This window comes from Dipteris shenzhenensis, chromosome 33 (genome assembly GCF_047967505.1).
Source record: "Dipteris shenzhenensis isolate YYH24624 ecotype China chromosome 33, Dip_SZ_1.0, whole genome shotgun sequence".
Lineage (NCBI taxonomy): Eukaryota > Viridiplantae > Streptophyta > Polypodiopsida > Gleicheniales > Dipteridaceae > Dipteris > Dipteris shenzhenensis.
This window is the reverse complement of record NC_141628.1, coordinates 11,997,848-12,142,026: the sequence shown is the minus strand read 5'-3', so window position 1 is coordinate 12,142,026 and position 144,179 is coordinate 11,997,848. Positions and strand designations below refer to the sequence as shown.

At 43.9% G+C, this 144,179-nt stretch overlaps 2 protein-coding genes across 2 annotated transcripts in view; both read left to right on the top strand.

The window, feature by feature from the left end:
- The window catches only part of LOC147879699 (uncharacterized), a 22,785-nt gene extending 17,288 nt beyond the window's left edge, over window positions 1–5,497 (top strand). Inside the window, exon 3 of the mRNA XM_087371930.1 lies at window positions 4,791–5,497. Coding sequence (XP_087228056.1) covers window positions 4,791–4,987 — 197 coding nt within the window. The 3' untranslated portion in view covers window positions 4,988–5,497. The remainder of the gene's footprint in view (window positions 1–4,790) is intronic.
- A 26,569-nt stretch (window positions 5,498–32,066) lies between these two features.
- Window positions 32,067–141,978, top strand: LOC147879698 (uncharacterized). Its single transcript, XM_087371868.1, has 8 exons — window positions 32,067–32,320; window positions 44,482–44,559; window positions 86,707–86,916; window positions 133,426–133,557; window positions 133,747–133,804; window positions 141,019–141,092; window positions 141,214–141,305; window positions 141,463–141,978. Exons 1-8 carry the CDS (start codon window positions 32,249–32,251, stop codon window positions 141,518–141,520), a joined length of 774 nt encoding a protein of 257 aa, XP_087227994.1. The 5' UTR covers window positions 32,067–32,248; the 3' UTR covers window positions 141,521–141,978.
- Window positions 141,979–144,179: the final 2,201 nt, after the last annotated feature.

Sequence of the window (144,179 nt, the reverse complement as noted above, 5' to 3'; positions counted from 1 at the left end):
TAAGTCTTCCGCTGTGTGTACCCTCTGTTGGGTTATTTCTAACAAATCATTCCTAGTGTGGTCCCGCTCCTTGCATATGAAGCAACGTCCTTCTTTCTTTAGCTTCAAGGTATGAAGGAAATGGGCACGACCATTCTTCGCCTGAGTCGAATGTTTCTTGGAGGCGTTGTCTAAAGACTTCGACTCCCCGGTACCAGTGGTAGACTAGAAGAACTTCCTCTTGTTCTTCCCACCCGTGTCGGCAACTGTGGTTCCCTTTGCGTTGGCCATGGTATCATCATAAATGCGCGCGTAATTCATGGCCTCTTGCAAAGAGGTACACTTGTTGTTCTTGATCTGTAACTTGTACGATCAGGCAAACCATCCACAAAGAAACCTAACAAGGTCACTGGATCCATCTTTGTAGCTCTGGTTTGCAAATCCCGAAACCTCTGAAGATAAACCTCAAAAGTCAGATTCAGCTTGGACATGTCAAGGGATTTGAGCTTGCCTACGATATCGTAATCTTCCTCCTCCTTCAGAAACTCTTTCCTGAAGACGCCTTTGAATTCTATCCATGTTGCAGGCTTGGGTCGGAGTTCCTTCCACCACAATAAAGCCTTTTCTGACATAAACCCTGTTGCAAGCTGTATTTTCTTGTCATCTGGGTAAGGGTGAAACTGGAAGTGTACTTGCCACTTGTGCAACCAAGTGTCAACAACCTCCTTGGTACGAGACTTGTGATCTCTGGGAAAAGGATATGGAGTGATGTTCAGACCTAACACTAAAGCCATGGCATCCACACGCGTGAGCGCCTGAACAATCCTAGTCAAAAGTGTGAGTGTAGTTTGAATCCCTTGGAGTTGCTGTGTCAACCCCGTTTGATTCGTGTTAACCTGCTCAAACTTTTCATGAAGAGCAGTGGTGAATTCATTGAAGGCTGCCTTTGTAATCAAATCATCGTAGAGACCCTGGTCATACTCCGCATGGTAGTTCATATCCTAGTCTCCCATCGCAAGCTCGGGGTCTACGGAATCAGCCATGACTGAAATCTGATCTGAAGATAGGCTAGAGAAGGGAAGCAAGCAGGTGGCCTCGGAGCTAGGAGATACAAACGAAGTGAAAGCTGGCCAGGAAGGAGGCGATGGAAGAAGGGAAAGCTGGTCGATGGAGAAGGTAAGCTGGCAGTGTGGAGCTGACGAGTCAGCTCGGATTCTTGGACTTGGGATTCCGCTCTTGGCTGTCCGTACGAAGTGCTGCAGCAGGCTGTATAGGTGTTCTGGCTCCCGAGCGTGAAGATGTAGAGGGGCTGGAATGCTGCGCGATCTACAGGCTATGGGAGAAGGCAAATTGGCCGAACTAATAGCAGGAGAGCAGGCTTTTAGTAAAGCCCTACTTTTCCAAAAGCTCACCCTCCAAAAACGGAGGGATAGTGCTTTTTTAAAGCCTCCAGGGCCCCCCCCCCGAAAAGCAACTGGCCTATCTTGTGATCTAGCCCTATCCTGCTGCGCACCTTCCTACGCTCCCCTTCTATCTGCCATCACAACCCTTGAGCAGCCAGCCGTCGCGCGAGATCCCCTTTGGTTCGCTGCAGCTGGGTGCTCTCTCCTGGCTCCCTTTTGACGCCTCTACCCGGACCTCACTACTTCCTCCTAACTACACCTCTCTCCCTCTCTCTTAACCTATCACATCTTGCAATGAAATCACCCTGCACTCTCTCTCTCTCACCTAACGCCTTAGTTCAACTTCGAATTCACTCATCTCTGCCTTCTCCTACCTTCTTTCCCTAATCTTAACCTTTTCCCTTAACCGATGAACCAAACAAGCATTGGTAGAGTAATGAACATGAATTTTGAAATTAGGGCATAATGGAGAAAAAATTGTCCAAAATTATCACAACAGAAGTTCCTACCTCTCAGGAGTTGGCTCTGATACCAATTGACACGACCCCAGCAGTCCTGAAACCTCTGATCTGCAAGCAAACACAAGAACACACCAAACGTGAGGAAACTGAGCAGGTTGCTCACCACCCAACCATGACATCTATGGGATGCAATCCCGAATCAAGAGATGTCCCCTCCGAGCCACGAGCTAAGCTACTGGCACGAACTCCCAACCAGATCCTAACCAGCCTGGTGTCCCATACCACCAGGTGGCACTGTGAAGCCTGGGATCTGCTGCTAGGCCTTGGGCTACCCTATGATGCAAGCGCGTGTCTGCGACTCAATCCAGGATCAGACCTAGCACTTGGGAAGGAGAACTGAACCTCTGGGCCCCTTATATAGACTCGGGCTCCAAGTGCCAAAAATAGCGAAGACCTCTGGCTGAGAATCAAGCCTGCCTAGCTCTAAGCCTCCCCAGGCTACCTGAGCTAGTCTTGTGTACCCAGTACACGTCGGATACCAATCCGTGCACACGACACCTAACTAGGCGCCTTTCTCCTCTTTTATAGAGCCATCGCTTCCCATATAATTTTGCCCACAAAATTTTATGCTATGACTGTCATTCAGGGGTGCCAAAACAGCAAAGTACTGTTAATTAGCTTGGGCAAAAGATGGAGGTGCTCCTGTACAATGCTTTTTGGCTGCCATGATTATTATATCGTCCGATAATCCCTTCCCCTTGACAAGTATTACTCATGGTATACCTTGTTACAAAGAAACACACAATGGGCATGGGAATGTAGAGGATATGACCTTCCTCATCAACTCTGAGAGGACGTGCACGTTCAAGCCCATGTATGGTTCAGCAATGATATATGGAAATCATGGATGTGGAGGAGGGTGGTAGCTCCAATTTGATAAGCTACTTACCCAAGTCTGCTCCTCTGCTAGGCCCCCCAAGAGATGATGCGAACACGTGAGGGGAAAGGGGCTGACTGTAACACAGATTCCATCATTACCCGCAAACACCATAATTGAGCCCATCCAACTGCTGGTCAATCGGGTATGTGGGCAACACTGGAATTCTAGTCTTGTTCTCTACCATCTTGGACAAAGTCGCCATGTCGGAGTGAAGAGGACGATGACCTGAAAGAGAAGGTGGATGGGATGGAAGGGATCTGAGGGTTGAAGAAAGGAGAAGGAGAAAGAAGAGGATGTAGGGGCTGACAGCCCAATGTACCTTCACACATCGCGTTCCGTCCCTTGGAAACACCTCCTCTCTGACTGTAACACAGATTCCATCATTAACCACAAACACCATAATTGAGCCCATCCAACTGCTGGTCAATCGGGTATGTGGGCAACACTGGAATTCTAGTCTTGTTCTCTACCATCTTGGACAAAGTCACCATGTCGGAGTGAAGAGGACGATGACCTGAAAGAGAAGGTGGATGGGATGGAAGGGATCTGAGGGTTGAAGAAAGGAGACATACAACCGACCAGCAGGCGGGCTCATGGCCGACCCCTTGCCCTAGGCCACCAACCAGCAATGGGGGGTGGGCCGACCCACATCTGCCCCTCCATAAAGGATTGGCCTCTCCTCCTAGCAACCCGAGTGGCAGGGCACTAGGCTGACTGCCTCAGGCCCTACAAAAGGGGCTGCACAAGCCCTATGAAGAGGGTTGTGCCCTCTACCCTCAGCCGACCAGCAGGGGGGGCCTCTGGCCGACCCCTCCTGCCCTATAAACAGGGCTGGCAGTCAGCCCTACAGCAGATCTGGGGGCTGACTCAAGCATGTGCCACATAGGAGGCTGTGAGAAACGCAGCGATGCGGAGCAACGATGGAAAGAAAACAGCAAGCACTCACAAGAGAGAACCAGAAAACAAGAGAGACTGCACAGGATCTCGGGGAAAACGTCCTCAACTGCTGGTGACTGCACAAGTATCCCTGTATTTTGCAGATTTGCAGACCCGAGGTGTGCTGGAGGATGGATAGCAGGGACTCGGGGCCCTATGTGGCCTAGGGCGGTGTGCTGGAGCTGTCGGGTGCCTTGGAACAGGCGAGGGGGTCACTGGAAGGCAGTGTGCCTGTGGCGCACTGTTTGGGGCCCCAAGGCAGGGCCTACGAGCTTGAGGACTGCTCCTAGCAGCCATGCTTGGCTAGGCCAAGCTGATGGCTGTGCAATGCAGCTGTGTGGCCTGGCGCACAGGTCCAGCAGGCCCGTGATCCAAGGGGCCACACTCGCGGACCAAGAAGTCACACCTGCGCCTCAAAGAGGCGCGCAAATGCAGCTAGGGTGGCAAGGAGCCAGGCGCAGCCGACCACGTGGCATGGAGAGGCTGAAGGAGAGGTACGGGGAGGAGGGGGCGCACAGAGAGAGAGAGAGAGAGAGAGAGAGAGAGAGAGAGAGAGAGTTAAATAATATTTTGGATGCCAGGATGTAGTGTCTTACAATATCTGCAGCTAAGCTGCAATACATGAATTTTGTAATTGAATCCTCTGAAAGTTATACCAAATATTGTATTTTACATGTACATTCTAGTTTTTGTTTGCAATCTCTCAAGCATCTGCGTAAGTGCAGAATTGTACGAAAGTCTTTGAAGTTTTAGTGTCTGAAGAAATCGTCAATGTCTCTCTCAAATTTTATTGATGGGTAGAATTTCAGAATGAGTAGCCGTTCGTAATGGCCCCATGAGTGTGTAAATATTTTTTTCTCCTGTACAAGGACTTGGCCAGGTGCTTACCTAGCGTTTGTACAGATGGTGATTATGATAATCTTGTTAATGCCCATTGAGGCCAAGTATGACCTGTTCCTTGGCTGGTTTTTTTTTTAAGGCCCGGGGGGAGGGGGGGGGGGGAGAAAGAGAGAGAGAGAGAGAGAGAGAGAGAGAGAGGGCTCACTTCTCAACAATTTCTCCCTCTTGCAGGAGGCCATCTAAAGAAAGATCTCAGCTTTCTTTGCTTTCAGTGTGACCATGATCTTGATCTGCCTGATATTATTGTGGACATAAGGGGTTTGGATATTGGGGACAAAGTTTTGATCAAAGATCTGAATTTAGATCTGGAGCTATCACCAAATTTAAAGCCATCTACTGTCATCTGTGGAGTTTCGGAGAGGGAATGAATCTAATGATTCGAGCTCCTTGTATTTATTAGCGTCTTTGGAGGGGGTTTTGCGTAACCATGAGCACATGAAGAGAATCTCTATACACAAAATATGCATATGGTTACTGATCTTGAATCTTGACATAGTCTTATTATCTCTTGATGTTACAAAAAAATCTAATTGTGTGGCTGCATAATCATTAACATTGAGTTGAGGGTAGAGATTTCATGGCACCAGAACACTAGGAAATGAGCTATTGTTGCTTAGCCTTTGTACAGAAGTTTTACCACGGGATGTGTAGTAGCTACCCTATGTAGAGGCTCTATGGATGGCCGTGATGATAGCATCTAGTGGAGAGAGAGCATCTAGTGGAGAGAATCTTGAGATATTAACAAACTGGGGTATGAGCAAATTGCATTTTCATGGTCTTTTGTTCGTGGTATCAATTGAGGGTTGGGTTTAAGTTATAAGCCATGTAAAATGGTTGTTTCAAATAGAGCAGCACTATTCTATGTACCAAGACATAATTGTATTATGGGATGGTTGTTTCAAATAGAGAAGCACTATTCTATGTACCAAGATATAATTGTATTATGGGGATTAATGGTGTACATTTGGTAATACCCCTATTGTAAATTACACTTGGTTCTATTTTAACGCAAATCGGCTTAGTGTGTTGCATGGATTAATGGGAATGTGAAGCAATAGGAGTGACTACATGTTCTATCAAATTTTGGCAAGATGCCATATTGTCAGAGTCATGTGCCTTGAGTGGCTATTTTCTTTATAGGCATGCAATCCTTCAATGGTGGCATGAAATTAGTTAGGAGGTTGGGAGGTAAGTAGGAAAAGAATAGGGCCCATGTTGTGTAGGGGCAAAGATTCTCTAGGTCAATGTAGTTAAAAGGTGGACTATAGAAATCAAGGTGGCAAAGCCTATATACACTTTCATTAGGGGGAGGAATGAAGGGAGAATGACTACGTGTTTTTAAATAGCTCATGTAGAGCCAAGAACATGGATACATTTAATAAAGACATGTACAGTACACATTGCAGAAGTATGTTATTGTACCATTTTTTAAAATGCAAGTAATTTTTTGGACCCTCTATAAATCCATAATTGGTATAATATACAAAAACTTTGTTTAGGCTTATGGACGTTTGAATATTTCTCATGTTTTCTTGTTTGTAAGACCTCATCAAAAAATCCCTGAAGGAAGCATTTTGCCATATACAAAATCTAGAGAGAGAATTGTCTTGCTTGCATAGGTCATAAATTGTATAAGTTAAAAAATCTCTCTTCAAAATGTGAGTGTCAACGATGGATAGATTAAGGCAATTGAAGCTCAAGAAAAGTATTGTTGCAATTGTGCTAGACACAAACAACAATATGATGGGCCTAGCAAAGGAGTGACTAGCCCCTTGTGAATCTAGACATTAGAGGGCACATCCAAACACCCAAATGTAACCCACTCTTGTGATTACGTGGCAAATAGAGGATTGCATCAATTTGTTTCCTAGCAAAGACAATTGACTTAAAGGCTGTTGATACATAAATGCGGTTGCATTAATTTCTTTTTCAATCTTAAGCGTGAGTTTGGTCTTGGCTCTTGACTTTAGGTAAGCATTTTGAAAGTGCATCTATAACCTAGAAAGCCAAAAAGTATTTGTTGATGATCCTCAAGCTATAATTTGATTGATTGAAATATGTTAAATGGAGAAGTTTGTGTAATGGAACCCATGATCCACTTTGGAGAGCAAACACGGGGGCATGAGCTTGCGAGAGAGGATTCGCCACAAGAGCCATGAATGAAGGGCGACCTGTCGGAAGTAACCGAGATCTACGAGATAGTCAAGATATTATCACTACAAGATAGAATACACTTCTCTCTCTCATTGCTCAAAGGATACAAAAGGAAATAGATGTAACATTAGACTTAAAAAAACAATAATGGAAACATAATGTGCAGAAGTAGATGATAGTCAAAATTGTATTCATCATCAAATAAGCTCCTACAGAACATCACATTGCGTATTCCGCTCTCAGTTTGTCTCTTACATTCTTGCTATAGGTGACTCCACAGTTGGTATTTTAGTTACAACTTCTGACTGTTAAGACTCTTGACCACTTATAGATTCCACACACAATTGTTCACTTCTTCCCTAAGTAAACCCAGAATTTTCAATAGCAAAATGGTGCCAATTGTTCACCAAAAGACTAGGACTCTGTATCTATTTGACAATTTTACTATAAACTGTGCACATGCTAGAAAACTAACAAAATGAAATTCTAACAGTGAATTTAGAAATTTCTCAAATACTAGTACTTGTTCTGGCAGACTGTGCTGCCTTTAGATCATCATTCTGGGTAATTCCATTTCCTATAAATAAGGAGAGCACACGAGAGGAAGGGAAAGAGGAAGAAGACAATACCAAAAAAAGAAGAGGTGAGTCTTCTTTCTTTCACAAAATCTTGTTTTTTTTCCTTCAACTCTGAAAATGAAGCATGAAAATTAGCACACTCACAAAATGAAATCTCACAAAAAATGAATTCACATTGTTTAAAGAGACACCTTCTTGAAAAACGTCCTTTCACATGAGCAGAGAGAGAGATTCCATTATAATTTTTAATGCAATATATTAATGCAAATAGTTAAGTGGTAATTGAAATTTTGATATATCTTTTTGTGAATGCCTTATGTTGATGGAGTGTCTGTTAACCTTGCAGATCATGTAGATGATGTTCTTGATAAGAAAGGTGAAGAAATTTTTCAAAGCCAAAAGGGGATGCTATTGGGTTTGATGTGGTGGATTAACACTTTCCACCTCCTTTAACATACAAATGCATTGCGCATGACATTGTGGCATGAGGAGGTACTAGGAGGCTCAAGTTACTTGGGGCAGTGCTTTTAATGCGATGAATCAACTCTTTGGTTATCATGTGCATGACTTGATTCAAGTCCTTAGAAGGCAACTGAGACCCATAGAATGCTTTTCCTTAATGCATTGTGAAGGGCTTGCAACTTGGTCTCTGTTACCCAAATGGTAGCCTTCATTCCTTGAGCTTGTTGTGTGCTTGTAAGTGGTCTTGATGCCCAAGGCACGGCAACACCTACTAGTTTCTCTTGCAATACAAAGAGTTTGGGGCCAAGCTTAGAGAGGATTCACAAATGTCCACACGTTCTATGCAGGTTGTAGAATTTGGGCATTATTTTCATCACATAGCATGGACATTGTTTGATGAGTTATTAATTGAGGGGGAGGCTGCCCATTAATTCTTTGGTGGACAACAAAAACTTTTTGAATGACCTATTTAAGACTGCCATCTGAAAGTATGCCCCTTTACCATAGCCATGGGTGGATGTTTTTTGCCTCTTATTCTACTTTTTCATGAAATACATGATAAAAGAGCGGTGGCACATACACCCAACTTTGTTGGTAGCCCAGCCTAGCGTAGGCAGTCATATACATCATCGTGCGATTAGATGGTTGCTCATGTGACAGTAGCACTTGAAGATCAAAGAGTTGGTGTGAATACCTTGAGAACATGTATGAAGGGCTTGCACATCCTATGATTTTGTGATCGTGCTACTGGAAGCATGATGCACTTACTTGATGTTGATGGGATAGTCCCTTTTGGATTCATGAACATGATGACATGTAAATATGCACTTGTTTTGCGGATAAAGCTCACAGAAGGAGTTGTCAATGTGCATTTCTTTTAAATTGTTGGAGACACTTATTTGTGAGTACTGATTTTCCATAGCTCATGCTTCACGAGAAGTTCAATTTTCATATGTTGATTTTTTGGAAGTAGGAACTATGTCGTTACTAGCTTCGGCCTCGATATTAGTGCTAATGAGTTGTCGTAGGCTGTAGAATGTATGTAGCCATTAATGTGTTTGTGTTGTTAGTTTGCAAAGTGCGATGCATTCACAGTTCATTTGTTAAAATGGTTGTTTTTCACCTCTTATGTTGTGCACGATGTAGAGAGTACGTCAGTCATGGTTGCAATTGCAAAGTTGTGTGTGTGAATTGTTTTTACTTGTAGGCATACATTTCAAAAGCATGCAATAGGGTAGGAGAGGAGTCGCTTAGGAATTAATTTGTATGTCACAATAGTATTGAGATTTTGTAGAATGTGCGCATGAAGCAAGAGAGTAGGTCGCTAGCATTGTGTAATGAAGGAAGAGAGTTGGTTGCAGAAGTTATGAGATGGCTTTTGTGGGTGCACCACGAATGTGTGCAATATGTTTCAGATTTTGTATGAAAATACTAAAGTGAAATGATCAATTGCATGCCCCAATCTATAGCCTTTCCTTCTTCTGCATGCAGAAGGGTATGTGATAGGTTATCCAAACTTTTCTTTAGCTTAATGTATTCAAACAAAATGGAGTAATAGGGCTTAAGGGATTCCTTTTGTACCTTACGCAAGGGCTATTATTAAGAAGCTATGAAGTACTTCGATAAAATATACCATCACAATTGCTACTTGCAGGCAATCCTTCTTCCTTATGGGCCTTGAAAGCTCGAAGACCCATTTGACAAACACCTTGGTGATGGACACTGGTCATGCCAACATGTGATTGTGTTGTCATCAAAGTTCTAGGTTTCCAAGAGTTTTTTGCATCTTCTTCCTTGTACAAATTCTAGTGTGGATTGTCAAACATTGCTAAACCTATTTGTTATAGAGTCTCCTTGGCCCACTAATGGGATAGGAAGGTTGAACACAACACACTAGTTGTGGGTGCTTCCTTTGTCTTCTTCATCTGGGTTTATTGCTCTATATGGGAGTAGTACTTAGAAGCTATTCTCTATAAGTAATAGAAAGGTAAATAATTAGTAGGAGCTATGATCTATAAGTAATAGAAAGGTAAATAATTAGTAGTGTAGGGAATATGAGCAATGGTAGGAATAGAGTGGATGTTCATTGTAGTAAATGGGTGGCAACCACTGTAAAGGGTGGCTTGTGCATGGTAGGAGATGTTGTTACACATGGGGAAAAATCTAAACATATCCCCACAAGTGTTAAATTTGGTGGGATAGCCTAGGGGGGAGGTTGTGAAGCTTGTAAATGGATGGCAACCACTATAAATGGTGGCATGTTCATGGAACGAGATTTTGTTACATGTGGGGAAGGATCTAAACAGATCACCACAAGTGTTACTTGGATTTGGCGAGATAGTCTCGGGAGAATCTTGTGGACTTTGATAGGAGATTGTAGTCTCGAATGAGCCAATAATATGCTAAGAATGATGTAAGTTTCACCTTCTATCCTTTATGGATAAGGTAGGGTTCAATGGACAAATCCTAGTCCTAAGTCTAATTCATTCGGTAAACATGCATATATTTCAATGTCTTTGTAATACGTGTACATATTTTAGTTTCTTTGTAATACATGTTTATATTTTAATTCTTTGTAATACAATGTAGTGCTAGGTTAGTCATCTTGTGTCTGCAATCCTCTCTCTCTCTCTCTCTCTCTCTCTCACCCCCATCATCTTCAACACGGTATCAAAGCCCATGAGTTTAAAGAAAGTTCATTTGCAATCTTAGAGCATTCATTGAGAAGATTTTTGAGAAAATAGAGAAAGATTTTTTAGAAAATAGAAAATAGAAAAAGGTTCTTTGGGTGTGATTTTTTTGGGCCTCTGTCACAAAAGTGTATTTTCAAATATTTCTCTTACTAGGGATGATTATGGAGACTAGATATAGTGCAAGGGTACCGACTAAGGTGTTGCATGGAGAGATAGTACAAGGGTACCGAACTGAGGTTTCACACAAACAAATCAAGGTATCCATATTTCTCTAGGGTAGATCGGTGCTATTGTGGGTGATTCCATGTTAATACTAATATTCTTGGGTGAAAGCAAGGTAAGGTGTCGAAAATAGTTGTGTCCCAGACATGAGTTATGAAAGCACAAAAAGCACAAAAGCAAAGGATATTTTTTAAAGAAATTATGTTACGTGCAACTAGAACGTGGCCATCTACTGTAACTGCAAACCGTGTCGATGGGACCCACTCAGTCTTTTCTTTGTATCCCGTTGTGTTTTTGTTTGTCTCACAATTTGAATCTGCTGCAATCTTACGTCCTGTCTCTCTTGTTGTCTCTCTAAATCTCGATGTCAATCTTCTACTCTCTTCTTGTTTGCACATCCTCCTCTCTGCCCAAGCACAATATGGAACCACCGGTCAATCTTCCCTACAACCATGGCCCTGTTGACAAGGTATGCATAGTTTCTAATATGTAATGTGGAACATTTTACGGTATCTTCCCCTCTCTCCCAGCCTTCTACATCTATTCTTGCTTGTGCATTTGTAACTCACATTGTTTTTGGAACCTGACAATGTTCTAACGTATATTGTTCATTGCAATCAGAGCCTTGTCGAAGATATCTTGCCAGAATTACAGATTATACAAAATTATGAAGCTAATAGGAGATGGGAGAGAAGGAAAAGAAAATTAGCAACACGCCACCCAACTGAGAACTCTTCTCCATAAGGCAACCATAGGCTCCAAGGAAAAAAATAGGGGCAAATATTAGCCCAAGGGCGAATTTAGAGCCTTCTAGAAGTTGCCTGGGCTAATATTTACAAAATTAAATTTGATATACTTGCCCAAATTTTAACATAACTTTCTCATAAAAGCTCCAAATTTAGCCCTCCAAGTACTCAAATTGATCGGCACAAGTCACATGGACACATCTACAATGTTAAATTTTTGAAATTCTATCTTATTAAAAAATTTGCATATGAAGATTAAGTTTACTTAAATGCATTAAAGCCTCGAAATGGTAGTATGGGATATTATTTAGAACTCACTTAGCTCCCCTTACATATATAAGACAAAAATACGAAAGCATATAACCTGACCGAGATGGCATAAGTAGAAGACACTCAATCCAATCCCTTTGGAAAGTTGCTTCTCCAAACTCCTCCTTTCACTAATTAGTTATCTGAAAAATGGTATGTTTCCTCTCTTTTGTAGGGCCAATACACAAAACACCTCCTCTTCCGAGTGGGATTTTTCCAGGTAAGAAAGTGCTTCCTCTCTTTTTTGTTTATCTCACTTTACAATACCAAGTGAGAATGCCCAAAAGAAGTGTAGTACTCTTTTTAACATGTTGATAAGAGGTTAAAGCGAGACATTTGAAGAGTAAATTAAATGTAACTCTGCACTACTGTAGTTGGTGAGATACCCTATAAGTGTCGCATTTACGTTGTTACCTGATTACTGTCTACCAACCCATCAACGCCATTGTGCGAACCACTGTCTGCCAACAAATAATGCCAAAATTTCTTGACAAAATAGATCATGTCGAGTCCTTCTCCCTCCGTGATAGAATAATTCTTTTTGGCTGTAGAGAGCCGTCGGCTTGGGTAGTAGATTGGGTGATACCATTTATTCGCATCTTCCTGCATCAGGAAACTCCCAATAGCTCTATTCGAGGCATCCATGGACACATGAAAATTCTTCTCCCAATTTGGAGACAACAGCATCAATGCTTTGGAAAGATGAATCTTTAGCTACTAGTATGCTTGGTCGCACTCTGCGGTCCACACCAATGACCTTTCAATGGACATTGAAGCAAAGAACAAAGAGACTGCAGGCAAAATAGTCAATAGTATTTTCCAGTTGTCACTTGCTTTTGGTAGGAGAGACACATCATAAATCATTCAATCAGTGGATGAATGACAGACACATTCTAAAATGTCTTGGTGAACAACACGTCGATAATTTCATAGTTCTATCAACATTAAAGAGGTCATTACAAGAATTGAAGAATCCCAAATGAGACAGAGAACTCTTTGTGAAGCGAAGCATACAAACCATGGTAGTGGCATCATTAAATGAGGATGAAATTTCTATTCCAAGAGCTTTGAGAGTGCTAAACATACACCCTAGGAATTTATACTCACCACTTAACAGGTTTTCAAATGACGAGGATGGAAGAAAGTTTTTTTTCGATCTTTGCAAACGAAAATCCCGTAATGATGTGTTGAGCTTTGAAGTAAGGGAACTCATCGTCAAATTTTGGACAGAACAAATAAAAATAGCATAAACTATGTGCTATGTAGCATACATAGTGTGCCCCATCTACATATACTCAACTTATGATAGGGATGAGAGCCATCAAGGTTAGGTCCTTGGAGGGGTGAGGCTAGTTTAGGTTAAAGGTTACGTTTATGCTAATCAAGTGTTGATATTACTAAGAATTGCACTTTGATAATGTGAGTTAATATCAATGTTCAAGTTGAAGCTCATTTGGTTTCTTTCCATGTAGAACATAAAAAATCTTTGTACTTGAATTGTGTTGAAAGCACTAGTATTATGAAAGTTGTGAAGTTTAGAAGAGAGAAGAGCCAGTATATAATATGGTAAAGTTGAAGCTATACGCATCTAATATTTGCAACTATGTTAGGATCATATCAAGGATGCAATTTTGCTATACATTGTCTTAGGTATCTCTCTAAATGTTTGATTGTCAATGATGATTAAGTGTTTGTATCTCCATTCAGAGGAATCCCAAGTCAAGAGCCACTCAACCCTTGCATTTACTTGCAAAAATGAACCTTAGGAAACTTAACCTTAGCCAAAATGCCACATTGCAAATATTGGCTATTTGGAGTTTGCAAATGAAGGTACACAGTCTTGGTGCACAATTTCCTTTGGCTTATAGGAGCAATTGTAAAGAATTATTCACATAGGCTTGCTAGCAATTGGAAAGTAAAGTCCTATAATACAATCACCTTCAACCTTGCAAGAATAATTCTTAAGGAGATTCTTTGTGCAAGCTTTTTGGCTAATGGGCTGAAGTTGCAACTATAAATCTTGGTTTTTTGGACTTGGCGATTGTAAGTACAAAGTATTACTCAATGGTTGCCCACATACCTAGTTGTTTTGTGGCTCATGTACATCCTATACTTCCTGTCTTAAAATTTTCATAGGGTATTAGTTGGTATCACCCAAAAATTATTTATTTGTTGGTGGGTATCACCCTCTTAAGTAGTGAAATACTTGAGGCAACTAAGGGTATCCCCCTCTTAAAAGTAGTGAAATACTTGAGGCAATTGAGGGCTGGCAGCTACTCAATTTTAGGCTTAGTGACATGTTCAAGTACATGGTTGACCATGGTTGGATGTTTATTGTGATCTAGTGCGATTGCTTTTTTTAGTATCAATAAGCTTAACTATTGTTGGAAAAGTTAGGATGTTCACGAGGTGTAGTCATATCCAACATTGTGGCATGAGGAGGTACTAGGAGGCTTAAGTTTCTTGGGGTAGCACCTTCAATGCGATGAATCAACTCTTTGGTTATCATGTGCATGAGTTGATTCAAGTCTTTAGAAGGAAACTAGGGCACCCACGGAATGCTTTTCTTAATGCATTGTGAAGGGCTTGCACATTGGTATCTACTATCCAAATGGTAGCCTTCATTCCTTGAGCTCTTTGTATGCTCACAAGTGGTATGGACATGAAATCCATGATAAAATATGGTGCCCATTATTTTAATTTTACATGAAATCCATGATAAAATATGGTGCCCCAATTTGTAGCTTTTCCTTCTTTTGCATGCAGAAGGGTATGTGATATGTTATCCACACTTTTCTTTAGCTTGATGTATTCAAAGAAAAGGAGTAATAGGGCTTAAGTTCCATTACTGGGGATGATTATGGAAACTGGATATAGTGTGAGGGTATTGACTATGGTGTTGCATGGAGAGATAGTACAAGGGTATTAAATGAGGTTTCACAAATCAAGGTATCCATATTTTTCTAGGGTAGATCGGTGCTATTACGGGTGATTCCATGTTAATATTAATATTCCTAATGTGACTTGTATGACTAGTGGGATTGCGATTGGAAGTATTATATCAAGCATGATTGTGTTGGGACTAGTTGGTTTGATGATTCACCAATTGATTGTTAGTAACACAATTCACGGCTTGAATGTAGATGATGGGTTGGATAACAAGGAATGGAGATGTAGGAGATAATTTTGATAGATAAAAATATCACAATAGTTGATTAAGGAAATGGTCGAATGTTGTCAAATAATATACAATCAGGACATGGACTAAATTATTTCATTAATTTTGAATGAGGGCATATTAAGCCTTGAGGCATTCTGAGCTTATGGAGCTATGTTGATCAGTCCCTCCATTTCCAGATAAGGGATGCTTTTGGGTGTACTATTAATGAATTTTTGTGCTTTTCAATGAAGGATTATAAATACTGTAGATAGGCTATAAGAGTTGTCGTGTAGAGAAGGTAGATTGGACCCAATGATGAGTCACATCATCTCTCTTTATTATATTGTTTGTATATAATTTTGTATTGATAAAATTTGTGGACATGTCTAATTTGTGGTCTTCATGAAAATGGGTATCAATGTGGGGATATGCTCTACTAGGAGAGATCAAGAGTTGGTAGATTGTGGGAATTCTTCGATCCTTCAATTGAGACTTCAGTTTTGTAATGCATAGAACTTTGCTGAGCATATGCAGAAGGATAATGTAGGCAGTTAGCCATGAAGGCTTGGAGGTATAGCTTAATAGGTGGGAAATTATATCATCAAAGTGCAGAAGGTATCCTACAAAGATTTGTTTTGCCACATGAACGAGTTGCGATACTAGATGAAGTTCATAAAAGGGCATGCTAGAGGTCATTTATTGGAGACCTCACTCCTCTGAAAGCATTATAGGCTGTATTGTGGTAGAACACTCTATTTAAATATGCATGTGCCTACTATGATCAATGTGATGCTTATGGGTAGGATTTTTACCCCACATCAAAGAAACTCGACTCAAATTATGCCACAAAATGGGTTAAAGCTAAACCTATCAAAGAAACTCGACTCAAAATATTGCTAGATCCTTTTTTGAAAATGCTATATGTAGGTATGGATGCCTAATTGAGTTTGTCAGTGATCAAGGAGCTTATTTTATGAATGACAAATGATAAACCAAGTAAGATTTATTATAGTTTGCACATGATAAATGATGAATAAAGTCACAAGAGACTATGCCAGGGGTCCGTTGACCTGTGCTTGCAATTAGAGGGCCCAAAACCCTCAAGAATATAACAAGGCGTAACTCCAACCCCTTCGAAACTATCATGGACCTACCTACATTGCTCTAAGTGCTAAAAGGGGTATTGTTCCATAATGGAAGTGGCAAAAAGAAGGTAGGATTGACGCACTAGATCTTATAGACCATCACAACTGTGAGAAAATGCACAAACATGTGAGGAGATTAACTAAGCAACATTGAATTTGGAAAATGAAAATTTATGTCAAAATTTCAAACTAATAAGGAAAATAGCAGGGAATTGTAGAACAATTTAACACAATGCCTACAAAGGGGTGTGTGGAAGATACATGGGGGAAGCAAGCCTTGGAAGTTGCTATAGCCACATCTATAGCAAGGATACCACCCAAGAGTATCTCTAATGTCATCACCCACCTCAACAAAATCTATCTAGCATTGATTGAGAAGGTTGACATCCTAGAAGCCATAAATTTTGGCAATTTATTAATGAGAAAGACACATACAAAACACTGGTTGAGGTAAAGAGATAAGGGGAGCGGATGTGGGAGGAATGGTGAAATGAAAAAGTTGAGAGGGATGAATGGGAGAAAGGGAGGGAAAAATGGGACTTAGAAAAGATAAGCCTTAAGGATAAAATGCAAGCAATGGGGACTACATTGCAACAACTAAGAGACTTGAAGGGGAATCAAAACTGGCATGCAAAGCAATGGATGGACTAAAATTAGAAAATGAAAAGCTCAAAAAAAGGGATCATAGCCATGTAGGCCACCATGCAAGGGAAACATGTTGAATTCATGTAGTAGATTACCAAAGGGAAATTAGAAATGCTAGAGTAGAAAGAGGTGGTTAAAAAAGTATATTAGCTCCCACAAAGGAGTTCATATTTGATGCCTTGGAAGAGGATAAGAGATGGAATGGAAAGGCCTTGAATGTCCTGGTTAGAGGACTAGTAGTAGGCAACACCCCTATGGTAGACGTCGAAGCATTGTTCACCAAGATGGGTGATAACCTCACTTGGAGAGTGGACAAGGCCGATGCACCAACCATGCCATTGGTAGTGAGGTTCTAGAAAGCAATGCACAGGTCTACCCTTAGAGTATGAGGGAAACATTGAAGGGTACTGGGACATTTTTGGATCATGATCTCATGCCATTGTAGCAAGAGCATTGGAGAGCGGGGATGGTACGTGTGATGGTAGCAAGATAAGAGGGGAAGTGGGCTATAGACATGGCAAAGTGATAATTCAAGAGAGAAAAGAAAGGGCAAGAAGGAAAGAGAGGGATATGCATAGCACATGATGGTGTGAGGCCTAAGGGATAAAGGTAAAGAATAGATTAAATATGGCATTGTGAAACGACAATGGCACCCTTTGGTCTTATCCAAGGGGTTTCTCAAAGACCTACAGTGACACAAATGTGGTCTTCTATACCAAGACACATGAGAGAGAAAACTACGAATGTGATGGGCCTCTACATCACTAGAATCAGACTGTGCTGATGTAGCTCGGACTGCCTCGTGCTAAGGGCTTACCGTCAAATATGCCTCATGCTGAGGGCGTATCGATGAGAAATGTGCATGATCAAAATGTGTGGGCTGATCCATGCTAGCATGTGGAACAAATGTGTCCAATCTCTCGATACTAATGAGGCTCGAGCCCCCGCATCATAAACTAGAACATATCCTGTGGCAATGGATGGTCGAAGTAGGTTCTCTTTCCACTCACGGATCTCATCTAGAGTCATGAATGGTGTATCATCAACTATGTGATCTGAATAGCTCCATGCTGAAGGTAGTCTAGTGCTATGTGCAAGAGGCTTACCCATGTACCAACGAGAGTGTCTACCCATGAGAACACTATATACCGCCATGCCAGAGGTAGTCTGATGCTATATTCTAGAGGCTTAACTATGCATAGCTCCATGCTAGAGGTAGTCTAGTCTCAACCTAGTGCTCTGTGCTAGAGGCTTACCCGTGTACGAACGAGAGTGTCTACCCATGAGAACACTGAATGAGAGTTGCCATTGGGGTCTTATGCTCGAGTTGCCACTAGGGGGCTATGCTAGACCTTTGAATGTGTGAACCAAGTCATGGAAGAACAATTGTGTGCCAAAGATCAAGCCTATAGTAAAGTGATGACAACAGTGTGTTGGGAGTAGCCAAGAGGCTATACAAGGTTGATGGATATGTGTAGGAGCTAATGTCAAAAAATAGTCAACAATGTGTGACTTTACATGGGTGGCATATGTGTGTGCAACATGAATAACAATCCCAAATACAAGAGGAAGATCACTCTGCCAAGTGACACACTAAAGTTCTAAATTGCCAAATGCCAAGAGATTGAGCTAGTGTCAAATGTGTGAATGTTTATATCGATAATAGATCCAAGGGGATTGACACGAACGGAAACTAAGTGGTTGATATGGCAATGGCTTACTTTGCTTGGTGGAGTTTAATCTCCTATAAGGATGTGCTAGTCTAAATCTAGACTTCATGTCGATGGTAGAAATGCAGCAAAATGAATTCTAATTCATTCATTTTATGTGTTGGTTGGCTATAATGGATTAGGAGGTGGCTTCAATGAAGATAATTTTCACTTTTTATAGCTCCCCCAAATTCCACCTAGATCAAAAGTTATGGCTCCCAAAAGAATGGCCAAACTTTGATCACAAGAGGGCAAAAAATGATGATATGGATAGAGGGTGCATATGCTGGAGCACAGTGTGCCTGTGAAGCACTGATGTTGAGGTGGCATTATGAGTTCACATGCAGATGCTAAGTGTGCCTATGGAGAGGCAAGTATGCCTAGCTGGCACTCTACCACATGGCAGTGCTGAGGTGGGAAATGACTTGGTAGCTAATTGGGTCTATGCTGATGTGGTAGTGCTGACTCATGTAATGATGTGGTTGCTTATTGGACAAATGATGTGGCACTGATGTGGTAGGGGATGTGGCTAAATGAGGTTAGCAATGATGTGGTAGGGGCGCGTGATGATGTGTGAATGCCTAAGTGGCATCATGGCCAGCTATGATAATGTGGTAGTGAGTGGGGTGCCACGTGTCAAGAAGATAAGGTGATGTGGCACCATGGGCTAAATGATGATGTTGTAGTAAGGCCAGCCTTGCTGACATGGCAACTAGGGATAGGGTGCCATGTGGCATCTTCTTGACCAAGCCAAACCTTAGCCTATCTGATCTTGACCAAAGGTGCCCAATTTGCCATGCGTTAGGATTGAGCTTGACTCACTGGAATGGGAATATCCAATGAAATATTCAAAAGATATTGTTCATCGATAAAAATCCATCGGATTATGCTTGTAGTCTGTCGATGTAGAGGAGCTTGTGGGAGCCTCTACATATGGCGGAGCTTGGCGACGCTGCTAGTTGTAGTTGAGCTTCTTGATGGTTGTAGAAGTTTGGACGTTCGAGTCTCTATAGGCTTCTAGAGGTCGAGTAGGGTGTGTCACCCATTGGGAGCTGAGTCACTACTAGGCGTTGAGGATGGAGTCATTGGAAGGTGCTATGCTTGTAGGACTCGTTTTTCAATTACTTGTGAAAGACTTATGTCCAATCATGTAGCCCGTGGATGGCGTGGAACTAGCTTGGAGATGGTGGCTATGCTGTGTGTTGATGGAAAGTTTTTTGGCTTGCTCACTCTATGGAGTTGTTGTGTGGCTTGGTCGATGGAGGTGGACACTTAGTCATTGTTGTTAAGGCTATTGTGAGTCGCCTTGGCTGGAGGCTTGAGATTTGCCACTTGCTTTCGAGTCGATCTTGGAGTGCTTTGTAGTTTGAAGCTCATTGAAGGGTGCTAGTTGAGGTGCCGTTGGTTGTGCACTTTGTTGAGTCATTGGGCAGTCGTTTGGCATTACTGAGTCGAGTCACTTGAGTCAAGCTTGCTAGCTAGTGTAGGCACTAGCTAAGGTTGCTTCTCCCTTGCTGTCTGTAGGGTTACACACCTTTGTAGCTTGTTGCGTTTGAAGCTTGTCTGAACTAATGCTTATTCTTCTGGTAGTTGTAGCTTTTTTGTTAACTTTGTTGCTTTGCAGAGCTTCATTGTAGGCTGACTCTCCAACCTTTTAAACACTAAAAAATAGAACCTGAATCTGAACCTGAGAAATTGAGAAATAAAGCTTACAAAATGAACTTGAATACAAAAATGACCATATCCCACTCTCCATTGCTCAAAATGACGAGTTTTCTAAAGCAAAAGGAGAAGATAAGAAGATCTACAAGAAGCACTAGAATAGAGATGAAGATGCCTCAAAGGGAGGGCTTCTTGCATTGACAAATCCAAGGGCTTTCACTCTCTTGTGAAAAACTCTCTCAATGGAGGATCCCTCACACAAGGAGGGCTTGAAGCCTTGACACAAGCAAGGGGTTGTGAGAACCTGGTGCTCTAATAGCATGATAAAGTGGAGAGAGAGAGAGAGAGAGAGAGAGAGAGAGAGAGAGAGAGAGAGAACGTTGAGTGATAGAAAAAATTCCATTTATGTCCAATTGAGAAAGAGAGAGAGATTTCATTCTTGTAAGCGAGAGATTGTATCAAAATTCTTCTTGTGGAAGAATCTCGTTCCTTCCATTCCTTAACTGAGAGAGATATAGGGAGAGATTTGTACTTTTTGAGAGAAACGAGTGAAAGAGAGAGAGAGAGAGTTCTCTCTGTCCTCTGAGAAAGATAGATTTTTCGTTTGTTTGAAGCTAACAGCTGAGCAAGAAGATTTTTTCTCCCTCAGCTACAGGCTTCTCTATAGTAGCCCACGCTCTGTCGACCTACAATGACCAACAAGCAACCATATGTGAAGTTCCCACCAAATAAGTCCCAGTAGCTTTGTAGGTCCTCCATAAGCCGCCTCTACAAGCTACTAAAGTATTGAGTCTGATGACCAGCATATCTACACGACCAACCTATCTACTAAAGTTGATCATCATAGCTCCAATGACGCTTCTCCAAGGCCCAAGGCCTTCCAAACTCTCAATAGCTACTGCAATTTGCTGCACCGGCCAATTGGACGTGCTGCTCCTACGACAGCAGCCCCTCCTTGAAAAGCCAAGGCTTCATAGCCTGGCTCATAGAAGATCACGTCCCAACAACACCTACTCCTGCATCACGACCTCTGGAGCGAAGGCCATGGCTCCTCCAAGTTCCAGGCCATAGTAGAAACGGCCATGCTTAGAGCTAGTAGCCGCCAACATGAAAGCCTCATCATCCATGGCATGTGTAGCTCTCCAAACGCAGCTGTCTCCATCGACATCTACTTCAACCTTCTTCCAGCAATCCAAACGATGGAATAGCCAGTCGCATGGCTCATGGGTTTCTCCGCCATCGTCATATAGAGCATGGGTCTTCTCACGAGTCTTCTTCGCCATCGATAGAGCGACCTCCAGCAAAGCCTCTCCTAAAAGCCTAAGCTCTAGAGCACTTTAGGCTCCTAGCTCCCTAGCGCACCTCCAAGCCTCCAAAGCCTTCACAACGATGCCTCCATCGACGGACGGGTCTCCATTGATGACTGCAACGTCTTCTTCATCCGACTGTCGCACAGACACCGGCATCTCCAAGGCTCAGGGGAATGGACGAAATCTAAGTGAAGCCATCTTCTGCCTCCATGAAATCGATGGAATTCGATTGGAATCTTAGAAGATTCTAGTGGCTAGGTAGGTGACACGTGGCCTCCACCAGCTTCTGACACATGGCCCGTTTGCCATATCATCTTATCTACCACGTGGCAGATAAGACTCCCTCACATTTTTTGACATGTGGCACCTTATCTCGTGCTGCCACATCACCCCAAGTGCCACATTAGTAGGTCCACGTCAGCTGCCATGTCAGCAACCACATCAGTAGGTCCACGTTAGCATCCCCAGGCCACGCATCCCTAGCTCATCCTTAGCTCAGCTGCCATATCATCTACCAAGGTGGCATGTCTGCTGACATCATCAGACCCTACATTAGTCAACTAGACCCTAGCATTAGTAAACCAGACCATGGTTGGGTCAGCCTAACCTTGGGTTAGGTCAATCACTGCCACCTCATATACCAAGTGGCATTGACCCTCTTCAAGCACACACAGTGCTTCACAGGCACTTCATGTGACCACTCCTGCCACCTCAGCACAGGGCTCCACAGGCATAGTCCCTGCTAGGCACAGTCACTACATGTGATCCCCTGGCTGCCACATCATCATTGAGCACATTTGCACTCCTTTTGCCCCTCCACCTAGATCAAGTCATATCTCTTGATCCAGAAAGAATTTGAGGGCACTTCAAAAAGAAAAATCGATCAATTTTTTGTGCCATATGCGTTCGTCACATCACGCGCACATTTTGATGCAATTATCACTCACTTTTGAGCTTCGTCGACAAATCCACTTCTTACACGCACATCATCCTCTACATTGATGCATCTGACCCATCACATAAAAAGAACCAAAGAAAAGAAATTATTTGATGTTCTTTCATCGATCGACGGTTGATACAGATCTAGATCAAAGTAGACTAGATCACCATAGAGGGGACGCTTTGAATCTCCCCAAGTTGCCAATCTAAGCCATGCCCAAAATTCCCGACTAGCAACTACTCAAAGTTAGTCCATATGCTCACATACGGTTTCACATCATCACATTACCTAAAACCTAATGTTCATCAATTCAGTGAGCAGACTTCAGAGTGTTTAGAAGCATTGCCGATTGTTCAGTGGTGGGCAGATAGTACATGATTTGATTTCGCACACACATGTCATCATTGTAAAGCCTATTCGACTATTTCACAGCATTGTGCACATCATTTTAGCCTTGTAAAGCCTCTTGGCTGTTCTCGGCATCATTTGCCATAAGCCTTGTAATTCATATCAGGTTATATATATTGTAGTTCTACCTTCACCGCGATAGTTCAGATTTCACTTGCTACATTCATTGTTTTGCAGTTGATTCATACAATGATCTTCACGACACTTTGAGTACATTTCTTGCACCATGTCTACGACTAGCAACCTCAATTTGGAGGCATCTGCTAACTTAGACAACTCCAACTACAGCACATGGAAATACTGAATGGAGACCATTCTTGTACTTTAAGACAAATGGGAGTATGTCAATGGATCTACACCTAGACCATTGGATGATCCAGCCAACAATAGCTCTACTCCACCTGTTGTCACACAGCACCAGTAGGCGGGATCTCCAGCAGGATCTCCAGCTACACAAACAGTATCTATACCTATAGTAGATCCTGCCATTGCCCAAGCACAGGCAAAATGGGATAACAAAGATAAATACGCATATCATCTCGTCAACCAAAATTTGCAAGATGTCATGCTAGGACAACTCAACACAGTCAAGACTTCAAAAGAAGCATGGGATATGTTCGTAACTCTCTACGAGTCCAAGAACGCTTCCAGGTTTCTCACATTGAGAAACCAAATCAACTAGAGTTTTCATAACAGCAGCGAAACTGGTCGTGCTTACTTACTCAGGATAAAGGACTACAACAATCAACTCGCAACAGCAGCAAGAGAGACTATGAATCCAACATAAATGGTTCAAGTCATCCTGAATGGACTAGGAGAAGGATATGAGAATCTAGTCTAGAGTATTGCCATTCAATGGCAAGTTCTGACACTGGAAGAACTTCAGTCAGTCCTACTTGGTAAAGAACTCAGGATGAGAAAAGTCTCTACGGCTTAAAGCAAGCACCCAAAAGTTTGTACAGCAGAATAAACAAATATTTTGCTGATCTAGGATACATGAAGTCCAATGCAGATCATACTCTCTACTACAAATTTCAAGGGGAAGACATTACTATTGCTTTTTTATATGTAGATGATCTGATTGTGACCAGAAGCAAGGATAGATTCATCAGAAAGCCAAAACAAGACTTATCTGCAGAGTTCGACATGAAAGATTTTGGACTTATGCACTATTGTCTTGGAATTGAGTTCTGGAGAGATTCAGACAACACCTTCATGAGTCAGCTCAAGTAAGTTGACAGTCTCCTGAAGAACTTTCATATGGCAGATTACAAGATTGTTGCAACCACTCCCATGGAACAGATTTTGAAACTTACTAAAGATTCAGAAAATCCTACAGTCAATGACAGGTACTACAGGAAGCTCATCAGATCTCTTATAAATTTGACTATCACACGGCCAGATATTTGTTATTCAGTAAGTCCACTTGCACAGTTTATGGCAAATCCAAAACAGTCTCATTGGAATGCAATCAAAAGAGTCTTGAGATACATCAGAGGTACAAGACAGTTTGGGATAGAATACAGAGGAAGTCATCCATGGTTACATGGATACTATGACAATGACTAGGTCGGAGATCATGAGACCAAGAGATCGACATAGGGATATGCATTTTTCCTTGGTGCTATATAATGGTTGTCAAACAAACAACCAATTGTTTCTTTGTCTTTGAATGAAGAAGAATATAGAGCACTCACTACAGGTGCATGTGAGGCTATATCTCTCAAAAGACTATTATCAGAAATAGATTACTTTGATGAGTCAAAGCCAACAACAATATACTATGATAATCAATCGGCTCAAGCATTGGCCAAGAATCCAGTATATCACTCTAGGACAAAAAGCACATTGATGTCAGAGAGCAATTCATAAGAGAAAGAGTGTTACTTGGTGACATCACACTGCAGCATTGTGATAGCAAAGAGAATGTTGCAGACATCTTTACCAAACCACTCGGTAAAGAGATTTTCGAGAAACAGCGACTAGCTCTTGGTTTGACATAGAGGAAGGACATTCCCATTAAAGGGGTGTGATGGAATATAATGTTTAGTCCTTCTTTGATTCCCCAGAATCATCATCTTGAGGGAAGGCCTACTTCATGATGTTGATCTTGAGGGAAGGTGTTCACACTCAACATCATGTGATCATGTGTGCATAGCACCATCATGTGATCATATATGCATAGCACTAACCCAATAGAGTGCTACAAAGGAAAGGGTTAGATGCCTAACCCTAACCCTAAATGGGTTTGTATATATTCCACATTTTCAACTAAATCTAGTGTACAATTTGTCATTTGTGGTGTGCTCTCTAGTTGTGCCCTCTCTCCTCATCTCCACTCTTCTCCTCTCCCCTCTTTGTATTTTGTCAAGGCTAACTTCATGATGTCCATCTTGAGGAATGTATTGAGGATCCAATACCAACATCGTGTTGATAATGTGCAATATTGTTAATGCAATAACAATGGTCGTATTACTGGAAAGTCACTAATAGGACATCCAAGTCTTAACCATAATATAGTTTTTTGTATACATTCGCTTTTATGACCAATGCACCGAGTTTATTCCTCTTTAGAGGGCCTTTAATCCTTGGGGGAACTCTCAAACTCTTGATATTTCTAGTACTTTTATTGCAGTTTCTCAATGATGGTATAGCCTTACTGATTTCATATAAACTGGAACATTGTGTGCTAAAGTGGCAATCTTGATAAAAGCATCTACTCTTCAAATTTTGTTGTTGTTTATTTCTCGCAATTCGCTTCCTTTGAACATATTGCATGTGGACACCATTTTGCGTATGCTTTTGCCTTTTATGCTTTATATTTCATCTCAAAATATTGATAGCATTCTATCTTACGAGTCCCTTTTTAGCACAAGCATTGGTTACTTTGGCATGTTCATGTAGTCTTCACATCATCTTTGCTCTGCTACAAAAGACCAAGACATGCCCATCTTTAAAGTGTAGATTGGAGTAAAGCAACAAATTTATGCTTCAATATGGGTGGGTGTTCTGTTAGAAATCAACCAATAGAGGGTACGCATAGCGGAAGACTGATAGAATTTCCCAGGAGCTCACACACAGTGTGGTGTGGGGTGTGGAATCACAAACTTCTTAACTTAATGTGCATAAAATAGATGTGCAGACTCATTAATAGACAATCAACCAGCCAGATAGAGAAACCACAAAAATAATATATTTTCGTCCAAAGCTATGGACACAATACAAAAGACATAGATCCAGAGTCCCACCAATGGTGTGGTCCTCTAATCTTACTACAAGGTCCTTCTCCTATCTGTCGGCTCTCTCTAGACTCGAGCCCCTATGCTCCACCTCGAGCATAAGTAGAATTCCCGTCCAAAGATCTTCTCCACCTTGTTGTTTGGAAATCGCTCAAGCTCAGTCTGCAGCTCCTTTAGGTTCACCTTCACCTTTTGTGGATAGGCCCAATGCTAGCTTGCTTGCTGCTCCTGTCTGTTGTTAGAGGGCTACTCTAGATGATTTTGTTATGGAGCCCCAAAGGGACCCTTTATATAGTGCACAAGGCCCCCTTGAACCAACCAACCAGCTAGCCCTAAATGGGCCGACTGGCTGGTCTGCTAGGTTGGCTGGCCAATCAACCTGGTTGGCTCAGCCCAACCAACCCTACAAGGGCCCTTCTTGCTGGTCCATTTGTACCTGCCTAGTCACGTGGCACTATGGCACTGGCCCAAGCCATATGCACCCTATTGCGGGCCTTCCTGTAGGCTCTAGCCTACCCTATTTGCAGTGCTACCATGGTTGCGCCTCTTTGCTGTAGCATCCATGCCTCCTGCTAGGCCTATACCAGCCCCGTACAACCACGTATGGATCCTATACCTTTTTTGTACTAAAGCGCCATTTGTCCTTGTTGGAAATCCCTGCTTAATCAGGCTGCTGCAAGTCCCTGATATCCACGTGTCTGCTCCATACTGCTTTCACCCCCATCAATAGCTCCACGACTTGCTAGGTACTCTTCTTCTTAGCCCATTGGCTCTTTCTAGATAGTTGCCCACATGGCAGCTTAGGTGCTACCCATGTGGCAGCCTCTACCTTTTGTTGTGTGTTGCCCACATGGCAGCTCATGTGCTGCCCATGTGGCAGCCCCTGGTCTACCTCCCCGATGCTCTCCTCATATGGGGGCTTACAGATGGGGAGGTGACCCTTCCAACACCCCCTCTCACCCCGACACAACTTAGCCCAAAGCCAACACATCGATGACGATGCTCCAGTAACTCCCTAGTCATAGTCCTCTAGAACTCTTCGAAGTCGAAATCTTTTCCTGGCTTTTCATCGAGTGGCTCCTAATCCACCAGGTTTGGTTCCGCTTTTGCACACCATCTTGGTACATAGGTCCATCTTTGGTAGCACCTCCTGGTAGCACCACCTTCAGTCATGTTTTCAACTCCGAACTCGAGCAATCCACCAATCGTCACGATCTTTCAGTTGTCCCCCTCATAATGAGTGAACAACCTGGAGTCTTCTAGGCACCATGCTCTGAGGGTCTGTCTCAATCCTTCCTTCCTTTGGCAAGGTCCGCAATAAATGAATGTCTCCAGATAACCTAGACCATGAACTCTTAGAGAGTTCTCAAGCAGGTACTCTTCTAGCTTCAGTACACCTTGTCCAACACCTTCCAACAATATGTGTCCGAGATTTGAAGAAGCACCCACACTTTCCCTTTGCCTTCAAAGAAGGCCAATTCCTTCCAATCTCGCATTACCTGAGACAAATGAAGAGCAGAGTCTCTCCACAGCATGCTATAAAGGCTCAAATGAAGAACATCAAGTACATACCAGATCGCCATACTGCCTGTGTGCTTACTTTGAAAGCAAACCACGCACCTCATCAAGGCACATATCAATAGCCTGTGTAATCCTCTATTGTCCCCTTTTGAAGTACAACATGCATTTGAACATGAGACCCCAGCGCACTCCATGGAATCCACCCTCGTGTTAGTGTCAACAGCCATGCACCTAGAAGATACCAAACACTTCATGCTATCCTTCACCTCCACAAAGGCATCTAACTCTTTGCCAACCCACATCTCAATGTCAAACATCCTCACTGTGGTTTCTAGGTCAACATATCTGATGTCAGTAACACACGGAGATGTCACCAGGAACAACTCTTCGATTACCACATTTGCTTTGGCCTTTGTATCACCCTCTGAATCTGAGTTGGTGGACTCCTTCCTTTTGTTTTTCTGATCCGCCTTCTTCTTTCTGTATTTCTTCGCAAAATGTCCTGGCGTGTCACAATAGAAGCACTTCTTCTTTTGCTTCCTCTTGGAGGTGTCCTCATCATCAAAGTCATCTTTCTTAGACTTGCCACTCTTAGGCTTGCCCTTTTTTTTGCCAGCGTAGTCGTTCGCCAGCAATGCCTTGTCATCTTTGTCATTGTTGTAGAGCTTTTCCCTAGCTTCTTCCTGTAGCGGTAATGGACCCAACTCCTCAAACGTCAAAGGTTTGGTCCTCTGTCCTGCTGTCATAGTCGTTACAAAGCTTTTGAAACTCCGAGGTAGCCTCCTCAGTACCATCAAGGCCAAATGGCACGAGTCCACCTTCTAACCAATTGATGCCCCTCACCACCTTGACCTTCGTCAAGTGGTTATGTACCGAATTTCCCTCATCCATATCAAGATTGTAGAGTTGATGCTGAAGAAGCAAGATCCGAGATGTGTTTTCTGTCTCGTACAAATCCTTCAGAGTGACCCGTGCCTCTACTGACGTCTTGGCCATCTGGATGTGAGGAAGCAAAGAGTTCGTCGTAGTCCCTATGATCAATGCCAGGGCATGGGCATCTTTGTCTTCCCAAGCTTTGAGCTCCTCTCCGTCTACTACCATGAGTATATTCCCCTATCTGACCACCATGTCCTCCGGCTTCGCCTCCACTCCCGTTGTCAATTTCCACAACTTTCGAGCCACTAAATGACTCCGGATCTTCACCTTCCAGATCGGGTAGTTTGACCCATCCAGTTTCCTAGGCTCTCCAAAGTTTGGGATAGTGAATGAAAGAAATCTAGGGGAGGGGGAAGGGAGAGCAGGGGTTGAAGTGGCTGACGAGGTCGACATCTTTGCTGCTAAACCACATAGCAAAGTCGAACAAACTCAACCTTCAGTAGACCAGGACTCTAAACGCACCTGACTGAACCTGAGTCACCCTCCTTCTCGCAAGGGCACTATCCTCCAATCATGGAAGTCGATTCCCAAGAGCTTCTAAATCAGGGTCGTCCTTCAGCAAGGTTCCTGCCTTCAGGCTCCCACACCTATGAGCCTCCTACTTGGGCTCTGATACCATGTTAGAAATCGACAAATAGAGGGTACACATAGTAGATGACTGATAGAATTTCCCAAGAGCTCACACACAGTGTGGTACCAGGTGTGGAATCACAAACCTCTTAACTTAATGTGCATAGAATAGATGTGCAGACTCATCAATAGACAATGAGCCAACTTGATAGAGAAACCACCAAAATAATATATTTTTGTCCAAAGCTATGGACACAATACAAAAGAGATAGATCTAGAGTCCCACCAATGGTGTGGTTCTCTAATCTTACCACAAGGTCCTCCTCCTATCTATCGGCTATCTCTAGACTCGAGCCCGCATCCTCCTCTCAAGCGTAAGTAGACTTCCCATCCAAAGATCTTCTCCACCTTGTTGTGCCACTCAAGATCAGTCTGCAGCTCCTTCAGGGTCACCTTCACCTCTTGTGGATAGGCCGAAGGCTAGCCTGCTTGCTACTCCTGTCTACTGTGAGAGGGTTGCTCCAGATAATTTTGTTATGGAGCCCCAAAAGGCCCCTTTATATAGGGCACAAGGCCCCCTTGAACCAACCAACCAACCAGCCCTAAATGGGCTGATTGGCTGGTCTGCTAGGTTGTCTGGCCAACTGACCTGGTTGGCTCAGCCCAACCAACCCTACAAGGGCCCTCCTTGCTAGCCCATCTGTACCCGTTTGGCCACATGGCACTGCACCATTGGACCAGCCCATGTGAGCCTTCCTGCAGGCTCCAGCTTGCCCTGTTTGCAGCGCCATGGTTGTGCCTCTCTGCTACAGCATCCTTGCCTCCTGCCAGGACTATACCATCCCCACACATCCACGTATGCATCCTATACCTTTTTTGTAATGAAGCACCATCTGTCCTTGCTGGAAATCCCTGCGCAATTAGGCTGCTGCTGTAGGTCCTTGATGTCCACGTGTCTGCTCCGTACTACTTTCACCATCAGGAGATCCATGACTTGCTAGGTACTCTTTTTGTTAGCCCATTGGCTATGTCTGGACAGCTGCCCACATGGCAGCCTGTGTGCTGCCCATGTGGTAGCCTTTACCTGTTGTGTGCTGCCCACATGGCAACTCATGTAGCATCCCCAATATCCCTTGGTTTACCTCCCCCATGTGTTCCTCATATGGGGGCTTATAGATGGGGAGGTGACCTTTCCAACATGTTCACCCTTTGGTTTAAACAACAATTTCACCATTTTGATGTTCCACATTCATATGGGATCCCATCGATGCCATGCATTAGCTAATTGAAATCCTTCACCAATCTCTAATATGCTTCTACTTAAGTGCAAGGAATGTAATGCATAGAGTCCATGATCATCCCATCTCCAGTTGATACTATTCCAAAGGATGGTATCGGTCCTCACAAATTTCAAAAAAAAAAAGAAGAACATTCTCCTATGTCGAAGGGCTACATTAGAATAGAACTTAATGTGCACAAAATCTATACATAAAGTTAATATTAGCATGAATTCCAAGAGGATTTTTTTAATAGTGATTGTGGATTATGAATCAACATCAAGTCCTTTGTACCTTGGAGAATCTTTGAGAAGATTTCACACATGACATAGTATCATGAATGGTGCGGTGCTATGGTACATTTGTATATGAAGTTTGCATTCAATGCAAAGATGTAATTCCGGGTCCATAAGTTTAATTTGTCATATAATTCATAAAAGGGAAAAATGAGATCCCCTTGATATGATTTAGGTAACTTGAGCCTATACGCTTGAGCAAGCGCACTCATGCTTGCTTGCTGACATAGAGGACATCTCTCTCTCTCTCTCTCTCTCTCTCTCTCTCTCCTTTTCAGCCTCTTGGCAATGCTGCTGATTGATTGAGGAGCATCATCACCTGTCAGATCAAGAAAATTCTACAGCAAAATTTGTAGATCAATGCTCAACCCATCACCTTCACTCTTTCGCTAGAGATTCTCGACTTGCTTAGTGACTCATCTTGCTCTAGGTCATTTTCAACCTCCTCCTAGCTGACATTTAATTTAGCCCTTTCTCATTGCTTCCAATTAGGATGCTTCATTGGGTTGAATGGGCACACCCCCTTTTACACACAGTAAAATTTGTGATTCCAAAAGCTAAGTCAGTTATCACCTCCTGCCTATCATAAGAGATTTCTTGGGCAGGCAACCTTGGTGCTGCCCAAGCTTGGGCACCCATTGCCCAACTAATCAAATCCAAGTATAGGATCACTCCCCATTAAATGCTACCTTTTCTTAAAGATTCTTGCTTGGGTAGTGTCTAAGAGGGCTTCCCCACGTGTGGGGAGCCTGGTGAATTTAGTGATGGGGATCATGGCAAAATTGTGTCCTCACGTGTAGCTCCAATGCTGCTTGGTAAGTTCTAACGTTGGAACAGATTGAAAGCCATTGGCTCTCCCCATTTTTTGCTTAGGATTCTTGTTAGGAAACCTGCTCTCTCCTTGTATGAGTTGAATACTTGGCTGGTTGAGCCAGTTTTGAGGAATATGGGTTGGCATTGCAAATGCTCTCCTAGCTTTACAAAGCCTCATGGGGCGTTACATTGTCAATACTACTAGCGTCGCTTCAATGCTAGTAGACAGCGTGGTAAGATTGCCTTTGGCGGTGTATACCCGCCTAATGTTATTTCTACGCCATTTCAGTTTGTTGTATCCACACGAAGTGGGCCCCAACTAGCTGGAGCTAAATTTTCGAGCACCGAAGGTGCAGGTGCTCAATGTTTCCACATATGTGCACGCACTCACAATGCAGTGGTAGAGGTCTAGTCTCACGAACGTGAGGTGCAAGGTTTTGGTGTGCATTCTTTTGCACATTTGTGCAAACGAGTTTCCGGTAACATTTTCTCTAGGGGCACGCGAGGCGCATACGTCAAAATGAGGAACTCTGTACCGGCCCTTAGATTATTATTTTTTTAGCCCTTAGATTATTAATAATTACTTTATAGAGTTCATTTAAAACCCCCCACTCACACAAATTATTCCAATTGATTTGTCTCAGCTGCCAATATATTCTCGTGAAAGGCTTAGCCGGCTCCGAGTGATGATTGCAAATTTGCTCAATTGCAATCCAGCCGATCGAGTGCTTGCAAATTTGCTCGGTGTACGAAGATCGTCGAGATCGGCTGTGTGATCCAGTCCACAAACGTGCTACGGGCAGGTTATTGTGATCGCAGAATTTTGTCATCCTGATGACGCTGCTCGCTTTTACGATGCCATGGGCGAGGGCGCTCCTTCTGTGTATGTGGCTCTTACCATTATTGGTGAGTAGTCTCCCAGGGATTCTACAATCATTGAAACCCACAAAAAGCAGCTTTTTCCATAGCAAAGTTTTGCACAATTTTCTCACAGAATCAAATTATCCCAAAGGTAAATATCTTTTCACCAATGCATTTACAAGACTAAAATAATTTCTGTAAGCAAACTGACTGCAGCGCCTACATGCGTGTCTGACAAATCATCCGATTTTCCTGACTAATGTTCTGCGATGTTAAACAATAGTGCAAGCAATTCTTATCTACAATGATCCATGATAATTACTTACGTGAGTGGGGTGAATCCAACGCAATCAGGTGGCATCTTTTCCATTGTTTGATGCTTCTTCGTAAGCCTTCCGCTATAGATTGGCAGTGGCGACATTTTTTGCGGCTCTGGTTTGTGCAAGAACTCTTTCTAAAAGTGCTGCAAATACTGAAACGCCTCTTTCTCTACTCTATTACAAGTTCAACAAGTTCAGGAAGGTAAGCCAGTGCGGTCGAATAAGCTAGGTCAGTAGTGTTAACAAGTTTTGGTATAGGTGCAACCAAAAGCATTTATGTACCATGCTCAGCTTGGGACGCAACATTGTCACATTTTCACCGAGGGCATGCTTCTTCTCGTGGCACACCTTGAGGCAGTGTCGTGTTCTTTGACATGCCAATGTCACTCCTCTCGACTTACCTAGCATTTCAACAATGATAATCACAAAGGCGAAAATTTAGATTGCGATCTTTGTTCCTTCGAGCTACAAACCAATGATTGAAAACGGTGTACATCTTGTATACCTTTAATTTTATCTCTCTCTAGATTGACCCTTGAACATAGTTGAAGATCAACTTCTCCTTGAAAATGTGACCTTGTTGCATCCTAAAGTTGTGCATGGTATATAAATGCTTTTGGTTGCACCCGTACTAAATTTGGTTGACATGACTAGCCTAACTTATTAGACTGAACTGGCATACCTTCTTGAACTTAATGAATCCCTTTGTGCTCACATGCATCATCAAAATACTTCAACAATAACACCCAGAACACTCCAAAGGTGGCATCACTTGGTTTGACAACAGCAACAACCAAAGGTCAGTTCAGCCTAATAAGTGAGGTGAGCTTGGTTAGCTAGTTTCAACCAAAGGCATTTATGACCATGTACATGTCCTTTGATTAAAGGTTAATTTGAAGAGCAAGATGACATATAAGGTATACAAGTTGCACAACCTTATGATCATACACATCAACTGGTTCATGTAAGAGTAGAGGGCCGAGATGTGGATGCAGTTGTAGATTGTCAGAGCAAAGGATATTTGTGCCCACCATAGTTTTAGGGAATGCCAATGGACATGCGTATGGGGATAATGCCCTCATGGGTTGGAACCATTTTTAAGTCACTATTGCATTAGGTTACTATGTTCAATATGATTGAGACTTGTGTAGGTTTTATAGCTGATTGTGTAGAAACCCTACGTTTACTAATTTGTGCAATTTATTCTTGGAATTCTCCAGCTATCATGTTGTCTTTTTTCTCAAACCTTCAAGAGATACCCAGTCCATTGAACATTCAGAGGCGACCCTGAGAAATGGGACCTTAAATAGTTAAGAGATTATAGAGGCGCATCCCAAGCTTAATACACCACATGGTGTGGCTTAGCCTGTGTGGCAGGCATGCCGCCTAAGTCATTGCATTTGCAGCCTACATAGCCCATCAATTTCTGTATAATTGTACATACTACACAATCTTGTAACTGTATTCTACACAAGCATGCATAGGCTTTGCCAAAACATTGTGAGGACATTGATATAGACTCCCCAAGGTGGGTAGGAATCTCCTCCACATCAAATCCTAGATTGTAGCGGATTTCAAAAGATCCCCACACCATCTGCAAAATCTCTCGGGTGAGGATGTAGAACACAATACAAGCTTTATTTAATCTGAAGACAGCAACCACATCTGATGGTGCGATTGAGTTTGGTGGACTCCAGTCTGGGTGCGTACAATCAAGGAGGTAGCTCCTAGAAAGGGAAGTCTCCAATGTCTTTACATGAGCTCAATTGGTGGCATGCTCTTACTTGCCTCTTCACCACGTTGTGGAACACCCACCATAACATTGGTGTGACCGGGATCATCATCATGGCCAAGGCCTCCATTACAAGTGGGATAGTAGAAGCATCTGCAGCTAGCTAACTAGACTACTTAGCTTGCGAAGCATTATTATGGTTAGACCCATGACCCAAATATTGGTCTAACCATGCATGGACCTAGCTAAGTACTCAATACTAGGGCCTTATAACATAAGACATGACAAATCATCCACATTGGTTGGACAATCTCGGCTCCAAGCCATAGCAACCTAAGGGGTAAAAATGACTCAAAATTGACAAAGGAAATGGTAATGTGGCCTTATTACAATCATGGACCATATGAACCCTTGTGAAATCATGAATCCAATGATGGACCCACATCATTACCTCCCTAAGTTTGAGACTGCCCACAGTCTCAAGCAAGTTTGGAAATTTGGAGGTAAGAGTCTCTAAATCCATCCAAATAGGCTTGGAAGGAATCTGTCCTTTTTTGCCTATGTCACGAGGACGTGAATTTATGGGAATTTTGATTTGCGACTCCTGTAATTTACGTGTGACTGCCTTGGACCTCTAGGGCAGGAAGTCTGGCCACGTGTGCGGGACTTGGGAACTTAAAATTCCTAGCGGGCCCTTGGAAATTGTGAATGTGCAGGCCAATTACTAGGCAATTAATTCAGGACCAGTGTGTGCAACAGAGGGGCAAAAGAGTGGTGCAATTAAAATTTGCTATTTTTGGCATAGGACTCCAAAAATAGCACAGAACACCTGTTTGGCATGCAGGAGGCTAAAATCAGGCCAGGAAGAGAGAGAAAATCCATTGCAAATTTTCGTGGTGTGTGCCTGGAGCTGGGTGACGTGTTTTTTGGCTGAGTTCTGGACTTCTACTGCTGCTGGTGACCTCGAGGAAGCTGGGCAATCTGTTTGGATGCTGTTTTTGCTATCGGCAGCAGAGTAGGAAGAGTTGCGATTTCTTTACAGGCTGGTTTTTCCTGTTTTTGGGCCCGAGAAGTGTGGCTAATTCTTCTATGGGCTGTTTTCACCGATTTCTAGGTCTAGAAGGAGAGGTGATCCAACTTGCTGCTTCCCGGGCTACAGATAGGCTGTAGAAAGTGGGGCGAAATACTTCCTGGCTGATTTCTGTTGGTTGCTGTCGATTTTGGGGCGTTTTGGGGCTGCCTTTGGACTGCACCAGGGCTGAATCATTTATTCTTCGCTGGATTCAGGGTTTTCCAATTTAAACGACCTGATTCCTATGGATTCTTTTTTTTCCCAAGAAAATTACTTCATTAAGCATGAATGAAAACCGCGAGAGCAAGCCCAAATGCGGGAGTACATCATGCAATGCATGAGGAAAAAAACAGCTCAAAATGAGCTAATAAAAAACCAAGGCGGAGGCTGAAAATGCCACCTCAACCCTGAGGGAGACTCAGAGAAGAAAGGAGATCCTCTCCAAACTCTGAAAAAAGTAACTCTCTTGCTCTGGAGGATCCTTGCAAGCTCACCCATATGGCCGGTGTGTACTGTGTCAGTCCAAATACTCGCCATAACCTGGGTAGGGTGAACCTGAATACCCTCCATCGCCTCTGTACACCTGGCTCTCCAAATATGCCAAGCTGTAATGCCAGCCAGAATCTCCCACGACGTGTCTACTGATGCATGAGCAACTCTGAAAGGAGTGAAGGGAACATCCTGGAGGGAACAAGACTCGACCAAGTGTCGCCGTACAATGAGAGCTGGATTGGGATCATGTCCCTCGAAAAACACATGAGGGCTGGTAAGAGATAACCAAGCCATTGAACCCGAGGTCATATAGAAAGGTGCTGTATGAAAGATACTGAAAATCCTAGCAACACCTTTCTAGATGATCCTCGCCTGTCTACACTCCCAAAGGCAATGCTGTAATGACTCAACTGCAGTGTGACAACGAGGGCAAGTAGGGTCAGCCCCGACCTGATTCCTATGGATTCTGGGTAGAGGAAGGCTGGTCTTTGCCTGCTTTTGCCGTTTCTTGACTAGTTGTTGGTTGGTTATTGCATTTGGGATTATTTCCAAGTAGAGAAAGGCTGATTAATGCTGTTGGGCAGTGGCAAGAGTGACAACAAATAGGGGCGACCTGTTTTGGAAGGGTTTCCTGGCTGGTTGTGCCAAAGTCTTGACTGTCTTTGGCTTTTTTGTGGGTGTTTAGCCGTTTTGTTTTGTTTTGAGAGCCGGCTTTGCTATGTGAGGCACTTACACCCACTAGACATCTCATGGAGAACTCTTTCCTGCCACCTTATTTACTCTTTAGCCGTGTCTGGCTGGTTGGGCACTTGGTTGTGCAGGTGCAGTGGGTGGAGAGATAGCTTATGCCTTTGGAGAGTACGTCATTGCCTAGTGATTGGAGGCATATTCGTCGTATAAAGTTGAGCAGGATTTGCAGGGTGTGTTGGATATTGGAAGTCTATGGGCAGTGGTTTACCAGTGGTGCAGATTTCAAGAGACCTTGTAATCAGCCTCTTGGCTTTATGTGAATAATAAATAAATATCGCAAGGGGCGCCAGTGTTTGGCGTCAATAGGTGTCTTTGTTTCTGAGTAGGAGCACTCTAGCTTCCTATGATTTAATCTGTGGTGATTAATAATTTTATTATTTACTGTGTATGTGTTGGGATAAGTATGGTCAAAGGCTTACTCTATGGTGCATGTGTGCATCTAGGGGAGTCACGTGTGTGTGTGTGTGTGTTGTAGAGGCACATCTAGTGCTATGATGTGTCTAGTGTGTGACCTAAGTGATGATGTAAGCCAAAGGTCCCCACATGGGAGGTTCCTTTGATTTATGCCAGTCCCACTGATGTAGGGGCTGATTGCCATTGATATAGGGGAGATGCCTATACCATCCTCTCTTTCTATAAAATGGAGGTCATTCCTTCATTCTAATACATGGATTTTGCCTTACTTGTGCTCTCACTCCTCTTCCAAGATGCATCTCTTCTATCCCATGTGTTTCTACAGTATGCTGTGGTTAAAGTGGATTCTACCACCCTTTAATTAGTGAAGGCTGGTTTCATGGTTCCATTGCCGGGATCCACCTAACTTCTTCAAGAGGTGAGCCAATGGTTGGCTTGGTGCAAGTCCAGTAGACTAGGCAAAGGATACAACATACAGTCGAGTAAATACATCTCACAACAGGGAAAGATTTCTGACTCTCACGGAAGAGGAAGACGAAGACAAAGACGAAGAGAGGATGTCACAGACCCCTAATGATGATCAGGGTGTGAGAGAGGAATCCCAGCATGTTGCTAAGCAGCAGGTTGATAATACTGATGAGGAGGACATGGATTTCTTCAAGGCACAATTGCAGAGCTTTATGAGTGCTTTTTCTTAATTCTCGCAGGACCTTTGTCTTCAGAAGATTCTGAATTTTGAAACGCAACCAAAGAAAAGGAAGTCCGACGTTGCGGCAGCATGTGAATTTTCTGGATCAGCCCCCACAAAACGCCTACGGTTTGCAACAATCTAATGTTATTCCGGGGCTGAATCAAGGCGATAATTTTCAGTCTTAGTTTTCGGACAGCAAGGAGTTATTGTACCCCCTGTGCAACAAGGTTATTTTGGTGGAGGGTCAGTTTTTCAGGCTATGGTCAGCCCTCAAGCACAATTTGCTGGTATGCCTGCAAGTTAGATGGTGGGGTTTCAGCCTATTATGCAGCCCCTGGGACAGAATTTGATGTATGCAAATGTTGGGGCGGCCCTAGGGATGCAAATAGATATGCCTAATGCAGCGACAAGTAACATGGTTATGCCAAATATGCAAAATTCAGGAGCTGGTCTGAATAATACAGCTTTGCCTCATGGTGTTGGTGCTAGAGATAGTGTGAGTGCTGCTGTTCGTTTTGCTTAGATACTATATATGATAACTTGGCACTGAAAGGGAAAGTGAAAGACTATAAAGAAGCTGGAGTTGCGGTCAAATTCGAGACGTTTAGTGGTACTTTGGATAAGCTTAAGGATTTAACCTTTCTCTAGCAGTTTGATACAGTGTATAGTGGAGGAAATTTTTCTGAGTCATCTAAGATATGTCGGGCTGCAAGTTTTCTAAAGGGTACTGCTCTCCAGTGGTGGACCACTATGCCTATGTAGAACACCGCACCTACTACTTGGGTACGCTTTAACAAGTGTTTTCAGCTGTGTGGCTTACCACAACTTTTGAGGTTGACATCATGACTGCCTGGCATGAACCGAATTCAAACAACTGCCGAGATCTTGAGGAGCAATAGTAAATTTTTGGTGGCTTTGTTGCCTATAAGCTGTTATCGGCTTGTTTCTTTCTCTGAGCAGGTAGAGAAGTATTGCTGTGGCTTACCAAAGGAGCTTAGCGACTATTGTACGAAGACAAAGGTTTCTAACATGTCTCAATTGATTGAGAATGCTAGCAAAGCATATGTCTTGATGGAGGGAAAGACTTCTGGATTCAAGGGTGGTCAGAAGCACGAAGTCAAGAAAGACAGCACAGAGAAGAAGTTTGGGTCTCGTCCTTCCAAAATAGAGAAGAAGGCCAACCGCCAGAAAGCCGAGTTTGTTGCTGGGCAACCGCAAAATAATAAGAAGGCGGCTGCATATTTATCTCCAGAAGAGCTGAAGTTTTTGTATGAGGAAAAGAAGTGCTTTAAATGCAAGGAACCGGGACACATATCTAGGGATTTCCAAAGTGGAAAGAGGAGAAGGCTGATGCAGATAAGAGTGATCAAAAGGGGGAGAAAACGAAGACCATGGTTGGTTTGATGCCAGATGTAATTAGTGAACAACCCCAGAGGGAAGAAACAGAGCTTGGGGAAAGATTCGGGATCAAACAGCCCTCATCTTCTCTGATCCTGGCGCGAAGGCAAATTTTATCTCTCCAAATATGGCAGCCAAATTGGGGATCCGTGCAAATGAGATGGGGCCGAGTTGTGAAGCCGGCATGGCTAGTCCAGAGTTTAGCACTCCTGTCACTCCCATTATTGGGAAGCATTGCTTACATATTCAGTCTTTGGTGGACAACGAAGGCTTCTAGATCATGCCTCTCTCCAGTTGTGGTATTTTGCTAGGTATTCCATGGATGCACCGCTTGGATGCAGTGATAGAAGCAAAAAAGAGAGAAATTACGGTTTGTCATAAAGGGAAGACCAATGTAATTGAGGCTAAATTGAAAGGGGAATCTGGCTCAGTTGTAATGGCTTTTGTCATTAATTCCATAATGAAAAGTCATATTTTAGCGTACATGGTTTTTGCTAAGGGAGGTTCCTCTAGTGAATGAAGAGCACACTGTTTCTTAGAAAGAGCAGTCTTTTTAAATCAGTTTTTAGATTGTTTTTGAAATGAATTGCCTAGTGAGCTTCCGCCAAAAAGGCCAGAGGATCATGGGATTGATATTGTGCTTGGCAGTAGTCCGCCTAATAAACCACCCTATAGGGTCAGTGTGGCGTAGCAAGAGAAGATAATGAGTCGGGTTAATGAACTTTTGGAAAAGGGGTTGATTCAGCCAAGTTCATCACCTTTTTGTTCTCTAGTCCTGTTAGTGCAGAAGAAAGATGGTTCCTGGCGTATGTGTATCAATTACCACGCCTTGAACAAGATCACTACTAAGAAGCACTTCCCGATACCCAGGATAGATGATATTTTGGATAGGTTGAAGGGGGGAGCTGTATTCACCCGCATTGATTTAAAGAGCAGGTATCACCAGGTTCGCATCCACCCAGAAGATGTACATAAGACGGCGTGTAGGACTTCTTTTGGGTTGTATGAGTTCTTGGTCATGCCTTTCGGACTCACTAATGCTCAGCGACATTCAATCACATGAAGTAGAGCAGGAAGAGTTGCGATTTCTCTACAGGCTTGTTTTTGCTGTTTCTAGGCCCCATAAGTGTGGCAAATTCTTCTACAGGCTGTTTTCACTGATTTCTGGGCTCCAAAAGGAGAGGCGTTCCAACTTGCTGCTTCCCGGGCTGCAGACATGCTATAGAAAGTGGCGTGAAATGCTTCTTGGCTGATTTCTGTGGGTTGCTGTTGATTTTGGGGCCTTTTCTGGATGACCTGTTTTGGGGCTGCCTTTGGACTGCGCTAGGGCTGAATCATCTATTCTTCGCTGGATTCAGGGAGACCTGATTCCTATGGATTCTGGATAGAGGAAGGCTGGTCTTTGCCTCATTTTGCCGTTTCTGGACTGGTTGTTGGCTGGTTATTGTGTTTGGGATTGTTTCCAGGCAGAGGAAGGCTGATTTATGCTGTTGGGCAGTGGCCAGCGTGACTACAGATAAGGCGACCTGTTTTGGAAGGGTTTCCTGGCTGGTTGTGCCAGAGTCTTGGCTGTCTTTGGCTTTTCTGCAGCTGTTTAGTTGTGTTTGGCTGGTTGGGCACTTGGTTGTGCAGGTGCAGTGGGCGGAGAGATAGCTTATGCCTTTGGGTTTTGTTGCACGCTTGGTCGAAAGGAAGAGTGCGTTATTGCCTAGTGATTGGAGGCATATTCGCCATATAAAGTTGAGCAGGAATTGCAAGGTGTGCTGGATATTGGAAGTCTGTAGGCAGTGGTTTGCCTATGGTGTAGCTTTCAGGAGACCTTGTAATCAGCCTCTTGGCTTTATGTGAATAATAAAGAAATACCGCAAGGGGCACCAATCTTTAGGACCAATCGGTGTCTTTGTTTTTGAGTAGGAGCGCTCTAGCTCCTTATGATTTAATTTGTGGTGATTAACAATTTGATTACTGTGTATGCTGTAGTTAAAGTGGATTCTACCACCCTTTAATTAGTGAAGGCTGGTTTTAACCTACCAAGTACAACTCCTTGGGTCCTCTTCTTGTGGTTCTGGTCTTTAGGTATAGCAAGGTATCCTTTGCTGTAAATATGGTATAACATTAAAGGGAAGAGGGGGTTGGATTGGAGCCAAATCATCTGAAAGGAGAGGGGGATAATAAGGCTTGAGAAACTTTGCATTGAAGACAGAGGCCAGGAAGAAGGTCAAGAAGGTAGGCATTCTCATGGATGGGCTTAAGAACTTCGAAAGGACCATATCTCAGAGGCTGAACCTTCACATGAGGAGGATTGTAATCTCTCCTTGGGCAAATATAAGTAAACCATCTCACCTTCTTGAAAAGTCTGAGGCTGCCTATGCTTGTCAGCCTTATGCTTGTACTTGGCTTGAGTTTGCTCTAAGGTATGATGAACCGATTTGGAAGGTCTTAGCCTTAGCAATATCTCTGGCTGCCTTGGAAGAAGAGGCATTGAAGTAAGGACCCTGCAAAGTTGAATCCATGGGTAGAGCTGGCTGGAAACCATGGCAAACTTCAAATGGACTCTTGCCGGTAGATGAATGTAAAACTCTATTGTAAGCATGCTGCATGTATCCAAGGTATGAGTCCCAACAGTTGAGTTTGTGTTGACAATAGAGTCTTATGAGCATTAACCACCTCAGTTTGACCATCAGAGGGGGGATGCCAAGCTGTGGAATGCTTCAACTGTGTCCATAGACTATCACAATGTGGTCCAGAAAGTGAATTTCAAGCATGTCAAATGGGCTACCTACATGCAACAATTTCATCTCATCATCACTACAAAAGCCTTGGGAACATATTTTCTCTCAGGACTTCCCACAACCAAAAGAGACATGACTACATCTATGTGGTTGTGGATAGATCAAAAATGGCTATTTTAATTCCAACATCCAAGACATGAGATGCAGTCCAAGGAGTTTTTTTCCAACATGTGTGGTTAAATTTTGGGCTGCCTTCTTCTATTGTGTCTGATAGGGATTCAAGCTTTCTCTCCCCAATGGAGCTTTGAGTATTCAAGTACTAAAGAGGCTGATGATCAGTATAAACAATCACTTCCAAAAGATAATGTCTCCAATGCTTGAGGGCTTGGAGCAGAGATACAAATCTTGGTCATAAGTGGGATAATTCAATGTTGCATTTGAGAAAAGAAAGAAAGAAAGATGTATTAACGTTCGCGGACATAAGAGAATTGAGCTGAAATAAGCAATTGGATGACCTTTTTGAGAAAGCATAGCTCCAATGACATATGTGCTTGCATCTGCTTCAATCACAAACACTTTGTTGAAGTCAGGAAAGCTTAGAACTGGAGAAGTCAACTTTCCTTAAGGAGGGCCATAGCCTAATCTTGAGCAGGGCCCCAATGGAATGGTGTCTTGGCCTTGATGAGCTGGAATAAAGGACAAAGAATCTCTGCAAAATTTTTTATATTCTTCCTATGACAATTAGCCAATCCAAGAAAGCTTTTAAGCTAAGAAACATCAGTGGGAGTGGGCCAATTCACAATTGCTTGAATCTTGTCATGATCAATGGCAATGCCTTCATGCGAAATGATAAAACCAAGATACTTCAAATGAGTGAGGAAAAACTCACATTTCTGGGATTGAGATGAAGAGAATGTTGTTCCAGCGGAGAAAAGACTTGGTGGAGATGATCCAAATGCTCTTCATGTGTCTTGGAGTAGATGAGAATGTCATCCATATAAACAATGACAAATTTATCCAAGAAAGGCCTGAAGATGTCATTCATGGCTCTCATGGATGTAGCTAGACCATTGTTGATTCCAAATAGGAGAACCACCCATTCATAAAGCCCTTGTCTGGTCTTGAAAGCTGTCTTCCATGTGTCAGCATCCTTGATTATCACCTGATGATACTCACTCTTGAGATCAAGCTTGGTAAGAACCTCGCTCCTTGAAGTTGATCCAATAAATCATCAATCCTGGAAGTAGATACCTATTCTTCACTGTAATCTTGTTCAAAGCTCTGTGATCAATGCACAGCCTCTAAGAACCATTAGATTTGGGAACCAAGTTAACTGGAGAGGCACATGGGGAAGAGGATGGCCTGATGTAGCCAAGAGCCAAGAGCTCCCATAGTTGCCTCTTGATTTCATTATTCTCCAGGGGGCTGCTCTTGTAGAGAGGCTTATTTGGAAGTGACATGTTCTATTGGTTTGGGAGGAGGAAGAGCTCTTGGAGGTTCCCAAATGGAGGGGAATTTCTGCATGAACTCATGAACTTTCTCTGGAACTATGGCTGCATCAAGGGCTGCTGTAGTAGACCCTGTTTGGACAGCACATGGTGTAGTGGGAAGGGTAATTGCAGCAGCAGTAATAGTGTCAAGACATGGAACAGCATGAAGAACAGGGGTTTGAGCATGTGGAAGGGCTGAAGAGGCAGCAACAGATGTAGTAGTAGAGGTAGAAATAGCAGCAAGAGTAGATTTTTGAGCAGCAGCAGCATATGTGGCAGGAGCAGTCACATATGCCGTGCATGTTCCTCTTTCCTCATGACCAATGCAGAGGGCCTCAAGTGTGACCTGAAAAGGACTGCCACCCCTCCTGATCCTCGTACACCGCTGTCTCTCCACGTCTCTTTTCTATGGGCAGATTCCCACATGTACCCTGTCACAATGGGCAGTCCCCTCTCCGGCCTCTCATGGGTGTGTGTAAAAGATCACATCTCTGTTAGTATATGTTTCAGAGAAATCCCCGGGATCAAACCAAAGGGTTCCATTGCAATTCCACACAGCCATTTTATTCTGCGTTGTACTTTTGTCTCAAGGCCCCGACACCGTCATTTGCTGTGATGAGAGAGAGAGAGAGAGAGAGAGAGAGAGAGAGAGAGAGCACTGCGTTACCTAAAAGTAAGAGTCAACAGGTGGGATGCCTGATGCATCCATCCTTTGATGATTCAAGTGCATATAGATACTCTCTCGCAGTGATTCTATCATTGGATTTAAGGACACATGAACAGTCTCTGGCAGGAATTCACCCAGAAACCAAGTAAAAGAATCACTTGTGATGATGGCTTTAACTTACTTTTTCAATGATTCAAACCAAAAATCTCTACCTTATTCCTTTAGAATGTCCCTTCGGCTTGGTTCTGATTAACGACGTTGTTAGTGACCTTCTTGGCTCAAGCAGATGGCTTTATCACTACAGGTTTGTGGCGCTTTAACTGAGTTTCATATAAAATGTGTGTCTAGAAGGTGCTTGGAACCATGTTATCGTGGTTAAATTTGCTGATATGTGATCTTCCTTTCTTCTTTGTATGATGAGTGGCCTGTTGTGGTCAGGGAGCTTCAGCAAGCTGAACCAGCCTCAGATCATGGAACTCACTGTTCAAGAGAAAGGAGTAGGACAGCTTGGAAAATCATTGATGAGGTGACTTACTGTACTTGTTAAAGCCTTTGTGATTTAGAGTCTACTGTCACATGTGATTATACAAGAAGGAAGAATAAGGGCGTTAGATTGTAAAGACTGGTTTTCTTCGTTAAAAGATGCGTACAATAGTCTCTACTTGTGGTCATCATCAAGCATGCCCAACTATGGTTGTAACATAGAGCTTATTATCTGGCATCATTTGCTGAGTAAGCTTGATGCACCGTGGTACTGGCATCTCCAAAATTTTCAGTTGTGACCTTGCTAGGATGTGCATATTCTAGGTTATCTTTTGATTCCTAGTTGAAATAGGAACCATAGAAACCTGTGTCATCATAATAAGGCTAATTTAATATATTTAAATTCATCTTGATCGGGAGAGCGCAAGGTTGACTTTTGTATATGTATATTACCACATGCTACATTCAAAACTGTGTAGTGTACATATGCATGTTTGTACCTACTCCTACCTGTCTACCCACATACACACATATTACGTACTGCGATATATATATATATATATAGAGAGAGAGAGAGAGAGAGAGAGAGAGAGAGAGATGTATTAACGTATGCAGGAGGCCTCACGGGCCTATGAGACAAATGCAAAACCAAAAGGTAACTCATACAAGCCACTAAGGGCTGAAGCAAAGGGCTCACTAAGGCCCTTGCTGAAAGCTAAAACGCTAAGCTAGTGAACAAAATAGTAGAGTAGCAAAATATCAGAAGAGTAGATGTGAGGAGCTCTCGTATATGTGTCTGTCGAGCTGTCTTTTGATGCGGTGGAGGGCGTGGTCTCCTCGATCTCTATATCGGATGGGCGAAATCAAGGGTGACGCCTCGTCTCTGGCGGTCACCTCTGAAGAGGTCTGAAATAGATCGGACCTCGATCGTGCGTGCTCTGGTCCCTTTCCATGTCGCATGTGGAGTGCATGTCTCTCGTCTGGCAATATCGTGGCGAGGACCCGGCAGCTAGCTCAGATGCACAAAAAAAACAAGTGTCTATGCTTTGTCGATCTTAGTGACCTGCGGCATCAATCCCTGCTGCTCTCTAGTTTGTCTCATCAATATATCTCTCTGTCGTCACATCTCAATCAGATAAAGCCCAACACAAACTTGATCGGGAAAATGGATCAGCCGTAAAGGTGAACCAAAGCCATGCCTCTCCTGGAAGAGGCAGTGATATCACCCTCGGATCTCATAGTAGACTGGGAAGACACATAGAAAGTGCTCCTTTGTTTCGATCTCCTCCATCCGGCATAGTGTGCTGATCCTCCGCTCTCTGGGTATGCTTGCAGCTCTCCCTGCCTGAATCCTCAGCTGATGTGACTAGACTTGCAACTGACCAACACCTCAATGCATGTGAGACTCTCCTGTCCTCCAGGTATTGAGGTCTGTTGAGGAGACCTTGGTCTGAGACCCTCAGGAAGTGGTGTTAGCCGGAAAAGAAATCAGGACCAGAGGCTAGACACTAAGCATGGCGACGCTCAAGGGCCATAGAGGAAAGGAGAACGTGAGGGCGAAACGTTATCACGGGAGGGGAAATGGAATTAGAAGGGGAGGGAATGAAGAGGGAGACTATGGCACAAGGGGAAAGGGAGAGGGGGAAGAGAAGCATGTACATGAGTGGAGGAGGAATGTAGAGATGGAGACATCAAGGGAAGAGGATCATGCTTTATTTGAAAGGAAAGATGAGGGGAAATATCAAAGTACTAGTTAGGTGGCTTTACAAGAATGAGCGTGTCTCATCAAAGAATAGCCCCCTCCTTTTATAGCCAAAAGAGGAGGTCTCTCCCAATAACTGCATCCTCCCACATGCATGGTGTGTGTGGAAAAGTCTCCCATGTGGGCTAGGTGGTTACGCACTCTCAATTGTGTGCGACAACCCTTTGCCTCAATTTTCCACATAAATCAAGCCCCATATCTCAAGTCTATGATACTCCCTTGGTCTCTTCCCAATTTTATAATATGTTCAAACTTCTAGGAGGACAAGTGGAGGGTTGGCACAAGGAATCTTGCCACCTCATCCTACTTTCCCCATTATTTAACTTGCTCTCTTGGACCTTCTATACCTCCCCCACATGGGCCTATCCTATATGGAGGGAATAACCCAATATAATATTCATCTCCACCTATTTTATATTACTTCTCCCATGGACTTTGAGCCATATCTCACTAAATGCAGCCTAGGTGGAGGGGTGGCACATGGAGGAGCCATGCCACCTTACATTTTATAATATTACTACCATGGATTATGTACAACACACCTTATGGGTCCTCTTACGTGGAAGGGTGGCACATGGTCATGCCCTGCCACCTCAACCCTGGGCCCTATGCACACCATATTTTATTATACTATTGCCACACATACAAACACACACTCATATTTATGCCTTTTTCCTTAGACAAATTTATCCATAACAGTTCCCCCCCCCAGGCAGGGAATGCACAGCATTTCCATGCCTAGGTCCATCATGCACAAAGAAGGGCTTGAGGTAACGCTTGTTGATCACCTTCTTGCCATATGGTTCATGCAGCTCCTGAACTTGTACAGACCCATTGCTATGTTCCTTGATGACTTTGTATGGACCGGTCCACAGTGGCAGAAACTTCTTATCCATTTGGTGGTCCAATCTGTTATCAAAGCATAGCACAACATCCCCCTCAGCAAAATGTCTTTCCCATTCCTTGCGAATCTTAGCATCTAAGCGGGCCTTTTGTTGATTCTTTTGGATCTCTGTTTGATGTAGGGCAAGGCGTCGGATTTCATCTAGCTTCTCAAGTTGCACCAATCGGGCCTCTACATGTTCATCTTCTGTCATCCTATGTTCTTGTGCCAATCTCAAAGCTGGAATCTCTATCTCTAGTGGTAAAACGGCCTTAGTACCATATACCAACTCAAAAGGAGTGTGACCTGTAGATGTTTTATGAGTGATGTTGTAAGCCCATACGGCTTTTGTGACCTTCTAATCCCACTGGCTCCTGTTTCCTGTGGCCATTTTTTCCATGGTTTTACAAAGGAGGCCATTGGTCCGCTCTGTTTGACCCATGGATGCTGGATAATAGATGCTAGAAGTGTGATGATCAATACCCATGCGATCCATGAGTAACTCCACTGCCTCATTTAAGAATGGACTCCCATGGTCAGAGACAATTTCCATGGGTGTCCCAAACCTTGTGCAGATACGTTCGAATATGAAATTTGAAACTGCCTTACCATTTGCAGTGGGGAGGGCGATAGCTTCAGCCCACTTAGTGACATACTGAGTGGCTACCAAAAGATACTTTTTTTTTGCGGGCGGTCATGGGCAAGGGCCCGACAAAATCTATTCCCCACTTCTAAAACGGATGGATGGATATCGCTGGGTGATGTTGCCCAGGACGCAAATCCTTCCTACCGACGAATTGGCATGGTTCACAGGTTTTGCAATACAAAGTGACATCTTTGAACAAGGTTGGCCAATAGTATCCAGCATGTAAAATCTTCTTAGCTGTATAGTCACTGGCATAGTGGCCTCCACAAAATCCATCATGATAATGCTTCAATACCTTAGGCACTTCATCTGCATCAATGGCCCGTCTTAGTACCCCATGAGAATATACACCTTGTTGAGGATAAGCATCTAAGGGGGAACCATACATTTGAGGTGGAGGCGGTGGATACATCCCTGATGAGGGGTGGGGGTATGCCCCTGAGTTAGATCCCCCAGGTTGTTGTTGCAAGAATTGAGGGGGTTGCGGAGGGACAATCGTCTTCTCTGAAGCGGGTCAGACTGAACTTTATCAAACTTTTGAGCAATCTCATGTGCTAGCACCATAGTTTCTGGATACTCCCATTTAAGCTTGAGGCGAAATTCGTCACTTGCTCCTGCTACAAGGTAGCCCAGCACATGCTGAGTCATTCCAGCTCGAAATCCGGCATTGTCCTCCTGTGTGGCAATTAAACGGTCCAGGAGCACGGCCGCTCGATCCACATATCGACGCGTCGTCTCACCTTCTGACTGCTTCAAGTTTGCCACCTGCAGGTACATATTCTCCGGCTCCTCTTCTTTGCCGAAATACTCAATCATCGCTGCTGTCAACCTTGGCCAGCTTTGGCGAACATCGTCGGCCTGCTTCTCATACCACACTTGAGCCAAACCCTCTAGAAATGTGGGAAGAACCAACAGCCATCTGTCTTCAGTAAGAAAGTTGAGAGAAACACAACGGCGCTTGAAGGCCACAAGATACTCATTTGGATTTTCTTCCACCCGTCTACAAAACACGGGAATGTCAGCCATGCTTGGAAAATGGAAAAGAGAGAGGCAAGACGAGGCTTATCTATGGACAAACAATAGAAAGAGGAAGCTTGAACTGAAAATCGGGTGAAGATACATCCACAAAGCACACATAGGCAGGGTAGGGTGTGACTGGTGTATTGTGAAATACTACACGGGAAGAATCTTCAACATAGAATAGCACATAGACAATCGTAAAAGGACCAACCCTCATGATATCACATCCATCTTTACAAGCGAGGGTTAGAGACGCGGCGCTGCATGAGGTTGTTCATCAAGGCAAACAAGAATGCCATGACAAATGTCAACAGTTGGAGAGCTTGCACATCACCTTCAGCTTCTTCCAGTTCATGGTGACACATGACAAGTTGTTCTTAATGGTTTTGTTGTCATAATTAGTAATCAGTGAGATATTGTCTTTGAGATATGCCTGCATTTTGCACTTCTCCATCGGGTTTATATCTCACTTGCAGAATTCCATTTTTGTTCTCGAGTCTTGCCATAATTTTTGTACCATTTTCTGCTTGCCTAGCTCTCTGATTTCCCCTTCTTCCTTTAGGATATCTACAGCATGTAGCCCCCATCTCTCCATGCACTTGACTCCCTCTCTATGCCAACCTGATTTTTTTGTTGCCTCCATGACTCTATATGGGAGTTTGCTTGCATTCATCTTTGCTACCTTGTGAGGTATCAACTCTATACAGTACTTTCATTCCTCTTTTGTAGTGAGGGTTCATCCCCTTCATACAGTACTTAGTCCTTTCAGTTATTTTACAGTTGTATTCAGCCCTTTGGGAAAGACATTATTTCAGTTATTATTTTCCTCTTTGGAGGCCCATTATATTCCTCCCTCAGATTCTCACACTCACTCCACAATCCCACTTGTGTTTTGAGTGCATTATTGTATTAATTCAGGTAGTAGTGAGTAGGAGAGAGAGTTAGTTAGGCTTTCTCTCTGTTACATTGGTATCAGAGCTTCAGATTTTCTTTCCTCAGATAGGGAGGTGCAGTTTTAGGACATCCCTATTGTTTCATGGTATAGACAAGATCCGGAAAGGACACCATGAGTACCAGTGGCATGTCCAACAAATGTGGGGAGGCAGGATGCCTTTCCAAGCCTCACCACAATAGAACCTGGGTTGCAGAGGCCCTGATGTCAGTTTCTACTATAATGCAAACCATGGTGCAAACCATGATGCAGATGCAGTAACAACAACAGTCCAAGAGTCTTTTTACCTGCATGGTACAGCTCCAGGAGATCCGGGACGATCGGTGAGCAAGCCGCTAGAAAGCGTGAGAGCGCAGCTTGGGAGGAAAGAAGAACACACATCTGAGGCTCAGAAAGCCAAGGAGTTCTGATACACATCTGAGGCTCAGAAAGCCAAGGAGTTCTGATTGCTCGAGGCCCAGGAATGCTACAATGATAGATTTGTGGGTTTGAAATCCATACCATACGTTCATTGAAAAAAATAAATTAAAAAGACTCATACTAAAGCTGCTAAAATGTTGTCTCTGTCACCATTTGGTACTTATCTCAAGAAATAAAGAATAATCTTTATTAGAAATTGACTTCGGTCAAAGCATGTTGACTTTGGTTAACTAAGAATAAGTTTTATTGATTTACTTTTGCTTTGCATTGGTAAAAGAGAACTGTGGAAACACCCACAAGGGACTAGGATTAGTCCAAGAACTAGGAATGCATGCATTTCGCCAACCTCTAATGGGTTAAAGTGCTGGAATTTGTATGTACAATGTGTCCAGCAGCTAGCAAACTCTGGTAGGAGGGGGCTGTCCCTGACTGCCTTCCAGCACCAGAGAGAGTCATAAGGAAAGTCGTCCAGCAATCAGCAACCAAACTGCCATGAAATCTTCCACCTAATTGAGGATTTCAGCCCATAGAAACCTTAGAATTCAGTGCGCACAGCACCAGGCAGGAGCCAGGAGAGAGGCGTCCAGGAATATGGCCTCAGACAATGAAAAGGAAGCATTCTGTCTCGAAGAAAGTCGAGAAAAGCATAAAAAAAGGCCCAAAATGGGCCCAGGGACCATGCCAGCAGCAAGAAACACCAACGGGAGAAGATTGGTTGTGGAGAAATCTTCAAAAACGTCTTCAGCCAGCAAAGGGAGAGCTGCAAAAATCCGCCACTCTCCAAAAGACTCCCCTGGTAGGGATGAAGACCCAAAACAACAGGGTAGGGCTCTAGGAGCTTCCAGGTACTTCTAGATGGGACACACAGGTGCCACAAGCCAAGCATACAGCCCAAGCATGCACACACTCAGGGCACATGGCAAATTGGACGTGGGAAATTAATGCCCCTAAGGGGGTCACTTTTTAAGTCATGACCCTAGTGTATAGAACCGGTGACCCTAGTAAATAGGACCTCTAGTGGGTCACTTTTTAAAACATGACCCTAGTGAACAAAACCAATGACCCTAGTGAATAGGACCATGCTAATAGCACTAGGAGTTGCACTTGTTGCACATTTAATCATAGGTACCCGTAATGCCCCTAGCTTGGCACCCCTAGGCCAAATTCAGTGGCGGTTAGTTTAATCACTTCGCCATCACATCCCCGTGACATACCCCCCTCTTGAAACATCAAACTATCATGTTTGCTGTCCCATAATTACAGGAAATATAGAAGAATATCACAATAGGCATAAACAGCCCATAATCCATAGTACAACATCACATGAAGTACAATATACAATGCACATACGGCAAGACTGCAAATCCATCCATATGGTAGTGTATCAACTGTTTGGAGTGTCACGACCACTCATCATAGAAGTCTCACGGCAGAAACACTGTTAGCATCAGTGCCTTGTAGTGTCACCAAGCGACCTCTAGATATCCTGTGAGCCTGTTTGCACTGTGGGAGCGGAGGTGCCACCCCCCCTTGAGCATCCGGTAATGCTCCAGACCTGTGTACTGCTGGACCGGAATGAGCCATTGCCACAATAGGCTCGAGACCAAATGCCTCGGGTAGAGCTGCAAAACTTGTGGTGAATCTGCCAATTCATTCTCCTCCAACCAGATCCCATCGTTTGCAGGATAATTCTTGCACTTCACTCGATAGCGTCTTGAAACTCTACCGTTAATCTTTCGATCCTTATGTGCCACAATCTGCTCAGGAATCAAGACTTCATCTTGTTCATCAACTTCAGGTTGCTCTTCAACTGGCATATCCTGTGGCACTTCTCCATGAAAAGGCTTCAACAAGCTAACATGGAAAGCATTGTGGATGGTCCCCTTTTCATGTAACTTCAGTCTGTAAGCTACCTCATTGATCTTCTCAAGAACTTGAAAGGGCCTGTAGTACCTCATATTCAGCTTGGTATACAGCTTTACCTTCCCTCTCTTGCTCCTGAGATGTGCCCTAAGAAAACACAGCAATACCCAGTCACCTTCCTTGAAGACCAGATTCCTGCGATGCTTATCTGCAGCTCTTTTCTGCTTGTCCTGGCTGCGTTGAAGGGCATACTTAACCTTTTCATACGCTGTCCACAAGTCTTCCACATACTGATCAGCCACAAATATCTTCTCTTTTGTATGCAAAATAGAAGGAACCTTTTTCCCACCTTCCACCATTTCAAACGGTGCCTTACCAGTGGAAGAATGCACTGTGTTGTTGTATGCATACTCAATCAGTGGCAAATACTGCTCCCATTTTGCTTTGTGCTCAGAGACATAACAACGCAGCAAATCCAACGCCGTAGAATTTGCCTCTTCTGACTGGCCATCAGTCTGTGGATGATATGAAGATGAAAACAGCAGTGAGGTACCTATGTTATCAAACAAGCCTCTCCAAAACATACTGGTCATCCGTGGATCTCTATCGTTTACGATAGACTCAGGCATCCCATGGTACTTGAAAATAAACTTCAAGAACTCTTTTGCCATGTGCTCAGTTGTAATCTTCTTTCTCACTGGAATGAAGTGAGCCTGTTTGCTAAATCTGCAAATTATAGTCCATATGCCATCATGACTAGTAGGAGTGCGAGGGAGATCAAAAACAAAATCCATAGCGATGCTCTGCCATGGTCGATCTGGGCTGCTTCTGCCTGTCATACTTCACCTTTTGACAAATGATACATGTCCTGACATAAGCCTCGACATCCTTCCGCAGAGAAGGCCAATAGAAATAGTGCTCCACTGCTTTGATTGTAGCCTCAATACCCCTATGTCCTGCATACGGTGGGGCATGACTTTCAATGATCAACTTATGCTGTTGGGATATGTGTGATCAAGGGCTTGCTAGGCGCATGTGTGTAGCCACTAGCAGTCATATGGTTGTGTGTGTGTGTGTAGGCGAGGCACACTTAGTGCCATAGACCATGACACAGCCTATGATTGTGGAGTTACCTCCTTTGATGTAGGAGAGGTGCCATTGATTTAGGCCACCCTCTCTCCCATTCTATGAAAGAGAGGACTTCCTCTCAACTCAATGGAACATTTTGCCTTTTGGTTCCCACACTCTCTTCCATGATCTACTCCCACTCCCCAACATGTGGTACTAGAGCCATTCTATCCTCCTTGAGCTTCCACCTCATGCTTCTAGCCTACTCTAGCTCCAAAGTGCCACCTCATCATCTTCTTCAACCTTCTTCCTTTTCCCCAATTTTGCCCGAATCTTGCAGCATCAATTTCTCCAAATCCAACAGTTAACTTTCAAAATGCTTCCGGCTCTAGCGTCCCCACACTAGGACGCACCTCTTCACCATTGGGATTGACGGAATTTAACTTTGAGCGGCTGTGCCACTTCGTTCTTTGCTCGCTAGTCTAGCTCAAAAATCCGCCCATAGCCGCGACCATTCGTCAATTCCTCTTAGCCATAGTAGGGCAATGCTGTAAGGAGTTTGCTAAAGAAATTTGAGCTCAAATGGTGCAGTGATTGTGGAGAAATCACACAAATATCAGTCGGAATAGGCGCATCTCTCCATGGCGACACATGTTTGAGGGGAGGGGTTCCTATCCTTCCGGAGGTGTTACCGGAGGCCAAAGGCCACTGGCGTGAGAAGCATGAGTTTTGCAATGCTCTAATGCAATGGATCGTGCAGAGCGCACCGTGCAGTAGTGTGCGAGTGTCATATGCTATACTGTAGTGAACGACGATGTACGAGTGCACTATGCTAAATGACAATCACCGGTGAACTCCACAACATAAAGCAAAAATAAGAAAATCCTACACTGGTGAACAATCCCCATATCGGGAAGAGACAAGAGATGAGAAAGTGACCGAGTTGGCCAAAGTACATATCACTGGACGTGTCCCCGGGTCACAAGTCGCAAGTCACAAGAATACACAAGTCGCAAATCACAAGAATACACAGGTCTATCCCCATAGTAGACCAAGGGTACACACAAGTCTCTCCACATTCTCTCCTTGGCGAGCTCATAGCTCTAGCCTCTATCTCTCCTCACTCTCCTCTTTTTCGCTTCCGTGCCGAATGTCGAATGCCCCTTTTTCTCTCTCCCTTCTCCTTCATCCTCATCCCCCGCCTTGGAGGGTCCCTTCTTCGCTGAGAATTCCCCCCCTTTCTTCCCATTGGTCATCCTCTTATCTCCTTAGCTGTTGAGGATAGCCATTGCGCCGCTGTCTCTCTTGATGGCTTCGGCAACTTTCTGACTCCCTGACTCGCCAGCCTGATGGTGTAAATTCTCCATGTGTAGGTGAGCTGGTTCACCGCATCTCTTGATGGCTTCGGCGACTTCTTGACTCCCTGACTCGCCAGCCTGATGGTGTAAATTCTCCATGTGCAGGTGAGCTGGTTCACCGCACCACTGCACCACTGTATCATTGAACCACTGTGTAAATATAAATACTCCTGACTGCTCCATGTGCTAAGCTCACTCTCCATGTGCGCAGCTCTTGATGAGATCACTTTGGACACGATACTCCTGGTTGACCTGTGGTTGACATGTGTCGACCTGTGGTTGACAGCCTCGGATAGTACTCTTGGATGAACCCGTGTGATCGCGTGGCTAACTTGTGTTGACACATGGTCAACATGTGGCGAACAGATGTCGTCATGTGGTCAACGCCTGTCGACAGGTGGTCGTGTGATAAGGTAACAACACAACGCGAGATTTCGCCATTTCTCTTTGTTGGAAGTAGTCCTCAGTAAGAGCTTCCATTTGTCTTTGAAAGCCCTCTCAAAGCTTTTCTCTTCAGCTTCAATTGCACCCTCCAACTTCAGACTGTTCAATTTGGGAGTAACAGCGATATTTGCTTCTAATATGAACCATTGAATGCTAGAAAGTTTCATTATTATCTCAGTTATCTTTGGGCTTTTGGATGTTTGACCATTGGAAGTGATCTGAGGCATTTTCAGTCTTATCTTTGGAGCACTGTCCTGTGGTTTGATAGTTTTGGTAAATGCTCATGTTGCATTTATGATATCTTTTGAATTGAATATTTTTGAATGCTATTTTGTGAAGGAATAGACATTGCCTTGTAAGAGGTAAGACCTTCCTAATGGCTAACATGAGTAAGATAGATGGTTATTCCTTCCATACTTGGCAGACCAAGGTCAAGTTCATTCTCATGAAGAGAGGTCTATGGAATATTGCTTGTGGAAAGAAGAAGAAACCTTCAACAAGAAAAGGTGAAATAGAATGGACAGTAAAAGATGAAAAGGCTCTTGCGATTATTGCTTTGGGTCTTATTGATGAATATGTTCATCACATTGATGGAAGGACACTTCACATGATGCATGGAAGACACTTGACAAGATATTTGGTGCCAAATTTAAGCACTCAAAGATGAAGATACTTATTCACAAAATATTAGAAAGCTTTTGTGGAAAGACCAGCCACATTGAGGAAGAACTTGAAGACAAGAAGAAGATCAAGGAGAACAAGGAAAAGAGCTACATCAACAACATGGCAAATCTGGTTGAAGAGAGAACTCCATCAACAAATGAAGAATTAAACTTTGTGGTAGAAGATAAAGACTATGCCTTTTGAGCACTTTGTATTTTGAACTTTATTTATCATCACTTGGTCAAATTTTTGAGGTTCTCTTCCTCGAATAGTACTCCAAAAAGACCGTGTGGTTGGCCGTGGGAGTAATCCAAGATTTGTATTAAGTTGAAACGTGAAAAATAAACTGTTGCATGATAAGGGACAGCATGGAAAATTGTAAAAAAACTGAGTACATCTTGAGGTAAAACACTGATATTTACAGTGAGGGCCAAACAGCTTGGCAAAATCTAACAGTGCAAAAAAAAACCCAAACACCAACACCCATGTATCAACCCTTGTATGAGATTACTGAGGGTGGTAATCAGCAGCCTGTTCCTCTGCCTTCTCCTCTTCCGCCTTCGTATTTGGCTCTGTGGCCTTTTGCGCATCCTTTTGCTCTGGCTCAGTCATATGTATCTGTGGATGGGGTGCTTCCTCCTCACACTCAAGCGTGTCCATCACATTTCTCAGATTTTCATACTTGTCTTTATATCGGTGGTATCGCCGGTAGTAATGATCCTTTTGCTCTTGCAAGGTGGACTAGGAAGTCTGGAGGGTGGCCAACTGCATCCGAAGATCTGTGAATTCTTCCTCCATGGATGAACGCTTCTTTTCCAATTCAGCCACTCTGGATTCTGATTTTTCGTTGGCAATCTCGGAGGAAGACAAAGACTCTTTTAACTGTGTAATCTCCTGGTGAAATCTGGTCACCTCTGTGACATGCTGGCTGTGCAAAGTTGCCAGAGCTACGGCATGTTGGCTACGTAGAGTTGTCATTGCTGCTTCCCATTCCTGCCTGTGATTATGGAGGCGATCCTCAAGGGCAGCCTTCTGAATATTCCAAGCGATGTCACGCTCATGTATTGCTGAGTCCTTCTCTTTCTGCCACCTTTCCTCCTGTTGTCGAAGTGTCACGCTAGTGGCGCGCTGCTGGGCTGCTTGTGCTCTCTCGAATTCTAACTTTAAATGTTGCTGTTGAGAGAGGAGCTTATGAGCATAACCTGTGGAATTGAAGACCGCTGTCCCAAGTTGCGTGAAGGTGTTGTCCATGATACACTGAGCAAGATGCAGGGACCTTTTCATCCACGCATACCTGTCGCTGTAATTCATCCTGTCTGCCAAATTAATGACGTCCCCCAATTCCTCAAACATGTCAGGGAGAGCTCCCTCTTCCTCGGTTGACAGGTTTCCTGTAGGTGCCAATTTGTCCAAGTGCACAAAACATGTCGGGGCCCTGGAGATCTTTTTGTTCTGTGCGAGGCAGTCCTGCAAGGGAATGGTGAAGATTTGATTGAGATCCTCCTCTTCCCCACATACTGGTGAGCGTTTTTTGTGAAGGACATATAGTAGTTGGCTGTAATCTTCATTCTGTTTTTCCACCAGGGAAATATTTGAAAGAGGTGGGCCCGATGAAGCAGCTATGTAAGCTGTGAACATATCATTCTCATGAAGGGGTGGGCAATCCACAGATTGGGGCAGAATCCCTCCCTCAAATACCTCCTCTGATGCTGAAGTGGCCGATGGAGCATCTCCTCAAGAGGGGCTCCCACTCCCGTCTCTGGTCCTGTCTCTGCCTGGGGAGGCCGAAATGTGAAGTACACCCTGGGATGACATCTCCTGAGAAAGCCCGTGGGAGTGGGAGTCGGGTCCCAGGCTAAGATTCAGGTCCAACACCTGGTCCAAAACATGGTCAGAGGTCGCCTGAACTGTGGTGATGACTGCATCGGTGAAAGTGGTAGGGAGTGAAGATGAAACAGCTGCAGTCCTTTGTAACAATACACCTGTCGAGGAAGTCCCGGGTACAACAGTCGTCGTCACTGGTACAACAGGAGGTGTACCTGGTGCAATCCCTCCCATTGAAAGTCTGGAGATCGCTGGAGAAGCCTGGACAAGTGTGACTGATGGAGAGGCAAGTCCTGGCACGGGCACGACTGATGGAGATACAAGACATGTCACTGATGGTAACCCTGTGGCACCGGTAACAGAATATACTGAAGAAGCTCCGGTGCAGACTTCATGAGGTGGCGCTCGCCAAGGTGTCCTCCTGAGCGAAAGAGGAGAAGAGGCAGTCCCGGGGGAAGGAACACTGGAAGTGACAGTGAACGATTTGGAAGAGGGGGTGACAGGAGGGGAGAGAGATGATGAAGGGAGGCGACCTGTGACAATGGGAGGAGGGTTGGCCTTCCACTGATGAAGTAAGAAGGTGAGGTGGGGCCCACAAGTACAGGTATATGTGCCCCGACGCTTGCGAACTGTGTCACGAAAGGCAGAGTAGAAGAGTGAGGCGAAATCATAGGGAGTGACCGAGAGAATGGAGTCTAAGGCAGAATGGATCGCCTTGGTGATGAAGAAGTGGCATGGGGCAGAGTAGAAGTGCGTGAACAAATACCTCGCTAGAAGCGCCTCTCGGCTGTTTCCATCGAGAACCTTCTTGCACTCATGTCCTCTGCGATGAGTTTTACAGGTAGACAAGAAGGACATGAATGTGGGTGAGCCGGTGTGAGGTGGCAAAAAGGGAAGTGTGGGAAGACGGAGATATGTGGAGACCGAGACGCATGGCACCCCTTGACGGGCACCATCGTCCCATCATCGGCTATGCACCAGCCAGGGGGACATGACATACGGAGGATTCCGCTCCGCTCTAGTCCTTTTCTTTTCATTGTTACATTCAGATGTATTTGATTATGTATGATCAGACTTAGGATTCAGCACGGGTGATGATGCTCGTTTCAGTAGCTCCACCCTTACTGTGATTTGTATTAGGTTTTCTTTCAGTCTCATAGACCCATCGGTCTTCCGAAGACTCTAATAAAATTTCTTTCTTTCTTTCTTTCTTCCATGATGTCCTCCTTCACTCCCACTCCCCAACATATGCCTCAATGGTTGCGTCACACAGAGCTTGTCATGCATCATCATGAATCCCTCCTTGAGAGTATAATGATCATGCCGATTGCCCTCCATAAACTGATCATAAATACGTGCAAAAGCATCATCTATAGCATACTGCTCCTTCATGGCATCTAGCTCATTGTGAGAAGCAATAGTAACTGCAAGTACCTGTGGTGTCTTGGACATAGCTTCCATACGTGGCCTTTTGGAAAGTGGATCAACCACTACATTCTTCTTTCCAGCCACATGAACAATCTGAAAATGAAAAATGGAAAGGAAGTTTGCCCATCTCAACTTTCTCTGAGTGAGAAAGTACTGAAGTGATTGGTGATCGGTTTGCACCTAAAAATCAGCACCTAATAGATAGTGCTTCCACATAGTAAGAGCATGTATTACAGCTATCAATTCTTGCTCATACACATTCATGTTGTGTTCAGCATCTCGGCGCAGCTTGCTGTCATATGCAACCACTTTGCCTTCCTGCATAAGAACTCCACCAACACTGTTGCCGCTTGCATCGCATTGAATAACAAAAAGCTTTCGCAAGTCTGGCAAAATGATAACAAGATCAGAGCATAATTTTTCCCTCAGCTCATTGAATTCTGCAATTTCTTTCTTCCCCCAACGGAAAGGCACTACCTTCTTATGTAAAGGATGTAAAGGTGAAGCTATCTCAACAAAATGGCGTATGAACCGCCTGTAATATGAACACAAGCCAAGAAAGCTACGGACTTCATGTAGGTTCTTCAATGGAGGCCAATTCTTGATTGCCTCTATCTTGGCAGGGTCCATTCTTACTCCATCCCCCTTGAGATGTTGTGTCCCAGGAAATGGATCTGTGGCATGAAGAACTCACTCTTTTTAGTGTTGACCAGCAGCTTGTCTCTCCTGAGCTCTGCAAATACAATTGCCAAATGTTGCCTATGCTCCTCTTCATCCTTCGAGTGCACAATAATAATGTTCCCACAAACTTTCTGTGCTCTCTGAAAATCCGGTCCATCATGTGGTTGAAGGTAGCAGGAGCATTAGTCAGACCAAATGGCATGACAAGAAACTCATAAAGCCCAAAAGTAGTCTTGAAAGCATTCTTGTGTACATCTTCGGGCCTGATTCGTATCTGATGGTAACCACTCTTCAAGTCAATGCGACTGAAGATGGCTGATCCCTCCAATCAATCTAGAATATCATCAATGTGTGGGATGGGGAATCGATTCTTGATAGAGATTTTATTCAGAGCCCTGTAGTCAATACACATTCTCCAAGATCCATCCTTCTTCTGCACTAGTAGGACGGGAGAACAATATGGAGAAGAACTGGGCTGAATCAGCCCCTTCTGTAGCAATTCATTCACCTGGCTCATGATCTCCTCTTGTTGTGCCGCACTAACTCTGTATGGTGGTCGGTTCGATGGAGAGCTGCTAGGAATAATGTCAATGGTATGATCGTCTGGCCTTTCAGGAGGTAACTCCTCTGGAAGATCATCTGAGAAACAATCTTGAAACTGAAATAAAATTTCAGTTTGCTGTTTTTCCAGCTTGGAGAGATTACATTCATCCTCAATTGGTTCCTTTTCTTTTACAAATATCGAAAGATGCTTTTTCATTATGGAGGAAATCGCCGAAGTGGATACAACTGGGACTGATTCCCCTTTCATTTTTACATTGATGACTTGGGGTTTTACCCCTATAAGTCAAAGTGAGCTTGTGTAAACTACTCGGTGCTTTCTATCAATTCAGACAACGGATTTTGCACAGGCGTTTGAATGAAATGATTGCGAGTTGTCAAACACATATACTTGAACTTAAGAGATTGCAATTAAGCTAGAATTAAGACTTATACAGCTTAAACACAAAGTGACATCATTGGAAATTGCAATATGATTGAGGGGCCAAGACAGGGCCCCTCCCTTTATCCAGGCTCACTTTATTCTTGAAAATGGAGATACAAGACCAAGGTGCAATGCACCATCCAAATTGATGAACTCAGTGAAAGCCTAGGACCTAGATACAAGACTCAAGAGCATATGTACAAGGTAGACAACAGAAAGGAGGACTCCAAGCTCAGGTTTCAACTCTTGGCTTGCCCAATCCACAAGGAAGAAGCTTGCAACAATCACCACTTACATCCAATATTAGAGGCAAGCTAGAGGCAAGCACTAGTTTCTAGAAAGATAGTAGAAACAACATGAAATAGTGCTGTAAATGAGATAAACTTGACAATACAGACTCCCTTCGTGACTTGACCCTTTTGTAGATGAAGTCCTTGATGCCTCTAAAGCTCCCTTGGGTGAGGAGAGTGTGGAAATGGGGCTGAAATGAGAAAAGCTCAGAAAAGCAGCCTGTAGGCTAGAGAGAGAAAGCCTTTATGGAGTGATAGCTGTAGAGAGAGAGTGCCAATGCTTACCCCAAGGGAGGGGATGTAAGAGAGGAGCTGCTGCTGTTCCAGAGGCAGATTTCTGCAAGGGAAAGGGGCTGGAACAGTAGAGAGAGAAATTTTGCAGTAGAGAGAGAGACTGCAGCAGGAGAGAGAAAGGGGCTGTGGCTGCTCCAGGCTAGGAGAAGGAGAGAGGATGCTGCTGCTGTTCCAGAAGAGCTGAGAGGGGGAAGATTTTTGGAGAGGAGGGGCTGGAACTGTAGAGAGAGAGTGTGTTGCTGTAGAGAGAGAAAGTGCTGCCGAGGTGAGAGAATGGCCTGGGGAGAAGCTGGCTGCACCCAAGGAGCTGGAGAGGTTCTGCTGCATCAACCAAAAGGAGGGAGAAGGAAAGTGACGAATTTTCTTCATGTATGGAATGAAGGGGAGAGGCCTTCTTTTATGGGCTCCCCCCCCCCGGCCCAGAGTGGAAGGTCGACACTTGTCCCTGATTTTTGGTGGGCTGCAGTCCCAAAGAGGACAGCCCCAACCTGCCCCAAATCTACCAGATTTGGGGCCAGACACTTGGCCTGCATGCCTTGCCATGCATGCCGCCACATGTGTGGGACAGGTGGACTGACCTGCCAGCTCAGATTTTATGTGGCAGTCTGCCACGTGTCACTCCCAAAAACCCTAAAATTTCAAAGTTGTTAGAATTCAATTATGATCGCATCCACGGGTTCCTAACAGCTTGGACTATCTATTGACGTACTCTAAGGTCATAATTGAGCCATACTGAGCTCATTTGTTCGTCGTCTTATCTTGTATCTCCATTACTCTTGGCATGCTGCTAGGCCCACACCCAAAGCTCAGGGAACATTCTCTTGAATGGTTCCTAGGTTAGTATGCAATCTGTGCATTTGATTGGTCCCATGTTTGGGTACTCAGGTGGGGTGTGGTTTCCAGATGTCCCTCTCAAAGAGAGGCCATCACTCTTGTGGGTCACTAATGCCCATAACCCCAAGCAAGGGGGTCCACCCTCAAATGCTAGACCTAGTCCCCATTGACCGTAACTGAACAGTAGGAAAACATTTTCATTTCTTAATAAGCATACTATTGAAAAACAAAAAGAAATATTACCAAGCAAGTGGATACATGTTGTTGAAGCAGGATGATAGCTTCTTATCATGGGTATCAATGATAGCATGAGCACGGTACATCCAAGGCATCCCTAGCAAAACATCACACTTAGGTAAAGGCATCACATAAAAATCCTCATAATCCACATAGCCCTGAATGTGAATGCATAGCTTTCCTATGATGGGGGTGACAGGGGTACTGAGCTCCGGATTAGCCATATTGGCCTTACAAAGAGGGCCAATCTCCTCTGGTCGAAGATCCAGCTGAGCTGCAAGTTCAAGAATTATGAAATTTGCTTTGGCCCCTGAATCAAAGAAGTACAAACAATGCTGATCCCGTAGCTTGCCCCCATGCTCTGCACATCTCTGTCTTCTTCTCATCATGCTCACCCTCAATGATATCAGGAATGTGGCCAGCAGTTGGCTTGGGTTTCTTGCCCCTGGGGTCCTCTCTTCTGTCTGATTAGTTTCAGCCTGTGGTGCCGCAGCTTCTTTCCTCTTCTTCTAGGGACAGTTTGCTGCCCTGTGACCAATCTCTTTGTAGAGGAAACACTTTCCTTCAGCAAACAATTTATTTCTCTCTTCAGAAGTGAGAGAAGAGGGCTGCTGTTTTCTTCTCTAGCCTGCCACAAACTTTGATTTGAAAGGTACTTTTCCGGCTTGTTGTGGTTTCTAGTGCTCCTCTTTAAAGTTGCTTTGAAAGCTTGAGACTCTACCCTGCATGAGTGAGTAAGTTGTGTTTGCATTCTCTATCAACTGTGACATGCTGGAAATGTGTGTCTTTGTGCAATAGTCCCTCAACTCTTTAGGAAGACCACAACAATACTTTTCGACCTGCTCCGAAAAGGGGACTGTTTTGTAGGAGCTACAGCAGAAGTGCATCCCAAAACTTCTTATTGTTTTTTTTTTTTTGCAAGAAAAGTACTTCATTAAGTATGAATAAAAACCGTAGAGCAAGCTCAAGTGCATGAGAAAAAACAGCTCAAAATGAGCAAACAAAAATCCTAGGTGGCAGCTGAAGATGCCACCTCATACCTGAAGGAGAGTCAGAGAAGAAAGGAAAATCCTTCCAGATTCTGAGAAAGGCAACCCTCCTAGCAGTAGCGGTCCTGGAGGTTCCCTGTATGTTCGCCCAAATGGCCATCAAAGTGTGTATAGTATCTGCCTAGATACTGGCCATAGTTTGAGAAGGGTGAACCCGGGAGTCCTCCAAAGCCTTTGTAATACTAGCCAGAATCTCCCAAGATGTGTCTGCAGAAGCGTGGGAAGCTCTGAATGGAGGAAACGGAACATCCCGGAGGGAGCATGACTCTACAAGGTGTCGTCGAACAAAAAGAGCTGTGTCCGTGTCATGTCCCTCGAAGAAAGCCTGTGGACCAGTGAGTGACAACCAAGCAACTGATCCCTAGGTCATGAAGAAGGGTGCTCTATGAAAAATGCAAAGTATCCTAGCAAGACCCTTCCAAATCTTCCTCGCCTGAGTGCACTTCCAAAGGCAGTGCTGCACTGACTCAACTGCTGAGTGGCATTGAGGACATGTAGGGTCAGCCCTGAACCTGGGTCTCCACAGTTCACTGCAATCCCTCCATGAATAGTAAGCCAGATGAATAATGTGATTTTCCTATTCCTGAGGGATTTCCAAAGTCTCCTCCAAAAGTTTTTTTGCATCTCTGCGGAAATCCGAAAAGTCTCCCAATGAGGAGCTCTAGAGGGTCTCCAACCTCTACAACTGAGCTAGAATCTCCTGGCATTTCTGCCCGTGTAACAAAAGAAGGGGATGCTCTTCTCTCGGTGCCCGCCCTGCATCTATCCACTCCCATCCCCCTGGATCCCACTGCAAGGATCTAATAGGGGAACCTGCATACAACCAAAGCCTCCAAGATCCAATAGCCAAGAGAACGGGGTTTGGATTAAGATACCACTGTGAGTCTCTACTCATCTCCATGTATCCTGCAATCCTGATAGGCTGGAAAGGAGTCTCCAAAAGAATGTCCTTTGAAGATCTGTGGAGTCTACCTCCTGCATGAACTTGAAAGACAAGGGTATCCTCATGTGCATCCCGCAAGGCTATAACTTGTAGAGGGATACTTGTCCTCGAAAAAGCCCCCAACCAGGTGGACTCCGAAATAGGCAAATGGTCTGTATCCATTAACTCCACTGGTATAGCTGCATCTATTTGCTGCATCCTAGCTGCACTTCCTCTGAGGTGACTAACTGAACGAGCTCTCTGATCCTTTGGAAGCATCCTGAAAGCTTTCCAAGCACCCACAGTGGACGCAGGTCCCAACTCCCATCTAGACCACTCCATATAGTGTGACATGCCCAGTGATCTGCCATGCTCATCTAGTATGTAATCATTCCACATGACGTGCTGCCTGTCAATTTCTTCACGAGAGGAGGGTGGAACTCTCCGAAGCTGTCCCAAGCTTTCAGAATGGCAGCCATGAGAGGGGAGGTAGGAGATCTGAGACGGGCTGACGTAAAGATCCATCTAGGGCTGTCCATCCAATCTCCTCCCTGAGAAGGTGTGTATGTCTAAATACTGTGTAAGAAAAAATCCTTCCATGGCTCTTGACTAGGCATCAAACCTCTGACCACCATCTTGCAAAGCAAGGCTCTACACTGTAAGTCTGGATCAATAATATTGAGACTCCCTTTCTTAGTGGGTAGAATAAGAGTCTCCCAAGCTACCCTGGCTATTACATCTAAAGTGCCGTCTAATCCACTCCACATAAAATTCCTGATAGGTCTCTTGAGTTGAATGATATTGCTTGTAGATCGGCACCAACAAGAGCAAACAAACCAGGCTGTAGCCAACAGTACCTGGTTTACAACCACCACTCTGGATGCAAGGTCAAGTCTGGCCGAACTCCAAAATAGGAGTTTCCTCTTGATGCTCTCCAACACGGGAGCGAACTGCTGTGCTGGAGAAATGCCCACCCCAACCTGGCATCCAAGATACCTGATAGAGACACCGCTCTGAATCCAAGTAAAGCCAATATCAACACCCCAATTTGGAGTGTCCTCGTCACTAATCCAGAAACCATTGGATTTGTTCCAGTTAATGTGAGCCCCTGCTGCAATGCAAAACAAATCCAAGGCTGTTGTCTTGAAAGAGGTGAGTGTGTGTGGAGTGGCATCCAAAAAAATAGCCGTGTCATCTGCTAGCTCACTGTCCAGCAACTCCTCTTCCTGTCTCAACGGAAGTCTGAGCCCAAAAATATCAGCTTGAGCTCAAATATAGAGGCTCATAGCTTCAGCCACAAATAAGAATAGAAAGGGGGCAGAGGGCATCCCTGTCGGATTGATCTGGATATTTGAAACCTGTCTCCCCTAACTCCACGAATGAGTACTTGGCTATGGGTTGACCTGTAAGAGCAGAAAACCCTCTAATCCACAAATCTGAAAATCCAAAGCAAAGAAGGGTTCCCTCTAGAAAACCCTAATCTACCTGTCATATGCTTTTTGGAAATCCAGGAGTAGAATTGCCAATCTATGGCCCTCATGCATAGCCCACTCAGAAGCCTCCCAAAATGAGAAAATGTTATAAAAAATGCTTCTGCCATGGACAAAGCCTGTCTGTGTGTCATGTATAAGATTTGCCAGGATGGGCTGCAATCGCAGGCTGATGGCTTTTGCCAAGATCTTATACAAAGTGCCCAGTAAGGTGATCGATCTCCACTGAGACACTAAATTTCTGCAACCTACTTTTGGGATAAGATGAATGAGACCCTTCAAGAGTGAGTCTGGCATCTCACCCGAGTCCCAAACGCGGCTGAGGTGATGTAATCCCCAATTCGATCCCAAAAAATAATTTAAAAAAACGGTGTAAGTCCATCTGACCCTGGACAACTACCCTTATGAAGGGCAGTAAGAGCAGTCCTGATCTCTATGTTGGTGAAGTGTGCATCAAGTGAGGCTCTCATACCAAAGCTTTGAGTGAGCTGAGTTAAAACTTGTAACACAGAAGCCATTTGAGTTTGCATCATGGCCATAGCATCTGGCTGTATGCTTGGGTCTGCACCCAATGCAATTGTACTAGCAGGGTTATGTACTTATGGAGCTGGCTGCCACAAAAGTGGTAGTACTTGGCTTCCCTGAGGAGCATGCTGTCCCAATACATCAACCTGAGTATTCTGCCCTTCATGGGCTGTATCTTGCACTCTGGTTCCAGGGTGTGCTCCCCTTGATTGCTGCTTTGGCTCAGACTCTGAGTTTGCATCATAACCAAGCCTTATATGCTCCATATTAAAGGCAATGGGTGGCTGTACGAAGGAAAATCAGCAGATACTTTCTCTGCCCAGGGACTCATCTGGATGATTTGATGAGGGTCCTGGCAACGGAACCATTGTAACCGGCCTTTGACTGACAAAGGGCAGTATATCTCACTCTACTTTCTTACAACACCAAAATACAACGACCATTTTCCATTGCCATTGCCCAAACACAATACTTAGAGCATACAATTCCACAGCATAGCATTACTGAATCACAAAAACACGGGAGGCTAGAATGCCCCTACTCAATAAGCATACACAGTGACACCTGTTGGCCCCAACATTTGGCGCCCCTTGTGGTATTTATTTATTCATTGGTTAGTTCAATTACAAGGGATTCCCTTCCTGAACTCACCTGCAGGTGTAACCCAGTACAATGCCAATCAGTGGCTGTGCAAGTAACCAACTCCGAGTACTATCCTCTTGGTTCCCTTCAATAGCCAAGCATATCACAAGCGGAATAATCCAACATCATACCAAGCAATGCATCCACACAAATCAAGGCCATCACTGAGTCCAAGGCTTGCCATTGCTCCCCCAAGAGGAGAGTATCATAACCAGTGCCCCAATCCTCTTCTGGGCCAATGGCAGGGCATCCAACCTTCCAAAACTCAGCAAGAGTAGCAGGTGCACACAACAAAAGAAGAAGATAAGAGTTCGGCCAGCAGATGGAGCCTGTTTCAACTTGAAACAACCCCAAAAGATGGTAGACCAGCAGCTAGCAGCCTCTGGTAGGAGGGGGCTGTCCCTGACGGCCTTCCAACAGTAGAGAGAATCACAAGGAAAGTTGTCCAGCAATCAGTAACCAAACCGCCATGAAATCGTCCACCAAACTGAGGATTTCAGCCCATAGACACCTCAGAATTCAGTGCGCACAGCACCCGGCAGGAGTCAGGAGAGAGGCGTCTAGGAATATGGCCTCAGACAATGAAAAGGAAGCATTTTGTCTCGAAGAAAGTCAAGAAAAGCATCAGAAAAGGCCCAGAATGGGGACGCCTAGGCCCAGGGAGCATGCCAACAGCAGGAATCACCAACGGAAGAAGATCGGTTGCGGAGAAATTTTCAAAAACGTCTTGAGCCAGCAAAGGGAGAGCTGCAAAAATCCGCCACTCTCCAAAAGACTCCCCTGGTAGGGATGAAGACCCAGAACAACAGGGTAGGATAGGGTAGGGCTCCAGGAGCTTTGAGGTGCTTCCAGATGGGACACACAGGCGCCACAAGTCAAGCATACAGCCCAAGCATGCACACACTCAGGACACATGGCAAATTGGACATGGGAAATTAATGCCCCTAGGAGGTCACTTTTTAAGTCATGACCCTAGTGTATAGAACTGGTGGGTCAGTTTTTAAAACACGACCCTAGTGTAAATAGGACCTCTAGTGGGTCACTTTTCAAAACATGACCCTAGTGAACAAAACCAATTTCCCTAGTGAATAGGATCAAGATGATAGCACTAGGAGTTGCAAAAGTTGCACATTTAATCATAAGTATCCTTTGGACATCAATCAATGCCCCTAGCCTAGCACCCCTAGGCCAAATTCAGTGGCGGTTAGTTTAATTACTTCGCCATCACGTCCTCGTGAAAGATAGTGCCAAGCCGAGTGTGCGCTCATCTATCTTTTCCCACCGCTTGAAGAGGATGGTGGTTGTTGGCGACTGAGGGGTGTCGATGTAGAGGTTGCTACTGGTGTAGGTGGCACGATATCAGGTTGAGGGACTATTATGAAGAAATCAATGACAGATCTTTGGCTTGGTAGAGCAGGTCTGGTAAAGGTGTGCTCCCTCAAGATGGCCGATCGGCGACACTGAATTTCTAGCGAGAGTAGACCGAGACATCTCTTATCTTCAAACTCCATAACCTGAGGCAAAGGCCTAAAGGAGGCTCTGAACAAGCAATGATACCTCCCCCAGATATCGTAGTAAACGGTGCATCTGCATATGTAATGCTCCTTTGTTTCGGGCGCTCTGCCACAAAGCTAGCATATCTGCTGCTCAACGTCCACACATGTCCATCTGCCAGTCTCTACCTGTAGCTAGTGCGATGAGGTCCGTAGCTATCTGATGGCCACTTGTATGCCGTGTGTAAGGGGGGTATTCATGTAGATCAGCCGTATGATGAACCCATCCACTGAGAGGTGTAAGAAATGACTCTGATATTGCAGCATCTTCGTTCCTAGAGGGAATGGCGGAATGACCCATGTCCTCTCAGTATCGAGTCTCAACATGTCCATCCTCGTCACCTGGTTCAGCTCTTAACGGCTGAGACCCGGGGTGGGGCAATCCAAGCTGTAATCAAAAGGGAGGAGTGTATCAATTTGCATGCTATGCAAGCTCAACCATATGCTCATGTGGGAGAACCAACACTCATCATCTCCTTTATCTGCCAACTCTCTAGAGGCTCTAAGTGCCACACGGGGGTACCGTTGCTGGGGGAGCTCCCAAATCCTCTGTAAGAATGTCACTGCCTGAAAAAGTGCTTCTACTACCACTAATGCTGCTCCCAACTCAGCTCTGACAATCTCATGCCGGACCGATCCTTTGCTCCAAATCATGCGCGATATCATCATAACCCGAGGTCTCTCCATACGATCCCATCCATCATAGTACCTCCTCTTTGGTCCTACATGTCCCTCGAGATCGTGTTCTTTGGTATGGTAAAGACTTGGTCCCCAAACTATTGCTCCATATAAAAGTGTGGGTGTCACCATAGTATCAAAGAGCCATAATTTTGTGTGTGGCTCCTGAAACTGAATATGTGCACATTGTGTCTCGAGTGCCCCCAAAGCTGTTTATGCTTGTGTTAGCCTGACCTCCGATGCCCCTGTCAGTGAGAACCGTGGCCCTGTGAAGGTAACCCCAAGATAAACATACTCCCGGACTAGCTCAATCGCTTCTCCTCCGAGGGTAAAACTACAATCAAGTCTGGTGATCCATGCTGTCGAGGTGTTGAACACCATAACCTTGGTTTTCCGAAGGTTCATTGTGAAAGAGAAAGAGAGAGAGAGATAGATAGATAGACACACACACACACACACACACACACACACACACACACACAGAGTGAGAGAGAGAGAGTTTATTAAAAGTCTTCAGAAGACAAAGGGTATATGAGACGAAATGAACCTAATACAATGACTTGAGACGTGGAGCCCCTAAGCAGGCATCAACACCCGTGATAAATACAAAAAAACCCTATAATCATAACGATGTCAATACATAGAGAGCACTCTCTGAGCTCATGGAGAGGATGAGGGGCTGGTGGCACTGTGGTGATCATCCAGAAGTTGGTTGAGATGTCAAGCCTAAGAGGGGGTGAGCCATGTGCAAGGCTAATGCGGCAGCGTTAAACTTGTGATGGAGCACTGCCGGCTATCGGTGTTTGTGGTTCGCTGTGGTCTCCTAGCTATGGCCTTGCGAAGTCACTGTCACTCTTGTCATGTCTTCGACTTTGTAAACATGGAGGGAAGATCCCCTAGTCTGATCTATGCCTTGACCTGCTAGTGAGTCTGCTGTGTCTCTCGCTCTGGTCCTCGGATTTGCCATCTCCCAAGGTCCTGTTGGTTGGTGCAATCTGGCTGGAAAAACTCAGCGATCACGCTTTGAGTGGAGTTTGGCTGTACTCCCTCATCTTGCCTCTGTGTCCTAAGAAAATGCTCCCTATGTTGGACGGCATTGTGGATGAAGTTGCCAAGCATCTCTTATCTGGGTAGGATAGGCACGTAGACAGATTACCCCCCTTCCAGTATAGCATCAAGGCACCTCCGTCCCGCTCACATACCATGAGATGAACCAAGTCACCCGAGAGGATCTCTTACAGTTACATACGTTCATGACCTGGTTGGCACTCCGAGAGCCCATGTGAAGCTCAACCTTTACAGAGGCCATTGTTTGCGGATTTCAGCAAAGGGCTTCATTGATCCACCAGGGTACTCATGGATTCACCTCCCCCACTCCCTGAGGATATCTATTGAAGAGTTCCGCATCTCATCCCACCAACTTTGCATTGAAATTGGATGGGTAGAGGGCATACTCAGAGAGGGTAACATCTGCACTCTATGTGATAATCAAGAGATCGAGTCAGAGGAGCACTTCGCTCTCAGATGCTCTGTGTACTATGAGATCAGAGGCCGTTATCATTGTCTCTTCAAGAATGGTTTTGGACCCCTATCCATCCTCATCCCATGCTCTCAAACCACTTGCATGTACATGCATACCAACATCTCATGTCACCCTCGGCTGCTAGTGCCATGGATGAGGATAGGGCTAACCATGATAGCGTGTGTTGCCCTGTAGTGCAAGAGTCATAATCCTTGTGAAAACCCAGAACGTTGCGTCAAGTTGCATTGGGGATGCTCTGAACTTAGCCAGGACTATTTGATGTGGGACTTAAGGCTTACTGGGGATCATCCATGATAGCATGAAAACCTGAAGCCTTTCAACTCGAGCCCCATCTATCTGTGATAGGTTTGGTCCCCAACAAGGGCTGTCATATATACTCGCTGGATATATGTGTGTGTGTGTCACCACAATGTAAATATCCTAAGTCAAAGTACAGTTGACCATTTATTTGATCATAATTAAAGAGTCTTATATGTGTTAATTATGGTCAGAGAGTTATTTTAATGGTCAAAGGATTGACTACGGTCAAAGATACTTGACTCTAGTCAAGTAAACCTGACTGCAGTCAGAGAGTGTTGACCTCGGTCAACAAGACTTGGCACGCGCCAAGAGGGTTAACCCCGGTTAACCAAGATGTGCCAACTTCGGTTGGAGAGACTTGGCTATAATTAAGGCGCCTTGACCTTTGGTCAAAGCTCTTTAATTATAATCAAGAGTGTTGACTCCGGTCAACCAAAGAATATATATATATTTATTTGTATATATATTTGTTTAGATGTGCACATGTGTTCAGTGGGGACGCCCACCGTGACTAGGATTAGTCCACAGTGTGTTATTTGCATGCAAAGCGCTAACAATTAATGGGTACCATGGTGGTGCGCTTTAATTAATTGTTGCAGGTACTAGGAAGGATTATTTTTCCTAAGAGTAATGGGAGCCTGACAAGCATCTAGGAGGCGGTTCGTGTGACCGAGAGCTTTGAAGACTCCAGAATGGCCCTTAGTGGCATGTAATAGGATTTAGTCTAGATTTTAGACAAGTGGCATGTTGCCAATTTGAATGGAGCTTGAAGCTCTTGTAAGAAAAGGGATTATTCACGTTTTGTAATGTGGAGATTTACGAGATAGCTCTACGCTGAACTTCTGTAACAGATTTTCTTGGATGAATAAAGACCTTCGGGGGGGTCCAGCCCGACGATTTGTCCTGGGCCCTAGTGCATCTACAGAGAGAGGGAGTGAGGGAGAGCTTATGAGAGTATAATTACTGTCTTTTATGAGCAGTAATTGCTGTCTTTCACGAACGAGTTGGTTGTATTGGTATCAGAGCCTGGGATTCGCCATCTTTTCAGGTGGTGACGATCCAAGAAAGGCTGAAGGGTGTTTGGTTGGGTAATCAGAAGATTCTCGGACCTTTAAATGTTCTATTTTGCCTGCTGCAAATTCCGTCCAAACAGTGGACAACGAGATTCTGGCTCTCAAGTTTTAGTTTTCAAATGACTGGTGACCACCTACCCTTGGATGCACCGACGAAGGCTATACGCAGGACGGTGACCAGGCAAAGTACGAAGGTTCATACGGTCCTGCAGTTAGTAAGCTAAACGAAGAGTCGGGGGCGTGGGCTTCAGTCATTCTTTGGAGAGATATTTGTGCAAACGATTGCGTGACGCATCGGGTGGGACAACGACGCCTTCACGCACCGGTTAGCTGGTTCGCTGGCTGACGGAAGACCATCGCCTCTCCAGAGACGTAAAAGCCACGACGCGCGACGATGATCAGCCCATAACCAAGGTTTGGGCAGGCTTGCAGAGCTGACGTGGCGCAGGACACGTGGCGCTGACGTGGTGGATGGAGCGGTGGGCTTGATGACGTGGCACTGACATGCTGGCAGACAGCTCAGCAGACACGTGGCACATAGGTGACGTGGCGTCCGCATGTGCAGGAGCTGACGTGGCAGTACATGTGGCAGCCAGCTCAGCAGATGACGTGGCATGCACGTGTGAGATGACCTGGCATTTTGACAGGTGACATGGATGCTGACATGGCTGACCAGGGGTTAATTTAACTCAACCTTGGTTAGTGGACTGGTTAGAGGTCCAGTTAGTTGACCCAAGCAGACCAGTCTGGTCACTGTAACCAGACTGTGGCCAGTCTAGTTAGTCCAGTTGCAGACTGACCAGACTAGAACCAGTCAATCTGGTTAGAGTAACTAGCCAGTTACTCCATCTGGTTACTGTTCTGTTTTTAAAAAAAAAAACAGTTGCAGAGACTGTTTCTGCTAGTAATTTTCATCTGTTTGTCAGACTTTTACTGTCAGAAAAGCAGCAGAAAAACAGAGAAAGCAGAGAAAACAGAGAAAGTAGATCTCTACTGTCAGAAAACAGCAGAAAAACAGAGGAATCATGCCTTTGAGCAGTTAAAAAGAGGGAAAAACAGATGCCTTTTGAAGCCATCTGCAGCAGCCAGAAAAGGGCAATATAGTTGTTGATGCTTTGGCAACTGTGTGGGTATATGCCTTGAACTGACAGCCAATACTGGCATAGATTGTGAATGCAAAACACCTCTTGTTGAGGTACTTTTTCTGTTGGAAAAGCAAAGGTAGTGTGCATCAGTTACCTGCACGGTGTGAGAAATCTGCAGATCTCAGAATATGGATCAATCACCTATCCAGTGGGATTCACAAGATAGGGATGTACATCCAGGACAGAGAAATGTGCTGCAAACTCAACAAGAATTTGAACATATGGTACGCACTCGTATACAAGAGCTGGAAAATCTTAAAAGGGATCCCCGGGCTCAGCATTTGTTTCAAGCAGAAGCTATGCCTAATCCAGTATATGACGTGCCAATGCCAGAGGCACACTCTCGTGTACAGTCTGAGAGAGAGAGATCTCATAGATCTCATAGGAGACGGTCCCATAGTAAAAAGAGATCGAGGCATCATCACCGATCTCCTAGTCCATCACCGTCTACCTCGAGTTCGACTTCTGTATCTTCTTCTTCCTTATCAAATAAAATATCCAGGAAAAGAAGGAAACACGAGAAGTCTAGGAAGAGAAAGTCTTCCAAAGCGACCAAGGAATTTAAAGAGGGAGGAAAATCTGTCAAGTTTATGACCTACAATGGACAGTATGGTCATACAGACAAAGCATTGCAGTTCATCAGACAGTTTGATGCTGCATTCGGTACAGAAAAATTTTCAGAATCCTCCAAGTTAAGAATGGTCAGTTTACACTTGACAGCAACGGCTAGTGCATGGTGGAGTGCACAAACCACAGATGGGTCAGCCCCAAGGAAGTGGAAGGACTTCAAGAAAGCTCTCTACCAGCAGTTTATGCCTAAACAGTTTAGAGACCATGTTCTTCAAGACTGGGACAGCTTGCACATGGATGCAGGAGATACAGTGGATGGGTACAACCAAAAGTTTTGGGATGCTTATTTGCAGGTTGCACCTTTCAAAAAGATCTCCAAAGGCACCCAAATGAGGAAGTACAGAGCAGGTCTCACTCCAAGAATTCAGGCAGTAGTGAATGCTTTGGGGGCAAAGAATATTCAAGATCTTATGCATTCAGCTTCAGTAGCGAGTCTTGTGCCGCTACAAGATCCATCTACAGTGCCATCCTTGCATGCAGGACGTGCTGATAAAAAGAAAACTGATTTTCCAAAATCAGAAAAGAAAGAGTACCCCAAGGCTGAAAAGAAAGGGTTTCAGCCTCAGAAGCCGAGGGGTACTCAGTTTTCAAAGACTTATAAGGGCAAATCTCTATTCACCCCTGAACAGATAGCGGAATTCCGTAGAGATGGGAAATGCTTCAGGTGCGGTAAAGAGGGGCATGTGGCTGCCCAGTGCCCAGAAAAGCCTTCAACATCGAAGGGAAAAGAGGCAGAGAAGCCACGAGGACCGCAAAAGCCAATGGCGGGGGGAATTCCTGATATACTGGGTCATGCTTTGAACCCAGAAGAACGAGAATTGCTGCTATCATGGGGCAAAGTTAGAGACCAGCAAGCGCTAATTTTATTTGATCCAGGGGCTACTGATAATTTCATATCAGAGGATCTAGCCTTGAGGCTGGGAATAAAGACGGAAGAGTTAGGCAGGGCTTTGGATGCCGATCAAATGTTTTGTGGGAATCCTGTGCCAGTTACTCCCTTGATAGGGAAGCTCCGTCTTCATGTTCAGAGTTATGTGGATCAGGAAGACTTCTTCATTTCTCCACTGAAACATTATGATGTAGTTTTGGGGATGCCTTGGTTTCACCGCAAGGCAGTGAAGTTGACTCTTCCTGAAAGAGTGCTGGAGTTTGTGCATAGGGGGAAAAATCAGCGTTTAATTGCCAGGAATAAAGGGGATACTATCCCCATTGTATCTGATGTTTCATGCGGTAAAGCAATAAAGTCTGCAATTTCTGCGTACATGGTTTTTGTAAAAGAAAAAGAGAATGATATGCATGCTGAAATGAATGATGCAGACAAAGATAAGTTTCAGTTTCTTGTAAACTTTAAAGATTGCTTTTCTGATGTTTTGCCAGGGGAGTTACCCCCAGAGAGACCAGAAGATCATCAGATAGAGTTAATGCTTGGTAGTGAGCCACCAAACAGACCCCCTTATAGAGTCAGTGCGACTCAGAGAGAGGAGATTATGGCTCAGGTATGGGACTTGCTGTCCAAAGGGTTGATTCAGCCCAGCTCGTCTCCTTTTTGTTCCCCTGTACTGTTAGTACAGAAGAAAGATGGTTTATTCCGTATGTGCGTCGATTATCGCGCACTGAACAAAATGACCATCAAGAATAGATTCCCTATTCCGCGCATTGATGATGTCCTGGATCAGTTAAATGGAGCTTCAGTTTTCAGCAGGATAGACTTAAAGAGTGGCTACCACCAAGTGAGGATACAGCCTCAGGATGTGCACAAGACAGCATTCCGCACTACATTCGGGTTGTATGAATACTTAGTGATGCCTTTTGGGTTGACAAATGCTCCAGCCACATTCAATAGAATGATGGATCGCATCTTCCGGAAGTACATGCATTTTACGGGTACTTTCTTTGATGATATCTTAGTTTTTTCTAAGATAGAGGAAGACCCCACAGAGAACATCTTGCTATAGTGTTTCAAGAGCTGAGAAATCATCAGCTCTATGCAAACAGCAAGAAAAGTGAGTTCTTCTTGGAAGAAATCCACTATCTGGGGCATATAATATCCAAGAATGGGATACAAATGGATCCAGCGAAGATCCGTGCCATTCAGGAATGGCCAGAGCTGAAAACTGTGCATGAAGTTCGAAGCTTCTTAGGCCTGTGTTCTTACTACAGAAGGTTTATCAGACATTTTGCTGATATCGCAGCTCCATTACATGACCTCACTAAGAAAAATGCAGCCTTCACATGGGGATTATCACAGAAGAAAGCATTCAATACACTCAAGGAGAAGTTGACTACAGAGCCTATTCTGGTAGTCCCGGATCTTTATCAGTCTTTTGATGTGGATTGCGATGCTTGTGGAGAATGTGTTGGGGCTGCATTGCATCAGAATGGTCATGTAGTAGCCTATGAAAGCAGGCGACTTCGGGATGCGGAAAGATATTTAGGAATCTATGAGAAAGAGTTATTGGCTGTAATTCATGCCATCCATACATGGAAACACTATCTTTTGGGTGCAGATTTTACTGTCAAAACAGATCACCAAAGTCTGAGATACTTTTTGACTCAGACCAAGCTTTCCGAGAAGCATATGAAATGGGCAAACATGCTGTCAATGTATCATTTTCAGATTGTCCATACTCCAGGAATTCGGAACAGAGTGGCAGATGCCTTGTCCCGAAGACCCCAGGTCAATAATGTAACTATTACTTATCATCAGGATCTGGAAGGCATGAGGGAACAATATGCTCATGATTCTGATTTTGGTGAAATTTTACAGCAAATGCAAGAGGGGCAATCCACCAGTCACTATTCCCTGAAAGATGGGTATTTAATGAAAGATGATTGCCTATGCATCACCCAGGAGATGAGGAAAAAGATTTTGGGGGAATGCCATGCACCTCCCTATGCTGGACATAGAGGAATTACAGCAACAACTCTAGCACTAGAGAGGTATTTCTTTTGGCCAGGAATGCGGAAAGATATACATCAGTTTGTTACTGAATGCCTTACGTGTCAGAAAATGAAGTATGATAGACGGAAGGCACCTGGCCTACTTATGCCTCTTCCCGTGCCTCAGGCACCATGGGAAAGTATTACAATGGACTTTATTTTTGATTTGCCGAGATCAAAGTCAGGGAATGATGGGATTTGGACTATCATTGATAGATTCAGCAAGCAAGCTCATTTCATTCCGGTTCGCAAAACCATAAAGGCAGATCATATGGCTAAGCTGTTCATGGCACAAATTTTCAAACATCATGGTATGCCTAAGTCCATTGTTAGTGATCGAGATCCCAGAATGACCAGTCTATTCTGGAGAGCTTTATTTGATAATATGGGGACGAATCTGAACTTTTCTTCTTCTTTCCATCCCCAAACAGATGGTCAAAGTGAAGTAGCAAATTCTACAATTTTGGATATGCTGAAATGCTACGTGGGTGACCAAAGTTCAGACTGGGAAAAGTAGAGTTTGCTTACAATAATACAGTACATAGCTCTACAGGGAAAGCCCCTTTTGAAGTCATATATGGGAAGGTGATTTTGCCACCTATATTGAGGACTAAAGATGAAATATTTGCAGCTGATCAGTTTGTCAGAGACCTCCAGACAGCTTACAGCCAAGTCCGGACAGCAATTGAAAGGTCTCAAGAGAAACATAAAAGAGCTGCAGATAAGCATAGGAGACAGTTAGATCTCAAGGAAGGGGACTGGGTACTTTTGAGGTTTGAAAAAGATATGCTCCGCAAGTTTAAAGGCAAACAGAAAGTGTATGCAAAGTTATCTCCCAGATACTATGGCCCTTTTAGGGTTACAGAAAGAATAAATGAGGTTGCATACAGATTAGCATTGCCAGAGCATTGGAGGATTCACAATGCATTCCATGTGAGTCTTCTAAAGAAATTTCAGAGACCAGAGCCTACAGAACCAGTATCAGAAGATCCACCAGAAGTGGATGAGCTGGAGGAAGTCCTTCAGCCAGAGCAAATTGTGTACCATATTGTACGTAAAGGCCCTCAGGGTAAGGAGTTTTACAGGTATCTTGTAAAATTCAAGAATTATACGGCATTAGATGCCAAGTGGATGGACGAAGATATGTTATCCGATTATCCACAGCTTTTGGATGTTTACAAGGAAGCTTTTCAGTTGAGGTCAACTGAATAGAAGCCGAGGGGATGTCACCACAATGTAAATATCCTAAGTCAAAGTACAGTTGACCATTTATTTGATCATAATTAAAGAGTCTTATATGTGTTAATTATGGTCAGAGAGTTATTTTAATGGTCAAAGGATTGACTACGGTCAAAGATACTTGACTCTAGTCAAGTAAACCTGACTGCGGTCAGAGAGTGTTGACCTCAATCAACAAGACTTGGCACGCGCCAAGAGGGTTAACCCCGATTAACCAAGATGTGCCAACTTCGGTTGGAGAGACTTGGCTATAATTAAGGCGCCTTGACCTTTGGTCAAAGCTCTTTAATTATAATCAAGAGTGTTGACTCCGGTCAACCAGAGAATATATATATATTTATTTGTATATATATTTGTTTAGATGTGCACATGTGTTCAGTGGGGACGCCCACCGTGACTAGGATTAGTCCACAGTGTGTTATTTGCATGCAAAGCGCTAACAATTAATGGGTACCATGGTGGTGCGCTTTAATTAATTGTTGCAGGTACTAGGAAGGATTATTTTTCCTAAGAGTAATGGGAGCCTGACAAGCATCTAGGAGGCGGTTCGTGTGACCGAGAGCTTTGAAGACTCCAGAATGGCCCTTAGTGGCATGTAATAGGATTTAGTCTAGATTTTAGACAAGTGGCATGTTGCCAATTTGAATGGAGCTTGAAGCTCTTGTAAGAAAAGGGATTATTCACGTTTTGTAATGTGGAGATTTACGAGATAGCTCTACGCTGAACTTTTGTAACAGATTTTCTTGGATGAATAAAGACCTTCGGGGGGGTCCAGCCCGACGATTTGTCCTGGGCCCTAGTGCATCTACAGAGAGAGGGAGTGAGGGAGAGCTTATGAGAGTATAATTACTGTCTTTTATGAGCAGTAATTGCTGTCTTTCACGAACGAGTTGGTTGTAGTGTGTGTATAGATATAGATATAGATAAAGATATACATATATACATACACACATAGAGACACACACATATGTATATGTATATGTATATATGTATGCATGTATGTATGTGGACCAAGGAGTCAAAGAGAAGAGTCTTGGTCTAGGGATCCTGGAAGTGAGAACAAAAGTATTGCTGCTCAAGTCTAGCAAGTGCGGCGTATGTCTTGCTCAGTCGAGCCTGTAGTGCTGGTTGCATTGTGAAGATCGGGCTAGAGAAGAGAATCCCCACATATGTGTAGGATGCAACAACCTCCACAGTGATCCATCCAAAGTGAAGCGCTCTCTGTGCTTGAAGATCATGACCTGGGTTTTACCAAGGTTTACCTTCAAGTCATGTGAAGAGAGAGAGAGAGAGAGAGAGAGAGAGAGAGAGAGAGAGTGTTATAAAGTCTTCAGAAGACCAAAAAGAGCCCACAAGACTAAAAGAAACTGATACAATGAGCTGAGGGGTGGAACCGCTAAGCGGGCATCAACACCCAGAACAAATGCAAAAGAAAGTCCATAATCCTGATCATAACGGTGTCGGTACATAAGGAGACGAACTCTCTGAGCTCATGGAGTGGAAGCCAACGAGAGCGTCAACCCTAAGGGGGGGAGGGCCTCAATGTGTGAGGCTGCTGTGGTGGCAAAAACTTGGTGATAGAGCGTTAACGGTTGTCGATATGTGCAGTCTGATGTAATCTCTAGGCTGTAGCCCTGCGGCGAAAAAGTGCACCAGTCACTCCTGTGGCTCATGCATCTGGTCTAGTGAGCAAGGAAGGGAGGTCTCCTTATGTGATATGTGCCTCAGTGCACTGATGAGTCTGGCGTGTCTTTGACTCTAGCTCCGTGAGTCCTACTAGTCAGTACTGTTTGGCTGGAAAAACTCGGTGATCATGCTCTAAGTGGAGTCTAGGCATGTGTCATGATCTCCCCTACATGCCCTGAACAATCGCTCCTTGTGTCATATGGCCTCATAGATGAAGGCTGCCAAGTATCTTTGGTTTGGGGACAGCAAGTTGGGTAGGGAACACAAACCATCTTTGAAAAGGCAATGATACGGACCTCTGATCTCGTAGTACACCGGGCAGCTGAATGCGAAATACTCCTCTGAGTCGATCTCCTGGGAATCGCACAAAGTGTGCGTGTGACCCTCTTTGGGTATGCCCTTTGCCTCACCACTCTCAATACAGAGATGGTGTGATGAGACCTGGAATGGGGGAGGTGGATCTGTGTGTATCCTGGTGAGTGGACGAAGCCCTCCTTTGAAATCCATAGGCAGTGGTCTCTGTAGAAGCTGAGCTTCATAGGGAGCTCACGAGGTGCCAATTAAGTCCTGAACGTGTGTACCTGTAGGAGATCGTCTCGGATGACCTGGTTCACCTCGTGATATGTGAGTGGGATAGATGGGCCCTCAACGCTATACTGGAAGGGAGGTAGCTTGTCTATGTGGAGCATTTATTAAAGTATTCGAAAGACCAAATGGCTATGAGACTGTAAAAACCAAATACAATGAGTTGAATGGGTGGAGCCTCTAATTGGGCATGTGCACCGAAGCCAAATACAACACAAACATAGATACTAGTACAAAGTTTTTGAGCCTCACGTTCATTTGCAATCCACAAGTTTGATTATCTTGTCATCTTTGTTGCTTTATGCTGCATCACCTACTTTCTTTGCTTCCATCTACAAAACCATAGGTTAAGATCGTATAATATCTCTATGATCACCTCTATATTTCGTTGTTGCTATTGTTGTTGCATATGCTATGTGTCTTGAGAAGCTAAGACTATATGTTGGAGCTATTAAACTTCAGACTATTTACCTATTCAAATTTGGCATACAAGCCACATTTTCTTGCCTGACTCGTGTGTTGCACACTCTTCATATGGAGGGTTTCCAATTTAAAACAATCTACTTTTAATATTGTCCCAAACTTCTTGAGCTGTTTGAATCAATGCGGTTTTCATAATTTGGAGCTCAACATTGGTTATAAATACACTATCTACATTAACTTCCTAGGCATCTACCAACTCATGGATTTGTTTTTGTATAGCTTGTTAAGTTGTTAGTTCTTGAGATAAAATTTTATTTGCTGCCTATGATGATTTATCCTTGTCTATCAAAACATCCAACTACATAAAAAACTCTACTTGAATTTTATTTAGCCAAGCCTTTATCAAAGTAAAAGTATTGGATTTTTCTAGATAGCTTCTGTGTCAATTTGTTTGTCTTTCTTGTTGGATCTCAAAGCATAAAATATGAGAAATTGCTTTAGAATTGCAGAGGAAGATCTCACATGAAATGTTAAATAAGATGGAGAAGACCTGAGAAGACAATCTCTAAAATTGATATGTTTACTCATGATAGGGATTTCCACTCATCCCTACTGGCTTGTCATGGCTTAGAAGACTAGTGAATGATCAAAGACTGAGCCACACAGGCTTCCGGCATAAAGCACTAAACTAGAATGCATGAAAGCTCTCAGAAGCTAGATGACACATCCACACTAAGCCATCTGCTTCATGCTCACTAAGAATAGGATCATGAGCTTATATAACAGAGAAGGTTGTTGCCAGGAAATAGAGCAGCTCCTCCTTTAGCACAAGGAAATCATGCCTCATGCTGCCTCTAGATGCATAGTGGCTCAACTCATGTGGTAAATTAATCTTCCACACCGACTGGTAAAAGGAATGTCCCCAAATTCTAAAAATTCACCTACTATAGAACCTGCATGGGCAACCATGAGCACGTGGTTGCCTCTCTAGATCCTTGGGAAAGAAACACGCCCCCCGCCCCCCCCCCCCCTTCCGTGTCCTCCCCTTTTCCCCAAACAAAGTTTACCACATCCAAAACACCAACAATCCCCCATAAACTGAGTAGGGGGGTGGAAAAAGGCTAAGAGACTACTGTTTAGTCTAATCATGAAGGAAAATTTCCACAAGGGCAACCTAGACTAAATGGGATTTCAGAAGGCATAATCTGCATCCACGTCAATAACCGGTGGTGATTCCTGCTGAACCAGTCCTACAAACTGATCATCCTACTCTTCATCAATTGAGCAGGCTTTGGTACTGCTACTGGCATCTTTAACCCTCTTTGTATTTATTGTCAAATGCCTTCTTATAGCCGTTCTTCTCATCCATAGTGGCCACAAGTTGATGAGATCTCCTTACCATTATGTCTGCTCTTCCTCTTCTCTTCTGTGACATAAGCTGGTTCTCCTGTACCTGCTATGCCCATTTCAACTCCTCTCTTTGTTGAGTAGCATGGCAATGGAGAGGATGGGAACTGCGGTGTGGCATTACTGTGGTGGGCCTCTGTCTGCTGAGGAACTAACTCCACATGGTGGCTAAGAATGGATAAGAGGATCTTGACAAAGAGAGGTTCTGGTGGTGATGTATGGGGTTGCAGTGGTATCGAACCCATGATAGAGTGCTGGACATCGGCCCATATGCATGGTCTGCTATAGTCTCCTAGCTGCGGCCTTGTGTCGGACAAGTGCCACTTTCACTCCCTTTGGCCATGCCTCTAGTTTGGTGAACATGGAGGGAAGATCCCCAAGCCTGATCTGTGCATCGACACGCTGACGGCTCTGTCGTATTTCTCACTTTAGGCGTCAGCTATGCCATCTCCCTAGGGTCTGTTGATCCGTGTTATCCGACTGGAACCACTTAGTGATCACACTCTGGTGGAGTTTGGCTGAGCTCCTTGATCTCGTCTATGTGTCTTGAGCAGCTGGTCTCTTTGTCGTACAGCCTTATGATTGAAAACCACCAAATGTCTCTGATCCTGACAGCAGGTTGGGGAGGGGTCCAAATCCAAGATAGTGGTGACAACCTTGAATCTTGTAGTGCATAGGGTATTTGAAAGAAAATTGCCCCGTTCACTCAATTTGTTGTAAATCATAGAGACAAATGCTGCCCTCTCTAGGTAGGACCTCAGCCCGTCTAGTCTGAATGTATAGTTGGTGTGAGGAAACACGTAACTGCCCGATCAAAATCCTCAAAGAGTGGGGAAGGTGAAATTGTGTGTAGCCTGGCGTATCGATGAAGCCCTCCTCTGATATCTGTAAGCAGTCATTTCTATAGAAGCTAAGCTTTACAGGAAGCTCGCTAGAGGCTAACCAGTTCTTGAATGTATTTAGATGTATGAAAGCCTTCCGGATAACCTAGTTAGCCTTGTGATAAGTGAGCAGGGGCCCTCGAGGCTATATTGAAGGGGGGCAATCTCTCCATATGAAGTCTCAGGCTCTCAAACCATCTGCATGTACGGGCATATCAACACCTCTGATTGCCCTCAGTTGTGCTAATGTCATGGATGTGGACAAGGCAAGCCATGGTGACCTGCGTCAGCTTGAGCTCGAGGAACCATAGTCCCAAACTTGGTGTTTATTATTGTCTACAAAAGACCAAAAAAGGCCTATGAGGGGGCAGTGTGTATACAAAAAGTGACATGGTATTAATGTGAAGGCTAAGTGTAAAGTGCCTAATCAAGTTCGAAAATAGGTTATGTATCTAACCATGTATCCCTTCATTTTGATAAAGAAGAGTGTTCATATTTTAGATCCTCCTGCCTCCAACTCTACTCAGTCACCCATGCATACTCTTCTAACAATGCTCACATTCTACCAGCACTAATACTATGCTAGTTCATAGTGTAGCTAGATGCTAGTTAGTAGTCAACCATTATCACATAGACAGCATGCAACACTTCCTTCTCATTACCTAGTGCTACCTAACTTGCCTTGACTTGGGCGTGTCATGATACAACTTGCTTCTGAGAGGCTGCTAGAAGGGTATCTCGGATGGTACATCAGCTCCTTGGCCTTGTATTTGAATTTTGTTCTCATACTTACCTGACGTGTATGGAGGGCTGGCTTAGGATTGCGTCCTCAGTGGCTGCCACTAGATGTAGGCTTTTCTCATGTGAACAAGTTGTCTGTGGATTTGATGCAGTTTGGCTCCTGGCCTCATGCCAGTTGCATGGATGTGCATGTGGATCACGTGAGCTAGTCCGGGTAGTCAATAATTAGATGCATGTCTCAAAACTCTGTTCTAAGAGACAGTGGTATCTTCCATAAATCTCATAGTATCAGGGGCATCTCACGAGTACATGCTCCTTTGTCTTCACCTCTTGCACGCCACAAAAGTTGCAAAGTCCGAGCTCGCAATAATGTTGTGTGGCCTTGGCCTCTTGTCCAGTCTCAATCTGAAATCTATGAGATGATGCCCCATGGCCAGACTGCATGTGAGAGATGGATCTGCGACTAACCTGATGGCTGGATGAACTTGTCCTCAGTCAGATGGAGGAAGAGCTCCTTGTAAATTAGTGGCCTGTGGCTGCATCCCATGTCTATTGAATATATACGTACCATAAGTTGTTCCTAATGATCCGGTGGACATCCTACCATGTCATGCACCGTGCACCTAGAAATTATTGATGTGGAGGGAGGTGATCAATGGACATACATCATGTGACCATCTGGTAGCACATGAATACCAACATCTCATGTCTCCCCTAACTGCAAGCTGCATGAGGTGCCCCATGGTAACTTTTGTTTGCCCGCTTCAGTCATACACTACTCTCGGACCCTGTCTTGGCATGATCCGGAATGAGATGTTTGTGTGTAAGGGACGTGTTGCAAACTTTGCCACAGTGATGTCATCTAGTGTGTAGCCCTTCCCTCTGATCGTATAGGAAAGCATCATCATCTGTAACCGCTCAAATCCAATCCATTCAAATCTTGTGTAATCTACTCCCCAAGAGGCTCTCGTGTATAATGCTACTGGTTTGACTAAGGAATCAAAGAGGAGGCGATTTGCGTGCACATGCTGAAAGTGTGCTTGAAAACACTGCCTCTCTAATCTTGCTAGTGATGCATGCCCTCTAGACAATTGGAAATCGAGCTACCAGTTTCATGCTGACTTGGGGTCCTGTGGAAATCCATCCTATGTACATGTAGGATGTGACAGTCTCAACCTACGTGCCAAAAAATGTAAATGACACGTCCAGGAGATGCACATCACTAGTATTGAAGATCATAATCTTGGTCTTGCAAACATTGGCTTCCCGCACTATCACAAAAGGTCTGTAATGTTGCTAGATGTCTCTATAGGCTTGCTGTTCTGTTTGAAATTAGGGCAACATCTACATAGAGCAAGATAGGGACAAAGGTCTCTGTTAGTGCCAAGCCATGTCCTCCTACTGTATCACGGGTCTGTACTAGTGCGGAGACATGTCCTCCTAGTTTATCAAGCAGTGACAAGGGTCTCTACTAGTGCTGAGCCACGTCCTCCTATTGGATCCACAGTGATGCTTCTCATCGATTTCTAGGAAGCTCTCTGTCAAATAAACGTCCTTATAAAGTGAGTCAATCTCAGATATTCATACCGGTACAATAGCTGATGGAAAAAGGACTAGTAACTTGTAAGGCCTAGCACCTCTTTGATTGTTCCCCTGTATTACTTGTCCTAAAGAACGATGGTTCCTTTAAGATGTGCATGGATTATAGAGCTCTAAATAAAATGACCAATTAAGAATTGGTTTCCAATTCCTTGAATAGATGATATCTTTGATTGTTTAAATGGGTCACCATTTCCAGTCACAGATTTGAAAAGTAGGTATCATCAAGTATGAGTAGTTCTAACTGACATCCACAAAACAGCCTTTAGGACTTCATTTGGTTTGTATGATTATTTAGTAATGCCATTTGGCACCTAATGATCCTTCCACCTTTAACCAGATTATGGAAAGAAATTGTAGAGACCATAGAATATTTACTCGAGTCTTTTTTGATGACGTCCTGATATTGAGCAAGAATGAAGTTGAACATAGTGAGCATTTGAAGACAATGTTGAAAGTCCTGTTAGAATGCCCTGCTAATTAATGAAAAGAAGAGGGAATTCCTTTTAAAGGAAATTAATACCTTGGCCATATCATTTCGAAGAATAGAATCCGAGTGGATCTAGATAAAATAAAGGCAATAGTGGAATGGCTTGATCTGAATACTTCCTAGGAGCTAAGATAATTTCTTGGTATATGCTGATATTATAGAAGATTCAATTGGCACTTCACAGAGATAGCAGCAGCACTACATAAAAGCAGAATAAAATATACAGGGGCTATGGCTACTTTTGCAGCATTAGATTTAATTTTCATTTGGCATAGCATGAACAAAGATAGTAAAAATGTGCCTGGGAATGTTCGTTATGTCAAAAGACTGAGTATGAAAGTGTCAAGTCTGAGGGATGCGTCAGCACCTGCCAAAACCTGAAAGACCTTGGGAATATACAACAATGGACTTTATTACCAGAGTTCCAAGGACAAACGATGATATGAATTATGGTTGATTGGTTTAGCAAATAGTCCCATTTCATTCGTTGGCATGCCTGGACATAGGTTGGGAATCGGGATGCATCATCCACAGTCCATGAAGGAGGCCAGGACAGCTTTAAGAGCGAGAGCTAGAGATGAATATGACCCAGAACGCTTTTTCATCAAAGGATGAAGCATCATGGGATTTTGATTTTTATGTGATACATCAAGAATTGTGCGCGAGGCTTCATTCCTGTTTCAAGTCTTTCTTGCTGTTTGTGCAGCTTGTAAGTTTGTATAATCCTTAAGAAACTAACATTTGTTGCAGTGTTTTGTAGAACTTCTCTGCTTTTCAGTTTTCCAAAGAACTATTGTTATCACAACTTTTAACCAATGAAAATTAATAGCCTAGTCTTACAATGGCTTTTCATTTCTGTACTCCCTTTGAAACTGTTTCAGTTTTATCCATGCAAAAAAGATAGCTCACTTCGAGGATTATGGTCACAAATTTTCATCACGTATTCATTGTGGTCTTCAGGATCTCATTTGCATATGGATTTGGACTTTGTCTGCAGTATTTGCTTCCATTTGTTGAACGAGAACGATTCAATCTTTCTTCAGCATGTAGACTTCATCCAAACAATGATATGTTTAGGGAACAAGAGTCACAGAAGGAGCATCTCACAGCAAATACGTGGCAATGCAACTATTGCAAGAAAGTTTTCCGCTCAGAAAAGTTTTTGGATCAACACTTTGACAATCGACATTATGACATGTTGAATCATGTGTGTATGCGAATTTACATTGAGAGAGAGAGAGAGAGAGAGAGAGAGAGAGAGAGAGAGAGAGAGAGATGATATGATTCTATTGAAGCCGGGTGAGACCCTTCAGGATCTATGGGACTGACGCCCACTATTAGCTAATAGTGGTCTTTTATATCCAGTGAAATAAACACTTACGAAAAGTTGCAATGTAGTGAGTACTGTATCTGCTGTTTTTCCAGTCTTTGTTTGCATTTTTGCATTCCTGGTCATACTAGTGATTGTAGGACATTCCTTTCGGAAAAACATATGGCTATTACCTGCAATATTTCTGTCATGCATTTGTTCATTGCATGACAAGTAGAAGGCATCTGAAGTTGATATGGGTCTCTACCCTCCCATTCCTTCCATCCATATGGGGTCTCTACTCTCCCATGTAATGGTGCCTTGCATTGAACCGGTTCATGCATTGAAATCCCCTGTGAGAATGATTGCATGATCTCTAGAAAATCGAGCTATATCCTCCTCTAATTGTACGAGGGGATCTTCTCGAGATATGTGGCAGTTGTTTTTGTAAATTGGTGATTGCGGGTGTGCAAAGTAGCACACAGTCAACCTCATATTTCTCTCTTTGGCCACTATTCTAACCACATATATTGCCTATGTGGGTCTTCTTTAATGATCTTGATTTTTTTAAACCATGCCATGCTGATCTATTCCACCAAAAACCCGTCCTCCTATGTGTGCTTTTGTGTTCCATAATGATGTTTTTAGAAAACCCTGAATTTTTGGAGATTCATTCCCTCATATGCTCCTATGTGTCCAAGACTAGAAGTATATCCATCTCTGATATACCCTTTTGGCTTTGTCCAAATTCCATCTTCCCATGTCCAATACTTTGATCCTGAGGGTCTCAAGTGCTATGCATGCTTCCCTCCCCCTTTGCCTTTTTCTATTACGACAGCTTTCCCATCCTTCATGCATGCACTTTTGCCTTTTTTTTGCAGTTCTGATTATTTCCGGTTCTTTGATCTTTTCGGAGTATTGACTTCATGTCAGATCATCATTGATCTATATTGAATGTCTGTTGAGACAATGTTTATGATTCAGCACTTTGAGACGAGACTAGTTGTCGTGAAACTTGACAAGTATTTGCCTTGGTTTGTCCCCTTTTCTTCCCACTCTAAAGGCCTCCTACCATTTAGTTTCTGATATATACATTGTATTTTGAAAGAGATTGATGATAACTTTTTCCATGTCCTCATTCATCCTCACTTTCTTTTTTACTCCCACAATCTGAAGATTAATTGCCTTGTCCTGCTGCGCCTTCTGCTCTGAATGTAATTTCATCCGTTTTGCTTTTAACTAGATCAATCAATAGTGCTAATAATGTCTTGTGTTTGTTGCATCAGAGGTTCTGGCCTTTCTCCCCGTGCACTTGTTGCTCATGTTTTCTTCTCCATTTGCTGTTCCATGCTGATAACCTTGGCATATCCCTTCTCTACTTTGATGTCCATTTTCTCTTTCATGAGGATGACCTTGGCATATCCCTTCTCTATATTGATGTCCATTTTCTCTTCCATGATGATGGCCTTGGCATATCCCCTTTCTATCTTACTGTCCATATATAGAATTTTCTGAGCCATCTCATTTATGTTGTCCTTTAACTGCTTGACCTCTTGTATTAGCATATGTTGATCATAGCCTCGTACATCTGTCTTTTAGAGGTCTTGTAGAAAGTGGATAGGGAGACATAATGCTCAGGGCTTTCTTAGGGGTGAACATATCTGCAGATGTCTTTCTACTGTGTGTCTTTCTGCTGAAACTCTGTAACTCTCAGTAGATTTAATGTGTATCTTTTTGCTAAAACATACCTGCAGATGTACTTCTTCTACTGTGTATCTTTCTGCTAAAACATTGTAACTCTCAGTAGATTATTAGTAGTACAGTTTCAGTCGACTCGACAGTATTTCAATTTTTTGTGTGTTCGGTCTGTTTGTAAAACACGTTTTCTAGCTTGTAACTTTACCTTGTGTTTTGAATAGTATCTACCCTTTGCTATTGTGATTCGGAAGCACTTTAGGCAGTCGTGGGCATCTATTGGTCACATCAGAGTGTGATCTTTAAGCAAAGTGTGATTCAGAAGCACTTCAGACAGTCGTGGGCATCTATTAGTAGCACCGGAGCGTGATGTTTAAGCAGCTTCTATGGCTGGGGGTAGGGGGAGGGTTGGCAGGGGAGGGTGGGGGTTTGGGGGGCTGGGATGGGGTGACCCTCTAGGATTTATGGTACAATGACCGCATCAAAATGATAGTGGTAGTTTACATCTAAAAATATGAGAAAAGTTTATATATATGAGAGAGAAATTGTAATGACTTAACTTATGTCCACTGGATACCCAACAAGATCTATGGGACAACAAGAACGTCAAATCTGAGTTAGAACTGTAGCTCTAGGAATACTTATTTAGATTTACATACAAAATACAGCTAGAGGCTAGATATGATCTGACTAGAGTGTGCCATTTTCAAGACCTTTCGACACTCTTGTACTTAATGTTAGGTGTGATTCAAGTTTTTGGGTAGCTGTTGATAGGCTTGGTATGGAAGAAATATGTGAGCTTTATCTTTTATTTCACCAGTTGGGCAATTTTAAAAATTCAGGGAGCTTTCACCATCTACTTCTACTTGAAGGTGATGTGCGCTGGTTCTAATGTTGCATATGAGGCATCACTTGGAGCTTGACGTTTTCTATTTGGGATACTCTTCTATCATTGTAAGGTCTCTAATGTGAACATCACTATCAGAAAGCGCTAATGCATCAATGTCCCATTCAATGGACCCTTTCCTTTGTATGTCCGCCTTAGGACATAGCATGAGCTAGCACTAAAATGAGGTTAGGTCCTAGCACATGATCCATTTAAGGGGTCCCTTACAGTTCATTAACTCTAAGGTTAAGTTTATACCTCATCCAATGTGAGGGTATCCTAAAGTTAGGGACACCCTGTTGATGTATAGATGTTATATGTATGGATGGATATAGAGTATAGAAGGTTGATGACATGGGATCTTTAAGGCATGGGTGTGAAGATTCCTATACACCTTCGTGTTCACGAGGAGAAACAAGGTGTGTGTGATGTGATTCCCTCTGGCATCCCATAATAGAAGAGGCGTCCTTTTGGTATCAGAGCCTGGAAAGAACGAAAATAAGGACAACTGATTTGGGTGTTGTATTATGAAGGACCTAGAGGAGTCTCAGTTCATGAAGATGTTCATAGCAAGGTTGAAGGTGCTCATAGCAAGAATTTGGAGCTCAAAATTGGAGGAGTTTAGACACTGTTGCTGCTGCCCTCCTTGATAAAAACAAAGACTGTGCACTATTAGTTTATATGGTGAACTTCAGAGGAGATTATCTCGAAATACTTGAAGATCTTGCCAGCACATTCGGAACCTGTGAGACAGAGCAATGCATTTCAACAGAGATGGCTCACTGATTGTTTCTAGCAGTTGGAAGGAGACGAATATTTCAAGCTACCTGCAATAGAGAATGGTCTTCTAGTGATTGAAGAAATCCCAGTCGAAACCACAAGCCTGTGACAGGAAAAGCCAGCTGAGCTGTTGGTGTTTTAGCGGCATTCATTAATCGTGATCTGTTGCCGGTTGCCGGTGTCATCCTACAATGGTGGTATTGTTTCCATAGCTTGGAGGAGACTCAGGACTTCCATAACTGGAGGGGCTGCTGACAGATTTTGATCTGTATCTATAATTTGAGGTGGATTCCGAACTGCCATAGCTGGGGGGATTGCTGGCAGGCCCTGTTCGTGGGCAGATAACTTTGACAGAGAGAGAGCTGTTCCGGTTTCTGTGACTAGATTTTGTGTGCTTACGGAACTCTGCTTTGCCGCTCGCATTTCGGTTGCATACGCTCCTTCATATTGACCCTGCTTCACCTGCCCAGAAAACACTTGAAAAGAAGCCACAACCAATCTGGTAGTGCTATTCGGAGATTGAAGCCAGTTATTATCATAGACGCAGTAGCTCAAGCTGATCACAGATGCAACCCTTATTTCTCACGAGGATTCCATCATAGCAATGTTGCCAGCAACCTATTTGGATTCCCTTAGTGCAGACGTATCATTGACAGAGAGCGAGTGAATGCTGTCTAAACTAAACACTGAAATCTCTTTGCTTGCAAAAATACACAGATAATTTTGGCTGTCATGTGCCACAGTGGCAAGAGTTCTAATTGACATGTAGTGGTGATTCTCTTTGTTGAAGGACTAAGGATTTACACAAGTCCTATAGGGAGATCCTTCTCAAATGCATTGTAAACCTTTGAGTGAGGGTGTCATTACACTGAGTTTGAGATTACTTTGAGGGTACCACACATTTCTTCAAGTGGGGGCAGCATTCCACTCTTTGCATCAATATTGCGGGATCACTTTTCCCTCAAGTGAGGCATGCCATTTGTGGCTTGCTTGTGGAATGAACACTCATTGCAACTGATGTAAAGATTTGAGGCCAAGTACAAGATTACTATCTCGTGCTCCATTTTCTTTATTTCAACTTTGCATTGCAAAGGGCATAGTACCCGTGAGTAGCATGGTGGAAGAACTTGCCTTGGGGTAGAACTTCTTTGGAGGGATTCACTTTAAAAATTAGAAAATCGTGTCTTGAGACTGTGAGCAAAAGGGTGTGAGCAAGAAGGAGAGAAACGTAAGTTGTATTGCAAGAGATAGTAAACAACATGCAAAACTAGGGGTTTTGTCAAAGTGATAAAACCCTTACTAATCCAACCATTAACTACTAACTGTAGTTGGGGGAAAAAAACTCTAATGAGGGAAAAGTTCCCCTAACCCAGTTATTAGTCGTACATTGGTCATTGCCATGAATTATGGCAATAATTCCAACACCCCCCTGCAGTGCCAATGTGATGATGTACAATGAAAAGATCAATCACCAAAAGGAGATAAGTTAAGTGCATTGCAGAATGCCTTGAACTTCTCACATGGAAGTGCTTTGGTGAAGATGTTTGCAACATTGTCATGTGTGGAGACATAGATCATACTGATCTCTTCTGCATGCAACTTCTCTCTGACATAATGATAATGAACCTCAATGTGCTTTGTGCGAGCATGAAACATAGGATTCTTGGCAACTGCAATAGCACTCTGACTATTAGTGAGAATAGGAGAAAGACCCTCCAATGCTAGATGAAGATCAGTCACTAAATGACGCAGCCAAACACACTCAGCTTCACATGAGGAGGTAGCCACTGTAGATTGTTTCTTGCTCGACTGCCTTGTGTAATAATCTCCAGCCCAATCTGAGTCACTGTAAGCACGCATTTGCAAGTCACCCCCCCTGGGAAACATCAAGCCATAAGACTTAGTGCCTTGCAAGTAACGGAAAATGCGTTTTACAGCCTGCCAATGCAGTCTTTGGGCTGTGCATATATCTGCTCACTTGTAAAACTGCAAACTGAATATCAGGCCAAGTATTGCATAGATAAATGAGGCATCCAACAGCCTGGCTACGAAGTATGGCATCAACCGGTTCACCTCCATCATACATAGTACGTTTCAGACTTGGCTCCATGGGAGTGGCTATGGGCTTGCAATCATGCATCCTGAACCGATCCAAAAGCTTGTGCACATACTTGGATTGAGACACTATGATGCCACGTCTCCCTTGTATGGACTGGATCCCCAAATAGAAATGAAGCATGCCCAAATTCGACCCAAATTTGACATATCAAATGTGATTCTCAACTCAGCCTTGAAATTTGCAATTATTCCTTCATTAGAACCTGTGAGCAGCATGTCATCTACATAAAGAATGATGACCAAAATATCCCCCCCATCCTTGTTGATGTAGAGGGTACTTTCAGTTGGACTATTAGCTAGATCCTTACTGGTCAGAAAGGCATCAATCTTTGAATACCAAGCTCGTGGAGCTTGTTTCAGCCCGTACAAAGCCTTATTCAGCTTGCATACTTAATGGGCTGCACCTGGCACCTCAAAACTGGGAGGTTTCTTCACATAAACCTCTTCCAACAAGTCTCCATTAAGGAAAGCTGTTTTTATATCCAACTGATGTACATGCCAATCAAAATGTGCAGCCATGGCCACTGTCTTGATAGTAGTCATCCTGGAAGTGGGAGCAAAGGTCTCCTCATAATCAATGCCCTTTTTCTGAGCATAACCTTTGGCAACCAGCCGTGCCTTGTACTTGTCAATAGACCCATTTGGCTTTCGCTTGACATTGAAAACGCATTTGCTACCTATGGCATACTTTCTTGGTGGCAAATCCACAAGATTCCAAGTCTAATTCTTATCAATGGACTGCAACTCGTTCTCCATGGCATTCATCCAATGCACATTATCCTGAGCCTCCTCAAAAGGTTAAGGCTCTTCTTTATCCAAAAGTGTACCAATAAAAACTGAATCCACAAAATGTGACCCCTCTTCATGTCTGGATGCACTACGAGTTCTGCCAGGCAAAGGAGCATCAAGCTTACTCTCCTTGAGAGTTTGGAGTAGCCAATGACGAACTGATTTGGCAGCTTGAATTTCTTTCCTTTCTTGTCTAATCGCATCTTCCACTCCCTGTGGAGGAACGAGATCTCAGCCTGGGGCTGAATCGGGGCATGTGGAATAGTAGGGGCTGGCTGTATATCCTGAATTTCAGAAGGCATATCAGTGGGAGAACCCAAAGCAAGAGGTAATATACCTTTAAAGGCATCATCTGATGTAGAAGAAATGGGCACATTAAATTCAGCTTGTGTATGTGCTGAATTTTCTGAAAAAGTACATCTCTGCTAACGAAAAACTTGCGTGAAGCAGGATTTTAGAGATGGTAACCTTTGCTCTCTACACTATACACAACAAAGATGCACTTAATTGTTGGACAGCTTATGTCGAAACTCAACATGCACATGGGCATATGCAACACATCCAAAGACTCGAAAATGATCCACCAAAGGCTTTTTGCCATGCCAAACTTCATAAGGAGTCTTTGTTCTCAAAGCCTTAGTGGGAGCCTGATTCAAAACGTAGTTGGCACACATGAGCCCGTCAAGCCAAAACCGGCGAGGCAACTTTTTGTTTGTAAGCATGCATCGATCCATTTCCATAAGAGTTCGATTTTTCCTCTTAGCTTTGCCATTTTTGCTGAGGGGTAAGCCTCACTGTAAGCTAATGTGTGATGTCTCTCTCTTTCAAACAAGCCTCAAATTCTTGAGACATATACTCCCCCTCTCTATTTGTGCGTAGAATTTGAACCGTGAGGCCTGTTTCATTCTCAACCTTGGCAACAAAGTGTCGAAAATGATTAAACACATCTGATTTTTTCTTTAAACCATAGACCCAAGTGTAATTTGAGTAGTCATCAATTTGAGATAACCACCCAATGTAGGAGTCCTCATGAGACCACAGACATCATTATGAATGAGCTGTAATTTATGAACAGCTCGTACTGCACCATCCTTCTTGAAGGGAAACCTATGCATCTTCCCAAGTATGCACCCTTCACAAGCATGAGGGGGGGGAGTCTCACAAGGAGGCATAGAATGTTTTTGAAGTGTCATCAAGCTGCCATAACTCATATGCCCATATCTAGCATGCCATAACTCCGCATTCTGCATAGCAGTATTGGGAGAAGAAAGTGCAAGTGCATCATCTAGTCTTTTCTTGAAAACATCAAGCTGAAAAAGACCACGAAACACTGTGCCAAATAGTCTCAAAGCATAGTCATCTTCCCTATCTGGGGCTGCGCACTTGTCATCTTCAAAGACAACCTGAAATCCTCTTTTATTGTGAGAGCACACTGAAAGCAAATTCTTCTTGATTCCAGGTAGATAAAGCACATCATGAATTCTGAAATTGTGCCATCTGTGGCTGTAAGTACAATCTCACCAATGCCACGAACGGAATAAGAAGAATCATTTGCACAAGACCCCCTTTTTCCAGCGGGTAATAGATGCAGAGAATCAAACAAACACTTCCTAGAAGTGATATGTTTGCTCTTGGATAGATTTTCTTTTAGATAATCTTTACATCACAGTAGGTGATTCTTTGTTTCAACAAATTATAGGAATCCCCATGGGCACTAATTGTGCCGTTTTTAAAGCAAACTTTTATCTTTTCACTCATGATTTGAGTTTATGCAACGTCTTATTTCTATCAATACCTGTCCTATCATTTTACATAAGCTTAGCCAAGTTAGGTGTTTTATAGATGACTTATTTGTATCAGATGTTCCTAACTTTCAAGACTTTATGTACAAAGACGCTAGTGCTTTTGGAGAAGGAATCTATCCTCGTGACTCTTGTGAAGTGAACTGCACTTCAAGAGGGGATTCTTGTGTTTTCTTAGATCTTAGACTTTCTCAATCTACCATAGGATTAGAGGTTGATATATACGATAAACATGAACAACCTGAATATAGTGGTTTACACATTATAAAAATGCCTCACATTGACTCAAAACATTTCTGATTTGGCAAAACATGGAGTCATTTCAATAGATTTTCCCGCCTTTGTACAACTAAGGAGTCTTTTATCACTCAATGTAGTAATTTGATCACTTTACTATTACACAAGAGGTATAATCCAAGGAAAAGTACGCACAATTTTAGATATGAAGTCTTTTATCTATGGTGTATCGGCCTTAGGTATGTTTAGAATGATTGAACATAAGCTGAAAAAAAAAAGCGGGGAGCTGAATAGCCCGTTTTTCTTTTAGTTTCAAAAGAGAGTTTGTTTGAGTATGCTTGTGCTTTCTAAGGTAGAAATGTATTTTTGCCTCTTTGTAGTAAACGATACGTAAGTGTAACGGGCCATTTAGATTTTAATCTTTTAAATAAGAGAGAGAGAGAGAGAAAGAAAGAAAGAAAGAAAGTGTATTATTGTCCACTAAAGGCCAAAATGGGCCCATGGGACATCAAGAACTCTGCGTACAAGATAGCACAAAATCAACGTGCCACAAAGAAGAGGCATCGTCGAATATCATCTAAGTGCTACGCAATACAATGCAAGTGAAAGTACATACTGTCAAATCCGAGCCTAAATACAAAGTAAGCTAGATGCAAGGAAACCGCCCCTGGGTGCAAAATGGGGGGATGAGTACAATATGTCAATGCAAAGATACAAGTCCATGTATCACGGAGTCTGAGAACCAAAATAATACTGGAAATCATGTCCATCGACTCTGCCTCCTGCTATGAGAGTACAAATCTGAGCAAAAGTGAGGTGAGCGGCTGGTGGGGCGAGATCTCCATGAGTAAGTCTCCTCCGAAAAGCTGCCATCATCCTGGATCATCTGGAGATGAAGCGGCGAGTACGTCCCCTATGTAACAAGATCCTGCGGCGTCTACAAACCATCTCATATGTACATCCACAGGGTGGAGGCATGTGTCCTGTGTGAGCTCTGACCTCCTCGTGCTCCTCCTGATACCTGTCATCTGGTATAGCGTGTGTCTGAGCTCTATCGGGCTGGGCTCTATCACGCTCCGGTCTGTGCTGATGGTCTCTGAGGTAGTGTCGTCGAAGCATAGTGGCCTCCCTGACATAAAGAGCTAGGCAATGCTGATCCTCATAATCCATCACTCGTGAGAGAGGTCCAAAGCCATCCGTGAAGAGACAGTGGAATCTCCCTCTGATCTCATACTATAGCGGGCATCTGCAAATGAAGTGCTCCTCTGACTCCACCTCTCCCATGGTGCAACAAGGGCAGATCCTGGTCTCTCGGCCTGGATGCCGTCCATCCTCCATGCGTCGCATCCTACCAGCCTCTATCTCGAGCTGATGCGAAGAGACTCTAAGCTGGCCAAGGGCAATCCTCAGTGAGTGGGACATGTGGATACCTGTGTAGCCTGGTGGAATGACAAATCCATCCTCTGAGATCCGAAGGAAGTGGTCACGATATGTGGCCATCTTCGTCGGAAGCTGCGTGGGATACATCCAAGTCGGTACGTATGAAGCTGCAGCAAGTCTGCTCTCGTGACCTGACTAAGCTCGTGGCGAGTCAACTCGAGGGGCATCTATGCTGTATCGGAAGGGAGGCAGTCTATCCATGTCTAGTCCAAGAGATGTGAGCCACCTAGTGAGTCTGAAGTACCAGCAGTATCGGGCCCCAGATCGTGCCAACTCCATAGAAGATGCAAGTGCTAACCATGGCAAGCGAGCTCTGCCTGCTGCTGAGTCTCCAAACTCCCTAACCCTGTGCAAATACATGACCGACTGAAACGCTGCATCCAATGCAAGGGGAGTAGCTCCAAACTCTGCTAGCATGATCTCGTGCGGAACTGTAGCCTTGGCCCTAAGGAGAGAGAGAGAGAGAGAGAGAGAGAGAGAGAGCGTTATTCTAGTTTTTTGGAAGATTTTGTTTCTTGACTTGCTTGTTTATTTTTGCTTAGTCACCTGCTTCCTTTCTTCTTTATTTCTGGTTTGCCTTCTCTTTTGTTTATTTGACGTATTTTAGTAAGCACCGGGTTTGCCCAAGTGACTCCGCGGGTCTTTAGAAACCCAGTAGAGCTGCTTATGCTTGGGCACTGATGATGACATAAGTGTTGCTTTGCTTGCTAAGTATGTCTTTCTTTTGTTTTTCATAAAAGTTTTTGTTTACCTCTTTTTTTCTTCTCTTTCATTTTCTCTTTTATTTTCATTGTAGATTTTTGATCTTTAGCACAACAAAAAAATCTAAATTTGTATGATTGGACTTATTCTAGTCTTACAAAGGTATATATACCAATTATTCAATGTCTTAGTGACATTGAAAGCACATGAATCCTTAGAAGGATCATAACTTCAAGTCAGAAAAGCATAACTTCAAGTCAGAAAAGTATAAGAGTCATCCTCAGAAGTGGCTGTAATATCTGGAGCAACCACCTAAAAATCAAGACTGCAAGTCAGAAAGGCATACTCTTCTTCCACTAAGTTGGTTGAAGCATCACAACCATCATGTGTATGAGGAGCTGAATCTGTGATAGCCATACCAAAATCCTTTTTCTTTTTCTTGGCAATTCTTTTCTTGCATTCCCCGATGTAGTGACCCGGCTTCTTGCAATAATGACAAACACCCTTTCTCTTAGGCTTCTTTGCATCATTCTTAGCCTTGTGAGAAGGCTGTCCAGAATAAGCTTTATGCTGATGTGAAGGTTGATTTGCATGCTGCTTATGCTGCCCCTTTCCTTTGGGCTTGAATTTCGAAAGCATCGTATGTTCACCAGCTTGTGAAGCCATGTTCTTTCTGGTTTGTTCTTCCTGCAACAAAAGTCCTATCAACTCATGAAAAGTGAGAGGGTTGCCACCCCCCCTCAATGACAAATTCAATGAGGTGTGAAAGACAAGATAAGACTCGAAGAGAATTTAGAATGGTAGTGACCATCTCTGAATTTGGAATGATCTCATCAATATTCAACAATTGCTCTCTCAAATCTTGAAGTTTAGTGAGGTGCTCAGACATAGAGGCACTCTCATCCACGCGAGTATGAGTCAACTCTCTCTAAAGGAATGAAACCCTAGCATCATTGTGGGCTGAAAACATACTCTCCAAAATATCCCAAGCTGCCTTCGAGGTCTTGCATGACTGAATGTGCGGAATGATAAACCTTTTGATAGAAAGGAAGATAGCTGAAGGTGCTAGTACATCACGTGAATCCCACTTTTTATGATCCTGTGTAGGAGCCACTGTTGTAGCAGCTGCTGCATTAGCACTTGTCTTGCACCTTGAGCTTGTCCTCTACCCCTTCCTCCACCTTGTTGAGGAGGAGTGGTAGGTGCAACCTCATTCTTTGGCGGTGGTTCATCCCCATTGACATAGTCCCATAAGTGTTTGCCAACTAGGATATCGCAAACCATAAAACTCCATAGGGAGTAGTTGGTACGATCCAACTTATCCTCTTGTGTGAGGACTCCAAACACTTCATTGGGATTGTTTAGGGCCGTTATTGATGCAAACTGCTATTGACTGGCTATTCTTAGCAGTGATCCCTAAACTTAGGTTGCATGCCTACAATAGCTTACTTTACCTGGGGTCCACGCTTTACCCTAAATAGCCTTGCTAATCATGGAATAGCCACACCATTCTTAGGCTAGTTCAATCCATGGGATCTAAACTTCATCCATGCTAGCTTTGGTCTCAACCCTAGGTTAATCCAAACCCCGGTTAGACCACACCCTAACCCTAGATCCAATCCAAGATCCTAGGTTAGCATGGCCTTGACCCAAGATAGTTTGTCCAATCATAGACATAACATCAAGTCTACTTGAAAGTCTTCAAAGACAGAGAGAAAGAGAGAAGAAAGTGATATTAAGCATCTGGAGGAGGCCAAAATGACCTATGGAACCAATGTGTTACAATGATATCCATGATATGCGAATCCCGGTATTGTTTGAATCTTCATCACGTAACCATTTCTGTCGTTTTGCAATTCAGTAGCTCTCTCAATCACTATGCTGCTCTCTCTCTCTCTCTCTCTGTGTGTCTCTCTCTCTCTTGCACAACACTAGGGCCCAGAACCAATAGGCTGGACCCCCCCTCGAAAGGTCTTTATTTCAGAGAAAGGAGAGTACAAGACTTCTCAGCTCCTAGCTCCAGGCATGCAACCTAAGTTTAGGGATCATTGCTAAGGTTATGGGGATTTTAGGGATATTGATGCAAACTGCCCACTTCTGAAAAAACAGCCAATCAATGGCTGAAAATGCAACAGCCCACAAGCATAGATTCACTTGAATCTCTGCTAGATCTCTCTACAAAGATCCAATCCAAGATCCTGGGTTAGCATGGCCTTGACCCAAGATAGTTTGTCCAATCATAGACATAACATTAAGTCTACTTGAAAGTCTTCAAAGACAGAGAGAAAGAGAGAAGAAAGAAAGTGATATTAAGCATCTGGAGGAGGCCAAAATGACCTATGGAACCAATGTGTTACAATGATATCCATGATATGTGAAACCCGGTATTGTCTGGTTCTTCATCATGTAACCATTTCTGTCGTTTTGCAATTCAGTAGCTCTCTCAATCACTTTGCTGCTCTCTCTCTCTCTCTCTCCCTCTCACAACACTAGGGCCTAGAACCAATAGGCTGGATCCCCCCTTGAAATGTCTTCATTTCAAAGAAAGGAGAGTACAAGACTTCTCAGCTCTAGGCTGAACATACCAAAAATCATATGAGAAAATAGTTTTTAAAGCGTTCTTGGCTCATGATTTGGCAACAAGTCACTTGTCAATATTCTATCTACTTGCTAAATTACATGCCAATGATATGGCAGCTCTAGGGGATTTTAGGCATGGGTTCACAAGCTGATGTCAATATCTCTTTGTAGGCAGCCTTAGCCTCTCTTAAAAATAGGGCATTTTATCCCTCTTGATACTTGCAACAACATAATGAAGTCCATCACCATGGTACCCATTAATTGTTAGCGCTGGCATGCAAAATAAGACTCGAGACTATTCCTAGTCACTATGGGCGTCCCCACCAACACATGTGCGCACATAACATAGAAATACTCTGGTTGACCGAGGTCAACCCTTTTGATCTTAATTAAGGGGCTTTGACAGAGGGTTAAGGTGCCTTAATTAAAGCCAAAATCTCTTTGACCGGAGTCGAAAGTATCTTGGTTGACCAAAGTCAACCCTCCTTGGCTAAAGCCAAGCTTTGTTGGTCGAAGCCAGTACTCTTTGATAGAAGCTAGCTCTGAAATGCTTTGGTTAACCATAGTCAACCCTCTTGGCCTAAGTCAAGTCTCTTTAACCAAATCTAGGCTTACTTAACCGGAGTTAAGTATCTTTGACCACTCGTTGACCACAGTTGCACAGGGGGTGCAATAACTCCTTGCTGTCTGAAAACTATAGACTGAAAATTATTACCTTGATTCGGACTTAGAGATCTTTCCCCATGAGGCATATTTACTAGACTGTCTACTGTATCCTTTGCCTAGTCTGCTGAACTTGCACCAAGCCAACCACAGGCTCACCTCTTGAAGAAGTTAGGTGGATCCCGCCAATGGAACCATGAAACCAGCCTTCACTAATCAAAGGGTGGGAGAATCCACTTTAACCATAGCATACACAGTAGGTAATCAAATTATTAATCAGGATAGATTAAATCACAGGGAGCTAGAGCTCTCCTACTCAGAAAAGAAACAAAGACATTGATTGGCCCCAAACACTGGCGCCCCTTGTGGTATTTCGTTAATATTCAGAGGTTTCCTGAAAGCTGCACCATAGGCAAACCATTGCCCACAAACTTCCAATATCATGCACACCCTGCAATTCCTGCTCAACTTTATATGGCGAATATGCATCCAATCACTAGGCAATCACGCATCCTTCATTCGATCAAGCATGCAACACATCCCAAAGGCATAAACTCTCTCTTTGTCCTTTGCACCTGCACAACCAAGTGCCCAACCAGCCAAGCACGGCTAAATAGTTGCAAAAAAGACAAGGACAGCCAAACTCTGGCACAACCAACCAAGGAAACCTTTTCAAAACAGTTCGTTCCAATCTATAGGCAACCCGGGCACTGCCCATAAATCAGCCTTCCCTTGCCTGGAAACAATACCAAAAGTAATAACCAGCCCACAGCCAGTTCGGGAACGGCAAAAGTAGGCAAAAACCAGCCTTCCTCTGCCAGGAATCCTCAGAAAACAAGTCGTTTGGTCTGGAAAACCCTGAATCCTGCAAGGAACCGATGATTCGATTCTGGAACAGCCTGAAAGCAAGATAGAATAGGTCGCCCCACCTAGAAAAGGTCCAAAATCAGCAGCAGCTAACAAAAATCAGCCAGAAATCAAATTGTCTTGCTTCCTACAGCATGCCTGCAACCCGGAAAGCAACAAAAACAAACTGATCTAGAGGCGCTTGGCACTAAAACAAATTTCTTTTTCAAGATTTTGGCAGCCCTGGCAGCCCACCAACAGCCCATAGAGACTGCCCTGGTAGTCAAAAATCAGCAAGGCGATGTGATTGAATAGCCTGGAGCACTTTCCCAGCCTGTGACTTGCCTCTCCTTGTTCTTTTGTGGTCCAAAAAACAGCCCTGACAGCAAATTATGACTTTTATGCTTGCTTTTTGGCCTCTTGCATGCCAAATAAGTGTCTTGTGCTGATTTTAGAGTCCCGTGCCGAAAATAGCAATTTTTAATTGCACCACTCTTTTGCCCCTTTGTTGCACACACTGGTCCTAGGAATTAATTGCCTAGTAATTGGCCTGCATAGTCATAGTTTCCAGGGGCCCACTAGGAATTTTAATTCCCTAAGTCCCGCACACGTGGCTAGACTTCCGCGCCCCAAATGTCCAAGGCAGTCACACATAAACTACGAGAGTCGCAAATCAAAATTCCCATAAATTCACGTCCTCGTGACATCTTAGCTCTCCTCAGTGGTGATCGCCAGAGATGAGACATCACCCTTGACATATCACATTGGATCCAGCGATTGAGGAGACCACGTCCTCCTCCACAGCGCGAGGCAGCTCGACAGATGCAGATCCGGGATATCTTCATAGCACATCGGAGAGCTACCACGGTGCTGGGTTTCGGCTTTTGAGTCTTAGACCTCAGCTCACATTTGAGCTTAGATTTGAGTTTTTTTGTTTGAGCTTTTGAGCTCTGTACTTTAGCATAGCACTCGGCAAAAGGGCCTTAGCGTACCCTTCACTTTTGCTTCAGCCCCATGAGGCTTGTATGAGCTATCTTTTTTCTAGTGTTCTTTCTTGCATTGGCCCGCAAAGTCTTCTGAGGACGTTAATATTTCTTTCTTTTCTTTCTCTCTCTCTCTCTCTCTCTCTCTCTCTCTCTCTCTCTCTCGTACATCACTAGGGCCTGGGCTGGAGGGAGCAGCAGCTGTAGTAGTAGTAGTAGTAGTGGTTGGAGGGAGGAGGAGGTGGCTGGAGGGAGGAGGGGAGGAGGAAGAGGAGAGGGGAGGGCCTACGGGGGGAACCCTGTAGGGGGGAAGGAGGTTGGGTGGAGGCCCGCGGGGGAGAGCAGTAGCCCACGGCAGGATGGAGAGGAGCAGCTCGTCGGGGGGGGCATCTCGCGAGGCAGGGGATGCAAGGTGGAGGAGGGAGAGGCTCGCGGGGAAGAGGCAAAAGCCCGTGAGGGGGCAGGGAGACAGGGTGGAGAAGGGAGAAGCAGCCTGCCGGGGCAGGGAGGCTAGACGGAGGGAGAGGCCCTCGGGGAGGGGGCACCAGCCCATGAACGAGGTAGGAGCAGGTGGATAGAGGAGAGGCTGAAGCTAGGAGGGAAAGGGAGAGCTAAAGAGGGAGCAGTAGAGGGGAGAGCTAGGGAGGGAGCAGGAGAGTGAGAACCGGGAAGGGGCAGTAGTTCACCCATCCATGATTATTTTGAATTGGTTTGTTCCGAAAATTATGTCATTTCTTGGGACTTATTTCTCATATGTGTTTGGAGAGGTAGGGTTGTAGATCTTGATGTCGGTTAGGCATTCTCTACTACCATCTACATTGACAGCCAAAGTGATTTGGCTATTGCAGACAATCATGTCTTTCGTGCATGTACCAAGCACATAGAGGTTCACTATGATTATGTTCAGCAGCGAGTGTCAGCTGGAGACATATAGTCATCCTATGTTCTGATAGAGAATAACGTAGCAGATCTCTTCATGAAGGCTCTACCACGACCTAAGTTTGAAGCTTTTCGACAACCTTTATACTCGGTACTTTTTGTTACACGATTCTGCTTTCCTCAGCCATCCCATGGAGGGGGGTTTGTTGCCACAGTCCATGGTATGAGCCTTGTAGGCTAGCTAAGACCAATTAGTACAATTAGTATTAGTCCAGCTAGAACACTCAAGACATTTAGTCCGGAGTTGGTTGGGCCATAAGGTGGCTCTTGTACTTTGTTCATTATCGATTTGCAAGTGTACTCCATTGCTTTCCAGCTTCATTGCATTCCACATTTTATGCTCATTGTGCTTCCCACTCAACAATGTCTGAGTCGAGAAGATCATGCAGAGAAGTACATCATGATTGTCTCTGCAAAGGGCACACATAGCCTAGCAAAAAGGGCAGCCAGGCAAAGTGCCGTCAGTGCAGCCAAAAAGGAAATCCCATTGATCGAGTTGCCAATGGCCAAACGCAGAAATATTGATATGAGTGACTAGAGATCTAATCATAAGAGCCCAAGGCTGATCACCTTGCAGAAATTGCAGCAACATTTTCCCCCTGTGGGCAAGGATATGCATGTGAATATCCGTGATGGTCAATCCACCATGCATCTCGGGAGAACAAATGTGATGCATTGAAAGCAGCCTGAGACTTTTTCTGCCATGTTTGGATCGCCAGAAGATTTCCATAAAGACAGACATGAATAAGATTTGCCTTAGTGAACATGATCAATGGCAAGTAAAATTGAATATATGCCACAAGGATGGACTGCACTATTCGAAGACAAACGTGCAAAGGTCAGGTTGCGAGTTTCCAATACTCAAGCTTTTTCCGAAGCTTAGCCAAAACCCCATCAGTTTGTTGTTGGCGAGTAAGTTTCCACCCCAAAGGGTAACCAAGATGACGAACAAACTGAGTGGGTGAAATGATATCCCCGAGCCATAAGAGACTATGCCAGTCTTTGGAATGCAAAGGGAGCAGCTTAGACTTCTGAAAATTAACATGAAGACCAGCTGCCAAACCATAAACAGAGAGGGCTTGCATCAAGGCACCAAGATCATGGGGCGTATTCTTCGGGGTAAAGAAAGAATCATCAGCATAAGCTTGAGTAACCATGCTGCGATTAGCATCCAATTCCAAGCCATGAAGTGATCCTGTAGCCACAAGATGATCAATATATTGCAGCATAGGATGAGTAGCAATGGCATACAGTAAAGCACTGAGAGGGCATCCCTAGCGGATATGCCCAGAAAGAATGCAAGCCGCATTGCTATCTTTGTAAAGCCAGTAAATAACCTACTGCATTTTTGGTCCAAACCCCAAAGCTCGCATAGTTTGCGAGATGAAATCCTATGGAACTGTGTCAAAGGCTTTTGCAATATCTACCTGCAAGAGTAGAACATCTTGCTGGGTGTATTTGGCACATATTCAATCCCAATATAAGCATTGGCAATGTTATCTGTGATATGGCGACCTGGAACAAAGCCATATTGGGAGGGATGCAACCCATCATGCAAATAACCTTTAATACGATCAACCACCATTTTGGCAATGATCTTGTAAATGACTGGCATGAGCGTGATTGGCCTCCAATCACCAATTGAATCACATAGCTGCTTCTTTGGAATCAGCTTGAGAGGACCCTTTTTCCATGACACATGCATTTGCTGATTTTGCCATGCTGCATTTACCATTTGCAGCAAGGTGAATTTAAGAAGATTCCAGAAAGCAAGAAAGAATTCAACAGTGAGACCATCCCATCCCGGAGATTTCCATTTGCCACAGGATCTCAGTGCATCAGACAATTTCCTTTCAGTGAAGGGATGTTCAAGTTCCAAAACTTGAGCATCAGACATAATTGGATGAACATGCTGCAAAAGAAGCTGACGTGCAGACACGACCTGAGGAGAAAGAGTATCCACATGCCAAAAATGAGTGGAGAAGTGCTGCACACATAAATCAGCAAGCTCTGAACGAGATGTTGACCAAGAACCATTAGGCATCCGGATCCGACAGATATTGGCAGCCTGTCTTTTGTAGTGTAAGCTCTTAAAAAATTGCTTGGAAGAGCAGCCTTCATTCAGAAAAGCCCGTTGTCTAGATCGGGTTTCCCATTGAGCAAGCTTTCTGCGATCATTGGATTGAAGAGAGAATTGAGCCTGACATAAGAGCATGCTTTCCTCTGAAGACAAAGGGCGAAGATGAGCAAGCTCTGTCAAACTCTGACAAGTAAATTTGGCATGTGCTACAGTCTCCCTTGTGGCTTGCATATAGGATTTGCCATAATCCCGAATAACTGCTTGCATCTGAGCAACAAAAGCCTGCCAGGCATAATCCAAACCAATGTGTATCTGACAAGAGAGAGGTTGAATAGCATCAGAGACCAAGGCTTTAAAGTCAGCATGCTCTAGACAACTATTATTAATCAGCAAAAGCCTTTGGCAAGGCAATCTGTCAGTGGGAAATTCATGTAAGGAAAGCCTCAACAAAAGAGGAGCATGATCCGAATGTGTGAAAGCATGATCAACCCAAAATTGACAAGTAAAGGCATCAGAATGCTGTGGATCAACGTGATACCATCTGTCCAAGCGTGCCCAATAAGAAGATCGAGCATTATGCTGAAAGGTATAGCCCGGAAGCATGGGTTGTAATTCCTTTCAGAGATCAACCAGGCGCAATTGAAGCAAAAAATCAGACCATGCTTGTGTTTCAGAGGCCAACATATGAGTGTGGCGTGAGGGGTTGTCACCCGATTGAGGGGCATTATTAAAGTCACCACAAATGAAGGCATGTTGTTGCCATGGATAGCTATGCATGGCAGCCCAGATCAAAGCTCTATCACAAGAAGATTGGGGGGCATAAAGCGATGCAAATTCAAAAATTTCCCCTTGAACAAGGCATTGAACAACAATCTATTTACCATGGCAATCATTGAGAGCCACAACAAGTTGAAGGTCGTGCTTTACCAAAAAAGCCACACCAGAAAAGTGCTCTCTAGCATAGAAGATATCATAACCAGCAAAATGGCCTATCTGACCAGCATACATATGCTGATTATGCTCTTGCAAAGCAACTATATCAGGCTGCAATTGGCTGTTATACATCCAGACGAGTTTCCATTTGCGACCATCACACATTCCGTGTACATTGAGAGTAACACACTTCAGATGATCAAGCATATTTACAGTTATGGGACAGATATGTACAGCAACTAATGGGCTGTCTACGTCTGCATTTCCACCTCTAGGCCTCTGCCTTGGGATGAAGCATCAGCCTGAGGAGAGGACAAAAGTGTAGCAACTTCCTCTTCAGGAAACAAGGTCCGATTTGTAGTCACAGCAGCCCAGGTCAAGCCAACACCAGAGTTTTCAGCAGGTGTTTTTCCATGAGAGGATGCACCACTCCAAGTCCGAGAAGGCAAAGGTTGCCTGGGGGAGATCACTTGCGAGGAGTTTGCCAGCTGTCAGTCAAATTTTTGTCCTTCCCCTGAGGTGGAGAGGACAAAGGCATAGGAAGAGAAGCATTACCATTTGAGACAGCCGGGGCTTTGCCTTTGTCTTGAACAGAGAAAAACTGTTTGACCCCTTTCTTTTTGACCACAGAAGAGACATTTGCATTTCAAAAGCTGAACCATTTCAGCTTGCACTGGCATCCGTGGAGCTCGGGAAGGGCATTGTGAAGCCATGTGCCCGAATTGCTTGCATTCAAAGCAAGCACCTGCAAATAGCCCCCACTTGAGCTTGTAAAAGGCACTCCCCATGGAAACATTATTCACAGTAACCGAATATGAAGCTAGAGTGGGATGATCTGTGTCCCACAAAATGTAGAAGCGATTTGAATTTCCATTGGGTCGTGGTGGACATACCACCTTACTGAGGGAAGCTGCAATTTTAGGTAGAAGAGAAGACAAACATTGAGGAACATCCACAACTTCTACCCAAACAGGGCAACGATGCCAAATCAATGCTTGATAATCTCGGGTGGGAGACCAGGGCAAGACATGGGCCATCTGCTGGCCATAGAAGAGAGGAGAGTGCTCCAGCAAAACCCGACGGTGCTTCTCATCAGCCATGATGATCTCAAAAAAAGCCCCTCGTTGCATAATGAACTTTTTTGACATAAGAACCACCCAGGGTTCGAGTCAACCAATTCCCAACATTTGCTGCAGTAGACACCCGTTCTGGGAAGAAAATTATAATGGCATGCTTTGCATACTCCTTAACTGGATCAAAGATATCATCCACTTCCACCATAATGCGAGTGGTGGGAAGTGGATCTTTCCAATCCTTGCGGGTGTCTTCAAACCCTTCATGCATAACCTCATAAATAAGTTGAGCCTCAGCAGAGTCATGAAGGGAATCATCTGAATCCATCACCTGTTTTTGTTTCTTGTTGGAAACCAACTTGTCTTTGTGAAAGGTTTTCTCATAGGAATAATCCGCCATTTGAGTCAAGGAAAAGTAGATACAAGGAACAAATTGGAAGGCTTGGAAGCAGCAAGGCTTTACAAAGAGGAAAGCACAGCAGCAACAGAAACTGTACGGACAACCTGACAGTACGGACTTGATAGTATGGACCTGAGAGTATGGAAATCTCTGATAGTACGGACGAAAATCTCTGACAGTACGGACGGAAATGACGCTGACAGTATGGACAATACAGAACAAAACGAAACTGTACGGATTAGAAACGGATGCACAACAGGACCTCAAAGGCGTCAAACGACGGGAGAAACAAGCAACTGTAGCGTGGGAGCACGTGGGCTGGCGCGGGAACCAAAAATGGGAGCAGGAAGCCCTAAACAAAGGGTGCGCAGGGTGCTGGCTGCAAGCAGGTCTCCTCCATCACTCCTTGCACCACCACCTCTCTCTCTCTCTCAACACACTACTAATCGAACACACACACACTTTTTTTTTTTTTTTTGGTGAAACCAGTAACTATATTATTAACATGAAATCAATGTACATGATATTAGACTCCAAAAAGGAGCCTAATGGAAAAACTCAAAAACAGTCAGAAAACACTTTAAGACTAGTGGCATCCAAGTCCCTCGCAACATAACTATCATATAAAGATTGCTTGAGGGACATTCTAAAGAAAGCATATGCCTGAGGAAACTGTTGTCCCATCCTAGAGTGCAATCTCTGTGTCCAAATAGTCCATAGTACCCAAAAACGAGCCCAGTGAAAGAAAAGGAGGAAGGGAGACATCTGAGATGAGAAGCATCCAAACATCCAGAAGAGTTTCCCGAATCTGACAGAGGGAAACCAAAGCCGCAGCAGGTGAGAGACATGAGTGATCAATATCCGAGAGTGCGGGCAAGACCATAACAAATGGGGAACTATCTCACGGGGATGAGAGCAACGGGGGCAAGAAGAGGAAGCAATGCGACGTGCTGCCAATTTCACCCCAACGGAAAAAGCTCCCACTATACATCTCCAAAGGAAAAGCCTCTGTTTCAATGGCAATTTACCTTTCCAAATTTTCTTGAGTTGTGATTGCCACCAAGATAAGGGCCTATCCAAATTCCAAAGAGTGTTGGCATGCTTATCAATCCATGGCGGTGGAAGAAGAAATCTGTAGACCATCAAGGAGGCCAGATTATGCATTGAAAGTGAACATGAAGCGGGAGATAAGGAAGTCAGATTCCAATCCAGTAAGCTGTCCTGTACAAGCAGTGGAGGAACAGGAACAAATGGCTGCAACATAATTGTAAGTGTTCTCCAAATGGGTCTATGATGCAGACCCAAGGGGAATGTCCTGCAAGCTTGTGGAAATGAAAGCACATAACCATGTTGATCCACAACATCTCCGACAAATCTTATGCCCAATTTCATAAGATTATATGCTTTAATAGGTGCCTGTAAAGCAAGAGGTGATTCAAACACCTTGCTCCAATGGATGCTTTCCAAGCGAAGAGAATTACCATGACGGGAGGAGGCACCTGACCATTTAGCATAAGAGAGAATTCTCTTCCAATCATGAATAAAAGCAGTAGAAACAGGACAACCAGGAATTTTCCCCTGAAATGTGGTCATGACTGCTTCCCAGTGATCTGTAATCCAATGCCCATATGCATGGGACGTCATGTTTCCACACATTGCTGCTAACATAATAGCCCATGGCTGTTTTTGCTGAAAAAAATCAGCAATCATAGTGCCTTTTCTTGCTAACATATGAAACTGAAGATTGAGAATATTCAGTCCCCCATGAGTCTTAGGAGAACAAACAGACTGCATGGGAAGTAATCGCAAAGCCTTTTTGTGAGATTTGCTTTTCCAAAATATCTCCATAGCCTGGGACATATAGGAAGCCAAATGCTTAAAAGACCAGGGAAGAAGAGGCAAATAAAATTGCACATATGCCATAATGATGGACTGCACTATCCGAAGTCGAACATGTAGAGGCCAAGTGGACAAATGCCAGTATTCCAGCTTCTTGTTAATCTTTTGAAGCACCCATTTGAGCTGTTGTTGAGGGGTAATATTCCAGCCAATGGGATACCCTAAATGCCTCACAATAGTATGGGAAGAGATAATGTTGCCTGGTCAGAGAAGTACATGCCAATCAGCTTCTTTCAATGCTAGAAGATTCGATTTCTGAAAGTTAATATGCAGTCCAGCAGCTATGCCAAAATCATTCAGAGTCTGCATCAAATGAGAGAGGTCACTTTGAGAATTCCTGGGCATGAAATATGAATCATCAGCATATGCCTGAGCAAGAAATGGCTGTGCCCCTGGAATTTGCAAGCCATGAAGCTGCCCTGTATCTGCAAGGTGGTCCATATGCAACAATAACGGATGAGTAGCAATGGCATACAGTAACGAACTAAGAGGGCAACCCTGTCTCACTGAGCGGGTCATAGTCCAGGTTCTTGACAACCCACCACCAAGTAAACACTGCGCAGTGGCATGAGAAAAGAACCAGTAAATAATATGGACCAACCGAGGGCCAAATCCCAATTTATGCATAGTCTGAGAAATAAAATCCCAATGGACAGTATCAAATGCTTTCGCAATGTCCACTTGCAGAATGAGAACATCTTGTTTGGAATATTTGGCATATTCAATTGCAAGCAAAGCATTGGAGATATTGTTAGTGATCTGCCTTCTGGGAACAAACCCATACTGCCTGGGATGAAGTCCTGCTTGCAAGATAAATCGAACTCTGAGGACAATCATTTTGGCAATGAGTTTGTAAATGACTGGCATAAGAGATATGGGCCGCCAATCAGCCATTGTCTCACACAACCTTTTTTTGGGGATCAATTTGACAAGGCCATGTTTCCAAGAAGGAGAAAGAGATTGTTCTGCCCAAGCATGATTGATCATAAGAATAAGAGTATTCTTGAGATCACCCCAAAATGCGCGGAAAAATTCAACAGTCAATCCATCCCAACCAGGAGAGCTGCCTTTACGTAAATGACAAAGCATCATCCAGTTCATTAAGCTTAAAGGGCTGCTCCAATGCATGAGTCTGTTCCCGAGACAATATAGGCTGAACATGCATAAGAAATTGAGACCTAGCTGCATTCACTTGCATCGAATGATCAAGCTGAGGAGAAAAGAGATGCTGGAAATGACTAGAGCATTGCGATTCCAATTCTGATTTGGAGGTGGTCCAGGTGCCATCATCTTGCCTGATCCTGCAAATATCCTCCTTTCGCCTATCTGCATGCACAGTATAATCCTGATGTTCATGATGCTTGTATGGCAGTTTCAGATGTTCGTGATGCCTGGTTCTTTGATAGTGGTGCTAGCAAGCACATCACTTCCTTCAGGAAGTTATTCAGCTCATTGGAGCTTACATCTAAGGGGGGCAGTGTCACATGTGCCAATAATGCATCATATACCGTCAAAGGTATAGGGCAAGTTGCTCTTACTTCTGTCTCTGGTGGTATTGTCACTCTAGAGCATGTGCTTTATGTTCCAGGCATTTGTAAGAACCTCATTTCTATTTCAGCCATTGCTACATGTGGCTTTCAGGTTATTTTTGATGGCGTGAGGTGTGCAGTGTATGATGTTACACATGCCTCTACCCTGGTTTTGACTGGACATTGTCTAGCAGTCTTTATAGAATGCTTATGCTTTTAAAGAAGGCTTTGGAGGAGCAGCCCTTATCCAAAAGGGGTTTCATGCGAGCTCGGATTTGCCACTTCTTTAATTTGCGAAGATCATTTTGATGGATGATATGAACCGCATAAGCACAAGAATCCTGCTCAGAGGAGGTGAGCTGCCTATGAGAGCTGATTACATCCATCTGTTGCTTGTGAGATTGAGCCCATTTCAGCTTGAGCCTGAGGTTTCCCATGTAACTCCGTCCATAATCTTGAATAACAGCCTGCAAGCGAGAGCAAGACTGATCCAAGCGAAATCCATGTCCTCCTGAGCATGTAAGAGGAGGGGGCGGACAGCCACTCTCACCATGTTCTGAAATTGTTGATGAAGTAAATAAGCACTATTAACATGGAGTAGGCGACGACCAAAAAAAGGCATATCATCTGTTAAACGTGCTATAAATAATGTCAAGCATACTGGAAAGTGATCAGATAGCAAGAGGGAATGATCAACCCATAGTGCACATGTAAAACTGGCATACTGCTGAGCATGCAACAAATACCATCTGTCAAGTCGAGCCCAGTAATGAGTAAAGGCATTGTGACGGTATGTATAATCCATATCTCTATCCCTTGTTGAGAGCCATAAATCTTCTGCATGCAAGAAAGAAAGCATATCCTCCCAATGTCGAAGCTCAGTGGGGATCATGTGAGAACGATGAGTGGTGTTGTCTTGGATGGCGGGCGAGTTATTAAAGTCTCCACACAAAAAGGCATTGGACAGCCATGGATATTGTTTGAGGGAGGCCCACATTCGAGCTCTTGTCGCAGAAGTTTGAGAGGCATAAACAGATGCTATTTCATAAAGATCAGCATGACAAATGCATCTGATCACCATCCATCGACCCTGGGGGTCATTGTAAGCAACCGTGGGCTGCATATCATGTTTTACCAACATGCAGACCCCCGAAAAGTGCATTGTACCAGCATAAAAAATATCATAAACAGCAAAGTGGCCTTGCTGGCCAGCCAAGAAGTGTTGGTTGTGTTCCTTTAAAGAAATTACATCAGGGTGCATTTTATGTACATAGTGCCAGAAAAGTCTCCACTTATTGACATTGCAAAGACCTTGAACATTGTATGTAATGCAAGTTATTGAAGTAGACATAGAAGGTATGTACAGCCGAAGCAAAAAGCATAGTAAAGGTATAAGCTGTCAGGCCTCAGCCATGACATCAACGTCCACCTGGTCTCCTGGATCATTAGCTCTATAATCCTCATCATTGTCACATACAGGGATGCCCCTCTTTAGCACATCAACCCACAGTTGAGAAGTGAGGCTATCAGCAGGGGTAGAGGCCTGACCAGGGGTGGAAGTAGAGGCATCCCAATGGCGAGATTGTAACGGACGTGGCTTGAGCGCAAATACCTTTTTGGGTTGCTGCGAGGCACCTTGGGGAGAGGCATGAGATTCTGAAATTTTGCCCTTTCCTTTATCCTTTTGCTTGGCTGAAACCTGAACCACATTTTCTTTGGGAAGGACAGATTTAGATGCCACATCACCCAATTTGCTAGGCATAGCCTTAGGTCCCGGACCATAAGTTGGAGGGGCAGTATTTTCTGGAGCAATAGCTGTAGGTGGGAGTTGATGCAAGACTGCAGGACACTGTGAGGCTAGGTGGCCAAACTTATGACATGTGAAACAAGCACCTGCAAAGACTCCCCATTTCAAGTCAAAATATTTTTCGCCCAAGGGAACATCCTCCACCTCTACCGCAATGGAAGGAGGGGTTGGGTGATCTGTATCCCAAAGAACACAAAACCGATTTCGATTACCCGAAGGACGGGGTGGGCATACAACTTGCCCCAAAGTAGCTGCCAAACTTGGTAAACTCAGCCCTCATATAATCCGGAAAATCCACTACCTCAACCCATACAGGGCAGTGATGTCGAATGAGACTGTGATAATCCTTATTTGGCGGCCATGGCATGACATGCACCATTTGTCTGCCATAGAATAGAGGTGACATCTCTAGTATCTGCTGGTGATATGAGGCATCCAAAAAGTGCACTTCATAAAAACCTCGAGAAGCAAAGTATACTCCTTCAACAAAGCAACCTCCCAACAAAGCCTGAACCCACTGGGCCACATCATTTGCTGAAGGTAACTTCCCTGGGAAGAAAATGATAACTGCTTGCTGAGAGAACTTTCGGAGAGGAGCGACTAATGAGGGCAGCTTCAGCTTATACTTGAGGGCCGGGGGAGGTTTGGCCCACTCCTTCCGGCTGTGGTGAAATTCATCTTTGAGCATGTCGAAAACATAGTGAGCATCTACAGAGGTTGCCGTAGAGAAATCGACTTGCTGTCTTTTGGAGTCCCGGGTCAAGTCCTTCCGGGAATAACTTCTTAGCTGGTCCTCCATGGAGGTAAGAAGGGCAAAATTGATGAAGTTGCAGGAAAAGGCAGAACTGTACGACAGGTTTTTTACAGGCAAAAAGTACGGAAAAGATACAGAGCAAACGGTACGGGCTGTACGGACTGTACGGATTGTACGGATGTACGGCGGAGGCTATACGGAAGACTTTGTACGGAAATACTTTGCACGGGGAGACTAGGTTGTACGGAAGACTTTGTAAGGAAATACTTTGTACGGACGAAGCTGCTGTACGGAAGACTTTGTACGGACGAAGCTAGCTGTACGGAGATATCAACAGAATCTGTACGGAAGAGACTGGGCTGTACGGAGAAGTTTACAGAACGCTGAGAATTGCAGTGGTACGAAAATACTGACGGTGACGTACTTGCACACGAAAAAGGCAGAGAGCGGAGAAGGCATGCGGGCCTGCACTCAGGTCTGCGCAGGGATGGGAAAATTGCCATAGGCCCTGGTACGGTTGTACGGAGATCATACAGCCACCGTACGAGCGTACGGACAGAAGGGGAGGCCTGCATGAAGGACTTGGCGGGGCGCTCAGCGACCTCTCTCTCTCACACACCACTCCTCAACACACACACACACACACACACTTTTTTTTTGGTAAAATCCAGTGCATTGTATTTATATTGTCATAACTTTACAAGAGGGAAAGTCTCCAAGATGGAGAGTATCCCACAGATCAGAAGCATAAAAATAAAAGCTCAATGCAAGATGCATGTATATCACCCTCATGGCAGGCATCATATAAAGATTGCCGCAATGAGGCTCTAAAAGATTCATGTGACTTTTGAAACTGACGGCCCAAGTATGCCAAATTATGCTCTTTCCAGATTGTCCAAAGAGCCCAATATCTCACCCATGAGAAAAAGAGTGAGTATTGAGATAAAGGCCTCCTAAATCTGCCAAATAACCAAAAATGTTTCCCAAATATGTGACTCGGGAAACGGAGGCGAAGATGATCTGAAATTTTCCCAAGGAGGTTCCGAGTAGACGGGCAATGCCAAAGCAAATGAGGGACAGTCTCTGAAGGTGCGTGACACCGTAAGCAGGTGGGCAATGCAATGTGACGTTTGGCAAGTGTGATTCCCACTGACAATGTGCTGGTCATGCATCTCCAAAGAAAAAGTCTTTGTTTCAAAGGCATTTTACACCTCCATAATAGTCGGAGATTCTTCCGCCACCATGAAAGGGGCTGCCTGATATGCCACAGAGTATTAGCATATTGATGAATCCAAGGGGCAGGCTGAAGAAGCTTGTAGACTTTGATGGAGGTCAAAACAGGTAGAGGGATAGGACGAGAGCATGTAGCAGAGGGGTACAATTGCCAATCCATAAGCCTGTCTGTGTCAGCCACAGGGGGAATAGGTAGAAAAGGATGCAAGAGATCAGCAATTTTCTTCCATATCAATCTGTGATGCATTCCCAATGCATAAGAGGCAATGGCCTGAGGAAAAGATAAGACATGGCCATGATCATCTACCACGTCATTGATGTATCTAATTCCCAATTTCATGAGATTATATGCCCGAACTGGTTCCTATAAAGCAAGTGGAATGTCAAAGATGGCACTCCAATGAATACTTTCTTTCCTCATTGAGTTTGTCCCCGAATGATCATCAGGAGCCCATTTGACTTTAGAAAGCACTTGTTTCCAGTCCAGTATCAGAGCAGTAGAGAAAGGGCATCCAGGAATCTTCCCTACAAATCTCCCAATGACAACCTCCCAATGATCAGTAGTCCAATGGTCATAAGCATTTGTCCTCATGTTGACACACATGGATGCTATCATACAAGTCCATGGCTGTTTTTGACGGAAAAAGGTATGGAGCATAGTCGCCTTCCTTGCAAGTACATGATATCTGATATTTAGAACATTAAGTCCTCCATGCATCCTAGGGGAGCACACCATTTCCATCTTCAGCAGTCTCAATGCTTTCACAGCAGTTTTTGTCTTCCATAACAGCTCCATAGCTTGAGACATAAAGGCTGAGATATCTCTAGAGGACCAATGTAGTAAAGGCAAGAAGAACTGAACATAAGACATTACAATAGACTGTACTATTCTGAGCCTGACATGAAGTGGCCAAGTAGAAATTTTCCAATATTCCAATTTATGTTGAAGTCTTTGGAAGATCCATTTTAGCTGTTGCTTCCTGGTGATATGCCATCCTATAGGATATCCCAAATGCCTGACTACATCTTTGGAATGCACTATCTGACCAGGCTAGAGAATAGAATGCTAGTCACATTGTTTCAGGGGAAGCAATTTGGATTTGTCAAAGTTGATATGCAATCCCGCTGCTAATCCATACAATGATAATGTGGTCATAAGCATGCGGACTTCTCGAGGAGAGTTCTGTGGCATAAAGAAGGAATCATCAGCATATGCCTGTGCCAAAAAAGATGCAGCCCCAGGGATTTTAAGACCAGTCATCTGTCCTGTGCTTGTAAGATGATCAAGATACATCAGGAGGGGATGAGTCGCAATGGCATAGAAAAGAGCACTAAGGGGGCAGCCCTGTCTGACTGATCTACCCAATGTCCATGACCGAGATAGATGACTTCCGAGAATGCACTGGGAAGTAGAGCCAGAATAAAGCCAATAAATTGCATTTGCTATCTTGGGACCAAAGCCTAACTTTGTCATGGTTTGAGAGATAAAATCCCATTGTACAGTGTCAAATGCCTTAGTGATATCTACCTGCAATATGAGCACATCTTGATTCGAGTACTTAGCATATTGAATTGCAGTCAATGCATTGGAGATATTGTCATGGATTTGTCTTCGCGGCACAAACCCATACTGATGAGAATGAAGGCCCGCATTCAGAATCCCATGAAGCCTATACACAATCATTTTGGCAATGAGTTTGTAAACTACAGGCATCAAAGTAATAGGCCTCCAATCTGACATATGATCACAAATTTTTTTTTTTGGCACAAGTTTGATTATGCCATGCTTCCAAAGGTGCGGCAATTGATTTTCTTGCCGGGCAACATTGATCATTTGTAAGAGAACATCTTTCAAATCATCCCAAAAAGAAATATAAAATTCCACCGTAAGACCATTCCAGCCAGGGGACTTGTATTTGCCGAGATGGGACAATGCATTATCAAGTTCCTTGTCAGTAAAAGGTCTCTCAAATAAAAGAGCATCATCCATTTTCACTATCCCAGAAACATATTGAAGAAATTCAGTCCTCGCATCAGTCATTTGATTTGATGGGGAGCCAGGGGTAGAGAACAGTGTCTGGAAGTAATTTTGGCATTCATCTTGGAGATCAGAGAAAGAGTGCGTCCAAGAGCCATCTAGTTTCCTTACCCTTAGACATGAGTTTTTCTTTCGAGTGGCATGTAGGCCCTGGAAGAAGGCTTTTGATGAGCAGCCCTTATCCATGAGGGGCTTCATTCTTGCTCTAATCTGCCATTTGTGCAGTTTCCGCTGATCATTATCAGTCAGTTTGATCCGGGCTTGTGAGAGGGAATCATTTTCTAATTCAGAGAGGCCTTAAATGTGAAAATTCAGTCAACTGTTGTGCTGTCCTTTTTGTCCGTTTGACCTCATTCCTCCATGTAGCCATGTGCCAGTTTCCATAGTCCCTAATGACATTCTGTATACGAGAGACAAAGCTGTCCCAAGCATAATTCATGTCCTCCTGAGCATGCAAAAGCAAGGGATGAATTGCAAATCTGATCATTTGCTGGAAATATTGATGTCGAAGATAAGCCTGATTAACATGCAGTAATTTGCTGGAGAGAGTCGGCAAATCATCCAGTGGCATACCAAATTGCAGATTTAACCATAATGGGGCATGATCTGACAAGCCCAATGAGAAATCTATGAGGAGATGAAGGCTAAAATCTGCATATTGTTGTGGATAGAACAAATATCATCTGTCAAGCCTTGCCCAGTATGTGGTAAATGCATTATGATGGAAAGTATATCCGGGCATTGACCCTTGTAGAAGCAGCCATAAATCTTCAGCCTGCACAGAAAGAAGCATGCTATCCCATTTCTATCTTTCCGATGAAAGCATATGAGATCTTGAAGTGGTGTTATCTCTCAGCAGAGGAGAATTGTTAAAATCTCCACAGATAAATGCATTGGATCTCCATGGATATTTGCTTAAAGAATCCCATAGAGAAGCCCTCATGGCAGAGGTCTGGGAGGCATAAACTGATGCAAGCTGTCATTGAATGCTAACTGACTATCCATCGGCCACTGCTGTCATTGAATGCTAACTGAGGCTCCAGCTCATGTCTGACCATTATGCATACACCTGAGTAGGTAGTGGTACCAGCATAATATATATCATAGCCGCCAAAGTGATCATGATGACCAGCCTTAGAGTGTTGATTATGCTCTTGCAAACAAACAATATCTGGCTGCATTTTATGTACATAATTCCAGAAAATCCTCCACTTTGAAACATTGCAGAGGCTCTGTATATTGTATGTAAAGCACTTAAGTGTTTGATGCATGAAAGAGATATATACAGGAAAGTATAAGTATGAAACAAGATATCAGAGAGGCAAAGCCTCTGCCTGCATGGGTTGCAGGCTTTCATGATCCATAAAAGATATGGCATTCTCCCCTTCTTCAGAATCACATATGGGGATACCCTTCTTCAAAACCCCCACCCAATTTTGAAGGACAGGAGCTGAAGTAGAAGCCTGTCCTGGTAAGGGAGAGGAAGCATCCCATTGTCGAGATTGAAAGGGGCGTTGCTTCAATACAACCACCTTCTTAGGCTGTTGAAAGCCATCCCGATCTGTCCCCACAGATTCCTTCATCTTTGTTTTTCTTTTTCTTTCCCTTTTCCAACAAGTGATTGCACCTGATTAACTGGTTTAGCATTCTTTGCTCCATTTCGATTTGCTGCCTTGGCTTGCAAATTCTCATTCTTTTCCCTTGTCTGAGGCGGCAAGGCATTACACACACACACACACACACACATATACATACATACATACATACATACATACATACATATGATGCATGTGTGTGTGTGTGTGGGGGGGGGGGGGGGGGGGGGGGATGGTGAGCTCAGCCTCTCCCTCATCTATCCTTGTACCTTGCCCGCAGCCTGCTGCTGTTGCTTCGCCTTCTTCCGTACCTTCTCCGTCAGCCCCCGTACATGGCCCTTTGCTGCCCGTACCTTCTACACAGCAGCCTCTGCACAGGCCGCCCCTAGCTGTACCTTCTTTGCCAGTCCCCTCAGCGCTCCCCTTTGTTCTTGTCCCTTCCTTTGCCTCTGCGTAGGCCGTACTTAATGTACGGTTGTCCGTGCAGCCTTCCTACTTTGTACAATTTTCTTCATCCGTACCTGCTCCCATGTCCGTACAACTGGGTTTGGTACAATCTCTTCCTGATGTCTCTTCCTCCCCTCTTTTTGTTGCTCCGACAGATGGCTCTTTCGTTTTCTTTGCTTCAACTCTCCCTTTTGCCTATGTTTCTCCTGCACGTGTCTTCTTTCGGCAGAAGCGTGGTGCTTTGTCTCCCTCCACTTTGGTTAAATCGACAAAGCTGGATATTGCGGATGGTCCTTCGTCTTCCCTCCAGCTGGACCTTCTTCGCCAGATGTGTTTTGCTTCCGTTACAGATGTTCCTTCATCGGGTTCATTGCTTGTTTGTTCTTTGGATTCTGCCCTTCTGGTTTCCGGTCTTCGACAGGCTTAGCAGTTTGGGGTCTGTCTCTACTTTATGGGCAGGGTTTTATCTGCAGCTCAACTTCGTCGTTGGGCTGAAGTTGCAGTGGGACAAGATTGCCTTTCTTCCTTTCTCTTTCTAGGCAAAGGTTTTTATTACGCTCATTGCTCTTCGACTGATGTGGTGGAGCGACTTGTCAGTCGTGTTGGTATTCATGGGGCTGGTTTCTTTGCTTATGTGATGCCTTGGGATCCGCTTTTTGATCCGTCTGCCTCTCTTCTGACTCACTGTCCGGTCTGGATTACCCTCAAAGCGTTGCCTCTGCCTCTTCTTCAGCATCTTCCTACTCTTACAGCTTTTTTGGGGAGGCCTCTACATATTCCGAGACAGGAGTTTTTGCAGGCTACTCGGGATGTTCGCCTTTGTATTTTATGGGATATGATGCAGCCCGTGCCCTCTACTCTGGATCTTGATTTGGGATTTTCTCATCCGATGCGCATCAGGCTGCATTTTGCCTCTCTTCCTTTAGTATGTTATCAGTGCTGGCAGGTTGGTCATTTTGCACGTGCTTGCCCTTCGGCTTCCATGACCACTCCTCTTGTTCCTTCTTCAATTGTAAAGTTTACTCTTCCTTCTCCTTCGGTTTCTGCTAAGGCTTTACTGGATAAGCCTTCTTTTACTGCTCCGAAGCATTACTGGAGGAAGGTAGAAAAATCAGTTAATCTACTTGCTAAAGAAGTTCAAGATCCGGCTCCCATTGAGCATCATCAGCCTCCTTCTCCTCTAGATATGGATGTGCCCCTTGCAGAGGGGATCATACAGGATGCTGCACATGCTCTTTCTCAGGTTGATTCTCGAAGTGAAGCTGAAATGCTGAGTCTTGCTTTATCAAATGCAGCTCTTTCGTCGGAGAATATAGATGTTGATCTAGCTTCTTTGCCTCTGATACCTGTGTCAGAGTCTCCTTTTGTTCGGGATATAGAAGTGCCTTCTTTATTGGAATCTTTTCATCTCATGTTACAACAGGTTTTTGACCCTGTGATTCAGAAATTTCGGGTACCAGCCTATATCAAGAAGAATCACAAGGGCAAAAAACAGCTGGTTTTTATTGATGGTGTGGTTTCATTACTGCATCAGTTTTTACAGAGCAATAATTTGAAGCTGGAGGATGGTGTGTTTGATCCTCCTCCAGCTTGATATGTAACTTTTTACTTGGCTACCTCATGACTTTTGCTCTGAGGCTTTACTTGTAAATTTTTTTCTTGTACTTATTGGTGGGTTTTTACCTCTTTTGAGGTTTCCCAGACAGAAATATAAGATTTCACTTTAAAAAAAAAGAGAGAGAGTGTGTGTGTGTGTACATACATACATACATATATATACATATATATATGTATATAGATGTATACATACACACACATACATACATGTATGTATGTATGTATGTATGTACGTATACATACATACATACATACATACATACATATATGTATACATGTGTATATATATATATATATATATGTATACATGTATACATATGTATACATGTATACATATATGTATGTGTACATGTATACATATATATATGTGTGTGTGTGTGTGTGTGTGTGTGTGTGTGTACATATATATATATATATATATATGTATGTATGTATGTATGTATGTATGTATTGAGGTTCATTATAATTATGTCAGAGAGAAGTTGCATGCAGGGGAGATCAGTATGATCTCTGTGTCAACACATGACAATGTTGCAGACATCTTCACCAAAGCACTTAGACAAAACCCACTTTCGTAATCCCAGAGTTACAGACCAAGACTCAAGTATAAGACTTCCAAAAAGATGCTTTTGCCAAAGATAGAGCCCTAATTACATATGACCCAGACTAATCCAAGAAAGCAATCACTGGCAGTCCCTGGAAAGTTCCAAGTGAAGATAGCCACATGAACAGCTTTAGTCTTCTCCTTTATCCCTGGAACACAAACAAAACAGATATTACCCATTAGAGTTAGCATGAATAAGTCGAAACCCTAAATAAGGTAAGCTGAGTTAACTGGCAGCCCTCTAAAACAGCTAGGCGGTCAGAAAACAGGATTCATACAACAGGCTAATTGTACAAACAGTCAAGACGATGAGAGAGAAAACCTGGTTGGTCTCTTACCGTTAGCCTAGCAAATGAAACGAGATCACCCAAAGAGATGTAGGGCAGCAAGAAGATAAGTTGGAGCAGCACCAGGGGCACTTTGAACAGTGCAGCAACCTAGAAGAGCCTTGGCGGTAGGCTAGGATAAGGTGCGCAACAAGAGAGAGACAGAAGATGGCAGCAAATCAGAGCAGTAGCAGCAGCTTGGAAGTCCATGGTGGCAAGGTGGAAGCTATTGCGTAGCAAGAGGATGAGGAGATGGCCTAGCTGGAGAGGATTTACCAAATCAATCTGAGTGGGTAGGCTAGGCCACTATTTTAGAGGAGAGCTAGGGCTAAAAATAGAGTAGCTTTTCCAAAAATAAGAAAGCTAAAGGCAGTAAAGCTAAAAGTAGAAAAACTAAACTAGCTTTTTGAAAAAGCAAAAAGCAGAAAAGCTAAACTAGCTTTTTAGAAAAGCATCAACTTTTAATAATATAATATTTCAATAGCTATATGAATATGGTTATTATTAATATTAATATTTACCCACCAAGGTTAATTAATCTAGAGGCCTAGGACTCAATTAACCCTAGAACCTAGACAACGTATAGCTAACTCTAGACAACTCAGAATTCTACCAAATTGAGACCATCTTTTAGCTCTCGAAAGGCTCTCAAAACTAGATACTCAAGGACTGGGTTTTGAGATCGCCCCTAACTCACTAAGCTATGCGATCTAGATCCGTCCTCATTCTAAGCATGATAGCCTAACACACCAAGGCTCACCCCCAAGGCCGTTGAAGGTGTTAGGAGGAATGGTTGGGTATGGAGAACCCTTGTGGATATGCGAAGCGTCATCAGTCTTATATGGCATGTTGGTAATTTAGTACCAGTTGGAGGGTGATCCCGTAAGGTAGTCAATCGGCTCGTAACTTCACTGGTGTGAAGTCCACCCCATGCACTAGCTTTGGATATTGAAGATCCATGGCCATGCTGAAGATGGTAGAGAACCATACTGAAGATGATGCATCACATTGAAGGTGATTGGTAGCACTGAAGGCGATAAGAGTTCTGAAGTCCACAAAAAGGTTACACTGAAGATGACAAGTGCTGTACTAAGATAGCATGCCTGGTGATGACTCTAAGCATGTAGAAAGACATGTGCACATGGTAGCAGAAGATGGGGAAGTGAATCCTACAATCAGAACTCACATAGAAGAATACACACATGTGATTAGTAAGATGAGATCTCAATAATGTAAAATAAAAATGTGGCCAGAGGAAAGAACCATGGTTACATTATTGAGATCTCATCTTACTAAGGAGCTGCAGAGAAGGCTGTTGCAGAGATGCGTGGAGAAAGGAGTGCTGCAGGAGGCCGGAGGAGAGCATGCACCAGCAAGGGTGTGAGACAGTGTGCAAATAAGGTGGGGAGTGCTTCTTTTATAAACCTAGGGAGGGGCCAACCAAGGGAGGGGCCAGCTTCCGACATCAGAAAGTGTGCCTAAAATGGCATGGAGTGTGGCTCCTTTGGAATTTGGTGGGCTGCATAGGGGCTGAAGTTCCTGCAGGGACAAGTGGTGCCGTAGTTCATTCATGTCCCTCCACAAGCTGCCATTTGTCTTGTGCCACCTCATGGTCTGCCATGTGTCCCATGCCACATGTTCATGGTTATCACATCAGCCTGCCATGTGTCATGCTGAAATTGTGGACTAAGCTTATTTTAACCACTCTTTATTTGCCTAACTAAAAATTCAGTTTGGGTGATCAATACTAGTCTGATTTTACTTTTGTTTTCACCCTTAGGTTTTCGACAGTTAGCTCTATCTAAAGGGGTAGTCTAGTGTTAGTTTGAGTTTGGTTGGCCTTCTCACATAACCTATTATGTCTATTAGTTTGTTGTCTTGTCTTGATTTTATCATATAATCATGTAGAACTATATTTCTTTATGGTCCCATCTTCTTGAGCAAGCATTCATATTTATGAAATTACATGTATTGTTTATGTCACACATGGGTAGGGTATCATAATGCAATTTAGTGCACGACCCAATGCTTCTATTAATCAAATAAGTTGAAGCACATGCTCATCCATTATCATAGCAATTCAATATGATAAATATGTACCAATTGATAAGGAAAATCTCACACTTGCATAAAGGAGAATGTATCCAACAAAGCAAGAACTGTACTTTGATAGGTTGAGATGCCATCATGTGGAGCCTTGATGCTGAGGGCTCCTTGTTTGTGGCTTCTTCATTTGAAGGCCCTATATCCTTCTCAATGGTGCCATCCTCTAATGTCTTGCTACTAAGAGGCTTGTTGAGCATGGGATCTTTGATATTTGGCTTTCTTGATTGGTCCCATGTTTGGGTACTTGGGTGGGGAGTGGTCAATATGTTTCTCATAGAAAGATACATCTCAACTTTGTGGGACACTAATGCCCATAACCCCTTCAATGGGGGTCCACCTTCACTGCTAGACCCTAGCCAACTAGTACCTAACTAAACAGTACGAAAACATATGCATTCTTTTGGAAAAAACCCTATTTAAAGAACTAGAGATTTCAAAAAATAAATATATGCAATAGATGAAATACCAAGCAATTGGATGTATGTTTTGTGAAGAAGGAGAGAATAATTTTTTAACGTCAGGCCAAAAGGAAGGGCCCTCACAGAAAGAAAGAAAGTTTATTAAAGCCTTCGGAAGACCGATGGGTCTATGAGATAACCTGATACAAATCCAGCTAGAGGGGTGGAGCTACTAACTGAGCATCCACACCCATACAAAAACAGAAAACTGTATCATACATAGTCACATCAAACAATAATAGTAATCATCTAAAAATCTCATAGTAAAGGGGGCATCTGAAGATGAAATGTTCCTCCGACTCAACCTCTTGTAGGCTACATAGAGTAAAAAAGCGCCCCTCCTAGGTAGACCCTCTACCCGCCCACTCTCAATGCGGAGCCTATGTGAAGAGAGCCGAAGCTGCCCAATGGAGATCCTCAATGAATGGGGTGAATGAACCCGTGTATCTGCCGCGGATAACGCCATGGAGGATAGTGCTAACCACGGTAGTCTGTTGCGACCAAAGGTACGATCTCTGTATGCCTGACTCGATATAAGTAGGTAATGACTTGGAAAGTTGCATCAAGCTACAATGGTGAAGACCCAAACTCAGCCTGAATGATCTAGTGAGGTACTGACGGCTTACTCCAAATCATCCGTGATAGCATAAGAACCTGTAGCCGTTCCACACAAGCCCATTCCATAATTGACAAGTTTGGCCCCCAACAAGGGCTGCAATACATCCTTGCTGGTCAAACCAAGGAGTCAAATAGAAGACATTTGGTCGGAGGGTCCTGAAAATGTGAACGGAAGCACTGCCTCTCCAACCTGGCTAACGAGGCATACCCTCTTCTTAGTCGAGCTTGCATCACCGGCCTCATGGTGAAAATGGGTCTGGAAAAGATAACCCCTAAGTATGTATATGCTGAAACAATCTCTATTGGTGACTCACCAAAGGTAAATCTCTCCCGATGCATCACGACCCGAGATGTATTGAAGATCATAACCTTGGTTTTACCAAGGTTGACCTTCAGATCATGCCACTCATAGAAAGACTATAGTGCATCGAGATGTCTCTGTAGCCCGTCTGTTGAGGACGATAGAAGTACCACATCATCTGCATATAGCAATATTTGAATCAAAGTGCCAGCAAGAGAGCATCCCGTCCCCCCTAACGTCTGCATGACTGTCTCAAGCTCATCGATATAAAGGCCAAATAAGGTGATAAAGGGCATCCTTGTTTGAACCCGGTGAGAAAGAAAGAAAGAAAGAAAGTGTATTATTGTCCACTAAAGGCCAAAATGGGCCCATGGGACATCAAGAACTCTGCGTACAAGATACCACAAAATCAACGTGCCACAAAGAAGAGGCATCGTCGAATATCATCTAAGTGCTACGCAATACAATGCAAGTGAAAGTACATAATGTTAAATCCGAGCCTAAATACAAAGTAAGCTAGATGCAAGGAAACCGGCCCTGGGTGCAAAATGGGGGGATGAGTACAATATGTCAATGCAAAGATACAAGTCCATGTATCACGGAGTCTGAGAACCAAAATAATACTGGAAATCCTGTCCATCGACTCTGCCTCCTGCTATGAGAGTACAAATCTGAGCAAAAGTGAGGTGAGCGGCTGGTGGGGCGAGATCTCCATGAGTAAGTCTCCTCCGAAAAGCTGCCATCATCCTGGATCGTCTGGAGATGAAGCGGCGAGTACGTCCCCTATGTAACAAGATCCTACGGCGTCTACAAACCATCTCATATGTACATCCACAAGGTGGAGGCATGTGTCCTGTGTGAGCTCTGACCTCCTCGTGCTCCTCCTGATACCTGTCATCTGGTATAGCGTTTGTCTGAGCTCTATCGGGCTAGGCTCTATCACGCTCCGGTCTGTGCTGATGGTCTCTGAGGTAGTGTCGTCGAAGCATAGTGGCCTCCCTGACATAAAGAGCTAGGCAATGCTGATCCTCATAATCCATCACTCGTGAGAGAGGTCCAAAGCCATCCGTGAAGAGACAGTGGAATCTCCCTCTGATCTCATAATATAGCGGGCATCTGCAAATGAAGTGCTCCTCTGACTCCACCTCTCCCATGGTGCAACAAGGGCAGATCCTGGTCTCTCGGCCTGGACGCCGTCCATCCTCCATGCGTCGCATCCTACCAGCCTCTATCTCGAGCTGATGCGAAGAGACTCTAAGCTGGCCAAGGGCAATCCTCAGTGAGTGGGACATGTGGATACCTGTGTAGCCTGGTGGAATGACAAATCCATCCTCTGAGATCCGAAGGAAGTGGTCACGATATGTGGCCATCTTCGTCGGAAGCTGCGTGGGATAAATCCAAGTGCGGTACGTATGAAGCTGCAGCAAGTCTGCTCTCGTGACCTGACTAAGCTCGTGGCGAGTCAACTCGAGATGAGGGGCATCTATGCTGTATCGGAAGGGAGGCAGTCTATCCATGTCTAGTCCAAGAGATGTGAGCCACCTAGTGAGTCTAAAGTACTAGCAGTATCGGGCCCCAGATCGTGCCAACTCCATAGAAGATGCAAGTGCTAACCATGGCAACCGAGCTCTGCCTGCTGCTGAGTCTCCAAACTCCCTAACCCTGTGCAAATACATGACCGACTGAAACGCTGCCTCCAATGCAAGGGGAGTAGCTCCGAACTCTGCTAGCATGATCTCGTGCGGAACTGTAGCCTTGGCCCTAATGAGCCGAGAGAACATGATGATCTGTAACCTCTCTACTCGTCTCCAATCTGCAGCGCCAAGGTCTCCTGCCCAGAAAGGAGCTGCATACATCGCAGCTGGTCTCACCAATGTGTCAAATAGCAGGGATTTCGTATCAGGATGCTGAAAGTGGGACTGAAAACACTGACGCTCAAGATGAGCCAACGAAGCATTCCCTTTACTAATCCTATCTCGTGCTGCATATGTCATGGTAAAGATCGGTCCCCTGAAAACTGCCCCCAAATAAGTGTACTCTCTAACAAGCTCAATGGGCTGTCCGTCATAAGTGAAGCAAAACTCATCCGTGCTGTAGATACGATCAGAGGTGTTGAAAACCATAACCTTGGTCTTGCTAAGGTTTACGGTCAATCCCCTGTCCTGGCAAAACCTGTGGAGTGCCTCAATATGTGCCTGGAGGCCCTGAGCAGTAGAAGAAATGAGAACCACATCGTCCGCATACAGGAGGATAGGAATGGAGGATCCTGAGAGAGTAGAGCCCACACCGCCTGTCATCTGTACGAACCTCTCTAGCTCATCAATATATAGTCCAAAGAGAGTAGGAGAGAGCGGGCAACCCTGCTTCACCCCAATCGTGCTGCATACCTCCTCTGAGAGCCCCTCACGTGTCCGAACCCGACCAGTGACCCTCTCATACAGAGAGAGAGAGAGAGAGAGAGAGAAAGAAAGAAGAAAGAAAGTGTATTATTGTCCACTAAAGGCCAAAATGGGCCCATGGGACATCAAGAACTCTGCATACAAGATAGCACAAAATCAACGTGCCACAAAGAAGAGGCATCGTCGAATATCATCTAAGTGCTACGCAATACAATGCAAGTGAAAGTACATAATGTCAAATCTGAGCCTAAATACAAAGTAAACTAGATGCAAGGAAACCGCCCCTGGGTGCAAAATGGGGGGATGAGTACAATATGCCAATGCAAAGATACAAGTCCAGGTGTCACGGAGTCTGAGAACCAAAATAATACTGGAAATCCTGTCCATCGACTCTGCCTCCTGCTATGAGAGTACAAATCTGAGCAAAGGTGAGGTGAGCGGCTGGTGGGGCGAGATCTCCATGAGTAAGTCTCCTCCGAAAAGCTGCCATCATCCTGGATCGTCTGGAGATGAAGCGGCGAGTACGTCCCCTATGTAACAAGATCCTGCGGCGTCTACAAACCATCTCATATGTACATCCACAGGGTGGAGGCATGTGTCCTGTGTGAGCTCTGACCTCCTCGTGCTCCTCCTGGTCTCTGTCCTCTGGTATAGCGTGTGCTTGAGCTCTATCAGGCTGGGCTCTATCACGCTCCGGTCTGTGCTGATGGTCTCTGAGGTAGTCTCGTCGAAGCATAGTGGCCTCCCTGACATAAAGAGCTAGGCAATGCTGATCCTCGTAGTCCATCACTCGTGAGAGAGGTCCAAAGCCATCCGTGAAGAGACAGTGGAATCTACCTCTGAGCTCATAATATAGCGGGCATCTGCAAATGAAGTGCTCCTCTGACTCCACCTCTCCCATGGTGCAACAAGGGCAGATCCTGGTCTCTCGGCCTGGTCGCCGTCCATCCTCCATGCGTCGCATCCTACCAGCCTCTATCTCGAGCTGATGCGAAGAGACTCTAAGCTGGCCAAGGGCAATCCTCAGTGAGTGGGAAATGTGGATACCTGTATAGCTTGGTGGAATGACAAATCCATCCTCTGAGATCCGAAGGAAGTGGTCACGATATGTGGCCATCTTCGTCGGAAGCTGCGTGGGATAAATCCAAGTGCGATACGTATGAAGCTGCAGCAAGTCTGCTCTCGTGACCTGGCTAAGCTCGTGGCGAGTCAACTCGAGATGAGGGGCATCTATGCTGTATCGGAAGGGAGGCAGTCTATCCATGTCTAGTCCAAGAGATGTGAGCCACCTAGTGAGTTTGAAGTACCAGCAGTATCGGGCCCCAGATCGTGCCAACTCCATAGAAGATGCAAGTGCTAACCATGGCAACCGAGCTCTGCCTGCTGCTGAGTCTCCAAACTGCCTAACCCTGTGCAAATACATGACCGACTGAAACGCTGCATCCAATGCAAGGGGAGTAGCTCCAAACTCTGCTAGCATGATCTCGTGCGGAAGTGTAGCCTTGGCCCTAATGAGCCGAGAGAACATGATGATCTGTAACCTCTCTACTCGTCTCCAATCTGCAGCGCCGAGGTCTCCTGCCCAGAAAGGAGCTGCATACATCGCAGCTGGTCTCACCAATGTATCAAAAAGCAAGGATTTCGTATCGGGATGCTGAAAGTGGGACTGAAAACACTGACGCTCAAGATGAGCCAACGAAGCATACCCTTTACTAATCCTATCTCGTGCTGCATATGTCATGGTGAAAACCGGTCCCCTGAAAACTGCCCCCAAATAAGTGTACTCTCTAACAAGCTCAATGGGCTGTCCATCATAAGTGAAGCAAAACTCATCCGTGCTGTAAATACGATCAGAGGTGTTGAAAACCATAACCTTGGTCTTGCCAAGGTTTACGGTCAACCCCCTGTCCTGGCAAAACCTGTGGAGTGCCTCAATATGTGCCTGGAGGCCCTGAGCAGTAGAGGAAATGAGAACCACATCGTCCGCATACAGGAGGATAGCAATGGAGGATCCTGAGAGAGTAGAGCCCACACCGCCTGTCATCTGTACAAACATCTCTAGCTCATCAATATATAATCCAAAGAGAGTAGGAGAGAGCGGGCAACCCTGCTTCACCCCAATCGTGCTGCATACCTCCTCTGAGAGCCCCTCACGTGTCCGAACCCGACCAGTGACCCTCTCATACAAAGCCATGATAGCCCACTGTATCTCTCCACTAAAGCCCATCTGGCGAATCCTCTGAAACAATCTGAATCGCGGAACTGTATCAAATGCCTTCCTGAAGTCCACGAAGCAACAATAAAGCCGTTGCCTTCGTGAGTTCGCCTCCTCTATCAGTGCCCTGAGTGTGAGGATGTGGTCAAGTGTCGAATGATCCCTACGAAATCCAGCCTGCCCTCTGGCTGTGAGTCCTGTCGTCTCGGCATGGTCATTTATACGGCTTTCCAAAACTGATGCATAGATCTTGGCCATAACGTGGCCAATCATGATGGTCCTGTAATTTGACGGCTCCATAGGGTCCCCCGACTTGTGGATAGGTACTATGGTATTGCCTAACCAGGACTGTGGTAGGCCTGTACAAACAGACTCATTGAAGAGACGGGAAAGAACAAAATCTAAGGCATCAATCCCATGGATTACATACTCCGCTTGCAATCCATCATGATCCTTAGCTCTCCCGTTCTTCAATCGGTGGACTGCTGCACGGACACTCTCTGGTGTGAAGAGACTAGATGAAGCTGGCCTAGGGGAATGGGATAAATCGATGGCTGGCTGATCTGGAACATCGTATAGAGCTGAAGTGTATGCAGACCAGACACGTGGATCTGTGAGGGGGCTCTGAGACTTCGAGTGGAGGAATTTTCTCCAGAATTCCTTGGAGTCACAGCTGAAAAGCAAGCTTCTCAGCTCCTCCTCATTCCAGGCTAGAAATTGGCGTTTCTTGCGCCTAACCAACCACTTGTAGTCTCTCTTGGTTTCGGCAAGCAGGGGAGACTTCTCCTTGGTCTCAAGGTGAAGTTTCCTGCGGAGTTCCTTACACTCCTCGTCATACCAACCGTTGCAAGGAACAAGACCAACCGGTGGGGGACTAGACGAATGACATGTGGCAGGGAACGACATGTGAGCGGCAGAAACGAGTGAAGTATGTACAAGTTCCCACCGGTCCTGCGTGGATGGTAGAGCATCTAATAGATGAGGACGGAGTAGGCGGCTAAGGTTCTGGCTATATACATCATTGAACTGGTGGTCGAAATGAACCTCGTAATAGGGTTGGCGGTCATGATAACGAGGGGGGGTTGGGTCATGGGAGACATGAGTCAAAGTAAAGTGGATGAGTGCATGGTCGGCAGAGGGCATGAAGGGGCTAACAGTAAGGCTATGGATGGAAGGGACTAGAGTCGGGGGACCTATGATGTAGTCGATCACGCTAGTACCACGCCCAGAAGCAGAAGAGAATGTAGGCATGGAAGACTGTGACCACCTGGACAAGCCGTTATAAATGACCATACTGTGCGAGGTGAGGAGCTCTAGTAACTGACGTCCCTGATCTGTGGGCTGTACTGTGCAGTCTGATGAAGTCCGACAGAGGCTATCATCGTGAAATGCTGGGAGTATGACCGGATCCTCCATGAAGTCATAAGTGAGGGCCTGTCTGTCTGAGGTCCTCGCGTTGAAGTCTCCTAAAAGGATGACTTCTCCGCGATGTGAAAAATCTGCAATGTCCGCTGAGAGATCCTCAAATATGGACTGGCCTGGTCTAGTGGAAGAATAGATCGACTGCGCCGGGGGGAAGTAGCAAATTGCAATAAAAAGATCTCGTCGAGGGGCTCTGCGGCGGATGCGTACCCACAAGAATCGGGCATGTGAATCCGCTCTCTCCACTGTGATGATCCGATCGAGATGCTCTCTGTACAAAATGGCCACTCCTCCAGATCCTCTCACTCCAAATGTCCGAGTGTGCTGCCTGAAGGCAGATCTCCATGTATACCCTGTCACTCGTGGCAAAGGTCTCTCTGGACTCTCGTGTGTCTCCATGAAAAAGATGATATCTCTCCCAAAGAATGCCCCCCGTAGATTGCCTGGCTGTGCTGTAAAAGAACCATTGCAGTTCCATACAGCGATGCGTAGACTATCTGACGGGTGGTGTGTCCCATGGGCCCTGTCCCGTCAAGCGGTCGCAGCAGGAGGTGGAGGTGGGGCTATATCTGCTGGTCTGCCATCTCTAAGCACTGTGGGAGCACGCCTCAAGGTGCCTGTGATGAGTCTGCCATCCCTGATCACTGCCCACTTGCCCTGAGCTCGGGCTGCATCTCTCTGAGGCATGAGCGCCTTGCGCTCCTCAACCTGTATCTGAGTCAGATCCTCGTCCATGGAAATCTGTGGGTGGTCTCTGAGTGTCCCTCTCCTCCTGAGGGCAGGTAGACGTGCCTGGGCATCTCTGAATCTGATAATGAGGGGCTGCTCTCTAGTACGATCCCTCCCGACTCTATATGATCCTACTATGCCATGATCCTGTACTCCCAGTGTCTGAGAGACAAAGGTCACAGCCTGTGTCATCGTGGACTCTGTCGCCACGACAGAGTCCACGATGCTCTACCATCCACGCAGGACCGGTGGGAACTTGTACATACTTCACTCGTTTCTGCCGCTCACATGTCGTTCCCTGCCACATGTCATTCGTCTAGTCCCCCACCGGTTGGTCTTGTTCCTTGCAACGGTTGGTATGACGAGGAGTGTAAGGAACTCCGCAGAAAACTTCACCTTGAGACCAAGGAGAAGTCTCCCCTCCTTGCCGAAACCAAGAGAGACTACAAGTGGTTGGTTAGGCACAAGAAACGCCAATTTCTAGCCCGGAATGAGGAGGAGCTGAGAAGCTTGCTTTTCAGCTGTGACTCCAAGGAATTCTGGAGAAAATTCCTCCGCTCGAAGTCTCAGAGCCCCCTCACAGATCCACGTGTCTGGTCTGCATACACTTCAGCTCTATACAATGTTCCAGATCAGCCAGCCATCGATTTATCCCATTCCCCTAGGCCAGAGAGAGAGAGAGAGAGAGAGTCATATTAACGTCCACGGGAGGCCTCACGGACCTATGGGACCAAAAACAAAATGTTAGAATGACTTGCATCATCTGGATAAATCAAAGAGTTCAGGAGTGCGCCTGGCATCTCAGTTCGATTATTATAACATACCTCTACATACTAAATCTATAAAAATGCCCTTCATAACATTAGTTTAAGATTGAGAGCCTTTGGGTTTAGAATTGAAGTGTCTAATTATAGCTATTCCATCTCGATACACAGCCCATTTTCCAGCTTTACGTGCAACTTTCACTTTGGTGAGCTCGGCATTCCTCTGTTTCAGCTGAGTTTGGGTGAGTTCCACGGAGAGACAAATCCTTGTGCCCTTCAACTTGTTTGTCTGTCGAAGAATCTTAGTTCTTCCTGCCCTCTCTCTGTAAAGAACCCTCTCTCTGTAAAGAACCTGTACTTGCATTCTTGTTTCGGAGACACAGTTGATATCATTTTCATCCCACTCTACTTGTGGTATTTCCTTCTTGAGGCATGCAATCTCCTCATCTTCTGTGTACGCCTCTTCTACACTAAAGCAGCCAAGACAATCCTTGGGCAGTCCTCCGATGCGTAGTATATTCTTATTATGTACTATGGCTGCTGTGAGAGAGAGAGAGAGAGAGAGAGAGAGAGAGAGTTAATTGCCTCGAATTTTTGCAGAGTCGAGACCATTGCATGGCTGACATGTGTGGCGCTCTTCATTGTGATTATTTTGATGGTTTATCTCAATCAAAGGGCAAGAAAAAAAAATGCAACCCAGTCGCTGCTGATAGGAATCAACATCTGTGTGAGGTATGGCTTCTTTCAGAAATTATGCATCATTTTAGGCATTAGCTGGCATGAAAATCATGAATTTGAGTTTTACATTTGCAACTCCTTCTCAGTACTTATTGGGAGTGATCAAAGGCAAACTTGTTAATGTGAAGTGAACATTCCTTCTATTGGAATAATGACAAACCAAGTAGCATTCTTTCTTGGCAGAGTTTAGCCAATAGCTGTTTTCCGTCTCAAGAGAGCTCTACAGCAAGACGGCTAAATGGTATGTGCTTGCATCTGTGAGTTTTATATTGTTGCCCCTTTCTTTTTGCATCCTCTTTAAAAGGGTGAATTTCGATGGGTATTTGTTGTCTGTGATGCTTTGTTCTGAGGGTTGAATTTGTTCTCAAAATTTGGTATTCTTCATAGATAACTATAATCATAGCTATTCATGCTCTTTTTCTCTCTCTTTTTCCCTGTTGCAATAGTAAGTTATCAGCTGACTGTGAAGGTCAATGGTAGCAGCTGAGTGTATTATCAATTATTATTCTTCCTCGACACTCCTGCAATAACATGTATAGGGTGGGTTGCCAGCTAGCATACCTGTTGCATTGTGACATGCATTGATGCCTTGAATGATATCTTCTCATTCTTTAACTTGATCCTAGCCATCTTGAGTAAAAGTGGAGACAGTGCTGGCATGGGTTTACATAGTCTGGTTTTCATTCTCTGCTACTCAATTGCAGACCTTGATTCCTTTTAAAGGAGGGTGTCCATGAAAAATCCTGGTCACACAAAGGGGTGGAGTAAAACAAACAGGAATAGAAAATTTGCAGACATTTCACTGCTTCCTCTGGCTGAAAGTTCTTACTGTACGGCGAGCCAAATGGATTCGTGATAATATATTTAAAAAACTGATGCACTGTTGGATTCATACATACTTTATAGATACTGGGCGCCATCTGGACTATCTGGGGAGGCATCATTGAAAGGAAATTCCTTCAGCCATCATGATGTGCCTCAGATTCTATGGCATGGATCTGTTTTGTGATCTAATAGGTAGTTATGGATGCCATTAGCTGTGCTTCTCCTCCTTTTGCTGTTAAAAGAAACTAGTAAGTGGTCTTGTGCATTTTCCACTTTTTTGAATGCGTTAGCCATTAATCAAGAATACATGTCAAGTGGGAGGGACAACAAGGGCTAATCTTGATTTCAAGCTATTTTTTGAAAAATCCAATGCTGTGGTGTGTTATGTCACATTATGATGTACTTTGTAACGCAATTGAAGAAGCTCTATCTTGTTCATCACACCTGTGGTTCTCTGTTTCGGGCTGCTTGGAATCCATGTGTAAACGTGTACATCTATCGCACCGACCCTGTTCAGTGTACAACATATCTGACGTGACCTCCCTAGGCTCAATTCAATCACGCATGATACAACGACGGTCTCATCCATAGCAGATGCAGGAATAGGTCCCTCATAACATGTAAGTAAGATCACATGAAAGCACTATTTTGGAGGCAAGTTCAAGTGAAAAGAAACATTGCTGATCTTATCAATGATTTGGAAAGGTCCAAAGTACCTCAAAGCAAGTTTAAGATTAAGAGTGCAATTCTCAACCTTGGTCTTCCACCTTTCTTTCTCACACCTCATACCTCAGTAAGACCCAATCATCTTCTTGAAACTCAGCTGCCCTCTTTTGCCGATTTGCAGAGTTCCGTTGGTGCTCTTGTGAATTAGATGATATGCTCTCTCACATACTTGTACCCTAAATTTGGGTCCTCAATGAACTCATATGCAAAAGCCACCTCATCTTTCTTAAGGATAGTTAAAAGTGGACATGGTTTCCCATAATTACCTTGGAGGGTGCCTTGTCTATGGATAACTGTATGGTACTGTTGCATGCAAATGGGAGAAAACTTTCCAAATACTCTAAATGGTCATGTACATATCTGTGTATTAATTCCAGCAAGATCTCACTCAGCACTCCACTTTGTTCATTTGACTTATGTGAAAAGAAGATGAGAAGTTCAGCTCAGTATTCAGATATCAAACAGGACTTGCCTAAAATTACTTTTGAACCTCACTATTTGTATGTGATACACCTATCTTTGGAGTTCCATGGTGAACAAAAAGATACTTTATATAAAGTGTGGTGGATTTAATTGTCTTCAAGGTCTTCTTGCATGGGATGTGAGCTTTCTTACTAAACTTGAATCACTATCAACACCATATCATGACCCTGTGGTTAAGGAACCTTGTAATGAAATCCCTAGCAATATGCTCCCATGGTGCTTTTTGAAATGGCAACCAACCTCAAGGTTTCAAAGAATCATACTCAAGACACTTTTGGCACACAGGAGACAATGTAACATATTGAATTGATAAACATCTTTCCAAGTTTGTCGCCAATAGGACTACCTCTCAAGCTAATGACATGCTACGATGACCAGAAGACAATGATTTATGGCATTTTGGCCTCACAGCAAGAAACATGACGATGTCACCTTCGTGGGTGAGAACCCGTGGTATAGAACACATGATCTTGCTGTCAAGTGTGTTGGATCTAGGATGGTCTAAACCTTAGGCTCATGGGTGACTCAACATATAGAGTCTATGGCTAGGAGGTGAGCTCACTAGCTCTCCCCTATGTGGTTCATGTTGATCTATCTATGGGTTTTCCACGTTGTTCACACTGGAGTCCCCGTCTCTCTCGAGGATGATCTAGGCCTTTAAATATGGTCAAATATCAACTAGACCCTTAAGGGTTGCTTCAAAATTATCCATATTTCTCTCATATTTGGACCAAGTTGAGTGGACGTGATGTTTAGAGGGATTCTTATATTTACCAGTGATATTTGAGGAATCGACATATGATTTGCCGAAGAACGTGATTAGTAAAGGCAATAGCATTAGGATGCACAAGGGTGGTATGTTATCCAATTCCATGGCACCAATTGAGGCCTCCATTGTATATATAGGCGTGCCCTACCTCCTAGGACACTATCCTAGGTCATTGTCATAAGTACGACAATCCTCACTACTTTGACTATGATAGTCATATCAAGATTGTTTGGACCAGCTTAGGTCTCAACCTTGGCCTTGTGCCCACCCTTGGTTAGATGCCAAGTTACGTCGATAGGGACGTACATTCTCACCCCTTAAACAAAAAAGAATTGTAAGTTGAATCATGATATCGCTTCTGGAAGTGCTCCAGACCAAGTTTTGTCATCCTCAAAATGGTCTTTCCACTTGATCAAGAGTTAAGGATTATTATTATTTAATCAATTATTTTTCTCTATAATCTAGAATGACCTCTAGCCCTCTCCCAGCTTTTAGCTTATTGACATGAACGATGGGGTAGGCCCTTCATCTTGAACGACAAGATTTAAGGGCTGATCCAACTACATTGGACCACAAAACTGTTGACAGGTTGCTGAAGGATGTGAATGCAGCAACTAAAGTTTACTTGGAAGAGCTCTTTAAGAGTAGTAAGTTTTGTTGGAAGGAAAACTTCGTATAGGTTTAGGTCGAGTAGGTGGATAGGGTGATCAGTTGGACACGTGTCCATGGAGTGCAGTTTTGGAGAGGCGTTGATTTGAAGTAGGAGGTGATCTCGGCTTTTATCATGCCCCCATTTGTGGGCGTCCATCCTTGGCTGCTCCTTGATGATTGCACCATGATTGATGGATCTAGTTGCTCGGCTGTGCCTCGTCCTCCTCCTATATTTTTGTGGGTCACAGATGCATCAATGGGCAGCCTAGTCGTTTGATATGTAATCATCTACAATTCCTGGAATACAAGAAACTTGCACGTTTTATTTGCAGTATTATTTCATGCAGTTCATGTTTTCTTTAGTTGTGCTTTCTCTCTGAGCGTCGCATGTTGTCAGACAATTTGGATTTCTTCAGTTGGTATCAGAGCAGGCGTGGAGCTGATGGACTTGAGGCCAGAATCGGGGAAGCTGGTGGTCTTCAATGGAATGAATTTTCCTGCATGGCAACTAAGCGTTCGTCTCTATTTCATGGAGAAGGGACTGAGTTCTGTAGTTTCTGGGACGGAAAAGAAGTTGACGTGTAAAGCCAAACAAGAAGCACCTGATACGGTGAGCCAATGGGAAACACAAAACGAGAGAGCAGTAGGCATACTCAACAGAGCACTTGGGAATAAATTTCATCATCATCTGGATCTTGCGAAGTCTGTGCATGAGAACTGGATTGTAATTGAGACACTCTTTGGTTCACGATTAAAAAATTCGAAGGTCTTGTTGAAAAAACAGTTCTTGATGATCATTTACTCCTTGAACATTGTGGAAGTTTGAGACGAAGTTGAGGAAATTAGGGTAGTAGCTCATTTTGGGACAAACTAGTCAATTTTGGGGATAACAATTCTAAGGAATCTTTGTTTGTGATGGCTTCAAAAGGCTCTGCCCATAATTCCAGAATGGGCAAGTCAAGAGGGACATTGCATATGGAAATGGATTATGAAGAAGCTCAGAATTGGACAGAATTGGTGGAACAACACATTGAACATAAACCAAAGAGAATGCTCCTTCTGGGAAATCCAGGAGCCCAGCTCCAATTCCTCATAGTCCATCATCTTCTGAGTCACCTGGCCTTACATCCAAGATTAATTTTGAGGGCTTTATGGCAAGAATGATGGAGCAGCAAGAACAAATGATGGGGAAGTAGAGGAAAATGATGCGGCAATTTATGGACCAAGAGCAGAAACTACTTTATCAGTTTGGCCAACTCAATTCAGCTTTGGAGCAGACGGTAGATGGTGTGGAAAAAGATTGCAGGACTGTTTGATAATGCCTTCACTCAGTTAAGAATTATAAGATGTGATATTAGTTCAGTAAAGAACAGAGTAGAGCCTAAAGGAAAGGAGATTGCTAGGGCATGAGGCCTATGGATTTGGAGCAAGCTGGAATGGCTCCAGGTAAGCATGATTTCATGCCTGAAGCCGAAAGTTGTCTACAACCACCTTCCAAATCTACACCTATTTAGGTTACAGTCCCCACTCATGGTTCAGATAGTGGTGAACACTGAAGCCCATGGTACAGCCCATGATGGTGTGCCTAATCCTCCAAGGTATACCAAACATCTCTCAAGAAAGGAGGGATATTGTCACAACCAACTTATGGCTTACAATCAGCTGGAACCTAATGTTAGGGCAGCCATGACTTTTACACGATTTGCCAAGACTGTTCACAGTGATCTACAGAGGGAAAAGACTGTTCATAGTGACTTTTACATGATTTGCTAAGACTGTTCACAGTGATCTACAGAGGGAAATGGAAAAGACTTGGGCATGGGTAAAGATTACAAGGATAAAATCACTTGCAAAAGTTTAAAGGTGAGACCAGTTCACCAAATGAGTTTGAGACGTAACTGGCTGAGCAAATTGCAGGACTACTTTAAACTTAGTCCCAAATTCAATTTGCAGTATCGCATTTAGAAGATTATGCGCATACATGATGGAACACCAACTTCAGGACGTGAACACTTGGATAAGACCTTCTATATCCAACTGGGAAGAATAGGTTGCAGCCAGCTATTGCTTCTGATGTGATCGCATCTAGGCCCAACGCTCTGGATGAAGCTATGTAGTTGGCAGAGCTGATTGAATTTAAGGATGAGATGGATGAAACATTTCTCTCACCTTTTGTTGCCAACCTGGTTTAGTTAAGCAATACATTAAGCAATACTGGAGGATATCCTTGTTTGTTAAGGGTGTTGATGATAAACAGAGGATGGTCAAGTTTATGCATGGGTTGCACTGAGCTATTGCTCCTGATGTGATGGCATCTAGGCCCAACACTCTGGATGAAGCTATTTAGTTGGCAGAGCTGTTTGAACCAAAGTACAATTCTAAAGAGAGTTGGGTGTTTCTAGAAAAAAACAACTGGAATATTGATTAATGAAGCCTGGTCATGAGCAGAAATCTCATTTGGTTTCAAGACCTCCTCAATCAGCTTTCATGGTTTAAGATAAAATTATTCCTAGGTATCCCACTATTAAAGCTTCAAGGTCCAGTAGGCATGGAAGAATCCTAAAATAGATGATGGGAGTAGTGATGAAGTTAAGAGGGTGGTACATAACAATTACCTCAATCTCTTATGGATGAGAGGAGAAAGATCTTTTTCTCAAATGTGGTCTGGATCAGAATAAAGCATGCAAGGCCAAATCAACTCATGGCAAATTAAGTATGATAATGGAGATTCCAGAATTTGATGGAGATTGTGGTCAAGATGTCTCAAGGGATGTTGAGAATTATGTGTTTCATCCAGGTGGTAATAACCATTGTGAATTGAGAGCTATGAGTGGCTCTAGGATTTGGAATTTATTATCTTTTTCTTCATAGCTTGTACACAGTCTACCTAGAGTAGTGGTAAGCATAACTCTTACAATTTTGAAAACTCTTTTGATTGTTGTCACGCTTGCAAAGAGGCTAAGGGTAATGGCATTGTTACTGACGAAGAAATAGATGGCACACTCAACCAGAATTATAAAGGATTTGTGCAAATGCTTTTATTGGTGAAAGCAGTTCCACCACCTTCAGGATCAAGGGGAAGGTGATATGGGCAGAGATGACTACATAGCTTTGTAAATTATAAGTTTGTCCACTTAGTGAAGCTGCTTGTGGTTGACTTCCCTCACAATTTGAAGGTTGTGGTGGCTGATGGGGCTTTCATTACTAGCCAAAAGATTTGCATTGATGCTGTAATCAAGCTACTTTTGCATTTCCCTGTCACCTAGATGCCATACTTGGCTGTGACTGGTTTCAAACATTGGGTAACTTCACTATGAATTTCTAGAACATGACAATGACTTTCATTAACAAGGGTGAGAAGTGTGTTTATTTGGTTATCACTCTCTGATACCTGATATTTTATATTCCGTTAGCCGGACTTCTATGTGTGATGGTCATTATTTGTCTTCAGTTCATACACTATTAGATTTCTGAGGCATGGTCTTCGTCCACATAGTATGCTCTCCTTTGTGTTTTGACCTTGCCAGCCTGATCTTCTTGTCAGTTTAGTTTGTTTATTTTGCCTATAATGTTCTGTAGTGGATGTTTTAGAACTTATATTCGTCAACTAACAATGTAATGCTTGATGTTACTAGGGCTAGTTTTTGAATCTATGTTCTCCTGCAAATAGATGGTCACTTTATTAAGGCATCTGTTTAATGTTTCAGAGGGTTCAAATGTCGAGTTTATGAATAATAAATTCCAGGTTTATAAATTTTATTGTATTTAATGGCATCTTTTGTTGTCATGATGTAAGCTATAGTCGGTGCTCAGTATTGCTCTAAGGTTTGAAGTTGTAAAATAAAATGGCAAAAACTAATGGCTTCTTTGTTATATAAGGCGATGATGGTCTTTGAAGATTGGTGAATTAAATACAAATTGATGTCCCAAAAGGAATTAATTGCTGTCAATGATGAACTATCTGCATTCTTATGAAGAAAGAAATGTGGTGCCATTCACAGATTTCTTCCTTCGGCAATTTTGTGATGCACATCATTGCAAGAGAGGTGTGAAACCATTTGGTCGTGGAAGTGGGGTAAGATCATTCCATCTTGGTGGATGCTAAATATCTTGATCAATTGGTATTTTTACATGTTCTCCAATATACAGAACCCCTTGATGCTATCTTTGACAATCCAAGTGTTTCATATTCACAGAGATCTGGAGATGCAGCTTTGTACATTGCATTGACAATCTTTGTATGCATGTTATTGCTGCTGTTCTATGGAGGAATATATGTTCACAAAAGGTATTAGTTCCTTTGGTAATTCTTGGCTCAGAGATGCATATGGCTAAATGGGGGATTTCTAGGCCTCATTTCTTTTGCTCAAAGTGCATTTCCTAGCATGCTAGATGGCTAGAAATTTGACAAGATTTTGGAAATGTTTACTATGCCTTTGATGCAGAGAAATGAGCAAGAACAACAAGGAAATCAGGAGAATACATAAGCCAAAGCCACACTAGAAATCAGCCTACATATTACCATATAACAGCATGTCAGGACTCAAACTGCCGATTTGGCAAAAGAGTCTTAAAGATGATATTTTCGCTGCTTCTATCTGCAGAACATTCACAATGGTAACAGAAGACATCTAATTCTTTCTTTGTTTGTATAATATATCTACTGTGGGGTGGGGTTGCACAGGAACTATTTATAGAATTCAATGTAACTTTGGATTTTGAGAGATCCATGTAGGCTAGGATGTGGCTTTATCATCATAACAAGTTTGCTATTGAGGCAAGCTCAAGATCACGAGGCTTTCCTATATTAAAGCCATTTAAGTTCTCCAATCATGGACTGTGTAGGTTCTCCACCAATCGTGACATTTGTAGGTTCATATTACTCTTGGTCTTCTTCACTGTACTAGTGAAGAATTTTTGAACTATCTAGGTGCCAATGTGGTAAGATGGAATCATTGAAAATTGAAGACTATTGTCTAGTGTTTGCAATGTTTGCACACGACATAAAGAATTAAAGATCAAATGGGTTTAGGTAGGGTGCACAAAGAATATAATATGTTTAGTGTCAACAGAGATTTTATTTGGAAACGAAGATTATCATTTACTTCCACAGAGAATTAGTATGTTTAACATAAACAGATCTTCAGGGTCATTTCCATAGTCGGCTATATATTTTGGCCACCCACCATTTCCTGTGTCAGAAAAACTAGGGAAGATTGGTGTAAAACCCACTTTTTGTACCTGACTTGCGTCATATTGCCATCAAGAGTAATCGGTGAAGAATTGGGAACCACTTGTGGGGAAGCATAGGCAAGACCACTAGGGGCTTCTGCAACACCGGACTAAGAGAAGAAGTAGGCTTAAAGCCACACGGGGGTCTGCTGAGAAACTTGTGCAACTTTACCAAAATCAAAAGCTTCAGCCACCTGGTGCTAAGTCTCGGCTGCAAGCTTAGCCATGGCTACATCTTTCTGCAAGCATTTATGGACTTGATGTACCAAGAGATCCACTTGCTATCCAGATAATCAGCACGAGCTTGAAGTCAACCACCATGTTAGAATAGAGTAACCTACATCCACATTCTCACCTCTAAAAACGTTGCATCTTTGAACCCAAATATTCGATAAGACATTGCTTCTATTGACATTGCAGTCACTGTGCATACGTGTAGGCATATCACCCAGGAGAATATAAGCATAACGAAATGGAAAATGCACAATATGACTTCTAACAAGGTCCCACACTTTGACAGACTGCATGCAATACATGAAGATATTAGTAGAAATATGGTCATTTTTTAGGGAATCTTCAAAGTGGATAACCTGCAATAGTTCTCACTTAATATGCAATAATGTTTTATGTTTCTATTTCCACATGCTTTGTTCCTTTGTTATATCTTAGTTTTGGGCTTTGATATAGATTTTGCTGGTGTATTGGTCGCATAATATATGAGTTCCTGAACCCAAGGGAAAATTTACAATATGGCTTCTAACTAGGTCCCAGACTTTAACAGACTGCATGCAATTCATGAAGATATCGGTAGAAATATGGTCCTTTTTTAGGGGATCTTCAAGTGGGTAACTAGCAATAATTCTCAATTAATATGCAATAGTGTTTTATGTTTATAACCCCAAATTCTTTGTTCCTTTGTTGTATCTAAGTAGTCTTGGTTTTGGGTTTTTATATATATTTTGGTGGTGTTCGGGCTTTGACATATATTTTGTCGGTGCACTAGTTTGTGATAGCGGAAGTGAGAGAGGGAGAGAGAGAGTGCACACGATATAGCTACGTCTGCACTAACTGTATTGACAATGAACATGAAGATATACATGTGAACCGCTTAGGGTTAGGGTAAGGGTTTGTCCCTATGCCCAATGTTGATAGTGCAATTTACACTATCTTCAACCTCCCCTCTTAAATTGCATTGGGTAAGTAGAGGGTGCATGTACAAGACTTGTTTGTGGATTTTGTTTGGTGCATATGACAGCATCCAAATCTGAAAAGAAAATTGAAAAGAAATCAAAGTAGTATATACGTAAGCGAGCACAATGACTATGTAGTGGAAGCATGTACATTGAGTACAACTTATGTGGTTCTGTATAAGATCTGTATTTTTTTTTCTTAAGTTGTGGGTCATTCTTCGTCTTTAGGAGTGAAACCCATAAGATAGGCCAAAGGGAAGAGGAAGGAAATATGCAGAAAGTCAAGTTCAACTGGATCAAAGACTGGTCGATCAAAAGACTGCGTAAATAATGGTGTGTATGGATGCGTACTTAACATGTCAAAGATGAACATGTCATGAGTCACCATGGATTGTAACTACTCCGTGGAAGAGTCCATGTAGCTATGGCGATGTGATTCGGTAGGTTGTGACATACAAGAGTCACTAATTCATAATTGACAACAATGTCGAAAGTATGCGGCAGTATAACTATAATCTTTGTAGAGTGATGCGGGGTGGAAGAAGACGGCATAGTCAATGTGGATAGAGTGATCCAAGGGCTAAAAATCTAGGGTCGAAGGTGTAAGTGTGATACTTTGCTCTATTGAAGAAGAGCCCTGCACAAATGATAAGGTATAGGAACCTGTCCAACTTGTATGCTCAACTGTCATGAGTTGAAGGTCGTCTAATGTGTGCATGGCTAAACATCCATCGGCATGA

Coding starts and splice junctions, on each gene's coding strand:
- LOC147879698 (XM_087371868.1), top strand. CDS start 32,249: ATGACGCTGCTCGCTTTTACGATGCCATGGGCGAGGGCGCTCCTTCTG. Junction 32,321..44,481: donor TGTGGCTCTTACCATTATTG/GTGAGTAGTCTC, acceptor AGGGAGCTTCAG/CAAGCTGAACCAGCCTCAGA. Junction 141,093..141,213: donor CATTTGGTCGTGGAAGTGGG/GTAAGATCATTC, acceptor TCATATTCACAG/AGATCTGGAGATGCAGCTTT.